Genomic DNA, 144,179 nt, shown 5'->3' with positions numbered 1-144,179 from the left:
TGCAACTGCGGTTTGTTTACAATCCTACCGCCCATTTATGCCTTTGCTTAAAGGGAATGTGTCGCAAATTAATAGTTTTTTTAAGTTACTTATTTTTATTATATTTTTAAAGTTTTTTGCTGTATGTGGTTTTTTTCTTCCACATGGTGGGAAGTATTAAAAAATCAATAATAATTTTACATGTTTTCCTATGTTGGCCAGCAGAGGGAGCACTTCCCAGAATGACAGCAAGATGAATAAGGGAAAGAAACCTGACTCACAGCTGCTGTAAATGTGGGAGGGAATCTCAGCCCCCTCCCTATTTTTGGCTACAAGCCAGGAAAAGGTGTCTTCAAATTGCTAAGCATTGTCCGGCTCCCATTTTGGGAGAGATTGTACAATGCAGCTGGTAGAAGCTATAGGACACACCAAAAGGCTAAGAATGATGAAAGTAAAGTGAATGACTTTTTAATTGACAGGTTCACACGGTGTGTATTTGACATTGTTTTTTGGCGCATTTTATGTGCCAAAAACCGCATAAAAAAAAGTTTGATTGCGCTTTTCATTTACATAATTGGTAAAAAACGCGTTGTGTATATAAAGAAGTGTCGAGTCAATTCCTTTGCACGTAAAGCGTTCCAAATGTTCCCATAGTCAATGGGAGTCCTAATTATACGCCAAAAAGCGCACACAAAATGCTTCAAAATACACGCAAAAAAAGCATCAAACGCTTGATTAAGCTTCCCGTTTAAATCAATGGGAAAGCGAGCTGTTAGTTTTTTACACAAGTATTTTTAAAAAACGTGTTGCGTAAAAAAGAAGCGTTGGATCACTTCTTTGGTTCATAAAATGCTCCAAATGTTCCCAGAGTCAGTGGGAGTCCTAACTACATGCCCAAAAACTTGCAAAAAGCGCACACAAACTACAAAAAAAACCTCTGCAAATAAAAAGTAACTGTGCATGGCCCCATAGAAATGAATGGGTCAGTGTGCTATCCATTAAAAAAACGGATAGCACATTGAAGCATTTCACTGAAGTGTGCTTGAGGCCTAACTTCCGTTGGACGTATTGGACTACGTTGTAGATTCGGTGGACAATGGTGATGATCTACGGTTTTTGTTTAAATAAAATGGTTAGTGAGGATTGTGTGTGGGAGTTTTTATTTCAATAAAAATATTTTCTTATGTCTGTTTTTTTAATACTTTATTACCACCTTAGTATGGCAGCTGTACTCCAGTAACTACAGCCACCAGTGTTATCAGGAAGAGCCGGGTACGATCCGGGACACAACCATCTGTTGTGAAGGGCAACCACTGTGGGCGGCCGCAGGCTGGTACTATGAGGCTGAGAAGAGCCAAAAACCATGACTTTTACCACCCTGGTAATGCTGCTGCTGTGTTGTATCTGGCTGGTTATATAAAATGGGGGGGACCCCTTGTAATTTTTTAATGACATTTTTTTTTAAACTACGCGGGGTCCCCCCCATTTTCATAACCAGATGGATACAACATAGCAGCAGCAGCCTAGCATTACCAGGGTGGGAAAAGTCACGGTTTCTGGCCCTTTCTCAGCCTAATAATACCAGCCCGTGGACGCCCCAGTGCCCTGCCGTCACAACAGATTGTCGGATACTGAATCGTACCCGGCTCTTCCCGATACCCCTGGTGGCACTGGGTACCAAGGTAATTATGGGTGGTTAGTGCTAGCTTTTTACTGGCTAACACCAAGCCCCGCCTTAGTAATGGACATTGTCTAACAGACAACTGCCATTACTAAGGTGGTAATAAAGTATTAAAAAAACTAAGAGACATAAGATAATATTTTTATTGAAAAAAAAACTCCCCCACACAATCCTCGCTAACCATTTTATTAAAAAGTCCAATTGGTCCAGCGGAAACTGCAAAAAAAATAAAAAATTTAAGTAAGCAATATGAAAAATATAAATACTTATACTCACCTACAACAACTTCTGTCTTCTCCCCACAATAAATACTAGAGGTCACCACAAGCACACTGCACGCACCCCCCCCCCCCACACATATGTCCACGCAAACCATCACACAGCCCCCCCATAAGCACCCTGCACAAAACCCCCCCTACAGACCCCCCCCAACAGCACACTGCATGCACCGCCCAACACACACACGTCCTCCATCACACAACCTCCCCACAAGCACCCTGCACACAACCCCCCCCCCCCCCCCACACACAGTGGGCACAGTTGCATGTTTCGGGGGGATTTGTGTGTGTGTGTGTGTGTGTGTGTGTTGTGTGGGTCCTAGCCGCTGATTCTTTAAAATAGCTGATAAGCGGCTATGAAGGATAAGCGGCACCCATGCATACTCCGCTGCACAAAAATAGGATAAAGCTCTGCTGCGCACACTACACAGACACAGCTCTGCTGCGCACACTACACACACAGCTCTGCTGCGTGCACACACAGCTCAGCTGCGCGCACACACACACACACACAGATCTGCTACACGCACACAGTTCTGCTACACGCAAACACACAGCTCTGCTACACATACACACACGCGCACACACAGCTCTGCTGCGTGCACACACAGCTCTGCTGCACGCACACACACAGCTCTGCTGCACGCACACACACAGCTCTGCTGCACGCACACACACAGCTCTGCTGCACGCACACACAGCTCTGCTGCACGCACACACCGCTCTGCTGCACGCACACACACAGCTCTGCTGCACGCACACACACAGCTCTGCTGCACGCACACACACAGCTCTGCTACACACACACAGCTCTGTTACACACACACAGCTCTGCTACACACACAGCTCTGCTATACACAGACAGCTCAGCCACACACACACACACACACACACACACACACCAAACACACAGTTAAGCCCCATGCACACGAACGTAAAACGCCTGTAATCACGGGCCATAATTACGGCCCGTAATTACGGGCCCATAGATTTCTATTGGCCACGGGTACCTCCCGGTATGCTTACGGGAAGGTGACCGGGCCGTTAAAAAATATAGAACATGTCCTATTTTAGCCCATAATTATGGCACGGGCAGGCCCATTAAAGTCTATGGGGCTCCTGTAATTACGGGTGACTACGTGTGTGCACCCGTAATTACGGAAGCATTGCTAGGCGACGTCAGGGGATAGTCACTGTCCAGGGTGCTGAAAGAGTTAACTGATCGGCAGTAACTCTTTCAGAACCCTGGACAATGCTACCGATCACAATATAGATCAACGTGTAAAAAAAAAAAAAGACATTCATACTTACCCAGAACTCCCTGCTTCTTCCTCCAGTCCGGCCTCCTGGGATGACCTTTCAGCCCATGTGACTGCTGCAGCCAATCACAGGCTGCAGCGGTCACATGGACTGCAGCGTCATCCAGGGAGGTCGGGCTGGATGTCGAAAGAGGGACGCGTCACCAAGACAACGGCCGGGTAAGTATGAATTACTTTTACTGCGGAAAGGGCTTCCCCTTCCCTTTATCCTGCACTGATAGAGAGAAGGGGCTGCCGATTAGTGCAGTGCAATTTTGCAGCGAAAACGTTCCCGTAAATACGGGTGGAATACTGGTGACACCGGACCCGTATTTAAGGGCATGACTCCGTAAATACTGGTGCAATACGGGTCGAATACGTATGACCAAGGACCCGTATTTACATCAGTATTTTGCGGAAGTCAAAAAATACATTCGTGTGCATGAGGCCTTACAGCAGGTGTGCAAGGGGTTTGCAGGTGGGGTGGGTCGCGAGTGGGGTGTGCGGCCGGTCTTCAAAATGGCGCCAGATTTCCCCCCTACAAACCAGCTTCTATGCTTGGTCGCTCTAAACTACACTTGCGAGAGAGAGAGAGACGGCAGAAGCACAGGGTATAAGGAACGGGTCCCGTTCGTTATGTCCTATGCACTGTAGCTGCCGAATTCCATCGTATTCCATAATCCATGTATGTGTTGTTAAGAGACACATACACAGATTAAATAAAACATGGCAGCCCCCAGTAAAGTAAGAAAGTGTTAATAAAAAAATTCCAAAAACATTGTGTGTGAAAAAAAAATAAAGTCAATATAATATTTTATTAACCCCTTAATGACCAGCCTATTTTAGACGTTAATGACCAAGCCATTTTTTACGTTTTTCCATCGTCTCATTCAAAGAGCTATACACTTTTTATTTCTGGGTCGACATAGCTGTATAAGGTCTAGTTTTTTGCAGGACAAGTTGTCTTTTTTAATAGCATCATTTTGGGGTACATAGTATTTATTGATTAACTTTTATTAACTTTTTTTGGGAGGGAATAGAAAAAAAACCAGCGATTTTGCCACACGTTTTTGCGTCCTAAATTTACGCCGTTTACCATGTGGTATAAATAAAACAATAACTTTATTCAGCGGGTTGTTGCGATTGCAACGATACCAAATTTGTATAGTTTTTGTATGTTTTACTACTTTTACACAGTAAAAACACTTTTTTTTTTTTCAAAATTATTTGTTTTTGTGTCTCCATATTTGAAGAGCCATAACGTTTTTATTTTTTTGCCGATGTAGTTGTAGGAAGGCTTTTTTTTTGCGGGACGACTTGTAGTTTTTATCGGTACCATTTTGGAGTAGATGCAACTTTTTGATCACTTTTTATCACATTTTTTTTAAGGCTGGATTCAATGAAAACAGCAATTTTTGCATGTTTTTTTATTTTATTTTTTACGACGTTCACCGTGCGGGTTAAATGATGTAATAAGTTTATAGTTGGGGTCGTTACGGATGTGGCAATACCAAATATGTGTAACTTTTTTACTTTATTTTGCGTGTTAATAATAAAGCAGTTTGTAAGGGGGAAAAAGTTTATTTTTTTTCCACTTTTTTTTTTTTCACTTTTTTACTAGTCCCACTAGGGGTCTTCACTATGCGATCATCACTATGCGATCATCCGACCTAGCAGGCATTCACCACAGGCAGACCTGGGGGCCTTTATTAGGCCCCCGGCTGCCATCAGAAAAACAGACACTCAGCGATTTTATCGCCGGGTGTCAGTGGGATGAGAGGGAGCTCCCTCCCTCTCACCAAAACCACTCAGATGCGGTGCACGCTATTGTGCACCGAATCTGAGGGGTTAAACGGGTGAGATCGATACTAATATTGATCTCACCCGGCAGAGCAGCGACGCCCCCAGCCCTCAGCTGCCTCTGGCAGCTGAGAGCAGGGAGATTTGACAGCTCCCTGCTCTGTTTACTTATTCCGATGCCGCAACGTAAAAAGTCTATGGCATCGGAATAAGGCCCGTTAGTGACCGAGGTAGAAACACTATGGGCCGGTCACTAACGGGTTAACCCCTTCAGGACTGAGCCTGTTTTGGCCTTCAGGACGAAGCCGATTTTTCAAATCTGACGTGTCACTTTATGTGGCAATAACTTTGGAATGCTTTTACTTAAACAAGTTATTCTGAGATTGTTTTCTCGTGACATATTGTACTTTATGTTAGTGAAAAAATTTGAACGATAAATTCAATATTTATTTGTAAAACACACATAGATTTAGAGAATATGTGCAAAAATGTGCAATTTTTCAAAATTTAAATGTATCTGCTTGTAAAACAGATAGTAATACCACATAAAATAGTTACTAGTTTAAATTTCCTATATGTCTACTTTATGTTTGCATTGTTTTTTGAACGTTCTTTTATTTTTCTAGGACGTTACAAGGCTTAGAACTTTAGCAGCAACTTCTCATATTTTCAAGAAAATTTCAAAAGGCTATTTTTTCAGGGACCAGTTCAGTTCTGAAGTGGCTTTGAGGGCCTTATATATTATAAATCACCTAACTTTGAAAACTGCACCCCTCAAAGTATTCAAAACAGCATTCAGAAAGTGTTTTAACCCTTTATGCGTTTCACAGGAATTAAAGCAAAGTAGAGGTGAAATTTAAAAATGTAATTTTTTTTTTGCCAAAATTCATTTGTAATAAAAAAAAATTCTGTACCACAGAAAGTTTTACCCCGAGAAATGCAACTTAATATTTATTGCCCAGATTCTGCAGTTTTTAGAAATATCTTACATGTGACTTTATCGTGCTAATGGACTGAAACACAGGCCTCAGAAGCAAAAGAGGACCTAGTGGATTTTGGGGCCTCCGTGTTCTTAGAATATATTTTAAATTCAAAAAAGGCTGCCTGCCGGCAGAAATAAGCCCTGTTTTCCAACCATTATTAAAGAGTAAAAATAAAAAAGTCTTTATTCAATTTGCAACAAGGACAGACTACATGAAATTTAAAAGTTAATGTCCATTTCTGACAGCAATTAGCACAGTGCCAGACGTAAGAGCTCTGTCTAGAAAGGGTTAAGTACCACAACCACAGAGCGCTACATGCAGTTAGTTATTAGTTAGATTCAAAGGTGTCAATAGGACAATTATTAAAATAAAGGTAGAAGCCCCCCCGACATGTTTCGACCATGGTCATTGGCCCCGATACCCCTGAGGACGCTACATCGTAGCGAAACATGTCGGGGGGGCTTCTACCTTTATTTTAATAATTGTCCTATTGACACCTTTGAATCTAACTAATAACTAACTGCATGTAGCGCTCTGTGGTTGTGGTACTTAACCCTTTCTAGACAGAGCTCTTACGTCTGGCACTGTGCTAATTGCTGTCAGAAATGGACATTAACTTTTAAATTTCATGTAGTCTGTCCTTGTTGCAAATTGAATAAAGACTTTTTTATTTTTACTCTTTAATAATGGTTGGAAAACAGGGCTTATTTCTGCCGGCAGGCAGCCTTTTTTGAATTTAACTGTTGCACGCCCACCAACTATTGAGGTCCGCTCCATTGTATTTTTTGCTAGAATATATTTTAGGCACCATGGCAGGTTTGAAGAGGTCTTGCGGTGACAAAACAGTAAAGACCCCCCAAAAGTAACCCCATTTTGGAAACTACACCCCTCAAGGAATTTATCTAGGGGTATAGTTAGTTTTTTTTGCTAAATTTATTTGAATTAGTATGTGAAGATGAAAATCGACTTTTTTTCAAAAAAACGAAGACATTTTTAATTTTTACAAGGAATAAAGAAGAAAAACACTCCAACATATGTAAACCAATTTCTCCCAATTATAGCAATTCCCCATATGTCGTAATAAACTGCTATTTGGACCCACAGCAGGGCTCAGAAGAGAAGAAGCACCATTTGGATTTTGGATTTCTGATTTTTCTGGAATAGTTTTCAGTGCTGTGTCGCATTTGCAATGCACTGAAGGGACCAAAACAGTGGAACCCCCCAAAAAGTGACCCCATTTTGTAAACTACACCCCCCAAGGAATTTTCCTAGGGGTAAAGTTAGCATTTTGACCCCACAGTTGTTATGCTGAATTCAGTGGGTCGGTAATATTACGGCGATACCATATGTATATAGTTTTTTTATGTTTTGCAGCGTTTGTGGAATAAAATCACTTACTTATAAAATAAGTTATTTTTTGTGTCACCATATTCTTAGAGCCAGAACTTTTTTATTTTTCAGTAAAAAAAGCTGTGTAAGGGCTTGTTTTTTGTGGGATGGTTTGTAGTTTTTATTGGTACTGTTTTGGCGTACATGCGACTTTTTGATCACTTTTTATTGTATCTTTTGGGAGGGGTGGTGACCAAAAAATAGTGATTCTAGCATTGTTTTCTTTTACTTATTTTTTGCGGTTATCACCGTGCGCGAAAAATAATATTATAGTTTTATAGTTGGGGTCGTTACGAAACGCGGTGATACCAAATATGTGTACTTTTTTTTAACGTGTTAATTTTTTTCCTATAGTAAAAGCATTTTACTTATAACTTTTATTTTTACACTTTTTTGAAACATGTTTATACTTGTCCCACTAGGGGACATTTAGACTTGCAGCTCTGATCACTGCTAGAATACATTACACTACTTATGTAGTGTAATGTATTCTAACTATAAGGCTGGGTTCACACGAGCACATTAACGTCCGTAATGGACGGACGTATTTCGTCCGGAAGTCCCGGACCGAACTCAATGCAGGGAGCCGGGCTCCTAGCATCGTAGTTATGTACGACGCTAGGAGTCCCTGCCTCTCCGTGGAACTACTGTCCCGTACTGAAAACATGATTACAGTACGAGACAGCAGTTCCACGGAGAGGCAGGGACTCCTAGCGTCGTACATAACTACGATGCTAGGAGCCAGGCTCCCTGCACTGAGTTCGGTTCGGGACTTCCGGACGAAATACGTCCGTCCATTACGGACGTTAATGTGCTCGTGTGAACCCAGCCTTATTGTGACGTGACAGTCACTCTGACAGGAAGCCTATGAGGACAAGCCAGAGGCTGGTCCTCATAGGCTTCCGTACATGGCAGCCTGGAGGACATTGTCTGGCCTCTGGTTGCCGTGACAAGGATCGCCAGCCTCCGCAAATTCATGTTAGGGCTGCCAATCTGCTCTAAACCTCTTAAATGTGGCGATTGAAATCGACCGCCGCATCTAAGGGGTTAATTGCCGAAAGCAGTGGCGATAGGCCGCTGATCGGCAACACGGAGAGCAGGGCACACACCCTGCACAATTAACCGCCGCTGCGGTGTAGCGCCGCGCAGTGGTTAACTGTTAAAGCGCGGACGTAACTGCACTCCCAGGTGCGCAAAGTTACTTCTCACCTGAACGTGCATTTACGCCAAGGTGCGGAAAGGGGTTAAACCTGTCCAAGCGATTCTGAGATTGTTTTCTCGTGAGACATTGGGCTTTATGTTAGTGGTAAAATTTGGTCGATATATTCAGTGTTTATTTGTGAAAAATAGCAAAATGTAAAGAAAATTTGGAAAAAATAGAATTTTTCTGAATTTAAATGCATCTGCTTGTAAGACAGAGGGTTATACCACCCAAAATAGTTACTAGATCACATTTCCCATATGTCAACTATATGTTGGCTTAATTTTTTGAACATTCTTTTATTTTTCTATGACGTTACAAGGCTTTGAATAAAATTTCAAAAGCCACTATTTTTTAGGTATATTAGAAAGCCCCATAAAACACCCCATTTTAGAAACTAGAGCCCTCAAAGTATTCAAAACAGCATTTAGAAAGTTTATTAGGTGTTTGAAAGGAATTTAAAGCAGAGTAGAGGGAAATTTACAAATTTCATTTTTTTGTCAGAAAATCCTTTTTATTCCATTTTTTTCTGTAAAACTGAAGGATTTACCAGAGAAACGCAACTCAATACTTATTGCCCAGATTATTCAGTTTTTATAAATATCCCACATGTGGCTCTAGTGTGCTTATGGACTGAAACACAGGCCTCCAAAGCAAAGGAGCACCTAGTGGATTTTGAGGCCTCCTTTTTGTTAGATTATATCTTAGGCACCATGTCAGGTTTGAAGAGGTCTTGTGGTGCCAAAACAGTGGAAACCCCCAAAAGTGACCCCATTTGGCAAACTAGACCACTCAAGGAATTTATCGAGGGGTATAGTGAGCATTTAGACCATACTTTTTCTTTTGCTGCATTTTGAAAAGCAATTTCTCCCGATTACGGCAATGCCCCACATGTGGTCATAAACTGCTGGTTGGACAAACGGCAGGGCTCAGAAAGGCAGGAGCGGTTTTTGGGTATGTAGATTTTGCTGGATTGGTTTCTGGGCGCCATGTTGCATTTGCAGAGCTTCTGAGGTACCAGTACAGGGGAAACCCCTTAAAAGTGACCCCATTTTTTAAACTAGACCCCTTGAGGAATTCATTGTAGTTTTCATGGGGTGCATGCGACTTTTTGATGAGCATTTATTCTATTTTTTTACGGGGCGTGGTAAGTAAAAAAAAAGGAATTCTACTATTGTTTATTATTCCATTTTTTTAGAGCGTTCTCTGTGCACTATAAATGACATTCACTTTATTTTACGGGGCGATACGATTACGGCGATACCAAATGTTTATAGTTTTTTTAATGTCTTACTGTGTTTGCACGATAAAATACTTTTTATAGAAATTCCTTTTGGTATTGCCATATTCTAAGAGCCATAACGTTTTAATTTTTCCATCAAGAAAGCCGTGTGAGGGCTTTTAGGAACTGTCGTGACCGGGGGGTAGGGAAACGGACAAGTGAGCCCTAATCTACCCGCCACTCTGTCCCTGCCTACTTGCAACGACCCGCCCTAGGCGACGGGGTACAACTGGGCGGCGGTCCCTGCACTCAGTAAGTGCACGACAAACACGACAAACATACAAGGGAATACAAGCAAGGGAAAGGGGCAGTTGCCCACGGCAACACCGTGAGCAACCAGAGTGGTGAACGAGCCGAGTCAAGCCAGGAGTGTGCGAGGTACCAAACGAAGAGCAGAAGAGTAGTCAGTAAGCCAGGGTCTGTATGGAGCAGGAACAAAATAGAAGGAGCTGTAGCTGGGCCAGGAAACCACACGAAAAAGAATAACAAGCAAGGAGGAACAGGAAATGCAGGTATAAATAGACAGAGGGCGGGAGCTAGCTGAGTCTGGCCAGGCTGCGATAGGCTCTCCCACTCCTAAGCCTGCCAGCCTGAGTGGTGGAAGCTGGAGTCAGTCTCAGGGATGTAGATTCAGGTGCTGACTGATTAATTAAGGGAGTTAACCCCGAAGCTGTGCCTGGCAGATCCTTTACTTGAACATTCAACTTTTTGATCTCTTTTTATTTTTTGGAAGGTGAAGTGACCAAAAAATTGTGATTCTGGTATGGTTTATTATTATTTTTTACGGTGTTCACACTGCGGGATAAATAAAGAAATACTTTTGTAGTTCAGGTTGTTACGGACGCAGCAATACCAATTATGTATAGTTTATTTATTTATTTTATTTATATTTTTAATAAAAAGGGACTGTTAAGGGAAAAGGGCGGTTTCTACTTTTATTACTTTAAAACTTTTATTTTTTATTTTTATACAACTTATTTTTACTTTTTTACTTTGTCCCAGTAGGGGACTCGAGGGCAGGAGACCCTGATCGCAATTCTAATACACTGCACTAACTTTGTCAGAACTAGGCTTCCGTAGATGGCATAGCCGGAGGCCATTGTTAGGCCTTTGGATGCCGTAGCAACCATCGCCACCCGCGATAATGTCACGGGACGTCAATGGTGCTTTAACACCTAAGAAGCCGCGATTAAACTATTAAGCTATTGAACGCGGCTTCTAAGGCTGGGTTCACACGACCTATTTTCAGACGTAAACGAGGCGCATTTTGCCTCGTTTTACATCTGAAAATAGGGCTACAATACGTCGGCAAACATCTGCCCATTCATTTGAATGGGTTTGCCGACGTATTGTGCAGACGACCTGTAATTTATGCGTAGTCGTTTGACAGCTGTCAAACGACGACGCGTAAATTGACTGCCTCGGCAAAGAAGTACAGGACACTTCTTTGCCACTTAATTTGAGCTGTTCTTCATTGAACTCAATGAAGCACAGCTCAAGAATTACGAGCGTCTCAGACGGCTCGCAAAATGCGAGGAGGAGCATTTACGTGTGAAACGAGGCAGCTGTTAACAGTCTGTCTTTTCACACGTAAATGCCTCTCATCGTGTGAACATACCCTAAGGGGTTAATCAGCGAGTCAGCAGTTGTCACAGCTCATAAAAGTTCCCGGAGGGGTCGGAAGGGCGGTTATTCCCATGACCTACTATTAGGTCACGGAGTGCGAACGCTCTAGTTAGGGTGACCTAATAATAGGTCATGGAGCATTAAGGGGTTCATCTCATCCCACTGCTCAATACAAAAGTCACTCTCAAAAATCACTAAACCATTTGCAGACTCTCTCCATTCTCCTGCTACTATCTGCAGGTGACATCTCTCCCATTCCTGGTCCTCCCTTTTCTTCTGCCGAGCTCAACCCCTTAACTACCACACATAGAAACCCTGCAAATCTACTTAAGATTCCTTGTATGTCTTATTCTGTCTCTTTTAACTGTGCTCTCTTGTCACGGCGCGGGGTGTGGACCCACTGGGCCGTACCGCGTAGCGGGGTAGCAGCTGGCCAACTAGGTACAAAACAATGTATATAGTTCAAAACGGGTACCTGACGCAATAGTAGACAGTGGCAGGATCACGACTTGGCTTTCACAGCAGGTGACGCCGCGGATTCAGCGGGAAGGCACGACTTGGCTCTCACAGCAGGTGCCGCCGCGGATGCGGCGGAAGACACGACTCGGCTTTCACAGCAGGTGACGCCGCGGATGCGGCGGAAGACACGACTTGGCTTTCACAGCAGGTGACGCCGCGGATGCGGCGGGAGACACGACTTGGCTTTCACAGCAGGTAACGATAGTACGGGATACAGGGTACAGGCAGCAGGAACGGGCAACACTGGGAACTGGAAAACACTGGGAGACCTTTAGCAAGACAGACTAGGGTATACAACAACGCTCAGGCAAGGAACCAGTGGGCAGAGCTCATTTTTATAGTCCAGCAGCCATTTGGGCTAATAACTGATTACTGGCAGCTGGACGCGTACTGGCCCTTTAAGGCCGTGCACGCGCGGGCACGCGCGCCCTGCGGGGAACGGCGCGAGGACCCGGAAGACAGTGCCGGCGCCTGCCAGAGGGAGGAGGACGCCGAGCAGAGAGGTGTCCATGGCCGGGATCGTCAGGGGGTGAGTTAGAACGGCGATCCCCGGCCATGGACGTAACATCTCTGAAATTCTAGGTCCGTGTGCAACAAACTCACCTTTATACTCACCTAAATACAAATCTGAGGGTACAGCTGTAGCCTTTGTAAAATATAAAGAGCTTAATAAAATCTGTAAAAATGTAATAAAATTAGCAAAAATACAAAATGAAAGGCAGGTGGCCAAGGATAGTAAAACAAATCCCAAAAAATTCTTCAAGTATATAAATGCAAAAAAGCCCAGGTCTGAACATGTAGGACCCCTAGATAATGGTAATGGGGAGTTGATCACAGGGGATCAAGAGAAGGCAGAGTTACTAAATGGGTTCTTTAGCTCTGTATATACAACTGAAGAAAGAGCAGCTGATGTAGCCGCTGCCAGTGCTGTTAATATATCAGTTGATATACTGAATTGGATGAATGTAGAGATGGTCCAAGCTAAATTAAATAAAATAAATGTGCACAAGGCCCCGGGACCAGATGGGTTACACCCTAGAATTCTTAAAGAGCTTAGTTCAGTTATTTCTGTCCCCCTTTTCATAATATTCAGAGAATCTCTAGTGACTGGTATAGTGCCAAGGGACTGGCGCAGCGCAAATGTGGTGCCTATTTTCAAAAAGGGCTCTAGGTCTTCCCCAGGTAATTATAGACCAGTAAGCTTAACATCCATCGTGGGGAAAATGTTTGAGGGGCTATTGAGGGACTATATACAGGATTATGTGACAATAAATAGCATTATAAGTGACAGCCAGCACGGTTTTACTAAGGACAGAAGTTGTCAAACTAACCTAATCTGTTTTTATGAAGAGGTGAGCAGAAGTCTAGACAGAGGGGCCGCTGTGGATTTAGTGTTTTTGGACTTTGCAAAGGCATTTGACACTGTCCCCCATAGACGCCTAATGGGTAAATTAAGGACTATAGGTTTAGAAAATGTAGTTTGTAATTGGATTGAGAATTGGCTCAAGGACCGTATCCAGAGAGTTGTGGTCAATGATTCCTTCTCTGAATGGTCACCGGTTATAAGTGGTGTACCCCAGGGTTCAGTGCTGGGACCACTATTATTCAACTTATTTATTAATGATATAGAGGATGGGATTAATAGCACTATTTCTATTTTTGCAGATGACACCAAGCTATGTAATATAGTTCAGACTATGGAAGATGTTCATGAATTACAGGCAGATTTAAACAAACTAAGTGTTTGGGCGTCCACTTGGCAGATGAAGTTCAATGTAGATAAATGTAAAGTTATGCATCTGGGTACCAACAACCTGCATGCATCATATGTCCTAGGGGGCGCTACACTGGCGGATTCACTTGTTGAGAAGGATCTGGGTGTACTTGTAAATCATAAACTCAATAACAGCATGCAGTGTCAATCAGTTGCTTCAAAGGCCAGCAGGATATTGTCGTGTATTAAAAGAGGCATGGACTCGCGGGACAGGGATGTAATATTACCACTTTACAAAGCATTAGTGAGGCCTCATCTAGAATATGCAGTTCAGTTCTGGGCTCCAGTTCATAGAAAGGATGCCCTGGAGTTGGAAAAAATACAAAGAAGAGCAACGAAGCTAATTAGGGGCATGGAGAATTTAAGTTATGAGGAAAGATTGAAAGAATTAAACCTATTTAGCCTTGAAAAAAGACGACTAAGGGGGGACATGATTAACTTATATAAATATATTAATGGCACATACAAAAAATATGGTGAAATCCTGTTCCTTGTAAAACCCCCTCAAAAAACAAGGGGGCACTCCCTCCGTCTGGAGAAAAAAAGGTTCAAGCTGCAGAGGCGACAAGGCTTCTTTACAGTGAGAACTGTGAATCTATGGAATAGCCTACCGCAGGAGCTGGTCACAGCAGGGACAGTAGATGGCTTTAAAAAAGTGTTAGATAATTTCCTAGAACAAAAAAATATTAGCTCCTATGTGTAGAAATTTTTCCTTCTCTTTTCCCTTCCCTTGGTTGAACTTGATGGACATGTGTCTTTTTTCAGCCGTACTAACTATGTAACTATGTAACTATGTAACCTTTATTCATGAATTATTCATTTCTAACTCTCTCAACCTCCTTGCTATTACAGGAACATAGCTACACCTGTCTGACACTGCTTCCACTGCTGCTCTATATTATGGTTTTCTCCATTTCTCTCATGCCCCCAGACCTGAGAACAGGCAGGGTGGAAGAGTAGGTATATTCTATCCCAATACTGCATTTTCCATGTCTTTCCCACTGTCCCCTCACTCACATTTCCCTCTTTTGAAGTCTACACCATCAAACTCATTGGCGTAACTACCGCGGTAGTAGCCGTAGCGGCCGCTACGGGGCCCGCAGATTGAGGGGGCCCATGCCGCTAGCCGACACTCCCCCCCATATGCCTGGTGGCGCCGCTAGCAACCGTTAAGGTGGCTACAGCTGTAGCGACGCTACTACGGGGGCCCGCGCCGCCGAGCCACTAACATTTATGGGCCAGGCGACACGGCCCCCCCATGCCCGGGGCATGGCTAGCACCAGAGGGGGCCCTGGTGCTAGCGACAGCCACCCTCTCTTGCAGTAATTGTACCTGCGTCTATAGCACGCAGGTACAAATAAATGTATTAGCGCTGAATGGCCGGGCATGTTCCGACCATTCAGCGCCTTAATATGACGCTGATTGGCGGGGAAAAATTATTTGCCTTGCCAATCAGCGCCTTTCAACATCGCTAGCAGCGCAATGACGTCATCGTGCCGCTTCTATGCTTGAAAGGTGCTGATTGACGGGGCAAGTCATTCTGCCCTGCCAATCAGCACCTTTGAACAACGCGTTGTTCAGCTCCAGCAGACCTGCTCAGAAGAGAGCTGGTTTGCATTGCCACCGGACGGCGCGGGAACGGGATCATGTGAGTATGTAAAGTTTTTTGTTTTTTCTAATAAAACTGTGAGTGGCATTATTTACGGGGGGGGGGGGTCTATATGTGGGGATGTGGGCCACTATATACAGGGGAGTCTATATGTGGGGATGTGGGGCACTATCTACAGGAGTGGTCTATATGCGGGGCACTATATACATGACAGGGGGTCTATATGTGGGGTTGTGGGCCACTATAGACAGAGGGCATCTATATGTGGGGATGTGGGGCACTATATACAGGGGGGTCTATATGTGGGGCACTATATACAGGGGGTGTCTATATGTTGGGATGTGGGGCACTATATACAGGGGGGTCTATGTGGGGATGTGGGCCACTATATACAGAGGGTCTATATGTGGGGCACTATCTACAGGGGGGATCTATATGTAGGGATGTGGGGCATTATATATAGGGGGGTCTATGTGTGGGGCAATATCTACAGGGGAGTCTATATGTGGAGATGTGGGGCACTATATACAGGGGAAATATATGTGGGACACTATATACAGGGGTGGGCTATATGTAGAGCACTAACTATAGGGAAGCTATTTGTAGGGTACTATCTATAGGGGTGGGCTATATGTGGGACACTATATACAGGGGAGGGTAACCTGTGGGGCACTATCTACAGGGGGGCTGTCACAAAGGGTCTGTGGACCCACTGGGCCGTACCGCCTTGGCAGTAAGGCAGGTGGTCAACAGGGAGCAGGTGAAAGTCTGTAGTTCGTATAGGTACCTGTGGCAGCTCGGACAGCGGCAGGGCAGGCTCGGCTTGGACTAGGCAGCAGGTAGACGTCAGGCGAGGTGGAGCAGGTCAGACGTGGATACAGCACGACACGACTTTGGCACAGCACAGTGCTCGACCAGGATGGTACGGAAATGCAAGGAACAGGAACAGGAACTGGAACTGGAACAGGAACAGGAACAGGTAACACCCTAGGAGGCCATCACATAGACAAACTAAGGAACACATCAACGCTCAGGCATAGAACTAGGGGGCTGGACCCCTCTTATAGTCCAGGGTACTCACGGGTCAAAGTTCATCAACCCTACGGGATCCGGCTGAGGTGAGTGGATGCGAGCGCTGGCATGTCCTGAGGAGGAGGTTGGGGCCAGCGCTTGCCGACCCATGGCTGCGGCTGTCAGGGGGGGAACGGAGCTGACAGCCTGCAGCCATGGACATTAAAGTATCCCCCCTCTTACGCCCCCTCTTCTTGGGACCAGAGCGAGAGAGAAACTTCTTCAGAAGAGCAGGAGCATTGAGGTTCTCCTCTGGCTCCCAAGACCTTTCTTCAGGACCAAACCCCCTCCAATCCACCAAATAAAAGGTCTTTCCTCTCACTTTTTTGGTGTCCATGATCTCTTGAACCTCAAAGATGTCTGTAGGGCCGCTGGAGGCAACCAAAGGGCTAGGAGTCTTGGTGTAGCGGTTCAGAACCACCGGCTTTAGGAGTGATACATGGAAGGAGTTGGGGATCTTGAAGGTAGGAGACAGCCGAAGCTTATAGGCGACATGGTTCATCTGCTGTAGGATCTCAAAGGGTCCGAGGAACCTGGGAGCAAATTTGCATGATGACACCCTTAGTCGGATATTCCTGGAAGACAACCAGACCCTTGTGACAGGAAGAAACTGAGGAGGTTCACTTCTCCTTGTTTTAGCCTTCCGTTTCATGCAGTCAACTGCCATTAGGATGGAGGATCGAGTCTGCTGCCAGATCTGCAGAAAGTCTCTAAACATGCAGTCAGCCGCTGGTACCTCGGAAGTATCGGGCAAAGGGAGAGGAATTCGTGGGTGCTGGCCGTAAACAATGAAGAACGGTGTATTCCTTGTAGACTCGCTGGTGTGATTATTGTAGGAGAATTCTGCCCATGGGAGCAACTGTACCCAGTCATCATGTTGCTCGGAAATGAAGTGGCGTAGGTAGTTCCCCAAGATCTGATTAATCCTCTCGACCTGACCATTGGACTGAGGATGGTAGGCTGATGAAAAGTCCAACTTCACACCGAGGAGTCCGCAGAGAACTTCGAGGTAAACTGAACCCCCCGATCAGACACAATATGCTGCGGCAAGCCGTGCAGGCGAAAGATGTGTTGGATGAACAGCTTGGCCAACTGAGGAGCAGAAAGAAGACTGGTCAGAGGAACGAAGTGGGCCATCTTCGAAAATTGATCCACCACCACCCAGACAGCACTGCATCCAGCAGAGAGAGGCAGGTCCGTAATAAAGTCCATAGCTATATACTGCCAGGGAGCATTGGGCACAGGCAGTGGCTGGAGCAGACCAGCAGGTCTGGAGTTAGCGGCCTTGTTGGCTGCACATACAGAACAGGAAGAAACGAAGTCCATAATATCCTTGGGCAGGCCACCAGAAATGACGAGCAATCAGATCCCGGGTCTTACGGACCCCCGCAAGACCTTCCAGTCTAGAGGAGTGTCCCCAGTGGAGGATTCATCCACGATCAGCCAGGCGCACAAAAGTCCTCCCTGGAGGAATGTCCCCAACTTGCAGGGGATTGACAGAGATAATGCAAGACGGATCAATAATATTCTGTGGAGTCTCCAAGGTGTCTTCCGTCTCGAAACACCTGGACAAGGCATTGGCCCTCACATTCTTGTCGGCCGGGAGATAATGGAGCTCAAACTGGAACCTTGTAAATAAGAGTGACCACCTGGCCTGACGACGGTTCAGCCGTTGGGCCGTCTGGAGGTAGGTCAGATTCTTGTGGTCTGTAAATATCAGGATCGGATGAGCTGCGCCCTCTAATAGATGTCTCCATTCTTCCAGGGCCAATTTGATGGCCAGTAACTCCCGATCCCCGATCGAGTAGTTGCGTTCTGCGGAAGAGAAGAGCTTAGAGAAATATCCACATACCCTTGACTTGCCCTTGGGACCTCTCTGGAACAAAAGTGCACCAGCACTGACAGAGGATGCGTCCACCTCCAACGAGAACTGCAGAGAGACATCTGGATGATGGAGGATAGAGGCTGATGTGAAGGCACTCTTCAGCCTATTGAATGCGGACTCTGCCTCAGGAGTCCACACCTTGGTGTTCATACCCTTCTTAGAAAGGTTAGAGATGGGAGAAGTCAGTGAGGAGTAGTTTGGAATAAACTGCCTGTAAAAATTAGCGAATCCCAGAAAGCGCTGTATGGCCCTCAAGCCATGAGGACGTGGCCATTCCAGAACAGACTTTACCTTCTCAGGATCCATCTCGAGACCTCGATTTGAGATGATGTAGCCCAGGAAGGGTAGAGCATCTCTGTCAAACACGCACTTCTCCAGCTTGGCGTACAGACGATTCTCCCTTAATCATAGCAGAACTTGACGGACATGTCTCTGGTGCGTTATAGGATCTGGAGAAAAAATCAAGATGTTATCAAGGTAGACTACTACAAAAACATAGAGGAGGTCATGGAAAATGTAATTCACAAACTCCTGGAAGACTGCGGGAGCATTACACAGGCCGAAGGGCATTACTAGATACTCATAGTGTCCATCACGGGTGTTAAATGCAGTCTTCCATTCATCACCCTGGCGAATCAGGACTAGGTTGTAAGCCCCACGCAGGTCTAGTTTAGAAAAAATCTTGGCACCACGTATACGATCAAACAGTTCAGAGATCAGTGGCAACAGATATTTATTCTTCACCGTGATCTGGTTGAGACCTCTGTAGTCAATACAAGGACGAAGAGAGCCATCTTTTTTTTTGACAAAGAAGAACCTGGCTCCTGCCGGGGAGGAAGACTTCCGTATGAAGCCCCTGTCCAAGTTCTCCTTCACATAGGCAGACATGGACATAGTCTCTGGCCAGGAGAGAGGATATACCCTACCACAGGGAAGGGATGCACCAGGAATCAGTTCAATAGGGCAGTCATATGCCCAATGTGGAGGCAATGTCTCCGCCTCCCTCTTGCTGAAGACGTCCGAAAATGCAGCATAATGACTCGGCAATCCTGCCAATGACCGAGGCAGCGAAGGCTGAGCCGAACAAATCTGCACCAGGCAACGACCTTGACACTCAGGGCCCCACTGGAGAACCTCTACAGAATTCCAGTCCAGGACTGGGGCATGCAGTCGGAGCAAAGGCAAGCCCATCTACACAGGGTTAACAGCTTTGGACAGGACATAGAAAGACAGAAGTTCGAAGTGAAGGGCTCCCACTTGGACACTATGGTCACAGGTATGGACAATTTAGACGGAAGTCCATCTTTACCCAAGGTTGTCACTCCTAGCAACCCTAAGTTTTGGGATCTTTGGGGACACAGGCACACCAGATGGCCATCGAGACCGCAATAAAGACAAAGTCCAGATGTGCGTTTGCGTGGTCTCTCCTGGGTAGATAACTTATACTGGTCCGTTATTACCGACTCCTTAGGAGGATCGAGATCTGAGGACAGCAGGGGTTGCTGCAAAGTAGGGACCAGACTAGGAAGGGCTCCCTCCCGTCTAACCTCTTGGAGGCGTTCTCGGATCCGTATATCAATCCAGGCAGGCACAAGGATGAGTTCATCCAGGGTAGACGGCAGATCCCGGGCGGCAAGTTCGTCCTTAATTCTAGAAGATAGTCCATGCCAGAATTCAGACACCAGAGCCTCATTGTACCATAACAGTTCTCCCGCCAGGGTGCGGATTGAGGATGGCGTACTCACTCACGGAGGTGTCTCCTTCGCACAGGTTAATCAAAGAGGCCGCTGCAGATGAGACCCGTCCAGGCTCCTCAAACACCATGCGAAAAGTCCGGAGGAAGGCTTGGAAGGCACGGGTCTCTGGTTCTTGTCTCTCCCAGATGGGTTTCGCCCATGCAAGAGCCTTGCCGGTGAAGAGAGAAATGATGAAAGCGACCCTGGCGCCATCAGACGAAAATGTCCTAGCATAAAGGTAGAAGTGGATTTGGCATTAATTAAGGTACTTGCTTTTCCATCATAGCAGTCAGGAAGTGGCAAAGAAACACGTGGGTCAATACTGCCAAGACGTGTAGTCTGAGGATCAACATTGCCAGGAGGTGTAGTAGGAGAAACAGCAGTTTGTGCCTCCTGCCGACGTGCAAGAATGTTCAACGCCTGGAGGAGTTGGTCCTATCAAGACCGGAGGTCTAGCATATCCGCTCGCATCTCTTGAGACGTCGTCATAGTCTTGAATCGACCAGCGGGGTCCATGGCCTGAATGTACTGTCACGAAGGGTCTGTGGACCCACTGGGACGTACTGCCTTGCCGGTAAGGCAGCTTGCCAACAGGGAGCAGGTGAAAGTCTATAGTTCGTATAGGTACCTGTGGCAGCTCGGACAGCGGAAGGGCAGGCTCGGCTTGGACTAGGCAGCAGGTAGACGTCAGGCGAGGTGAAGCAGGTTAGACGTGGATACAGCACGATACGACTTTGGCACAGCACAGTGCTCGATCAGGATGGTACGGAAATGCAAGGAACAGGAACAGGAACTAGAACAGGTACGGGAACAGGTACAGGAACAGGTAACACACTAGGAGGCCATCACATAGACAAACTAGGGAACACAACAACGCTCAGGCATAGAACTAGGGGGCTGGACCCCTCTTATAGTCCAGGGTACTCACGGGTCAAAGTTTATCCTACGGGATCCGGCTGAGGTGAGTGGACGCGAGCGCTGGCATCTCCTGAAGAGGAGGCTGGGGCCAGCACTTGCCAACTCGTGGTTGTGGCTGTCAGGGGCGGAACGGAGCCGACAGCCCGCAGCCGCGGACATTACAGGGGCTATATGTAGGACACTGTCTACATGGGTGGGCTGTATGTGGGACCCTATATACAGAGGGAGCTATATGTGAGGTACAATCTACAGAGGTAGGCTATATGTGGAGCACTATCTATAGGGGGAGCTACTTGTCACTATCTACAGGTGTGGGCTATATGTGGGACACTATATACAGGGGTGGGTTACCTGTGGGGCACTATCTAAAGGGGGCTATATGTAGGGCACTGTCTACAGGGGTGGGCTATACGTGAGGCACTATCTACATAGGTGGGCTATATGTGGAGCACTATCTACACCGTGTTCCAAATTATTATGCACATTGGATTTAAGTGTCATAAACATTTAATTATTCATTTTTCAATGAAACTCATGGATGGTATTGTGTCTTAGGGCTCTTTGGATCATTGTAATCAATCTCAGACACCTGTGATAATTAGTTTGCCAGGTGTGCCCAATCAAAGGAAAACTACTTAAGAAGGACGTTCCACATTATTAAGCAGGCCACAGGTTTCAAGCAATATGGGAAAGAAAAAGGATCTCTCTGCTGCCGAAAAGCGTGAAATATTGCAATACCTTGGACAAGGTATGAAAACATTGGATATTTCAAGAAAACTTAAGCGTGATCATCGTACTGTAAAAAGCTTTGTGACTGATTCAGAGCACAGACGGGTTCGTTCAGATAAAGGCATAATGAGGAAGGTTTCTGCCAGACATATTGATAGGATTAGGAGAGCAGCTGCTAAAATGCAAAGCATTGCAAAGCAGAAAACAAGTATTTGAAGCCGCTGGTGCCTCTGGAGTCCCGTGAACCTCAAGGTGTAGGATCCTCCAGAGGTTTGCAAGTGTGCATAAAGCTATAATTCGCCCACCCCTAAACAATGATCACAAGCTGAAACGGTTGCAGTGGGCTCAGAAATACATGAAGACTAATTTTCAAACCGTGTTGTTTACTGATGAGTGCCGTGCAACCATGGATGGTCCAGATGGATGGAGTAGTGGATGGTTGGTGAATGGCCACCATGTCCCAACAAGGCTGCGACGTCAGCAAGGAGGTGGCGGAGTCATGTTTTGGGCTGGAATTATGGGGAAAGAGCTGGTAGACCCCTTTAGGGTCCCTGACGGTGTGAAAATTACCTATGCAAAGTACGTACCACTTTCTTCCGTGGTACAAAAAGAAGAACCGTGCCTTCCGTAGCAAAATTATCTTTATGCATGACAATGCACCATCTCATGCTGCAAAGAATACCTCTGTGTCATTGGCTGCTATGGACATAAAAGGAGAGAAACTCATGGTGTGGCCCCCATGTTCCCCTGACCTCAACCCTATTGAGAACCTTTGGAGCATCCTCAAGCAAAATATCTATGAGGGTGGGAGGCAGTTCACAACAAAACAGAAGCTCTGGGAGGCTATTCTGACATCCTGCAAAGATATTCAAGCAGAAACTGTCCAAATACTCACAAATTCAATGGATGCAAGAATTGTGAAGGTGATATCAAAGAAGAGGTCCTATGTTAACATGTAACTTGGCCTGTTAAGTTTTTTTTGATTGAAAGAGCTTTTGATTTCTGTAAATATGACCTCCTGATGCTGCAAATGCAACAAATTACCATTTTAGTTCTCTTTACAACCTTTAAAATGTTTTGATCTCTGTTGTGCATAATAATTTGAAACAGTGCATTTTGAGTTTTTTACTTCTAAAAAGCAAATCTGTTATCATTAGGAGATTTGTTCAATAAAATTCGCATTATACTCCCAACGGTTGATGGCTTGAAGATTATACTGACTGTCATTTGCATCGACTATTTAGGAAAATCAGCGAAAAATAACATTTGAATTCCTCTCGCGGTGCCCGATTCTTCCGAGGTTCCAGCGGCTGACTCCACCTTTAGAGACTTCCTACAGATCTGGCAGCAAACTCGATCCTCCATCCTGATGGCAGTCGACCGCATGAAACGGAGGGCTGACACAAGGAGAAGAGAACCTCCTCAGTTTCTTCCTGGCATGAGGGTCTGGCGGTCTTCCAGGAATATCTGACTAACGGTACCATCATGCAAATTTGCTCCCAGGTTCCTCGGACCCTTCGAGATCCTGCAGCAGTTCAACCTTGTCGCCTATAAGCTTCGGCTGCCTCCTACCCTCGAGATCCCGCAACTCCTTCCATGTCTCCCTCCTGAAGTCGGTGGTCCTGAACCGCTACACCAAGACTCCTAGCCCTGTGGTTGCCTCCAGCGGCCCTTCAGACACCTTTGAGGTTCAGGAGATCCTGGACACCAAAAAAGTGAGAGGAAAGACCTTTTATTTGGTGGATTGGAGGGGGGTTGGTCCTGAAGAGGGGTCCTGGGAGCCAGAAGAGAACCTCAATGCTCCTGCTCTTCTGAAGAAGTTTCTCTCTTGCTCTGGTCCCAAGAAGAGGGGGCGTAAGAGGGGGGATACTGTAATGTCCGTGGCTGTGGGCTGTCAGCTCCGGTCCCCTCCTGACAGCCGTAGCCATGAGTCGGCAAGCGCTGGCCCCAGCCTCCTCCTCAGGAGACGCCAGCGCTCACGTCTACTCACCTCAGCCGGATCCAGTAGGGGCAGCGTGCGCACCGGACCTTTTGACAAACTTTGACCCATGAGTACCCAGGACTATAAGAGGGGTCCAGCCCCCTGCTTCGATGCCTGAGCATTGTTGTTGTTCCCTAGTTTGTCTATGTGATGGCCTCCTAGTGTGTTACCTGTTCCTGTACCTGTTCCAGTTCTTGTTCCTGTACCTGTTCCAGTACGTGTCCCTGGCATTCCATACCATCCTGGTCGAGCACTGTGCTGTGCCAAAGTCGTGTCGTGCTGTATCCACGTCTGACCTGTTTCACCTCGCCTGACGTCTACCTGCTGACTAGTCCTAACCGAGCCTGTGTTGCCGCTGTCTGAGCTGCCATAGGTACCAATACGAACTGTAGACATTCACCTGCGCCCTGTTGGGCAGCTGCCTTACCACCAAGGCGTTACGGCCCAGTGGGTCCACAGACCCTTCGCGACACTGAGCTTGGTTCCAGTGCTGTATTTATGTACGGAGCTTTGTTCTGGCTCTGTATATATGTACTGAGCTTGGTTGTGGGGATGTATATATGTACTGAGCTTGGTTCTGGTGCTGTATTTATGTACTGATCTTTGTTCTGGTATTGCATATATGTACTGATCTTGGTTCTAGTGCTGTATTTATGTTCTGAGCTTGGTCCTGGGGCTGTATTTATGTAATGAGCTTGGTTCTGGGGCCTTATTTATGTTCTGATTTTTCTTCTGGTATTGTATATATGTACTGAGCTTGGTTCTAGTGCTTTATTTATGTACTGAGGTTGGTTCTAGTAGGGATGTCACGATACCAGAATTTGTACTTCGATACCGATACCTTGTGTAGTATTGCGATTTCGATACTAAAACGATATTTTGCCAACAGTAATAATAAAAAAAAAAAGTTCTTACATTTTCTGATGTGAGGCACGTGGTGTGATGAATGAATTTTGAATGTGCCTCACATTAATAGTAATTAACCCCATCATGTTTCTCAGTCATAATGGGTTAATGTGTAAGGTACATGATGGGGATAATTACTATTAATGTGAGGCACATGGAGGTTAAATTCATCACACCTCGTGCCTCAGAATAAGTGAAAGAAAGACGTTTTTATTTTATTTTTTTACATCTTACACATCATAAATGACGCCAAAAAATTGGTTGTGCAGGTTATTACAGCTGCGCCAATACCGAATATGTGTATATTTTATGTATTGAGACTTATTTTAATGTTTATTGTAAAAAAGGTGTATTTTTTTAAAATTTAATATTACTTTATGTTTTTACTTTATTTTTAAACTTTAATGTACTGGCATATATCCATATGCCAGTACATTAGCCTGTGTACGGCTAGTACAGAGGCAGTTGTTAGGACATACCTCAGTATGCCCTAACAACAGGAAATATGGTCAGAAAGCCTTGGAGTCCTTCAATGGACCCTGGGCTGTCTGGCCATATATGGTATGTCCCTCAATCGCGTCACAGGGATTCCTGTGATGCGACCCAAGGGGCAACCCCCATCTTATTTTCCCCTGAATGCTGCGGTGGCAGTCAGCTTTGATCGCAGCATTCAGGGGAAAAGTGGCGGAGATGAGCGGTTTCTCTGATCGCCGTCGTTATAGAGCAGGGCTACGGCTGTGTAATACAGCCATTGCCCCGCTCCTGACATTAAGTGTGCGCGCGGTCAGCAGGTGATGACGCTAATGAGCGGCGGTTCAGGCACTGAACACAGAACATGGGGGTGTTTTGTAGTGCGCCTGCCATGTTTGGTCTTCAGTGCCTGAACCGCCGCTCAATAGTGCAGCACTGGCCGCATCGCATCGTCCTGACCGCACACACATTTCAGGATGCAGGAGCGGGGCAATGACTGTATTACACAGCCGCAGCCCCGCACTCATACATTCATGTGTTACTATACTTTGCTGTGCGGCCGCACAGCTTCGTTTCGAAATACATGAAATAACGGTATCGAACAGTTTGGGGGTGCACGGTATCGAAACAGTATCGAAATTTCGATGCATTGTGCATCCCTAGGTTCTAATATTGTATATATGTACTGAACTTGGTTCTGGGGCTGTATTTATGTACTGATCTTTCTTCTGGTATTGCATATATGTACTGAGCTTGGTTCTAGTGCTGTATTTATGTACTGAGGTTGGTTCTAGTATTGTATATATGTACTGCGCTTGGTTCAGGGGCTGTATTTATGTACTGAGCTCGGCTCTGGTTCTGTATATATGTACTGAGCTTGGTTCTGGGGATGTATATATGTATTGAGCTTGGTTCTGGAGCCGTATATGTCAGCGCTTGGTTCTGGATATGTAATTATATAGAATATATTTATAATAACAAAATTGCAGGGCAGATGGAATTGGTCTCAATTCATTGTATATTTCCTGGGAACCTGTCTGGTAGTTTTAACCCCTTGAACCTCCACCATGCGGTAATACATGACCTGATAATATTTCCAAATGTGTGTTTTTTTCCAAATGCAGCAAAATCTTTAATATCCACTTTTAAAACGGCGCACACTATATGCTAATTACTCACTAAAGGGCCATGGGGCGGTGCCACTATCCTGAAGAGTCATAGTCCTTCCTCCAAACCCAACTTTCCATGTTTGATTGAGAGCCCCCTGGCTGATACAATTTTCTTGAATGCGCCATTGCCTTGTGGCACTATACACAAGGGGGGGGGGGGGTGGGCTGTGTAGCACTATACACAAGGGGGAGCTGTGTGGCACTATACACAAGAGGGAGCTGTGTGGCAGTATACACGTATATACAAGGGGGAGCTGTGTGTCACTATATACAAGGGGGAACTGTGTGGCACTATATACAAGGGGCTATGTGCCACTACTAAGGGGGGGGACTGTATGGCACTATTTACAAGTGGAGGGCTGTGGCTCTATCTACAGGGGCTGTGTGTGGCGCAATCAACAGGGGGCTGTGTGTGGCACTATATACTAAGGGGGGGCTGTGTGCCACTACATACAAGGGAGGGGGGCTGTGTGGCACTATATACAATGGGAGCTGTATAGCGATATATACAGGGGGGCTTTATGGTAATATCTACAGGGGGCTGTATGGCACTATCTACAGGGGGCACTATCTATAAGGGGGGCTGCTTGTGGCACCTGGGGGGCCTAGTCAGTAGTTTGCTATTGGGCTCCACACGTCAATTCCTGGATCATTTTGCTGCCTGGCTTCCACAATTCCTATAATCTGAAACACCAGCTCTCATCATGGGTGACTTTAAGATCCCCATTGATAACCCAATGTCCTCATCTGCCTCCCAGTTTCTATCTTTAACCTCCTCCCTAGGTCTGTCACAACTTACTAACTCTCCTACACATTAAGATGGCCATTCACTTTACCTGGTCTTTACCTGGTCTTCTTCCATCTCTGCTCAGTTTCTGACTTTAATAATTCTCCTCTCCCGCTCTCTGATCACAACCGTCTCTTCTTTACTATCAATAATTCTCTGCCTTCACAGTGCATGCCTAACCAGGGCCGCCATCAGGGGGGTATTAGGGGTACTACTGTAGGGGGCCCGGCCAAACTTAATTGAAAGGGGGGCCCGGCAACTGCCGTGACTTGCCTTTGGTAGAAAAAAAACAGGCCCCTGCAATGGGGCCTGTTCTTTTCACCAAAACAATGTCGTGAGCTGCGGGCCCCCCTCTCGTCAAACACCGCCGAGAGCTGCGGGCCCCTCTCTCATCACCGCCGCGAAACACGGCCCGCTTGCGCGCGTGCAAGCGAGCGCACGACCGCCCACAAATAGGCGCGCCGCCGAGAGGGAGGCGGTGCGCCCGCAACACATCGACCGATCTACGGGGAAGGACAGCCACACAGGGACAGCGGCGCGCAGTCTACTTACCTGCTGGCCCGCGTACTCGTCCTCCTCCTCCTCCTCGTCCTCCGCCGACTCCTCGTCCTCCTCCGACTTCGCCTCCTCCTCCAGAGCGTAGCTGCGTAAGGAGAGGGGGAGGAGTCTAGTTGTTGCGCGGCGGCAGGAGTTCTACGATCCCCGCCATTTTCTGGAGCCTGGAGGTGAAGGACTGGACGTCTGGACCGAAGACATCGCCTGAAGAGGACTGGAGTGGGAGCAGCTCTTCTGACACGGTGAGTAAAGTGTCTCAAAGTGCTGTTTATGTATGGCCCTGTTCACACAGAGTATTTTGCAGGCCGAAAAAATCTGCCTCAAAATTCCTTAAAGAATTTTGAGGCAGATTTTGACCTGCCCACACTATCTTGCCGCGTTTTTTGCTGCGTTTTTTGCCCGCTGCGATTGAGGACAGCAGGCAAAAAACCCAGCGAAAAATTCATTTTCTGCCTCCCATTGATTTCGATGGGAGGTCATAGGCGGAACCGCGGCAAGAAAGGACGTGCTGCTTTTCCTTTTTTCCGTGACTGGCTCCCATTGATTTCAGATGAAATCAATGGGAGGCGGTTTTGGAAGTTGTTTGGTGCTGATTCTGACGCAGTATCCGAGTCAATATCAAGGCCCAAAAACTCTGTGAACTTAGCCTTATTGTTAGGGCTTATTCAGACGAACGTGTAATACGTCCGTGCAACGTGCGTGATTTTCACGCGCCTCGCACGGACCTATGTTACTCTATGGGGCCGTGCAGACTGTCAGTGATTTTCACGCAGCGTGTGTCCGTGTGTCCGCTGCGTAAAACTCACGACATGTCCGATATTTGTGCATTGTTCGAGCATCACGCACCCATTGAAGTCAATGGGTGCGTGAAAATCACGCCCAGCACTTCCGCAGCAGTATAAACTATGAATGAAAACAGAAAAGCACCACGAGCTACAAACATACAAACAGAGTGTCATAATGATGGCGGCTGCGCGAAAATCACACAGCCGCGCATCATACGCTGCTGCCACACGGAGCTGTTATGGCCCTTTTGCATGCGCAAAACGCCACGTTTTTGCGCACGCAAAAAGCACATGCTCGTGTAAATCCGCTCTTAGGGTAGGAACACACTAGGCATGAACACTGCAGATTTTATGCAACAAATCTCATCCACTCGCTGCAAAAAAAAATGGACCTGCAGTGTGGCTTTTGGCTTTTTAAGCCGCAGCATGTCAATTTATTTTGTGGGATTGCTGCTCCTCTGTTGCGGAAATTCTGCGGTTCTGCCGCAAAAATCAGTCGGGTGAACCCCGCAACGGAAAGTGAAAGTGACAGCACAGCTTCCGTTTCAGTCACCATTGATCTCAATGGTGACGGAAACATCGCTAATGGTTTCCGTCCGTCACCGTTCCGGCAGGTTTTCGGACGGAATCAATAGCGTAGTCGACTGCGCTAATGGTGAAAGGGGGGCCCGCAGCTCACGACATTTTTTTGGTGAAAAAAACAGGCCCCATTGCAGGGGCCTGTTTTTTTTCTACCAAAGGAAAGTCGCGGCAGTTGCCCGGCCCCCCTTTCAATTAGGTTTGGCCGGGCCACTCACATCAGTACCAATAATACCCCCCCTGATGGCGGCCCTGGGTACCATGATATAGTGCTGGACGGAGTACCGTTAATAGGCGGTGCCACGGTAGGGGGGCCCAGAAAATGTAGCTGTAGGGGGCCCTCAAATTCCTGATGGCGGCCCTGTGCCTAACCATCAGACATACAGAAATCTACATGCCATTAACACTAAGAAACTCATAGACAGTCTACAGTCCCCTATCTCTTTCCTCTCCTGTCCCAATCAGGCCGCCAAACATTACAATAACACTCTCAAAAATGCTTTGGATGAAGCAGCCCCCCTACACCACCCGGCAAAGACGTCCACAACCCTGGCACACGCCTCAATCCCGCTTTCTTCAGCGATGCTCAAGAGGTGCCGAAAGTCTGTGGAGAAAATCGCACTTGTCAGCGGACTTCATTCATTACAAATTTATTCTGAGAACTTACAGCTATGCCTTTTGAATAGCCAAACAAGTCTATTTCACTTCTCTCATATCCACACTATCTAATAATTCAAAACGCATATTTGATACTTTTCATTCCATCCTTAGCCTTAAACTGCAGACGCTAATCACAGATCTTAATGCTGAAAACCTGGCCACTTATTTTAAAGTTAAAATTGACAACATCCGGAATGATATTATCTCCCAGTCCCTTAGTAACATAGATCCCTTTCCCTCCCACACTCCCTCTTCTTCACTTTCAGCATTTGACCCAATAACAATAGAAGTCTCTAGGCTCCTTTCTTCTTCTCCTCCAACTACCTGCTCTAGTGATCCTATCCCCTCACACCTCGTCCAGTCCCTCTCCCCGGCTGTCACTAGTTACCTGACTAAAGTTTTTAACCTCTCTCTTTCTTCTGGAATCTTTCCCCCCTCATTTATAATTTCCATTATAAGCCCATTACTGAAAAACAACTCTTGACCCATCCAGTCTCTAATCTCACTTTCATCTCCAAACTCCTGGAACGCTTAGTCTACTCTCGCCTTATCTGCTATCTCTCTGCTAACTCCATTCTTGACCCCTTACAATCTGGGTTCCGCACTCTACACACCACAGAATCTGCCCTTACTAAATTCTCAAACGATCTCTTGGCGGCTAAATCTAATAGCAAATACTCTATGTGGGTATGTGGACCCACTGGGCCATACCGCCTTAGCGGGATAGCAGCTGGCCAAACAGTGTACCAAGTCAATGTCTATAGTCCGAATAAGGGTACCTGTAGTAGTTCAGACAGTAGCTGGTTTGGCTCGGATGGGACATTGGCACCAGACACCAGGCATGGTGTAACACAGCAGACGAGTTTGGTGGCACAACACGACTCCAACTCTCTAAGGCACAGGAGCAAGGTAGCACGGGATACAGGATACAGGTAGCAGGTACAGGAACAATGGGAACTGGAAAACACTAAGGGACCATTTGCAAAGACTAACACGGGTAAACACAACAATGTTCAGGCAATGAAGGAAGGGGCCGGGCCCTTCTTATAGTCCAGTGTGAGTATGGGCTAATTTACTGATTTACTTCATGTGCGCGCGCTGGCCCTTTAAGGCCAGGCACGAGCGTGCAGGCGCACCCTACAGGACACACCAGAATGAAGCGGAAGTGAGCCCTGGCATCTCCTGAGAAGGAGATGCGGGCCAGCGCTCACAGATACATGGCAGCGGCCGTCGAGGGGTGAGTAATCCTGATGGTCCGTGGCTATGGGCGTTACACTCTCTACTGATTCTTCTGGATCTCTCTGCAGCCTTTGACACTGTAGACCAAAAACTCCTACTTAAAATGCTCCACTCTATTGGCCTTAAAGTCACTGCTCTCTATTGGTTTTCTTCTATCTGTCTGACCACTCGTTCAGTGTGCCATTTGCTGGTTCTACCTCTTCTCCTCTTTCCCCTTGCTATCTGGGGTTCCTCAAGGATCAATCCTAGGTCCGCTTCTCTTTTCTCTCTACACCGCACCTATTGGACAAACCATCAGCAGATTTGGCTTCCAGTAACATCTCTGCACTGATGACACACAATTATATACCTTTCACCGTTACATCACCCCCGCTCTAAAACAAAACACCAGTGATTGTCTGTCCGCTGTCTCTAACATCATGTCCTCTCTCTATCTGAAACTGAATCTTTCTAAAACGAAGCTCCTTGTGTTCCCACCATCTACTAACCTACCTAAACCTGATGTCTCCATCTCAGTGTGCGGCACTACCATAACTCCCAGGCAGCACGTCCGCTGCCTTGGGGTTATTTTTGACTCAGATCTTTCCTATACTTCGCATATCCAATCACTTACATGCTCCTGTCACTTTCACCTCAAAAACATCTCCAGAATCCACCCTGTCAACAACCTTAGATTAACCCCTTCCCTCTTTGGCCACTTTTGACCTTCCTGACAGAGCCTCATTTTTCAAATCTGACATGTTTCAATTTATGTGGTAATAACTCCGGAATGCTTTTACCTATCCAAGCGATTCTGAGATTGTTTTCTCGTGACACATTGGACTTTATGTTACTGGCAAAATTTGCCCGATACATTCAGTATTTATTGTGAAAAACACCAAAATTTTGCGAAAAATTGCAAAAATTAACATTTTTCTCAATTTAAATGCATCTGCTTGTAAGACAGGCAGTTATACCACACAAAAATGTTGCTAACTAACATCCCCCATATGTCTACTTTAGATTGGCATCGTTTTTTGATCATCATTTTATTTTTCTAGGACGTTACAAGGCTTAGAACTTTAGCAGCAATTTCTCACATTTTCAAGAAAATTTCAAAATGCTATTTTTACAGGGGCCAGTTCAGTTGTGAAGTGGCTTTGAGGTCCTTAGATATTAGAAACCGCCAATAAGTCACCCCATTTTAAAAACTGCACCCCTCAAAGTATTCAAAACAGCATTTAGAAAGTTTCTTAACCCTTTAGACATTGCGCAGGAATTAAGGCAAAGTAGAGGTGAAATTTACAAAGTTCATTATTTTTTTCCAGAAATTCATTTTGAATCCATTTTTTTTGTACCACAGAAGGTTTTACCCAAGAAATGCAACTCAATATTTATTGCCCAGGTTCTGCAGTTTTAGGAAATATCCCACATGTGGCCGTAGCGTGCTACTGGACTGAAGCACCGGCCTCAGAAGCAAAGGAGCACCTAGTGGATTTTGGGCCTCCTTTTTATTAGAATATATTTTAGGCACCATGTCAGCTTTGAACAGGTCTAGTGGAACTAAAACAGTGGAAACCCCCCAAAAGTGACCCCATTTGGGAAACTACACCCCTCGAAGAATTTATCTAGGGGTGTAGCAAGCATTTTGACCGGCCAGTTTTTTTGCAAAAATTTTTGGAACTAGGCCATGAAAATGAAAATCTACATTTTTTCAAATAAAATGTAGGTATAGCTAATTTTTTTTCATTTCCAAAAGAACTAAAGTAGAAAAAGCACCACAGCATTTGTAGAGCAATTTCTCCCGAGTAAAACAGTACCCCACATGTGGTAATAAACGGTTGTTTGGACACACGGCAGGGCTTAGAATGGAAAGTGCGCCATTTGGCTCTTGGAGCTCAAATTTAGCAGAAATGGTTTGCGGAGGCCATGTCACATTTGCAAAGCCCCTGAGGTGACAAAACAGTGGAAACCCCCAACAAGTGACCCCATTTTGGAAACTATACCCCTCGAGGAATTTATCTAGGGGTGTAGCAAGCATTTTGACCGGCCAGTTTTTTTGCAAAAATTTTTGGAACTAGGTCATGAAAATGATAATCTACATTTTTTCAAATAAAATGTAGGTTTAGCTAATTTTTTTTCATTTCCAAGAGAACTAAAGTAGAAAAAGCACCACAACATTTGTAGAGCAATTTCTCCCGAGTAAAACAATACCCCACATGTGGTAATAAACAGTTGTTTGGACACACGGCAGGGCTTAGAAGGGAAAGAGCGCCATTTGGCTCTTGGAGCTCAAATTTAGCAGGAATGGTTTGCGGAGGCCATGTCGCATTTGCAAAGCCCCTGAGGTGACAAAACAGTGGAAACCCCCAACAAGTGACCCCATTTTGGAAACTATACCCTTTGAGGAAATTATCTAGGGTATAGTGAGCATTTTGACCCCACAGGTTTTTTGCAGAAATTTTTGCAAGTAGGCTGTGAAAATGAAAATCTACATTTTTTCAAATAAAATGTAGGTTTAGCTAATTTTTTTTCATTTCCACAAGGACTAAAGGAGAAAAAGCACCATAAAATTTGTAAAGAAATTTCTCCCGAGTAAAACAATACCCCACATGTGGTAATAAACGGCTGTTTGGACACACGGCGAGGCTGAGAAGGGAAAGTGCGCCATTTGGCTTTTGGAACTCAAATTTAGCAGGAATGGTTTGCGGAGGCCATGTCACATTTGCAAAGCTCCTGAGGGGACAAAACAGTGGAAACCCCCAACAAGTGACCCCATTTTGGAAACTACACCCCATGAGGGAATTATCTAGGGGTAGAGTGAGCAGTTTTACCCCACAGGTTTTTTACAGAACTTATTGTAACTAGGCCGTAAAAATGAAAATCTACATTTTTTCAAAGAAAATGTAGGTTTAGGTATTTTTTTTTCATTTCCACAAGGACTGAAGGAGAAAAAACACCACAACATTTGTAAAGCAACTTCTCCCGAGTAAAATAATACCCCACATGTGGTCACAAACATCTGTTTGGACACACGGTAGGGCTCAGAATGGAAGGAGCACCATTTGGATTTTGGAATGGTTTCTGGGTGTCATGTCATATTTGCTGAGCCCCTGTAGTACTAGTACAGTGGAAACACCCCAAAAGTGACACCATTTGGGAAACTGCACCCCCTGAGGAATCATCTAGGGGTATAGTGAAAATTTTGATCCCAAAGGTTTTTTGCTGAATTAATTAGAATTAAGCCATGAAAATGAAAAATATTTTTTTTTTCCAACAAGATGTAGTTTTAGATACACATTTTTCATTTTTACAAGGAATAGAGAAGAAAAAGCACCCCAACATTTGTAAAGTAATTTCTCCAGAGTACGGTAACACCCCATATGTGGTTATAATCGACTGTTTACATATATGGGAGCATTCAGAAGAAAAGGAGCGGTATTTATCTTTTGGAGCGTAGATTTTGCTGGAATGGGTTGCGGATGCCATGTTGCATTTGCAAAACCCCTGATGTACCAAACAAAAGTGACCCCGTTTTAGAAACTACACCCCTAAAGGCATTTATCAAGGGGTGTAGTGACAATTTAGACTCCACAGGTGTTTTTCAGAAATGAATACGCAGTGGATGGTGCAAAGTGAAAATTGCAATTTCTCCACTGATCTGCCCATTCACCGCACAAGATGTTGTGCCCCTAGAGAATCTTACCCCATAAATTGTTAAGCGGGTTCTCCCGGGTATGGTAATGCCTTACTTGTGGCCATAAATTGCTGTTTGGGCACACTGTAGGGCTAAGAAGGGAAAGACCGCCATTTTGAGCATGGATTTTGCTTGGTAATAGTTCTGTTTGGGGTTTTGCTGGTATTTCAGCTTATAATGTGGTGGCATATGTAATCTGTGCGGAGTATATCAGGGCATAATAGGAGGGTATAATAATGGGGTAAATAATACAATTATCCATAGATGTGTGTTACGCTGTGAAGCGATCCGTTATGCGCAGGCCGGCGTCACACTGATAAACGGTTTTCTTTCTTATCCCTCCTTTGTAACGCTCTGCACCTTTTGGGGACTTTTTCTCCTTCGTAGTTTGGGAAATATTGCTGGGAAAGTTTTGCGCTGATATAATACGGGCGCCCTCGCTTCCAGCGGATGTGCTATGTCCCTGCCCTTTCCTAGTTCCTAAATACTAGGGCCCTGAAACTGAAGGAATGTTCCCCTCCGGCCTGCGCATTGAGATGTTTTTGATCACCGCATTACTAGTGCCGTAACTTTTTTATTTTTCAGTTGATTGAGCGGTGTGCGGGCTTGTTTTTTGCGAGACGGGCTGTAGATTTTATTGGTACCATTTTAGAACACATACGACTTTTTGATCACTTTTTATTTCATTTTTTGGTAAAGGAAATTACCAAAAACAAGCAATTCTGGAATAGTTTTTTATTGTTTTTTTTTCTCTGCATCCACAGTGCGCCCTAGATTACATGTTAGCTTTATTCTGCGGGTCGATACGATTACGGCAATACCAAATTTATATAGTTTTTTTTATGTATTGCGGCTTTTGCACAATAAAATCACTTTTTTTATAAAATCATTTGTTTTCTGTGTCGCCATATTCTAAGACCCATAACTTTATTATTTTTGCGTGCACAAAGCGGTGTCAGGGATTATTTTTTGCGGCACGGATTGGCGTTTTTATTAGTACTATTTTGGAGTAAATGTGACTTTTTGATCACTTTTTATAGCATTTTTTGGAAGGAGATGTGACCTAAAAACAAAGATTCTGGCGCTGTTTTTCATGTTTTTTTTTTACCGCGTTCACCGTGCGGGATAAATTACATAATAGTTTTGTAGTTTGGGTCGTTACGGACGCGGCGATACCAATTATGTATAGTTTTTTTTATTTTTACGGTTTTTCCCATAATAAAATACTTACTATGGGAAAAAAGTCAGTTTAGCCTTATTTTTATTTGAAATGTGTGTGTTTTTATTGTTTTACCACATTTTTATTTACTTTTTTTTACTTTTTTTACTTGTCCCACTAGGGGACATGAGGGCCTGATGCCCCGATCGCTACTCTAATACACTGCACTACATACGTAGTGCAGTGTATTAGCGCTGTCAGTTATTCACTGACAGCAAGCCTATGAGGACTCGCCGCAGGCGGGTCCTCATCGGCTCCCGTACAAGGCAGACTCGGACGCCATTTTCTGGCGTCCGATTGCCACAGCAACCCAGCGATTGCATCACTGGGTTGCCGATCGGGTGAAAACCTATCAGATGCTGCGCTCTATTGAGCGCAGCATCTGAGGGGTTAATCTGCCGGATCGGAGAGTAGCTCCGGTCCTGGCAGTTACAGGAGGGTGCCAGCTGTATAATACAGCTGTCACCCCGCAGTGATAGTGCCGGCTCTGCTTCTGAGCCCGCACCATCACTGCGCCGTATATATACGGCGCTTTGCGGGAACCACCTCCCGACAGCGCCGTATATATACGGCGTATGTCGGGAAGGGGTTAACATCCACCATAACCCGAACCTCCCACTCCCGTCTCCAAGATTTTTCTCATGCTGCACCCGTCCTCTGGAATGCGCTACCCCAGACAATCAGATCAATTCCCAACATCCACAGTTTTGAACGTGCCCTGAAAACACATCTATTTAGACAGGCCTATAACATTCCCTAATCTGACTCTTTTACCTGGCCCCCCTTGACATTAGTCATGAGAACTTGACCCCCTAATTCAGCAGTATCCCCACACTTCTTGCACCCTAATGCACTTCATGTCTGTCATACACAGACACTGGCTGGTGACCGGCTCATGCAGCTTTATGTGTACTACCCCAAATGTATAAAAGATGGCTGGACCATTGTACTTAAAGAGGCTCTGTCACCAGATTTTGCAGCCCCTATCTGCTATTGTAGCAGATCGGCGCTGCAATGTAGATTACAGTAACGTTTTTATTTTTAAAAAACGAGCATTTTTGGCCAAGTTATGACCATTTTCGTATTTATGCAAATGAGGCTTGCAAAAGTACAACTGGGCGTGTTGAAAAGTAAAAGTACAACTGGGCGTGTATTATGTGCGTACATCGGGGCGTGTTTACTACTTTTACTAGCTGGGCGTTGTGTATAGAAGTATCATCCACTTCTCTTCACAACGCCCAGCTTCTGGCAGTGCAGCACTGTGACGTCACTCACAGGTCCTGCATCGTGTCGGCACCAGAGGCTACAGATGATTCTGCAGCAGCATCGGCGTTTGCAGGTAAGTCGATGTAGCTACTTACCTGCAAACGCTGATGCTGCTGCAGAATCAACTGTAGCCTCTGGTGCCGACACGATGCAGGACCTGTGAGTGACGTCACAGTGCTGCACTGCCAGAAGCTGGGCGTTGTGAAGAGAAGTGGATGACACTTCTATACACAACGCCCAGCTAGTAAAAGTAGTAAACACGCCCCGATGTACGCACATAATACACGCCCAGTTGTACTTTTACTTTTCAACACGCCCAGTTGTACTTTTGCAAGCCTCATTTGCATAAATACGAAAATGGCCATAACTTGGCCAAAAATGCTCGTTTTTAAAAAATAAAAACGTTACTGTAATCTACATTGCAGCGCCTATCTGCTACAATAGCAGATAGGGGCTGCAAAATCTGGTGACAGAGCCTCTTTAACAAGCACTTTTACATTTTGTGTCTCCCTTATTTCCTCATAGATTGTAAACTCTTGCGAGCAGGGTCCTCATTCCTCTTGTTTGAATTGTAAATTAGTTTTGTCAATATGTAATGTCTGATATTGCCTGTACAATGTACCCCCTGAATTGTAAAGTGCTGCGTAGTCGACTTCGCTATTGATTCCATAGTTAAAACGGAAACCTGCCGGAATGGTGACGAACGGAAACCATTAGCAATATTTCCATCACCATTGATATCAATGGTGACTGAAACGGAAGCTGTGGTTTCAGTTTGACTTTCCGTTGCGGGGTTCACCCGACGGAAACCTCAGACGGAACACCGGAACGGAAAGCCAACGCTGATGTGAACAGGCCCTTTACTCTTTTTTTGTATTTGCACAAAAAGCATATAATTAAATAAATAATTTAAAAAAATTACAAAATTGTATTTGCATGACAGGTTAAAACCATAGCTTGCCATTTGCATTACCATTGATTTCAATGGTAATGCTTCCGTTGCCAATAGTTTCCGTTTGTCTCCATTGCATAAGGTTTCCGTTTTTGTGGCAGGATTAATAGCGTATAACAATAAAATTGCTATTTTTATATAGTGTACTACATTCAGGAATACAGAACAACATACAGGCTACAATTATTGGTATGTACCAAATCTGTGGGAAATGGTGTGCTGAAAAGTATGCAGAAACTTGGGCGAGGGGAAGAGGTCAAAGAGTTTGCAAGGAATGCACTGAACGCTCTCCCCACCCCCACATCACTCACATTCCAGCAGCCTGCCTTGATGTCATTTGAGTCACAGGAAGTAGCATAGCTGGAAGGGGGATGGTCTGGCTTTTTAAATCACAAATAAAAAATCCTGTCACAGCGCAGACAGATGAAAGACGGTAAATTATAGTTCATTTTACTCTTTGTACCTGGGATAGGTGTTAGTGATTTGTTTCTATCTATGCATGTCAATTTGTTCTAAGCAAGCTATAATAAGTACTGAGTGTGAATGCATGGTATGTGTACAGCAGGCACAAACAGTAGGATACTGAATTACATGTGTGTGTATATGTGTCATTTTTGGAACTTCACTTCACATAAAGTAAAACAAAAATGTATACATGTAAACATAGCTATTGTATAGAACAGTTACCTCTAGTTTTTGATCACTTGTATGTACATGATGAATATAATTCTACACAAAAGTATTAGTTGAAATTGCCTGTCTCTGCATTTGATACACGAAAACATAATTTAAATAATTTTATGTATACGTCATGACAGTATTATGCCCTACAGGCTGCTGACTAGGGTGCAATTCAAGGCATTCTTAAGCTGGATTCACACGAGAACATTACGTCCGTAATGGACGGAACGTATTTCGGCCGCAAGTCCCGGACCGAACACAGTGCAGGGAGCCGGGCTCCTAGCATCATAGTAATGTGCGATGCTAGGAGTCCCTGGCTCACTGCCGGAAAACTGTCCCGTACTGTAATCATGTTTTCAGTACGGGACAGTAGTTCCACGGAGAGGCAGGGACTCCTAGCATCGTACATAAGTATGATGCTAGGAGCCCGGCTCCCTGAAGTGTTCGGTCCGAGATTAGTGGCCGAAATACGTTCCGTCCATTACGGACGTAACATGCTCGTGTGAATCCAGCCTTAAAGGGAACCTGTCACCAGCATTTCACCTATTATACCAGCAATACCTGGTGGAATTGGGTGATTTTTTTTTTTTGTGTAACCTATAATTGTCTTCTTAGTCGGCTCTGTAGCTATAGTATTCCATTTTTTAGTGTTCCTGTTCCGTATGCTAATGAGCATAAAAGAGTCATATCTTCGTTTGAAAAGAGTCATATCTTCATTCCTCAAGCCTTTCCGAGTTTATCCCGCCTCCTTACATTTGATTGACAGCTCCTCGCCTACCCCCAGCAGACACGAAATCCCGCGTTTGCAGATCGATGTCCTGCTCTGATGTATGCGAACAATGGGGCACCATAGCGGCGCATTCGCAGTAACTAGATTTGGGGACGGAAGAAAGCAGGGAAGCGTATCGGACCATACATGATGGGCATATGCTCTATCTCAGGCAAGATTTTGGCATTCAGGTCGGCCGGTTTTCGGCGGTGGGTGGGCATAAGAAGAGGAACGAACGAGACTGCCGGATTATTAATATAAAAGGTGTGAAATGTTTGCAGACCATTTATGGTCGGAGGAGGAGTTTAGCAGGGTGGATAACGCCAATGACATTTTGACAGCAGTGGCCTCAAGGGAGTGAGGAGAGTTCAATAGGTGAATGCTGGTGACAGGTTCCCTTTAACACAGCATTCACCTAGTGCTGTACAGGGTGCAACCTTCTAAAGGCTATGTACACCTTTTGAATTTATTTTTTTTCTTTCAATAAAACAGTGTTTGTTGCAACTTTTAAATTTTTATTAAAAATTATTTTTACTTTTTCAGATACAGCTGCTTTGTATCCTGGATAAACAGCAGCTGTATCGAGCACTGAACCCTGTATACGTAAAGTCCACGGGACTGACGGGTTCAGTGAAAGCGGATCCTGCATGACTCTGACACCAGGAACGAGCAGTTATCGAACACATCTAAGTTTCCCACTGTTTAGCGGCTTTAGCTACTATGTGGAACTATGCATGGTAACGGACAACACACAAACCCTTTGTAGTCTTCCATCTGTCCCCTATTTACTAATCTACCAAATATTTCTAAATATTTACATTTTTCACTACATTGTCCATATACTATCCGTATCTATTCTCTTTAGCATAAAATCTGCTAACCGCTTCTCTAGCGATACCAGTAAGGCCTCGTTCACATCAGCATCGGGTTCCATTTGGGGGTTTCCGTTCATCCATTCTGTCAGAGGAACAGATTAACGAAAAGCCAAACGGAAACCATAGCTTTGGTTTGCATTACCATTTATTTAAATGGTAATGCTACCGTTGCAGTTGGTTCCGTTCCATAAAGTTTCCGTTTTTTTTTAAAGAAACAATAGCGTAGTCGACTACGCTATTGTTTCTGCAGCAAAAAACGGAAAGCTTACGGAACGGAAACAAACGGAAACCATTTGCAACAGAAGCATTACCATTGAAATCAATAGTAATGAAAACGATGGTTCTTTGACGGAATGGATGAACAGAAACCGCAAACGGAACCCTACGCTGATGTGAACGAGGCCTTACTTGCTTTTGTTATGGCAGTAACAATTATCACTATAGAAGAATGTCCCCGTTCACACAGAGTTTTTGCAGGAGAAAAAAATCTTCCTCAGAATTCCTTCAGGAATTTTGAGGCAGATTTTGAACTACTTGTGCTTTTTTTCTGCTTTTTTTGCTGCATATTTCGCCCACGGCCATTGAAGCTAATGCAAGGACCACGGGCAAAAAACGCTGTGAAAAACGCTCGGAAACGAGAGCCACAGGTTTTTTTCTGCTTGCCATTAATTCAATGGGAGGTCAGAGGCAAAAGCCGCGGCAAGAAAGGACATTTTTCCTGCGAGAGGCCAAAAGCCAACCGGCTAAAAAAACGCCTTTGCCTCCCATTGAAGTCAATGGGGGGTGGTTTGGGATTTTTTTTGCCACTGATTCCAACGCGGTTTCCGCGTCAAAATCAGCGCCAAAAAACTCTGTGGGAACTGATTTTGCAAAAAACGCAGCTCTTCGCTGCGATATTGTTCCCAAAGTGTCAACAAACTTTCAATGATTTCTGTCAGCCAGAAAAGGGATTTGCGATTATTATTTAGGTTCACAGTTTGTCTAGGGTTCTCCAGCACTCGGGGCAAAGATGCTGTTTGGCACCCCCACCCCAAATTTCTTTCCCAACATCTCCTTCTCCCTTGCCGTGTTTGCTTTCCCTGCTAATCAAGAGATGTAATTTTTTTTTCACCTTTTTTTTAAATGTAACTCGAGCATAAAACTATTTGTACATTTTATAAGCAATAGTTATATAAAAGGGAGTTAACCTAACAATAAATTAAAAGAAAATATATGAAAGAGGTCAGTGTGCCTGACTAAAGCAGATTGTATAACTGAGGCTAATGAGACTATATGGTGACATCTCGTAGATAGCACTACACCCCTCCTCCCTGTAAACAGCTCCATTGGGGCTCCCTAGAGAAACCCTCGATGTCACTGTACATATATGCATAGTGACGTCAGGAGCTTCTCCAGGAGCGGATGCTCTTCCAAGGGATTCCGCTCCTGGAGAAGCTCCTGACGTCACTATGCATATATGTACAGTGACATCGAGGGTTTCTCTAGGGAGCCCCAATGGAGCTGTTTACAGGGAGGAGGGTTGTAGTGCTATCTACGAGATGTCACCATATAGTCTCATTAGCCTCGGTTATACAATCTGCTTTAGTCAGGCACACTGACCTCATTCATATATTTTCTTTATAGCTACCCCTATACAGTATAATGCCCCACTACAATATAATGCCCCCATAGCTGCCCCATACAGTATAATGCCCACACAGATGTCCCCATACAGTATAATGCCCACACAGGTGCCCCCATGCAGTATAATGCCAAAACAACTTCCCCCATACAGCATAATGCCCAATAGTTGCTCTCATAAAGCACAATGCCCCCATAGCTGTCCCCATACAGTATAATGCCATCATACAGGATAATGCCCCATAGCTGCCCCATACAGTATAATGCCCACAAAGATGCCACCATACAGTATAATGCCCACACAGATTCCCTGATGCAGTATGATGCCCAAACAAATTCCCCCATACATCATAATGCCCAATAGCTGCTCCCATACAGCATAATGCCCCTATAGCTGCCCCATACAGCATAATGCCCTATAGCTGCCCCCATACAGTATAATGCCCCCATAGCTGCCACATATAGTATAATGCCCCTATAGCTTCCCTCATACAGTACAATGCCCCCATAGCTGCCCAATACAGTATAATGCCCCCTTAGCTGCCCCTAGTGCCAGTGCTCATGTAGATAGTGCCACAGTGCCCATGTAGATACTGCCTATGTAGATAGCGTCAGTTTTCCCAGTAGATAGTGCCCCAATATAGTGCCACTGTACCTATGTAGATAGTGCCACATCCACCTTGAAGATAGCTCCACCGTCCCTATAGATAGTGCTACCCCCAGTAGATAGCGCCATTGGGACTCCCTCTAGGAGCATAGGCCGGGGATTCCGCTCCTAGAGGGAACCCCTGATGTCAATGTCCAATATATGGACAGTGACATCAGGGGCTACTCCTGGAGTGGAATCCCCTGCCAGAGCAACCGGGATTCCGCTCCAGAGAAGCCGCTGACGTCTCTGTCCATATATGTGTCATGATCTAGGTGTATGTTGGACCCACTAGGCCGCTCCGCCATAGCAGAGTGGCAGCTGGCCAAACAACAGTCTATATAAAAGTCTAGCACAAGAGTACCTGAAAGATTCCAGAAGGTAGCAGAGGCTTTGGTACGGATGGAGCTTGACGTGACCGATGACGCCAGATGTGGTGAATGACACCAGACGTGGAAGATGACAACAGACGTGGTGGATGACACCAGACGTGGAAGATGACACCAGACGTGGAAGATGACACCAGACGTGGAAGATGACACCAGACGTGGTGGATGATACCAAACGTGACAGATGACACCAGACATGGCAGATGACACACTCGACTCCAACTAAAGGGTCAGAAAACAAATACAGCAACAGGATACAGGATATGGGGAGCAGGATACGGGAACACTGGGAGCAGAAAACAATCAAGGGACTGTTTGAATACGAAATATGGGTAGACAATAGCTCAGGCAAATAGTGAAACGGTGGAGCCCTTTTTTTTATAGTCCAGGGTGATTTAGTGATTGGTTAGGGAACTTTTAGTATGGACGTGCGCTGGCCCTTTAAGACGGGGATGATCGCTCGCGCACCTTATAAGTCAGTCCACAACCGTTACAGTACCCCCTTATGCCCCCTTTTTGTGTCAAGAGCGTAAGTTGAATTTCTTAATGAGGGTACAGTCATTAAGATTCTTTTCTGGCTCCCAGGACCTCTCCTCAGGACCAAGAGGTAGTCCGTTCAAATGGAAAATGTGCAGAATAATAAGATTTACAGGCGAGGAGCAGACGGAAGGCAAGTCAAAGTTATAAAATTTGCGATTTTAGAGAAACGGTCCACCACTACCCAGACCGTAGTACATCCAGCTGGAGGAGGAAGGTCTGTAATAAAGTCCATAGCGATATGTTGCCAAGGGTTATCAGGGACATGGAGGGGTAGGAGCAGACCAGCAGGTTTGGAGTGGGTAGACTTGTTCGAAGCACAAGTTGTACATGAGGAAACATAGTCCACAACATCTCTAGGCAATGTGGGCCACCAGTAATGTCGAGCTACCAAGTCTTGTGTATTACGGACACCAGAGTGCCCAGCCAGTTTGGAGTTCTGTCCCCAGCAGGGAATTCTCTTCCTGCCTGCAAGACTAACAAAAGTTTTTCCGGGAGGAATGTCTCTAATTTGCAGAAGGTTAGCGACATTAATCCTAGAAGGATCTGTGATATATTGAGGAATTTCCTCAGAGTCATTGGTTTCAAAAGATCGAGACAGGGCACCAGCCTTCACATTCTTGTCTGCAGGATGGAAGTGAAGTAAGACTTGAAATCGGGTAAAGATCAGCGACCATCTGGCTTGGCAAGGATTTAGTCATTGTGTTGACCGTAGGTATGTGAGGTTCTTGTAAAAGGGTTAATAGTGGTTAATAGCGTCCTCCAGCAAGTGTCTCCACTCCTCTAAGGCCAACTTGATGGCCAGCAACGCCCGATCCCCGATGGAATAGTTGCGCTCTGCAGGAGAGTATGATTTTGAAAAGAGTCTTGCCGTTAGAGCTTCTTTGACATAGTAATGCTCCAATAACAACAGAAGATGCATCCACCTCCAGAAAGAACTGTCGAGATGCATCAGTGTGATGGAGAACTGAAGCTGAAGTGAAAGCGCTCTTGAGGTTTGTAAATGCTGACTCTGCCTACGGAGGCGAAGCCTTGGCGTTCACCCCCTTCTTAGTGAGGGCAGAGATTGGAGCAGTCAGAGACGAGAAGTTCGGGATAAATTGCCAGTAGAAGTTAGCAAATCCCAAGAATTGTTGTATAGACCGAAGACCCTGTGGACGTGGCCACTCTAAGACGGACTTCACCTTTTCTGGATCCATCTTGAGTCCACGGTCAGAGACAATGTAGCCCAGGAAAGGCAGAGAGTTCTTCTCGAACACACACTTTTTGAGTTTAGCATCTAGGTGATTCCTCCTTAACCGCAACAGAACTTGCGTCGTCAAATCGGGTGAGTAGATCAGGATGTTGTCCAGATCCCGGAAGATGTAATTTACGAACTCCTGGAACACAGCTGGAGCATTACACAGTCCAAAGGGCACTACAAGATATTCGTACTGACCGTCTTGGGTGTTGAATGCGGTTTTCCACTCGTCACCTTTGCGGATACAGATCAAGTTATAAGCCCCGCGTAGATCCAGCTTTGTGAACACCATGGCCCCGTAAATTCAGTCGAAGAGCTATGAGGTGAGTGGCAAGGGGAACTTGTTCTTGTCCTTGATTTGTTTCAAACCTCAGTAGTCGATACAAGGATGAGCAGATCAATCTTTCTTTTTCACAAAGAAGACTTCCAGATGAACCCTCTCTCAAGGTTCCCTTTAACATACGCAGACATGGCCAGGGTCCCCGGCAGAAATAGAGGATAGACTCATCCACGAGGGGGTGAGACATCAGGAAGCAATTCCACAGGGCAAATGTAGATGTGATGAGGAGGATGAGTCTCTGCTTCCTTCTTGCTAAAGACGTCCGCAAAATTGGCATAATAGGAGGGTAGAGCGGAGAGTGACTGAGGCAGTGGAGGCAAAACAGGACGAACCGTGACAGACAGCGATGAAGGCACTTGGATCCCCATTGGAGGACTTCTCCGGAACTCCAGTTGAGAAACAGAGCATGTAGACGAAGCCATGGCCGGCCCAGCAGAATAGGGTTGATAGCTCTAGGCAAGACGAGAACGCTAATCTGTTCCGAGTGAAGAACTCAGACTTGTAATGTCAGCGGTTCATTGACAGACGCAAAACGATCGGGCAATGGTAGTCCAACACAGAGGCAACAGCCAGGGGTCTCTCCAGAGGAACTGTGGGTAGATGCAGATAATCCACTAGATCCTGCTGGATACATTTTTCAGCTGCTCTGGAATCCAGATAGGCAGTGGTGTAATCTCTCTCCAGGGCAATAGTTACAGGAATAGATAATTTGGGAGAGGATTTGGAATTTGACGTCATTCCACCTAGGGTTGTCTTTCCAACCAGCCCTAGGTTCTGGAGTTTCCCGGCTTTTGTGGACATTGACGCACAAAATGGCCTTTAAGGCTACAATACAGACACAAACCTATCTGCGCTGTTTCTCCTGCTCGTAGAATTTGATTTTGTCCACCTGCATAGGTTCTTCTGGTGGAACGACGGCGGAAGGCAATAGGGGTTGCTGGAACGAGGATGTCAATCTGTAGAAGCGTCTCACGTTCCTGGATCCTCATGTCGATCTCGGTTGCCAACAGGATAAGAGCATCCAGGGTGGAAGGAAGATTGCGAGCTTCCAGCTCGTCTTTGATGTTCGTGGAGAGTCCTTGCCAAAAGGTTGCCACCAACGCCTCATTGTTCCATGCCAGCTCGGCTGCCAGTGTACGGAAAGAGATGGCATACTCTCCTACCATCGACTCCCCTTGCTTGAGGGTTAGCAGAGTGGCAGCTGCAGAGGATGTTCGACCCGGCTCTTCGATCACAGTATGAAAAGTCTCTAAAAACAATGCCAGATCTGAGAATTCCGGGCCCTCCTGTTCCAAGATGGGGTTCGACCAAGCTAGGGCCTTGCAAGCTAAAAGAGAAATGATGAATGCTACCTTGGCCTCCTCAGAGGGGAAGAGATGAGCATGAAGTCTAAAATGGGTGGTACATTGATTAATGAAGCCTCTCTCTGCTCTAGGATCTCCATCATGGTGAGGTGGTAGAGGTAGCAAAACTGTAGATCCGGAACAGGCAGGAGGGATAACAGGCAGTGGAACGGCAGCAGCATCCAGAGGAGGGGCACGGATGAAGCTTAACGTGGCGGATGATGCCAGACGTGGTGGATGATACCAGATGTGGCAGATGACACCAGACGTGGTGGATGATACCAGATGTAGTGGATGATACCAGACATGACACATGACACCCGACTTAGCAGATGACACACTCGACTCCAACTAAAGGCTCAGGAAACAAATACAGCAACAAAATACAGGATACAGGGAGCAGGATAAGGGAACACTGGGAGCAGTTTGCAATACGAACATAGGTAGACAACAACAACAACGCTCAGGTAAGGAGTGAAAGGGCGGAGGGTGATTTAGAGATTGGTTAGGGAACTCTTAGTATGCGTGGGCACTGGCCCTTTAAGGCCGGGGACGAGCGTGCGTGCACCTTAGAAGTCCAGAATAGGACAGCTGTGCAAGCTGGCGTCTCCTAGGAGGGAGAAATTGGTCTGTTTACATAAAGGTTCTTCTTTTTTAAGTCGCAAAGTTTAATTTTGCATTATTGGTTATATTCATGCTACATAGTTGCCTGAAGGTGGTTGTGCGTATAGAAATCTAAAAAAAATTATGCAGAATTTATTAGCAGTGTGCCTTATATATATTTTTTAACACATTTGTGGATGACAGCAGTTGTTTTTGAAACGTGTAAGAGAAAAGTCTGCTTGTAGCTAGGGCTGTGGTAAAACAGACCTTTTTGGAGTGTGATAGCAACTGAAATTGGAAATATTGCATTATAGTTGCTATTGGTGCTGTTCACAAAAGTCTGTGTATAGCCCCAGCCAAAGACATTTAAAAAAAATTTTTTTTTAAAAGGGCTATGACACTGGAGTTTCGTTCTGTCATTTATTAGATACATTTCATTCTGGGAAACCAATATGCCTGCCATTACAACTCCCATTGGTGTCTCCCACAGTCAGGGGGTATATAACCAGGCAGAATTGCCATTCAGGAGTCTGGCAAAGATGAATGATAAACCCTGTTAATGCTATAACCATGGCTATACTGGATGTTTAAAAGCTCTAAGGGTATGTGCACACGACCTCTTTTCAGACGTAATGGAGGCGTTTTACGCCTCAAAAGACGGCTCCAATACGTCGGCAAACATCTGCCCATTGCTTGCAATGGGTCTTACGATGTTCTGTGCAGACAAGCTGTCATTTTACGCGTCGCTGTCAAAATACGGCGCGTAAAATGACGGCTCGTCAAAAGAAGTGCAGGACACTTCTTGGGACGTTTTTGGAGCCGTTTTCTCATAGACTATTGAAAACAGCTCCAAAAACGGCCGTAAAAAACGCAGTGAAAACGACGCAAAAAGCGCCGCGAAATACGCGATTTGCTCAAAAAACTTCTGAAAATCAGGGGCTGTTTTCCCTTAAGGGTAAGGGTATGTTCACACGCAGAGTGAAAAACGTCTCAAAATACGGAGCTGTTTTCAAGGGAAAACAGCCCCTGATTTTCAGACGTTTTTTGAGCAACTCACGTTTTTCGCAGCGTTTTTTACGGCCGTTTTTGGAGCTGTTTTCAATAGAGTCTATGAGAAAACGGCTCCAAAAACGTCCCAAGAAGTGTCCTGCACTTCTTTTAACGAGCCGTCATTTTACGCGCCGTAAAATGACAGCTCGTCTGCACAGAACATCGTAAGACCCATTGCAAGCAATGGGCTGATGTTGCCGACGTATTGGAGCCGTCTTTTCAGAGCCTCCATTACGTCTGAAAAGAGGTCGTGTGCACATACCCGAACTGTCCCATATATTTTCAAATGGATTTAGGATAACTCCGAAGGAGTAGAAGTCTTTCAGGGCTGAAAGGAGAGAGAATGACAAAAAGCAACAGTGTATGGCTGATTTCATATGTAAAACGTATTTTGACCTTGACCTGTGGACCCTGGCTTTTAATACCTATGTACACAGCAACAAACAATTGTCCAGTCAGGGAGACTTTTGTCATTTAAAAATAAAATTACGATGGCATATGACAAACACCACACAAAACCAAAATCACACCATCAACACAGTAAAAGGAAAGGATCTCTGCCACAAGCTTTGGAAGGCTAGGGGGTAAAAAGGATGCTGCAAAGTTTCAGGGACATTCCAGAGAATCTACTGAATATTTAATATTTATTTTCTAGCAAGACAAAATATAAAGCAAATATATTTGGGGACCGACTTGAAAATATCTCTTTACCCATAGTTCCAATGCAAGAGAAATAATAAAAAACCCACAAAAGCTGACAGAAATGCATCCAGTATGACGAGTGGGAAGAAAAGTTGTAAACAGAAGAGTCACCAGGGTCTGAGATAATTTTCAAAAAGCTTTATTCTAACAAGTTTCAAAATTGGATCAATTTCCACCTCAGGTCCATTCTGCCCTGACCACGCTTCTGTATACAGCTTTTCTCCCTGCTCGTCATACTAATATCTGCAATGCCGGTTATCCGGTAAACAATGAGGAAGCTGCAGCCACATCATCTAGAAACATCCTAAAGGTCTTCATCACAGTTGTGCCTGACCCACACATCCTGAATAGGGGAGTGTATTCCTTACACCGCCGTCCCTATATTCAGCCTTTTTTTTTATTGGGTTTCACCCTATGGTATGCTTTGTGGAGTTCTGTGTCGTAGCTATAGGGGTCGCAGCGGTCGCAATTGCGACCGGGCCCAGAAGCCAGGGGGGCCCGCAGCCCCCCTCACCACATCAATGAAAAGTTACTATAGTAACTGGGGCCTATGTAATAAACTACACGGGCCCCTGTTACTATAGTAACTGACAGTACTTACCCCTCCTCTTCCTGGAGTGCATCGGAGGTTCTGACGTCACAGCGCTGTGCGCAGCGCATAACGTCACAATGCTATGCGCTGCACACAGCATCCCGACACTTGATGGAGTGAGGATCTGCGACCGAAGAGGTGGTAAGTTTAATTTTAGTGTCTTGCTGAAGGGTTGGGGTCAGACACCCGGGACCCCCGCTTATCAGCTGTTTTTAAGGGGTTGCAGCCGCTCGTACGAGTGCTACTTCCCCTTCATTCCAGTCACTTTCTCACACTGAATCGCCGACATGAAACGTGTCAGCGATTCACAGTGTGAGCAAGTGAGGGAAATGAAGGGGAAGCAGCACTCGTACTGCACCCCCTACAAGACCGATGATTGGCGGGGCTCCCGGGAGTGGGACCCCGACCCATCAGCTATTGATGGCCTATACTGAATATAGGCTATCAATGTTTAGGAACTGGACAACCTTTAAAGCTTACCGTGTGTTAGGCTTAGATACAGGACCCCAGCTTATACTGCATAAGAATACTGTCTGCTGGACCCTGTATCTAAGCCTACATTAGGCTTAGATACAGGGTCCAACAAACAGTATCACACATGCACATGGGCCCTGTATCTAGGGCCCTGTATCTAAGGCCCTGTTCACATCACCGCTGCCCTTCCGTTGAGAGGTTCCGTCTGGTTAACCCCTCAACGTAAAGGCAAACCTTAGCTTCCATTTGCATCACCATTGATCTCAATGGTGATGGAAACTTTGCTAATGGTTTCCGTTTGTCACCGTTGTGAATGGGTTCCGTTGTTTTGGCAGAATCAATAGCGCAGTCGACAATGCAAAACAACGGAACCCTGCCACAACGGTGAGAAACTGAAAACTTTAGCAACGTTTCCGTCACCATTGAGATCAATGGTGAGGGAAACTGAAGCGGAGGTTTCAGTTTGCCTTTCTGTCGAGGGGTTAACTCGACGGAACCCTTCAAAGAAAGGGCAGCGGTGATGTGAATAGGCCCTTACTAATGTTTGTTTTTTTTGTGTTTTTTTACAGGTTCGGTTGTTGGAGTACGTCGGATTCGAGGACTACTTCGATGATGGCTTTTTTATTCTCAATAAAATGGTTAATGCTGGTTGTGTGGCGGTGTTTTATTTCAATAAATCTATTTTTTCTATGTCTTTTGTATTTATTTTTTTACTTTATCGCTGCCAACTTACTAATGGCCGCTGACAGATTGACAGCGTCCATTACTAAGGCGGGGCTTAGTGTTAGCCAGTGAAAAGGCTAACACTAACCCCCATTATTACCCTGGTACCCACCGCCACCAGGGGTGTCAGGAAGAGCCGGGTACGATCCAGTACCCGACCATCTGTAGTGATGGTCGGATACTGGGGTGACTGCAGGCTGGTATTATTAGGCTGGGAAAGGCCAAAAACAGTGGCCCTTCCTACCCTGGTAATGGTAGCCTGCTGCTGCTGTGTTGTATCTGGCTGGTTATGAAAAATGGGGGGGACCCCACGTCATTTTTTTTTTATAAATAATTGGACAGCACGATGTTGGGTTCCCCCATTTTTATAACCAGTCAGATACTACATAGCAGCAGCAGCCTAGCATTACCAGGGTTGGAAGGGCCACAGTTTTTGGCCTTTCCCAGCCTAATAATACCAGACTGCGGCCGCCCCAGTACCCCTCTGTCACTACAGATGTTTGGGTACTAGATCATACCCGGCTCTAACTGGTGGCGCTGGGTACCAGGGTAATAATGGGGATTAGTGTTAACCTCTTAATGTCTAACATTAAGTCCCCCTCTTAGTAATGGGCGTTGTGAATCAGCCAGCGACAATTACTAGGGTGGTAGTTATAAAGTTTAAACAAATACAAAGACATAGATAAAATATTTTATTGAAATAAAAATTCCACACAACCCTCGTTATTAATTTTATTGAGAATAAAAAAAAAAAAAACGCAGTTATCGAAGTCGTCCTTGAATCTGAAGTAGTCCAACAACCGAACTTGTAAAACAACAAACACACAAAAATAATTTGTATCACGTCAAAAAGGAAAATAATTATTTTTCTTACCTTTCCTGGGTCCAGAGCTGGAGCTGCAATGTCAGCGAGCTGGACCCTATATCTAATCCTATAATGTGTGATACTGTCTGCTGGGCCCTATAGCTAATCCAATCATATGTGATGCTGTCTGCTGAGCCACTGTATCTAATCCTATCATGTGTGATACTGTCTGCTGGGCCCTATAGCTAATCCAATCATGTAGAATCCAAAAATCAGGCAGCATTCCAAGGTATAAGCAAGGTAGAAAAAGGTGCTTTATTGGTCCATATACACACGACGTTTCAGCTCAACACAGGAGCCTTTCTCAAGTGAACAGATTCATGTCATGACCACACATTTATAGGAGAACCAATGTTATAAAAAAGTAGTGCCAATAAAATGCAACAACACATATAAGGTTGCCAAAAGGTACATAGTGAATTCATATATGCAACATTAAATGAGTGAGGAATGTGTTAAAAAGATACTATCACAACAGGACTGTAATACATAACATAATACATTACAGAAAGTTATATAGTTTAACAATCTTTAAATTGTATATAATTAGATAGGATCGTGCACATGTGTAGATATCACTACACTTGAGGGACTCACCGAGAATAAGGATCCAGCTCCAATGTAAACACAAAACGTGCTGCAATCACCATTGTGGAGCTGTCAGAAGCATTGGAAGCATTAGTATTCGTGCTGCGCATGTCATGCATGCGCAGTCACGAAGGGAACGCCAATCAACCATACCCGAAGAGGGCAAATGCCAATCATAGACATGCGAAGAAAATCCACAATGAGAAATTGAATTTTAGGAGTGAAGGGGAAAAAAAAACCCTTTATCACTCCTATTTGATACAGGAAGACAATATGTACTAGAATGTCAAATATGTATGTGCGTATATAAAGAGACCTCAGTCTACTACGTAGAGGATTAAATACAGAACCCTGAATCATGGGTATTCTGAAAAGATAAATCAACTCCTGATAGTATATACATATATATATTGTGAGGGTTTAGCATCAGGAGAGGTTGGTACAGTGGTTTCTTTGTAGCCAGAGACAGGGACACCGTGCATTAAAAGTCATAACAGGGCTTTGCCTGTGTTTTTATTCTGGTCAAAGAAACAGCCTCTTGTACAACAAGGCAAAATACAAAATAAATCCTGCTCGTCTGAGCACTAACTAAACAAGGTATTATCTAACTATACCAAGTGCCTTCCTACCAGGCACTGGACACAAAGTAACACAGGTCTTTACTCACATAGCATACAGGCTACTCCAGCCTTAGTAGTCTCCAGTCTGAGTCAGGGGTGAGACTCCCACACACTGTGTCTGCACCTTTTTATACACAGGCTACAGGTGCAGCTAATTGAGCAGCAGCCTTGTCCTACAAACAGAGATGGACTAGGGATTGGGGAACCCGCCCTGCTCTACTCCAATCCAACTCCAGGCCCTTTTTTCCGGCTTTTCTTTAAGCCGAGATTGGAAAACTAGAGCTTTCTATTGCAAGAACTACTCATTCCCTGGAGCCTAGGATACATATGACAGGATTCTAGGGGAAATATACCTTCCCTCAATGACTTTACCTGTCACTGTCTCACAATATATATATATATATATATATATATATATATATATATATATATATATATACATACACATATAGCGCAAAAATTGCACATATTGCATATTTGTACATGTCTAACTCAAACCACATGTCAAATATTGGCGTGTCTCAATGCATTTGAAAATACTAATTATAGTTGTCAAAATTTTCAACAGAAAATACAATAAGCATATTTCATTTGTATAAATGAGCCAGTCCTAGTATCGGTGAGTCGATCAATGCCGCGATGTGATATGAAAATACGTGATCTGTGAATAAAGAGAAGTGTATTAAAAACATGTAATAAAATTTTGAAAAAGACATGAAATGGTAATCAATCCTAATACCAAGGAAGACGTGTATTGAATATCTAATGTAGAGGTGTAACTGTATGCAAAATTTATTTAATAACGGTACCCAGAGGAAACTCAACGTTTAAGCCACCTGGTTTAAGTGTACCCAATCTGTAAATCCACTGCAACTCGCGGCGTTTCAACAATCTAACTCTATCGCCACCCCTGCGTAGTGGGGGTACATGATCTACTATACAAAATTTAAAGTCTCTTTCACTGTGTTTAAAATCAGAAAAATGTTTAGTGTTGCAGTGGATTTACAGATTGGGTACACTTAAACTAGGTGGCTTAAACGTTGAGTTTCCTCTGGGTACCGTTATTAAATAAATTTTGCATACAGTTACACCTCTTACATTAGATATTCAATCCACGTCTTCCTTGGTATTAGTTGTAAAACATAAAAAATAGGACCAACGGCGCTGCACGGATGAACAGAGGGATGGACGACTTAGATAAACATCAAGCAAAATTTAATAGAAGGGCTACGCGTTTCAACACCGGACTGGTGTCTTCATCAGGCCAGTATAGAATGTACAATACAACACATATTTATATACATACAGAACAGGAGAAAAAGACCGCCAAAAAACAACAGGTCAAAGGTCAGATGTCAAACTCAGTATAAGATTTGCATATGACAAAACAAAAAGAGAGAATACTAATAGCTAAACATGGTATTATAACGCCACATTAAACATAATAAATCACATATTGATGAATGAAGGCTAAAGAATGACATTAGCCGACAAGACTCAGTGCGGCTCACCTTGCCGACTTTTCATAAAATGAAACAACATAGTTAAATCAATACATCGATAGTCCCACTGGTCATCATAGTAGTGCATAGTTAGTACTTTAACAAATTGAACATAAATTATTTGTGAACACAGGATCTATTTGTTAAATTCGCCGCTAGATTTCAATGCCGCTGGAGTGGCGTTCCCGGTTGCCAAGCAACCTAGACAACAACGGAGCCGGAAATGCGTACTGAGACGCAAGCTGGACCGCATACAACTTGAAAAAAAAAAAAAGAAACCAATTGAATGAGTTGTGACGACAGGTGAGGGGACTCATTATGGGCTATGGTAAAGCACACTGGGATTATGGGACATAGACATATCAGCGAGGGATAGCTTGCTACAACCTAAAAAAGCTCTAGTGGGTGGAAAACGGAAACGTATTCCATTCATTTTGACTTATAATGATATAAGTGGGGATATTTCTAAAATTATGGACAGACATTGGCCAATTATTAGCAATAGCTTTGGACACATTGATGAATTGAATAATAATCCTCTTATGTCTTATAGACGTTCACAAAATCTTCGAGATAGACTGGTGAAAACCAGAGTGTCAGAATAAAAAAAGTATTACAATCAATCGTTAAACCCCTGAAACCGGGTAATATTCCGTGTTACAGATGCGTCAACTGCACTTTGATGTGCAAGGGTGATTCCTTTAGACATCCAGTTACTGGACAACAATTTAAAATCAGACACAATTCCACTTGTGACTCGGATTGGGTCATATACGTGTTATGGTGTCCCTGTGGCCTCCTATATGTAGGGGAGACAACTTGTGCTTTCAAAACCCAGTTAAATAATCATCGTTTCTCGATACGCAAAAAGAAACTTGACTTACCTGTGTCTAAGCATTTTTCAGAATATGGTCACAATGAGAGGGATCTTAAATTTATGATCCTGGACCATGTACCTATACTACAATTAGGCGGCGATCGTCATTTGGCATTACATAAAAAAGAATTGAGGTGGATATTCCGATTAAATACATTGAGACCATTTGGACTTAATGTAGTATTTGCTGTAGATAGGATAGCTGTATGACGCTCACATATCTCTCTCCTTGGATTCTTTGATGTCCTCCCTAGTATAAAGAATGTTGACACACTAGCATTTGTATTTCTTATGATGAATTTCTTGTCAATATGTGATAAATACTAATTTTTATATTTTTGTATTTTTCTAGATCGAAATACCACTCCCAACAGAATTTCGGAACCTCTTTCTTTATTTTTAATAGTAAAATTACTGTATTAGGGATATCTGACACGGCTGTGTCATATTCATCTAGTCTTATGATATCAATAAAGATGTTTATTATTTGTCTCCTACTATGGTGTTGAGTGATGTAGAGATATTTATATATAAAAAAAGATTTCTTTTAAAAAAAATGTGTGAGAAAAAAAAAAAAATGCTTTATGAGAGATGGTGTCGCTGATACGACAATCCTGGTCCGTTACACGGATGAGGGGGATGGGATATCCTATGCACGTGAAGACGATGCTATGTGGTTCCTAAACTCTAGGTAGAAGGACGCTCTGGATACTTAATTGCGGACAGAGCTCTTTGTGCTAACGTGTGGATCATCCATAAGAAGCTGATATAATAACATAATATTGTAACACTATTTTAATATCTCCATTCCTTACCATGAGGAGCATTGATTAATTTATTTGTATTGTTTACAATTCAGACTTTATGTCTGACACAGCCGTGTTACTAGTTATCCGTTACATAGTTGCATCAGTTGCCTGGCAACCTATGATGCCGCTTCACACATGATCAGTTCAGTGGAACGCATTGACACGCATTATATCATATTGATGCGTCCGATGCGTCTCGCTACTGATCGACGATACACTTCCGTTTCTGGGTTTTATACGGATGTATTGAAGTCTAATGACATTAGGTGTGCAGCTGTTTGCTACAATGTATGCCTACGAATTTACATACTAATGATTCACCTGATGTATCTGAAGTTCTGGTTGGTGAGTGTGGTTATGACGATTGATTTTAACACCACTGAGGCATAAATGATTATGTTGTAATCAGTTGTTTTTAATGTTTGTGTCATTGTACATTGCCACTTACACTGTTATATATATACATTCACACTTTTTGTATCATGTTTATGTTTTATAATGATACCTTATACCATGCATTATATGAGTTTTTCAACACTGTATACTTTATTGTATTATAATGAGACTAATTATGTCAAGTAGTCTCAACCCTATATTAGTTTCCTGTAGTAGATGTGTCACTAGGCTTGATAAAGATCCTATTGTAGGATTGAAACGTTGCTGTTGTTCTTGGATTGAATAAACCACCACTTTTTTCACATTGGAGTGCTGCAAATTTTCTTTCTTTCTTTATATATATATATATATATATATATATATATATATATATATATATATATATATGTGTATATACTATCAGGAGTTGATTTATCTTTTCAGAATACCTGTGATTCAGGGTTCTGTATTTAATCCTCTACGTAGTAGACTGAGGTCTCTTTATATACGCACATACATATTTGACATTCTAGTACATATTGTCTTCCTGTATCAAATAGGAGTGATAAAGGTTTTTTTTTCCCCTTCATTCCTAAAATTCCATTTCTCATTGTGGATTTTCTTCGCATGTCTATGATTGGCATTTGCCCTCTTCGGGTATGGCTGATTGGCGTTCCCTTCGTGACTGCGCATGCATGACATGCGCAGCACGAATACTAATGCTTCCAATGCTTCTGACAGCTCCACATTGCAGCACATGTTTTGTGTTTACATTGGAGCCGGATCCTTATTCTCGGTGAGTCCCTCAAGTGTAGTGATATCTACACATGTGCACGATCCTATCTAATTATATACAATTTAAAGATTGTTAAACTATATAACTTTCTGTAATGTATTATGTTATGTATTACAGTCCTGTTGTGATAGTATCTTTTTAACACATTCCTCACTCATTTAATGTTGCATATATGAATTCACTATGTACCTTTTGGCAACCTTATATGTGTTGTTGCATTTTATTGGCACTACTTTTTTATAACATTGGTTCTCCTATAAATGTGTGGTCATGACATGAATCTGTTCACTTGAGAAAGGCTCCTGTGTTGAGCTGAAACGTCGTGTGTATATGGACCAATAAAGCTTTTTCTACCTTGCTTATACCTTGGAGTGCTGCCTGATTTTTGGATTCTACTACAGCAGGTCTGTTAGCCCTGACCTGGGCAGGTCGGCACCCACCTATGATTTACAAGGCTGTGCGGCTGACATTGTATTTGGACTTTAATCCAATCATGTGTGATACTGTCTGCTGGGCCCTATATCTAAACCTATTGTAAAGGATCTGCCAGACACAACTTCTGTATCGACGCCCATAGGTAATCAGTCTGCACCTGCTTCTATGTCTGTGAGACTGACTACATCTTCCACCACTCAGGATGACAGGCTTAGGACTGGGAGAGCCTATCACAGCCTGGCCAGACGGAGCTAGCTCCCGCCCTCTGTCTATTTATACCTGCCTTTCCTGTTCCTCCTTTGCTTGTGATTCTTCTCTGTTTGTTTCCTGGCCCTGCTGCAGCTTCTTGAACTACTGATCCTCTGCTTGTGATTGACCTTGGCTTTTCTGACCACTCTTCTGCTCTGCATTTTTGTACCTCGCTCATCTCCTGGTTTGACTCGGCTCGTTCACCTCACTTGTTGCTCACGGTGTTCCCGTTGGCGACTTTGTACCCTTGTCTGTTTGTCTGTCGTGCACCTATTGAGTGTAGGGACCGTCGCCCAGTTGTACCCCGTCGCCTAGGGCGGGTCGTTGCAAGTGGCAGGGACTGAGTGGCGGGTAGATTAGGGCTCACTTGTCTGTTTCCCTACTCCAACATTACACCTATCATGTGTGATACTGTCTGCTGAGCCACTGTATATAATCCTATCATGTGTGATACTGTCTGTTGAGTCACTTTATCTAATCCCATCATGTGTGATACTGTCTGCTGGGCCCTATATCTAATCCTATAATGTGTGATACTGTCTGCTGGGCCCTATATCTTATCCTATCATGTGTGATACTGTCTGCTGAGCCACTGTGTCTTATTCTATCATGTGTGATACTGTCTGCTGAGCCACTGTGTCTAATCCTATCATGTGTGATACTGTCTACTGAGCCACTGTATCTAATCCTATCATGTGTGATACTGTCTGCTGGGCCTTATATCTAAACCTATCATGTGTGATACTGTCTGCTGAGCCACTATATCTAAACCTATCATGTGTGATACTGTCTGCTGAGCCACTATATCTAATCCTATCATGTGTGATACTGTCTATTGAGTCACTTTATCTAATCCTATCATGTGTGATACTGTCTGCTGGGCCCTATATCTAATCCTATAATGTGTGATACTGTCTGCTGGGCCCTATATCTAATCCTATCATGTGTGATACTGTCTGCTGAGTCACTGTGTCTAATCCTATCATGTGTAATTTCGGCCTAAAATAGGACATGTTCTATATTTTTCAACGGCATGGGCACCTTCCTGTAAGCATAACGGGAGGTACCCGTGGACAATCAATAGAAGTCTATGGGCCCGTAATTACGGTCCGTGATTACGGGCGTTTTTACGTTTGTGTGCATGGGGCCTAAGAGGAATAAAATACTTCTGAATGTACTGTAATATAGTGAACACAACCCTGTCTTCAAGTCTCTATTCATTCAATTACAATAGATGTCATTAATGTCAACCTAATATTGCAGAAATCCTACCTAGATCTCCATCTTCAGATGAGCAACTTTCAGGATCTCAAGGGCATCAGCAAACTGTGCATAACGTGGACTGCAAGATCTGTGGTGACAAAGCTTCTGGCTTTCATTATGGGGTGCACGCATGTGAAGGCTGCAAGGTACGATATGTATTTTACCAAAAATAAGACTTTCTTCCAGAAACCTGCATCTCTATTCATTGTTTAGAAATTGAAAACTACCACCGTAGTGGCTGCTACCGTGCCGTCAATCTGAGGGGACCTACGGGTTCCAGATCAGAATTTTTTTGGGGCAGAATAGTTATATACATTGCTATTTATTACTCATCAATCTTATTAACCAGCTTGGAAGCTTGTCTGGTCACCAGGCACCTTTTTGCACCCATTGTCAATACTGTTTGTTCTGGTTAGTAAACTGGAGCATTTACTCTACCAATCAGTACAGTAAAAGTGTGTACAATACATGCAAATGTTGTTTTCAAATCCGCAGCACGCCCATTTGTTGCGGAATTTGAACCCCCTGTGTATCATGTATGTGAACCCACATATATAGCTGTCAGTACAATTGTAGTGCAGTTTTTCGACAGGAATGTCTGTAGCAGAAAACTGCACCTACGTAGCCATGGCGACGCGTCACTCCACCATCCTGCAGCCCTTCCTCCTGGGATGATGTTGAAATGTCATCCCAGGAGGCCGGCCTAGATGAAGAAACACAGACTTCTGGATAAGTATAAGATTTTTTTATTTTTTTTTGAGTTACGGTTTTTGTGGCTGAAGTGCTGCGATTCCACCGCAAAAATCGCAACATCTGCTATTTGTCGCCGGTTTTCAATGGGGAAATCCCACAACAAATAAGCAGTGTTTATGCAAATACATTTGACTACGGAATAAAAAAAAGCACCACATGTCAATTTTTTAGTGTATTTTTCCGCTCAGCACTTACATGTTAATGTATGTGTGTATTCGATGTACGTAAGATCTGCCGAAAAAACTTTCTTAAATTGACCTGCGGTGCAGCCTGGCTTTTCTATTTCTGGTTTTCAATGGGAAGTTAAAACCCGCAACAAATAGCAGATTTTGTTATTTTTGCGGCAGAAAGGCTGCGATTCCACCGCAAAAATCGCAATTCAGAAGATTTTTTTTATATACTTACTGCTTCTGCGTGCATCCCAGATTTCAGGGTTGACGCTTCATCCCATGTGACTTCTGCAACCAATCAGAGGCTGCAGCTGTCACACGGGATGAAATGTCATCCCAGGAGGCCGGGCTACAAAACATCAGAGGGATGCGTCGCCAAAGCTATGAGTAAGTATAGTTTTTTCCTTTTTATGTGTTGTTTTCTTCAGCGGACATTCCGGCCAAAAAAGTACACCACAATTTGTTGGCGTTTTTCGGCCGGAATACCCTGCGGGAACCAGGGCAGATACGCTGTGTACTTTTACCCAAGTCCCTGTGACATAGCCCCTGTGTCACATCTGTCGCAGAGAAAATGAAGAATTATACCGCACCCACTGAAGTGAGAGCCCTTTTTATTAACACCATAAGCATAATTTATTGGAAAGCTCTCATAGGTTATGTTCACAAAGGGCGGATATGCTGAATAAAAGCACAAAGCGTATACGCCCTGTGCACTGCAGGGAATTCCAGCGGCAAAACCGCACCAAATTGTGGAGCAGTTTTGTCGACCGGAATGTCCGCTGCGGAAAATTGCACCTGAAAAAATAAAACAAGCTATTTGTTGCAGGTTTTCAATGGGGAAAACCCGCAACAAATAAGCAGTGTTTACGCAAATACAATTGACATGCTGCAGATTTAAAAAAAACGCACCACATATGCATTTGTGAGCGTTTTGTCCTCTCAGCATTTACATGTTAATGTATGTGTGTATTCGAGTGTACTTAAAGGGGTTTTCCAGAAGTAAAAAATTACTTTTAATTAAACTAAACAATAAAAAACATTTAACTTTGTAATGTACTTACGTTTGATTAGCTGGCTGTATCGTCGTATCCCCTCTTCCGTCACGTGACCGCTTGTCCATGTAAAATTTGCACTTCCTGTGCATACCCGTCCATTCGCGCCTAACTTCCGGTTTGCGGTTTCCGGTTTTCAGTGTACGGGTACGTCATAACTGTACCACGTGTTTTCCCCATCTGCTTAGAGCATGCGTGGTTGTGTCTACCACGCATGCTCTGTTAAATGGTATGGCTGCGTCTTCAGCAGCAGTTTCATTGCGCATGCGCAAGTTTTAGTATGTGGTATCGGTGTGCACTGTGATGGCCGTGTCTACTGTAGCTCGCTCTCTCCTTCTCCTCCTCACAGTCCGAAGCGCATGTGAGGAGGAGGAGGAGGAGGGTGTTTATTTGGTCACTGTAGGAGCGTAATCCCCAAGCCCGGGTTTGGGGATTCCGCTCCAGGAGAAGTCACAGACTTCACTGTGTCCATATATGGACACAGTGACTTCTGAAGCGGAATCACCGGCGAATTGGCCGGGGATTCCGCTCCAAGAGAAGTCACAGACTTCACTGTGTCCATATATGGACAGTGACGTCAGAGACTAATGAAGCGGAATCCCCGACGATGTGGCCGGGGATTCCGCTCCAAGAGAAGTCACAGACTTCACTGTGTCCATATATGGACAGTGACGTCAGGGACTAATGAAGCGGAATCCCTGCCGATGTGGCCGGGGATTCCGCTCCAGGAGAAGTCACTGACTTCACTGTGTCCATATATGGACAGTGATGTCAATGACTTCTGAAGCGGAATCCCCGCCGATGTGGCCGGGGATTCCGCTCCAGGAGAAGTCACTGACTTCACTGTGTCCATATATGGACAGTGACGTCAGTGACTTCTGAAGCGGAATCCCCGCCGATGTGGCCGGGGATTCCGCTCCAGGAGAAGTACCTCACTTCACTGTTCATATATGGACAGTGAAGTGAGAGATTTCTCCAGAGCCGTCCCCTACAGGAAAGTAGGGGGGTGGCATTGCCTACAGGGGGGGCTATGTGGCATTACCTACAGGGGGGGCTATGTGGCATTACCTACAGGGGGGGCTATGTGGCATTACCTACAGGGGGGGCTATGTGGCATTACCTACAGGGGGGGCTATGTGGCATTACTTACAGGGGGCTGTGTGGCATTACTTACAGGGGGCTGTGTGGCATTACTTACAGGGGGCTGTGTGGCATTGCCTACAGAGGGGCTGTGTGGCATTACCTACAGGGGGGCTGTGTGGCATTACCTACAGGGGGGCTGTGTGGCATTACCTACAGGGGGGCTGTGTGGCATTACCTACAGGGGGGCTGTGTGGCATTACCTACAGCGGGGCTGTGTGGCATTACCTACAGCGGGGATGTGTGGCATTACCTACAGCGGGGATGTGTGGCATTACCTACAGCGGGGATGTGTGGCATTACCTACAGGGGGCTGTGGCAGTATCTATAGAAGGTAGTGTGTGGCATTATCTACAGGGGGCAGTGTGTGGCAGGAAATTGACAAATGAAATTCATCCGTTTTTAAAACGGACAAGGAAAAAAATGGGTACAAAACGGGTTAAAAGTGAAAGCATGGCCCGGAACGTGAACATACCCTGACATTTATCAGGCTGTGGAAGGGGCGGGTGAGGGAAACGGGTGCCTGTACTTAGATCAGGGATAGATGGAGACACAAAGGATAATGATGATTATTACTGTGTTAGGGCTTATTCAGACGAACGTGTAATACGTCCGTGCAACGCGTGTGATTTTCACGCGCCTCGCACGGACCTATATTAGTCTATGGGGCCGTGCAGACTGTGAGTGAGTTTCATGCAGCGTGTGTCCGCTGCGTAAAACTCACGACATGTCCGATATTTGTGTTTTCGCGCATCACGCACCCATTGAAGTCAATGGGTGCGTGAAAATCAATCGCAGCACACGGAAGCACTTCCGTGGTACGCGCGTGATTCGCGCAACAGCAGTAAAAAGTATGAATGAAAACAGAAAAGCACCACGTGCTTTTCTGTTTACAAACATATAAACAGTGTCATAATGATGGCGGCTGCGCGAAAATCACACAGCCACACATCATACGCGGCTGACACACGGAGCTGTTATGTACCTTTTGCGCGCACAAAACGATGTGTTTTTTGCGCAAGCAAAAGGCACACGCTGGTGTAATCCGGCCTCAGACAGTGTGCAGGGAGGGAGCGTCTGCCTGTAATCTGTAATTAGAGCAGGGAAGGACCATGTGACCATAGAGGGGCGTGGCAGTATGCAAATAGCTGAGGTGCTTTGGAGGAAGGGGGAGGGGATGCAACTGTCTCCTCAGATGCAGCCGGGGATCATGGGTATAGTGGGTTACAAGACAGGAAACAGCCAGTAAGGGATGTAAACAAACAGCAAGGGATGTAAACAAACAGAAAAAGCAGCAGTGACGATGGAAATCAAACAGAAACTGGTTAGAAGTTTAATAGGGGGTATTAGGGAAGGCAAATCAAGGCTGGGGGACATTTTTTAGAATTTTTTTTTTTCCTGGACAACCCCTTTAAGAGTCTGTACATGTTTATGTTTGGGAGTTTATTTATTTGTATGTTTGAGTGTGTGCATTGTCTATATGTTCATATTTGTACCAATGTGTGCATATGCATGTGTTTATCTGCGCACCAGAAATTTTAGTACATTTGTTCAAATCTCATCCACTTTGCTGCTACTGTATTATGCTGCGGATTTTCCCCACTAGATCGGTTGCGGAAAATCTGCAGTATTTACGCTACGCGTGAACTTACATGAATAAGAGTGTTAGATAAAATAAAATTCTGGACAGCCCTTTTAACAATGGGATATGATATAAATTTCTGCGGCCCCACCTCTGAAAAACTCCTATATCGGGAGATTTGAGTTTATCATACCACAGCTTCTGTCAAAAATTGTCTGCTGTTAATTCAATAAATTATTCTATAAAATTTTTGTGAATCTAGTGAATGTGCTTCTTTTCATTTGTACAGGGTTTCTTTCGACGGACCCTGCGGATGAGGCTTCAATATGAACATTGTGATCGCAACTGTAAGATACAAAAGAAAAACCGTAATAAATGTCAATACTGTCGCTTCAATAAGTGTCTGAGTCTGGGAATGTCCCACAATGGTAGGCAGCTAAACCAGTTTTAGCTACTTAACTTATAATCATGTTAAAATAAAAACTCATGAAAAAATTTAAAAGTTGGTGACCTAATCTCATATTAAGGAAATTGTAAGCTGATTACTATAATGTGAAGAAAGTAAGCCAATGTCCATGTGCCTGGGGTAATTTGCATGTGTAAAAGTGTTGTCCTGATGCAGCAACGTATTTAAAGAGTAACGGTCATTTCATAAATCTTTTGACATGCCATAGTGACATATCAGAAGCTTTGATAGGTGGGGGTCTGGGTGTCGAGACCCTCACCGATTGCTGAAATCAAGAGGCAGAAACTATCTGCCGAGTGCAGTGCCCCTTTGGCCAGTAATGGGTAAGGGTATTTTCACATGGCCTATTTTCGGCCATTTTTCGGCCCGTAAACGCCCGAAAAACGGCCGAAAAATCGGAAGCAGAACGCCTCCAAACATCTGCCCATTGATTTCAATGGGAAAACGGCGTTCTGTTCCAACAGAGCGTTTTTCGCTGCGTTTTTTTACGTGCAAAAAAACTGCCGCGAAAAAGAAGTGCAGGTCACTTCTTGGGACGTTTTTGGAGCCGTTTTTCATTGACTAGCGAAAAAAGCTCCAAAAACGGCCGTAAAAAACGCAGCAAAAAACGCAGCGAAAATCGCAAGTGGCTTTAAAAACGTCAGAAAATCAGGAGTTGTTTTCCCTTGAAAACAGCTCCGTATTTTGAGCCGTTTTTAGTCTAGCGTGTGAACATACCCTAATGGGTCCACTTTGGCTCTTTTCAGAGAAATGGGGTTAGCTAAAGACGGGCTCATAGACTTCTAGGTCTGCGCTTCGGCCCCTTAGTTTCAGCCATTGGTGGGGGTCTCAGGACCCGAATCCCCACCCATCAAAACTTCTGACATGTCACTATGAGGGTATGTGCACACACACTAATTACGTCCGTAATTGACGAACGTATTTCGGCCGCAAGTCCCGGACCCAACACAGTGCAGGGAGCCGGGCTCCTAGCATCATACTTATGTACGACGCTAGGAGTCCCTGCCTCGCTGCAGGACAACTGTCCCGTACTGTAATCATGTTTTCAGTACGGGACAGCAGTTCCACGGAGTAGCAGGGACTCCTAGCATCGTACATAAGTATGATGCTAGGAGCCCGGCTCCCTGCACTGTGTTCGGTCCACTACTTGCGGCCGAAATACGTCCGTCAATTACGGACGTAATTAGTGTGTGTGCACATACCCTGACAGTAACTCTTTAACCAGATATAGTATGGTAGTGAAATAGAATTGTATTATACAATTGAATATCTCATAAATCATACAAGAGAAACCAGTACATCAAATAACACTCCCAAGCCTACACTTTTTTAAATTAATTTTTTCTTTATAAAATTATCCAGACAATAACAATCTTTATTTTCATAATGCCAACATATTCTGCAGCATTTTACATCTCAGAGGGAACATGTACAGACAATATCAGATTACATAGTGACAAAACTAATTAACAAACTCTCAGGGTATGTGCACACACAAAATCAAAAACGTCTGAAAATACAAAGCTGATTTCAAGGGAAAACAGCTCTTGATTTTCAGCCGTTTTTTAAGCAAACTCGTGATTTTCGCTGCGTTTTTTACATCCGTTTTTAGGGCTGTTTTTCTATAGAGTCAAAGAAAAACGGCTCCAAAAATGGCTCAAGAAGTGACATGCACTTTGTGATTTTCGCGGCCGTTTTTTTACGCGGCCGTTTTGAAAAACGACCGCGTAAAAAACTCCCCGTCAGAACAGAACGCCGTATTTCCCATTAAAATCAAGTGCATTTGAATGCACGGAATAATAATTATTGGAAAGAGTATGTGAACTGATACTCTCAGTAATTAGTGTAACCCCTTGAGCATCAATGACTTACCACTACTGCTGAACAGGCCCACGCATCAGTAAGGCTATGTTCACACGGGGTCTTTTGCCGAGTTTATTGATGCGGAAACCGCGTCGCAAAACTCGGCAGAAACGGCCCGAGAACGCCTCCCATTGATTTCAATGGGAGGCGTCGGCGTCTTTTTCCCGCGAGCAGTAAAACTGCCTCGCGGGAAAAAGAAGCGACATGCCCTATCTTCGGGCGCTTCCGCCTCCGACCTCCCATTGACTTCAATGGGAGGCAGGAGAAAGCGTGTTTTCTGCCCGCGGCGCTCAATGGCCGCGGGCGAAAAACGGCGCGATCATTGCTATTCACACGGAGTATTTTGGGGGAGGAATATCTGCCTCAAAATTCCGTTTGGAGCTTTGAGGCAGATATTCCTCCCCCAAAATACTCCGTGTGAACATAGCCTTAGGAGGCATTGCAGTTTGGTGCAGGTTTTTTATGCTTTTTTTGGGGGTTGCTTAAAGAGAACCTTTCACCACCCAAACATGTGCAGCTGAGCGCAGCATGTTATTGGGAGGGCTTCAAAAACACTGTCTAACGGAAAAAAAAAAAATTCTAACTATCTCCGTTATTTACATATCAGTGCCGTTATATTTGACGCCCGATATGCAAATAAGCTCCTGATCAGTCAATGGGGCGTTTCTAACTAACTAAAAGGCAAGGGGGCGTGATGTCTCCGCTCTGACACAGTCCAATCAGCTGCGGACAGTGTCAGGGCGGCTTGCGGTGAGTTTCCTCCCGCGAGAACACACACAGACTGTGTGTTTGTGCTGCAGATCGCGTGCGCGCGTGGCCGTTCGCGCACATATTGACGTCACCACTCCCGCCGCCACGAAACGAGGAGAAGCGACGAGGAGAAGAAGAGACAGTGGGAAGCAGCATAAGAGACGAGGAGGAGATCTATTGCGGCGGGAGTGGTGACGTTGATGTGCGCGCGAACGGCCGTGCGCACATGCGTGTGGGTGCACGCGAGCTCGCGCACGCTATCTGCAGCATGAACACACAGTCTGTGTGTGTTCTCACGGGAGGAAACTCACCGCAAGCCGCCCTGACACTGTCCACTTCTGAATGGACAGTGTCAGAGCGGAGACGTCCCCTTGTCTTGTTAGTTAGAAACGCCCCATTGACTGTTCAGGGGCTTATTTACATATTGGGTGCCAAATATAACGGCACTGGTATGTAAATAACGGAGATAGTTAGGAATTTTTATTTCTGTGAGACAGGGTTTTTGAAACCCTCCCTATAACATGCTGTACTAAGCTGCACATGTTTGGGGAGCTGAAAGGTTCTCTTTAAGCCAGGAGTGGATTCTAAAGTTAGGAAATGTATGAAGGAAAGACTTGATGTATCTACCCCTTATTTTGGCAAGAAAAACTGCATCAAACCTATCATAATTACTCTTTGGTAGACTGACTTATGTTTACGGATGTTGCCTTGCAAGCCTTGCTTCTTTTGAGCGTCTGTTCAGTTCACACAGATACTGTGTAATTCCATGGCAGCCGTTCAGCATCTTTGCCCGGCAAAGAAAATTATTATAAGTGCAAATCGTTTATTACAGATTTCTTGTTATTGCATGTGTCACACTGCGTAGGGAATTATTTAGGCAACAAAGTAATCCATTACCCATATGAAGTAACATAAAACCTTGTTGCATCAGATTTAAAAGGATCCAGAAAAGATAACAATATAAACTGTTGATTTATATTAATCTAGAAAGAATTTAAAAGCTATTACCAATGACAAATGGCAATGGTTCTCTTCATCAAGCATAAGTTACATTTTTTTTTAGTCATATAGTTATATATAAATAAATATAAATAGTGTTTAACCCCTTAATGACCAGGCCTGTTTGTTGCTTAAAGAGGCTCTGTCACCAGATTTTGCAACCTCTATCTGCTATTGCAGCAGATAGGCGCTGCAATGTAGATTACAGTAACGTTTTTATTTTTAAAAAACGAGCATTTTTGGCCAAGTTATGACCATTTTCGTATTTATGCAAATGAGGCTTGCAAAAGTACAACTGGGCGTGTTGAAAAGTAAAAGTACAACTGGGCGTGTATTATGTGTGTACATCGGGGCGTGTTTACTACTTTTACTAGCTGGGCTTTCTGATAAGAAGTATCATCCACTTCTCTTCACAACGCCCAGCTTCTGGCAGTGCAGCACTGTGACGTCACTCACAGGTCCTGCATCGTGTCGGCACCAGAGGCTACAGATGATTCTGCAGCAGCATCAGCGTTTGCAGGTAAGTAGCTACATCGACTTACCTGCAAACGCCGATGCTGCTTGCAGAATCATCTGTAGCCTCTGGTGCCGACACGATGCAGGACCTGTGAGTGACGTCACAGATCTGCACTGCCAGAAGCTGGGCGTTCTGAAGAGAAGTGGATGATACTTCTCTTCAGAAAGCCCAGCTAGTAAAAGTAGTAAACACGCCCCGATGTACGCACATAATACACGCCCAGTTGTACTTTTACTTTTCAACACGCCCAGTTGTACTTTTGCAAGCCTCATTTGCATAAATACGAAAATGGTCATAACTTGGCCAAAAATGCTCGTTTTTTAAAAATAAAAACGTTACTGTAATCTACATTGCAGCGCCGATCTGCTGCAATAGCAGATAGGGGTTGCACAATCTGGTGACAGAGCCTCTTTAATGACCAAGCCAGATTTGGAAAATCTGGTGTCTGACTATCAGAGAATAACTCTGCAATAGTTTTGTATATCCAAGTAATTCTGACATTGTTTTTTCATCACATGTTGTACTTTATTTTAGTGGTAAAAGATTTGCGTAAATGACTTAAAAAATACAAAAATTGATGACATTTTGCAAAAATTCAACATTTTCCCTATTTTGAACTGCAATATGTCACATACATACATTCTGTACAATTTTTTTAATGAAATAAATATTTCCATCTCTACTCTATTTTGCCAACAATTTTGAAAAAAAACAAACATTTTTGAGCAATTCGGAAGACTTAAAAATGTAAGGGTAAGGCCATACGGAGTGGCCCTGACACGGTCGCAATGCGGCTAACAACTGCGCCAGCATCACGTTCGGTGCGGCTGTCAAACAGCCCTATAGTGGCCGCATGTTAACGCGGGTAAACCGTCCCTTCATCTGCAAAATCGTGCGGCCATGAATTAATACACCCTTTATGGCCGCACGATTTTGCAAATTAGTACAACTTACCTCCTATTCAGTCCCTATGGCAGCGCCGGAAAAAGCCGAACACTGCACTCGGCTATCTCCGGCGCTCCCATAGAGAATGAATGGAGCGGCAGTGCACATGCGCATGTCATCGGAATACCTCTTAACGAGGTATTTGTCTGCCGCTCCTACATGGTGCCGGCACGGTTGTTGGCCGTGTTTCGACCGTGTCAGGGCCGCTCCATGTGGCCATACCCTAATAATAATTGTATAAGTTTTGAAGTACATTTTGTTTTCCTGCACCAAGCCAAGTTTTCAGAGGCTCATAGGTGTCAGAATGGTGGAAACCCCCACAAATGACCCTATTTTGAAAACTATACCCCTTAAGTTATTTATTAGGGTGTGTTGTAAGTATTTTGACCCCATAGATTTCTTGTAAGAATTCATACAAAGCAGGTGTAAAAAAATATCATTTACATTTTTTCACAAATTTTAAAGGCAGATTTCTTTGTAAAGTGAACATGAGAATGAAGAAACACACCTCAAAATCTATCACCCTGTTTCTCCTGTGTTTAAAAAGACCCCCATTGTGGCCCTAATGCGCTGCCTGGACACACGGCAGGGCCCAAAAGGAAGGGAGCACCCGGAGGCTTTCAGGACACATATTTTACTTGAAAATGTTTTAGACCCCACTGCAAATTTGGAGAGTCATTGAGCTGCTAGAACGATAGAAACTCCCCATAAATGACCATATTTAGAAAACTAGACACCTTCAGGTATTTATCTAGGGGTGTTGTGAGTATTTTGACCCCACAGTTTTTGCTGAATTTCAGGTGCTAAAAAATAAAATTCCACTTTTTTCACAAATGTATCATTTTAAAGACAGATTTCTTTGTAAAGCGAACATGAGAATGAAGAAAAACACCCCAAATCGATCATCCTGATTCTCCTCTGTTCAAAAATACCCCCATCGTGGCCCTAATGCGCTGCCTGGACACACGGCAGGGCCCATAAGGAAGGGAGCACCCTTTGGCTTTCAGGACACATATTTTGCTTGAAAATGTTTTAGGCCTCACTGCACACTTGGAGAGGCATTGAGCTGCCAGAATGATAGAAACGCCCCATAAATTACCGCATTTAGAAAACTAAAGCCCCTTAAGGTAATTATCTAGCGGAGTAGTAAGTATTTTGATCCCACAGTTTTTTGCTGAATTTAATGCGAAGTAGGTGTGAAAAAAAACAAAACCACTTTTTTCACAAATATATCATTTTAAAGACAGATTTCTTTGTAAAGCGAACATGAGAATGAAGAAACACACCCCAAATCGATCACCCTGTTTCTCTTGTGTTCAAAAATACCCCCATTGTGGCCCTAATGCGCTGCCTGGACACACGGCAGGGCCAAAAAGGAGGAGAGCACCCGGTGGCTTTCAGGACACATATATTGCTTGAAAATGTTTTAGGCCTAACTGCAAATTTGGAGAGGCATTGAGCTGCCAGAACAATAGAAACTCCCCATAAGTTACCCCATTTAGAAAACTAGACCCCTTAAGGTATTTATCTAGGGGAGTAGTGAGTATTTTGACCCCACAGTTCTTTGCTAAATGTAATGCAAAGACCGTGTAAAAAATAACATTTAGATTTTTTTCACAAATGCGTCATTTATAGGACATATTTTTCGTACACAGTATATGAAACTGAGGAAATGCACCCCAACATTTAATGCGCTGCTTCTACTGTTTTCCAAAATACCCCCACTTAGGATATAATCCATTGCCTGGCCGCATGGTGGAGCCCAAAATGACAGGAACCCCTCTATGGTTTTCAGGACATAATTTTAGCTTGAATTACTTATATGCCCCACTTCTTTACAAAGGATTTTAGCTGGCAGAACGATGTAACACCCCCAAAAGTTAACCCATTTTGAAAACGACACCCCTAAGTTATTCAACTAGTGGTGCAGTGAGTAGTTTGAGGCCACATTTTGTTGCAGGAATTAATGCAAATGTAGTGTAAAAAATAAAATGCATTTGTTTTTTTCCCACAAATACGTCATTTACAGGACAAGGTATTCATCTAGGGGTGTAGTGAGAATTATTTTTTTTGGTGTAGTATCTTTCCCTAATGGTATTCATCTAGGGGTATTGTAAAGGATCTGCCAGGCACAACTTCTGTGTATACGCCCATAGGTAATCAGTCTGCACCTGAGTCTATGTCTCTGAGACTGACTCCATCTTCCACCACTCAGGATGGCAGGCTTAGGAGTGGGAGAGCCTATCGCAGCCTGGCCAGACGGAGCTAGCTCCCGCCCTCTGTCTATTTATATCCTGCCTTTCCTGTTCCTCCTTTGCTTGTGATTCTTCTCGTGTGGTTTCCTGGCCCAGCTACAGCTTCTAACTATTTGATCCTGCTCCATACTGACCCTGGCTTACTGACTACTCTCCTGCTCTGCGTTTGGTACCTCGTACACTCCTGGTTTGACTCGGCTCGTTCACCACTCTTGTTGCTCACGGTGTTGCCGTGGGCAACTGCCCCATTTCCCCTAGCTTTGTGTACCCTTGTCTGTTGTCTCGTGCACTTACTGAGCGTAGGGACCGCCGCCCAGTTGTACCCCGTCGCCTAGGGCGGGTCGTTGCAAGTAGGCAGGGACAGAGTGGCGGGTAGATTAGGGCTCACTTGTCCGTTTCCCTACCCCCATCATTACAGGTATAGTGAGAATTATTTTTTTTTTGTCAGGGGATAATTCCCTAATGATATTCATATAGGGACATAGTGAGAATTATAATTTTTTACTTTGGAGTTTTTCTTGTATTCCAATTTATATGTGGGCTATAGTGTAATAAAAGGTGTAATTAAAAAAAAATATCATTGGATTGGGTGATAAAATGGTAAAGAAAATGTCAGAAAGTCCATAAGGGCTAAAAAAAAATCTAGATATTAATTTAGGGCTGTATGGTACACCCGGAAACATTCCCTAATGCAGAGCCCTGGTTTCTCTGGGCAGGTGTCGTATTGGTAACTGGTTTACCTCCGTGTTCCATTTTAAAATATACGCAACATCTTTTTTGGGGTCGGCTTTTTTCTGCCCGTAGGGGGCACTTCAGATGGGAAATGTTGTCCTGTGACAATTCTGCTCGCTTGACTTGATGATGCCACCCCTCCCCTGGTCTCCAAATATAAGATTTTTTTATAAGCTTTTCTTGATATTCAAGATAGGATCCCTGGTTCCTCGTCTTTCTAAAAATCACAAATTAATTATATAGGGACACTTGGATGAGGTGAACGGCCAGTTTTTTTTAACCATATCCAGGATTTCTGGACAGCATTGTAGGGCTGCAGCATCTGGTCTACAAGGTCCAACATACCCATATATATATTGTAGTCCTGTATGCACACAGGCTTACAGACAGTACTACTAATCCTGCGTACAGGAATGTGGTTGCTGCTATCTGGGTGAATGGATGTTAACATGAGAACATCTCTCTTGTCACGAAATTACAAAGTCCCCTGATTTCCCCAGCTTTTAATTTTTGGTTGACCAGGGACTTTGGCCGTCCTTTTTGATTGCGGCGTATAGTGCCACAGGCCACGTTTTTTTTCTTAGGCAGGCACCTGAAGTGTTGGAATAGACATTGTCCACATATAGATGGTAACCCTTATCAAAAAGAGGGTGCAAAATTTGCCCACTGATGTTGAGTGAAGGGGGCATTCTGGAGGGACAATTTGGGAGTTTTTCCCTTCATACACTTTAAATTTGTGAGTTTAGCTTGAGTCACTCTCACATAATTTTTTAACCCAAATCAGGCCCTCTTATTTGGCAAATATTGCCTGAATTGAAGCTAGCCTTTGAAAAGGACCAGGGACTCATCCACTGCAATATTTTTTTCAGGGATATGGGTCTGTGAAAGCTTGCCATTTAAATAATTTAAAAGTGGCCTAATTTTATAAAGCCGGTCATGGCTGGGGTCAATGTGGGGTGGGCAAAGTGTATTATCCACGAAATGAAGGAAGCGCAGTATGGTCTCAAAGCGCTGCCTTGTCATTACTTCCCTGTACATAGGGGTGTCGTACAGGACATCAGATATCCAATAGGACCTAATTGTGGGTTTCTTAACCAAACACATGTTCAATAGAAGGCCCCTTAAATTTTAAAATGTCTAGCACAACTACTAGGTGCCACACGCTATTATTGGTGTAATAAGAGGTGGGGTGACTGGCAATAAATTGAGCAGCGAATAAATTGGTCTGCTTAACAATTAGGACTAATAATTCCTCTGAGAGAAATATTTTAAAAAAGTACTCCTCCCTAAACCACTCGATGCTGATTTGGATGCCCATCACAGAATTAAATTCTGGAAAACACGGGGTGTCTGACTCCATGGGCACCCAATCAGGATCAATGGCACTAGTGCCAGGTGGGCAATCGTGCATGCGGCGCCTTGGCTGTGGCTCCTCGTCACTAGTGCTAGTGGACGATGACAAAATAAAACATTGATCATCAGTCTCACTTGCACTTTCTGTATCCGAGCAGATCATGGCGTAGGCCAAGCTAACCTTACTAGCCTAACGCTGGCCCTAACTAACTATTTCTAACTAATTGCTCCCATAACTAACACCCTACACCTAATGCCCTACGCCTAACACTAACGCTACACTATATATAGTATTTATTTTTATATATATATATATATATATATATATATTAGCACAAAGGAGGGGGAGGGTAGTAAATGGGGTACTGGGAGTGATCAAAAGGCTTTTTTTTCACCTTTCACTGGAGAAAAAGCACATAGCTCCGTTCTCCTCAAAAATCTGACCAAAATGAGGAGAACGGAGCTGTTTGCCCTGCCTTTACCTGTTGTGATTGGTCAATCAGATTTGACTGACCAATCACAGCGATTGCCGTACGGGGACCACTGTGATTGGTCCCCTGACGGCTCCCTGTCACGATCAGCAGTCTACGATAGCTGTTGTCAGGTATTTGTCACTGTGTGTTTACACACAGTGACAGTTAAAGTGAATGACGAATATATCCGTCGCTCTGCGGGAAGTAGCAGTATGAGAAGGGGGTGAACAGTGTCGTCAGAAAATAGTTAAAGCAGTTGATTGATAAGATGTTAAAGTGTTGTTGTCCTCTGATTGAGATGGGTTCATATTGTGATGTAACCAGAAGGTCTATTAAAGTGGTTGTCCAATTTAGAAAACACATTGTCATATACCCTATTAGGGAAATCAGAGTTAATAGGGAGAGTGCCACATTCAGGATCCTGGTGTCTTGGCTGGAGTAAAGAGCATTTACAAAGATAGCCTCTCACTATAGAGGACCGTTCCTGTCTTGCATTACACAGACAACCCATTGATCTGAATGGGCACTATGTAATACTTAGTTTCCCCTGTGGTGGTGCTGCAGGGAAATTGAACAATTAGTGCCAGGTTACCAGTCAGATTAAATCTGTTCACTGGGGTTTGTTAATCAGCTTATTGTCAAGGAGCGCTTAGCATGTAAGGATTGTCCAAAGCGGAGAACCTATTTAAGATACACATCCACATGATACTGGAGAGTCTGGGTGTATAAAGTTCTAACAACCTTTGACACACTAAGAACAGGAATGAATGTGTCAAATGGGCCAGGTTTTGGGCCAGGCAACTTTGGACCAGGTTTTAATCAGAGGACATTAAAACGTTCATGTCTTATCTATAAACTGGTTACTCTCCCTACTCCTATTGTTTTATTTCAGTTAGCAATTAAAATGTGTCAACTACTAAAGATTCCTAATGTTTATTTCATCTATCTACTGGCTAAGATTCCCTGTCGGTAAAAGCTTCTGAAACAGGCTCATATTCTAGATTTGATATAGTATTAATAATTGTTTCACTTCCCAGATTTTACCAATTGGTAAACCAGTTCTTTACGTTTTCATTCCAAACTATTTCAGCAATTAGGTTTGGTCGAATGCCAGAGGCAGAGAGGAGGCGTCTTGTACAGACTACAACCGAGGTCTCTGATCCTCCAGTGTCTGATCTGGTGGCTCTTTCACAGAGAATCCACTCTTCTTATATGAGTACATTCACCATGACAAAGAAAAGAGCACGTGATATTCTGACTGGCAGGAGTAGCATTTCGGTGAGGAAAGTGGTAAAATGTAACTAGAGAGAATAAATTAAACACGTAAACATTATATAAGATATTCATATTAAGCAAAAATTTTATTATTTAATGTACTACAAAACAAACTTCTATATTATCTAATTTCCTAACTACTATCTTCCAAAGCAATCGATTAGGCGAATGATCTTCTAAGGGGACATGCATTAAATCAGAACACATACTAACACAATTTTTTATATTAATGCCTTCATACAATATCTACTACATCCTCCTTTTTCTTTAGCCTTTTGTGATATACGACATGGAAACCCTATGGCAGGCAGAAAAAGGAACAGTCTGGGACCAACTGCCAACACAGGACCCTCCTGGAACAGAGATTGGAGTTCATGTATTTTACCGTTGTCAGTGTACATCTGTGGAGAATGTTCGGGCACTTACTGACTTTGCCAAAAGCGTTCCAGGTTTCAGCACACTCTACCTCAATGATCAGGTCACACTACTTAAATATGGAGTCCATGAAGCAATATTTTGCATGCTTGCCTCACTTATGAACAAGGATGGACTTCTGGTTGCTGGAGGTCATGGCTTTGTCACCCGTGAATTCTTACGGAGCCTTCGTCTCCCCTTCTGTCACATCATGGAACCAAAATTCAACTTTGCCTCCAAGTTCAATGCACTGGAAATTAACGACAGTGACCTGGCACTCTTTGTAGCTGCTATCATCTTTTGTGGTGGTTAGAGACTTATCAATATTTATTCATGTCCTTTTGTATGACGTTAAAAACTTTGCAATGCCTTCTTTTCTAATCTCTGTATACTTAGATTATATATTTAGATATACATTTTAATACAAAATAACTTTACATGATATAAACTGTGAGCCAATAGTCACGGATTATAAAGTTATTTTGCATATCACATCTTCAGCTAACAGCAGTTGCCTCCTCCCTTAATATTTCTATATATTAGTTTATACTAATAATGTGAATTTTCTTCTAGATTTTAATCTGTAAACTCAAACTGTAATCCTCTCTAAATTTAAGCTGACAGTTATATATATTATCTTTTAAATGCAGGAAGAAGCATCACTCAAGGCTGCAATAATCCAGACAACTAGGTCTTGGCTCAATAATGTTTTTTTATGGTAGTGTTATGGAGGTTTGTGAGCAGTATGGTAATTACATAAAGCAGAGGCGTAACTAGGTTCTCCAGCACTCGGGGCAAAAATTCAGTTTGGCGCCCCACCCTCTTTCCCGACATTTCCTTCCCCCTTGCCATGTTTGCTTTCTTTACCAATCAATGAGATGTAATTTTTTTTTCACCCTGTTTTTTTTAATGTAACTCGAGCATAAAACCATTTGTACATTTTACAAGCGATATAGTTATATAAGGGAGTTAACATAACAATAATAATAATAATAATCTTTATTTATATAGCGCCAACATATTACGCAGCACTTTACAATTTAGAGGGGACATGAAACAAACAATATCAGACATTACATAGTGACAAAGTTCATTTACAATTCAAATCTGGGGAGTGAGGACCCTGCTCGCAAGAGCTTACAATCTATGGGGAAATAAGGGAGACACAAAGTGTAACCGTGTTTGTTCTGTACAATGGTCCGGTCATTTTTATACACATGCGGTGGTAACATAAAGCTGCATGAGCCGGTCACCAGCCAGTATCCGTGTATGACGGACATGAAGAGAAGGAGTGTGAGGGAATCTTATTCTGATGACTAATCTAAATGGCCCTCCATAATAAATTAAAAGAAAATAAATAAAACAGATTGTATAACTGAGGCTAATTAGACTATATGGTGACATAATGAACAGCCTCCTCTTGTAGATAATGGCACGCAGCCTCCTGTAGATAGCGCCACACACCTCCCCTTGTAGATAGTGCCACACACAGCCCCCAGGAGATAGTGCCACATACGCCCCCTTGTTGATAATGCCACATACATCCCCTTGTAGGTACTGTCAGTCCCCCTGTAGATAGTCCCACACATCCCCCCTTGTTGATATTGCCACCCTTCCCCACTTGTAGATAGTGCCACACACACCCCACCTGTAGATAGTGCCACACACAACCTTCTGTAAGTAGCACTACACCCCCACCACCTTGTACATAGTGCCATTGGAGCTCCCTAGAGGAGCCCCTGACGTCACTGTCCATATATGGATAGTGATGTCAGTGGCTTCTCCAGAAGCGGAATCCCCGGGAAGAGCATAGGCAATGCTTTGTCCAGGGATTCCTCCATACCTTCCAACTTTCAAGTATCACAAAGAGGGACAACCGATGCGGTGCGCATAGCAACACCGTATAATGTCCTCTAGCTGCCCCCACAAGGTATAATGCCCTTTAGCTGCTGCCATACAGTATAATGCCCCCATAGCCGCCACCTTACAGTATAATGCACCCATACAGTATAAAGTCCACACAGATGCCCCCATACTGTATAATGCCCATACAGATTCTCCCATGCAGTATAATGCCTACACAGATGCCCCAATACAGTATAATGCTCACACAGATGCCACCATGCAGTATAATGCCCACTCAAATTCCCTCATACAGCATAATTCCCCTATTGTTGGCCCCATACAGCATAATGCCCGTATAGCTGCCCCATACAGTATAATGCCCCATACTGTATAATGCCCCCATAGCTGCCCCATACAGTATAATGCCTCATAACTGCCCCATAGAGCTTATTGCCCCCAAAGTTGCCCCATAAAGTATGATGCCCTATAGCTGCCACCATACAGTAGAATGCCACCATAGATGCCTCCATACAGCTTAATGCCCCCACAGCTGCCCCATACAGTATAATGCCCCTATAGCTGCCCCATATAGTATAATGCCCCTATAGCTTCCTCCATACACTATAATACCACCATAATTGCCCCCATACAGTATAATGCCGCCTTAATGCCCGATACAGTGAATTGCCCCCTTAGAGGCCCCTAGTACCAGTGCCCACATTAGATAGGGCCACAGTGCCCATGTAGATAGTGCCCACATTACCCATGTAGATATCGCCAGTGTCCCCTGTAGATAGTGCCCCTATATAGTGCCACAGTGCCCATGTAGATCGTGCCACTGTCCCTATAGATAGCACTACCCCTCTCTCCCTGTACATAGCGCCATTGGGACTCCCTCTAGGAGTGGCATCCCCAGCCAGAGCATAGGCTGGGGATTCTTAACTAAGATGCTACTGTTCATATATGGACAGTGACGTCACTATGGTGAAATTGCTATTTTTTTCCATTGTCCCCCAAAAAATGATAATAAAAGTTAATCAATAAGTCCCATGTACCCCAAAACAAATAGTTTTTTTGTGCAAAAGTCGTGAAACAAAAAAAAAACTATACGTATGTGGTATTGTAGAAAACTTAGAGAAAAAGAAGTCATTACGCCATAGATGTAGTGAAAAAATTAACATATTTTATTGGGACATACAACATAAAGGGTATTACATAAAATTCAAAAACAGATCCGAATAAAAATAGGAGCACAGTGTGGCGGCTTCAAGGATTTTATAAATTAGGGGTATTCGGCCCACCGTAACACAAAATCCCTGGCAGTAAGTCACAATCCAGAATGGATAATAGGTGATCCAGTCTAAATAAATTAATTATTGCATACGTAACAATGAAGATAAAAAAATGCTAGTGGAGATAATGAATGCAAAGTATCCGCAAATTTGGAGCGAAAAAAAGGACTCGCTAAAAGAGTCATATGTTTCCTCCAAAGGTTATTCAGAGTGTTTAGAAAATTTAAAACATAGTAAGTTATAGCATTACAAAAGGTAGGATGTAGCAATAAAGTAAACTAGGATCAGAATATAGTAGTGTGACTGAGTACGCCAGGGAAAGAGTCAAATATCTTACATAGAGAGTGTGAAGCTGGGCTTACCCATAGAGATGGACGTGATAAGAAGCCCCGCACTGCAGCCTGACAACGTAGCGCTACGTTGTCAGGCTGCAGTGCGGGGCTTCTTATCACGTCCATCTCTATGGGTAAGCCCAGCTTCACACTCTCTATGTAAGATATTTGACTCTTTCCCTGGCGTACTCAGTCACACTACTATATTCTGATCCTAGTTTACTTTATTGCTACATCCTACCTTTTGTAATGCTATAACTTACTATGTTTTAAATTTTCTAAACACTCTGAATAACCTTTGGAGGAAACATATGACTCTTTTAGCGAGTCCTTTTTTTCGCTCCAAATTTGCAGATACTTTGCATTCATTATCTCCACTAGCATTTTTTTATCTTCATTGTTACGTATGCAATAATTAATTTATTTAGACTGGATCACCTATTATCCATTCTGGATTGTGACTTACTGCCAGGGATTTTGTGTTACGGTGGGCCGAATACCCCTAATTTATAAAATCCTTGAAGCCGCCACACTGTGCTCCTATTTTTATTCGGATCTGTTTTTGAATTTTATGTAATACCCTTTATGTTGTATGTCCCAATAAAATATGTTAATTTTTTCACTACATCTATGGCGTAATGACTTCTTTTTCTCTAAGTTTTCTATGATATAATGAAGTTTGCTACATTATTTATATATAACGAGGCGTATTGGACACTTGTTAATTGACGCCTAACTATCTACCTAACCCGGTAAGTCCTTATATTTCAACGTATGTGGTATTGTTGTAATTGTACCGACCCATAAAATAAAGATAACATGTTATTTACACCGCACAGTGAACGGCGTGAATTTAAAACGCATAGAACAAGGGCAGAATTTCATTTTTTTTTCTATTCCCACCAAAAAAAGTTAATAAAAGTTAATCAGAAAATGATATGTACCCCAAAATGGTGCCATTAAAAAGTACAACTAATGCCGCAAAAAAACAAGTCCTCATACAGCTATGTCGACAGAAAAATAAAAAAGTTATAGCTCTTTGAAAAAACGGAAAAAATAATTGCTTGGTCATTAGGGCCTGAAATAGTCTGGTCACTAAGGGGTAAAAGGGGTTTTTCTGTTTTTTCGTAAATAAAGTTTATTCAGTGAGGAGCGGAAAAACCGTCTCGCGGGAAAAAGAAGCAACATGCCCTATCTTCGCGCATTTACGTTTCTGACCTCCCATTGACATCAATGGGAGGCAGAGAAAGCGTATCTCGCAGCGTTTTTTGCCCGCGGCGCTCAACGGCCGCGGGAGAAAAATGTCACGAAGGAATTTTGAGGCAGAATTTTCTGCCTGCAAAAAACTCTGTGTGAACATACCTTAATTTGTATTACTATTTGGCCATTCATATTGGGAATTGCCTACATTTATTTATTATTATATAACTAGATACATCATCAGCACAAATCCCTCCCTAGTGCTGATTTTACTTTTCTACAATGCTATTAGGCCTCATTCACACGGCAGGGTTTCCCGGCCGGGTGCCGGCCGTTCATAAATCGGCCGGTACCCGGCTGCATTAGGAATAATAGACCCCTAATGGGGCTATTCACACGACCGATTTTTTGACGGCCGGGAAATCCGGCCGTCAAAAAATAGGACATGCTCTATCTTCGCCCGGGTACCCGGCCGCCCGGCTCCCATAGAAGTCTATGGGGCCGGGTATTACACGGCCATCACCGGAATGTGTTCCGAGTGATGGCCGGGTTTCCCGGCGCTTGCGCTCTATCTCCTCCTCCTCACAGCGCAGAGTGCATGTGAGGAGGAGGAGTTGATGCCATGCTGACGAATGGCATGGCTTAACACTGTGTGGCAGGGCCGGGGTGTACAGCAGGTGGAAGAGAGCGCTGCGCTAGCTCCCGTCCCCTGCTTGTTTTCCTGGCCCGGCGACACCTTCGATGGCGCCGCTAGTAGCAGCAGCTGCTGCTGCTGCGGCTGCTACTGCCGTAGCGACGCCGCTATAGCAGAGCAGGTATCTCCCCTCTCCGCTCTGCTATGTGCTAGCCGCACTTTAGCTCCTTGAAGGAGCGGAATCCCCGTGTTTTCAGGGATTCCGCTCCTGGACAGAGCGCTTGATGTCTCTGTCCATATCTGGGCAGTGACATCAGGGGAAACTCCTGAAGCGGAATCCCCGAACACATGGGGATTCCCCTTCAGGAGTTGCCGCTGATGTCACTGTCCGGATCTGCCCGGCCCGGCACGGATGCAAAACTTGATGCAAACCGGCCGGGCAGAATGGCCGATTTTACCGGCCGGCACTCGGGCTCGGGAACGACCCGTTCGTGTGAATCCCGCCTTAGTGTAAGGCCTTATTCACACGACAGGGTCCGAGTGTTGGCCGATAAAAACGGCTGTTTTGGGACGTTTTTCCCGGCCGTCTTGCATCCGTTCCGATTCTGTTCCGGGCCGTGTTGCTGTTTTTAACGGCCGATTTTGACCCGTTTTGCATCTGGTTTTTTTCCCTGTCCGTTTAAAAATCGGATGAATTTCATTTGTACATTTTTTGCCACACACTTGCCTCTGTAGATAATTCCACACACTGCCCTCTGTAGATACTGCCACAGCCCCCCTGTAGGTAGTGCCACACAGCCCCCCTTGTAGGTAATGCCACACAGCCCCCCTGTAGGTAATGCCACACAGCCCCCCTGTAGGTAGTGCCACACAGCCCCCCTGTAGGTAGTGCCACACAGCCCCCCTGTAGGTAGTGCCACACAGCCCCCTGTAGGTAATGCCACGCGGCGACCTGTAGGTAATGCCACGCAGCCCCTTGTAGGTAATGCTACGCAGCCCCCCTGTAGGTAAGGCCACACCGTCCCCCTGTAGGTAATGCCATAAAGCCCCCCCTGTAGGTAGTGCTACACAGACCCCTTGTACATAGTCAACTACGATTGATGCCACCCCCCCTACTTTCCTGTAGGGGAAGGCTCCAGGAGAAGTCCCTCACTTCACTGTCCATATATGGACGGTGAAATGAGGGACTTCTCCTGGATCGGAATCCCCGGCCACAGCGGTGGGGATTCCGCTTCAGAAGTCCCTGATGTCACTGTGTCCATATATGGACAGTGAAGGCAGGGACTTCTGCTGGAGCGGAATGCCCAATCCCCGGCCATCACTTGGAGCACATTCCAGTGATGGCCGTGTATTACCCGGCCCAATAGACTTCTATGGGAGACGGGCTGACCGGGAGAACGGCCGAAAACAGGGCATGTCCCATTTTTTGATGGCCGGGTTTCAAAAATTCGGTCATGTGAATAGCCCAATTTGGGGTCTATTCTTCCTACTGCGGCCGTGTGACAGACGTTTTTTGACAGGATACCCTGTCGTGTGCATAACGGATAAGTAGAATGTATCACATAGATACTGAAATGTAAACTGAATGTAGTTGTATCTGCCCCTCAGCTGTAAACAAAAGTTGATCTTTACTTACATTAACCCCTTCCCGACATCCGCCGTATATATACGGCGCACGCCGGGTGGGGCAATATGGAGCGGGCTCACGGGCTGAGTCCGCTCCATAGAGCGAGTGTGTCGGCTGTGTGTTACAGCCGACACTTCCGGGTTACGAGCGGGATCGCGCTTGTTTAACCCGTTAAATGCCGCGTTCAATAGAGATCGCAGCATTTAAAATTACTAAAAACAGGGGGGCGACCCCCTGTAACGTCTCAACGGCCCCCCCGCGGCGAGATCGGGGGGAGCCGTTGGTTCACATGGCTGCCTGGGGGTCTGACGAAGTCCCCCAGGTCCGCCATCTTGGTACTCCGGCAGGGCTTCATAGGAGACTGTCAGAATCACAATATACTGCAATACATTAGTATTGCAGTATATTGTGCAAGCGATCTAACGATCGCTGGTTGAAGTCCCCTAGGGGGACTAATAAAAAATGTAAAAATGAGTTAAATAAAGTTGTTTTTTTTGTGTAAAAAAAAATAAATATTAAAAGTTCAAAAAACCCCCCTTTTCCAATTTTCCCCCTAGAGCATAGTAAAAAATTAAATAAATAAACATAATTGGTATCACCGCGTCTGTAAAAGTCTGGACTATCACAATATATCATTATTTAACCCGCACGGTGAACGCCGTAAAAAAAAAAAATTGTAAACGCCAGAATCTCAATTTTTTTGCTCACCTAATTTCCCACAAAAAATTAAATAAAAAGTGATTAAAATTTACACCAAAATGGTATTATTAAAAACTACAGCTTATCCCGCAAAAAATAAGCCCTTATACCACTTAATCGACGGAAAAATAAAGACGTTACGGCTCTCGGAATTTGGCAAAATAAATTTTCTTTTTTACACTTAGGTTTTTACTTGTAAAAGTAGTAAAATATAGAAAAACCTACACATATTTGGTATCGGCGTAATCATATTGACCCATAGAATAAAATTAATATGTTGTTTTAATTGTACAGTGAATTCCGTAAAAATGGCGCGCAAATAACCATGGCGGAATCGCTGTTTTTTTCATTTTCGACCCCACAAATAATTTTTTTCCCGTTTCCTAGTACATTATACGGCAAAATAAATGGTGCTACAAAAAACTACAACTTGTCCCGCAAAAATCAAGCCCTCATAGTACTATATCGACGGAAAAATAAAGGCGTTATAGCCTTTGGAATGTGGGGAGGGAAAAACGAAAATGAAAATCTGAAAAAGGGCTGCGGCGTGAAAGGGTTAAACAAAAAAATCCCTTTGGCCTCCTCATACATAGATATTTTCTGACATTTTAGGCCTTAAAATTCTGCCTGGAAAAATCAGCTCCAGTTATTTTGAAGTGGTTTTCCACCACATACGTTTTTTGCCGCGATTTTTGAAGCTGTATTTTGTCGCAGTTTTTTTAGCCTTTTTTTTTTTCTATTTATTCCACAGACAGAGAGAGAATAACCCCAAGCGTTTTTTGTCGATAAATGTGTTGATTTCAATGGAGTTTATGTGGCAGAAAACGCCTCAAGATAGGGCATGTCGCTTCTTTTTCCCGCAAGCGTTTTTTTTTTGCTCGCAGGAAAAGAACGCCACCACTTCCCATTGAAATCCATAGGAGGCAATATTCGTCCATTTCTCTGCCGCAGTTTTTGCCACGGTTTCCGCGGCAAAAAAAACTCCTTGTGAACAGGGCCTAAGAGTGCACGAAAAAAAAATGCAGGTTAAAATGCCAGCGTTTTGTAAAGTATAAGACCGGATTCCTACGGGTCGGATTCGCTACGTAAAAATCACAGTGTATCCGACCTGGAACCCGCAGTACATTGCTTCCAGAAGATCTTACCACATTGTCGTGCGGTTTTTAGAACAGAATTTCTGCCCCGGAAAAAGCGGTTGGGAGAAAAAAACGATCATACTCACCCCCTCCCTCTTCTCTGCACATAGTCCGGCCTCCTAGGATGACATTGCAGGCCATGTGACGCTGCAGCCGGTTATTCGCTGCAGCGGTCACATGGGATGAAATGTCATCCCAGGAGGCCGATTTTGACCCGTTTTGCATCTGGTTTTTTTCCCTGTCCGTTTAAAAATCGGATGAATTTCATTTGTACATTTTTTGCCACACACTTGCCTCTGTAGATAATTCCACACACTGCCCTCTGTAGATACTGCCACAGCCCCCCTGTAGGTAGTGCCACACAGCCCCCCTTGTAGGTAATGCCACACAGCCCCCCTGTAGGTAATGCCACACAGCCCCCCTGTAGGTAGTGCCACACAGCCCCCCTGTAGGTAGTGCCACACAGCCCCCCTGTAGGTAGTGCCACACAGCCCCCTGTAGGTAATGCCACGCGGCGACCTGTAGGTAATGCCACGCAGCCCCTTGTAGGTAATGCTACGCAGCCCCCCTGTAGGTAAGGCCACACCGTCCCCCTGTAGGTAATGCCATAAAGCCCCCCCTGTAGGTAGTGCTACACAGACCCCTTGTACATAGTCAACTACGATTGATGCCACCCCCCCTACTTTCCTGTAGGGGAAGGCTCCAGGAGAAGTCCCTCACTTCACTGTCCATATATGGACGGTGAAATGAGGGACTTCTCCTGGATCGGAATCCCCGGCCACAGCGGTGGGGATTCCGCTTCAGAAGTCCCTGATGTCACTGTGTCCATATATGGACAGTGAAGGCAGGGACTTCTGCTGGAGCGGAATGCCCAATCCCCGGCCATCACTTGGAGCACATTCCAGTGATGGCCGTGTATTACCCGGCCCAATAGACTTCTATGGGAGACGGGCTGACCGGGAGAACGGCCGAAAACAGGGCATGTCCCATTTTTTGATGGCCGGGTTTCAAAAATTCGGTCATGTGAATAGCCCAATTTGGGGTCTATTCTTCCTACTGCGGCCGTGTGACAGACGTTTTTTGACAGGATACCCTGTCGTGTGCATAACGGATAAGTAGAATGTATCACATAGATACTGAAATGTAAACTGAATGTAGTTGTATCTGCCCCTCAGCTGTAAACAAAAGTTGATCTTTACTTACATTAACCCCTTCCCGACATCCGCCGTATATATACGGCGCACGCCGGGTGGGGCAATATGGAGCGGGCTCACGGGCTGAGTCCGCTCCATAGAGCGAGTGTGTCGGCTGTGTGTTACAGCCGACACTTCCGGGTTACGAGCGGGATCGCGCTTGTTTAACCCGTTAAATGCCGCGTTCAATAGAGATCGCAGCATTTAAAATTACTAAAAACAGGGGGGCGACCCCCTGTAACGTCTCAACGGCCCCCCCGCGGCGAGATCGGGGGGAGCCGTTGGTTCACATGGCTGCCTGGGGGTCTGACGAAGTCCCCCAGGTCCGCCATCTTGGTACTCCGGCAGGGCTTCATAGGAGACTGTCAGAATCACAATATACTGCAATACATTAGTATTGCAGTATATTGTGCAAGCGATCTAACGATCGCTGGTTGAAGTCCCCTAGGGGGACTAATAAAAAATGTAAAAATGAGTTAAATAAAGTTGTTTTTTTTGTGTAAAAAAAAATAAATATTAAAAGTTCAAAAAACCCCCCTTTTCCAATTTTCCCCCTAGAGCATAGTAAAAAATTAAATAAATAAACATAATTGGTATCACCGCGTCTGTAAAAGTCTGGACTATCACAATATATCATTATTTAACCCGCACGGTGAACGCCGTAAAAAAAAAAAATTGTAAACGCCAGAATCTCAATTTTTTTGCTCACCTAATTTCCCACAAAAAATTAAATAAAAAGTGATTAAAATTTACACCAAAATGGTATTATTAAAAACTACAGCTTATCCCGCAAAAAATAAGCCCTTATACCACTTAATCGACGGAAAAATAAAGACGTTACGGCTCTCGGAATTTGGCAAAATAAATTTTCTTTTTTACACTTAGGTTTTTACTTGTAAAAGTAGTAAAATATAGAAAAACCTACACATATTTGGTATCGGCGTAATCATATTGACCCATAGAATAAAATTAATATGTTGTTTTAATTGTACAGTGAATTCCGTAAAAATGGCGCGCAAATAACCATGGCGGAATCGCTGTTTTTTTCATTTTCGACCCCACAAATAATTTTTTTCCCGTTTCCTAGTACATTATACGGCAAAATAAATGGTGCTACAAAAAACTACAACTTGTCCCGCAAAAATCAAGCCCTCATAGTACTATATCGACGGAAAAATAAAGGCGTTATAGCCTTTGGAATGTGGGGAGGGAAAAACGAAAATGAAAATCTGAAAAAGGGCTGCGGCGTGAAAGGGTTAAACAAAAAAATCCCTTTGGCCTCCTCATACATAGATATTTTCTGACATTTTAGGCCTTAAAATTCTGCCTGGAAAAATCAGCTCCAGTTATTTTGAAGTGGTTTTCCACCACATACGTTTTTTGCCGCGATTTTTGAAGCTGTATTTTGTCGCAGTTTTTTTAGCCTTTTTTTTTTTCTATTTATTCCACAGACAGAGAGAGAATAACCCCAAGCGTTTTTTGTCGATAAATGTGTTGATTTCAATGGAGTTTATGTGGCAGAAAACGCCTCAAGATAGGGCATGTCGCTTCTTTTTCCCGCAAGCGTTTTTTTTTTGCTCGCAGGAAAAGAACGCCACCACTTCCCATTGAAATCCATAGGAGGCAATATTCGTCCATTTCTCTGCCGCAGTTTTTGCCACGGTTTCCGCGGCAAAAAAACTCCTTGTGAACAGGGCCTAAGAGTGCACGAAAAAAAAATGCAGGTTAAAATGCCAGCGTTTTGTAAAGTATAAGACCGGATTCCTACGGGTCGGATTCGCTACGTAAAAATCACAGTGTATCCGACCTGGAACCCGCAGTACATTGCTTCCAGAAGATCTTACCACATTGTCGTGCGGTTTTTAGAACAGAATTTCTGCCCCGGAAAAAGCGGTTGGGAGAAAAAAACGATCATACTCACCCCCTCCCTCTTCTCTGCACATAGTCCGGCCTCCTAGGATGACATTGCAGGCCATGTGACGCTGCAGCCGGTTATTCGCTGCAGCGGTCACATGGGATGAAATGTCATCCCAGGAGGCCGGACTGCAGGAAGAAGGAGATACTTCTGTGCAAGTATGATTTTTTTTTTCCTGAGTTGCGATCTTTGCGGCGGATTTGCTACAACTCCGCCACAATAATTGGCTTTCTGTTGCAGGTTTTGCATCCCCATTGAATTCAATGGGGAAAACCCGCAACAGAAAATCAACAAAAACGCAGCATAAATTGACATGCTGGGGAATTCAATTCTGCACCGAAGGCCAATTAATTAACGTTTACGCTGCGTTTTCTCCACAGCGTGGGCATGAGATTTTCTAAATTTCATCCACTTTGCTGCAACTGTAAACGCTGCAGAATTTTCGCACAGAATTCCGTAACTGTTTTTGGTGGCGTTTTTAAACCTAGTATAATTTTGTATATGCTTTTCTGCCATTTTTAAAGTCCTATAGAGAAGCCTGTGGGAGAAATGGCTGAAAAAAACCCACTACCCACAGCATGCTGCTTTTGGAAAAAATTGCCACTGGCCACAAAATTCCCTTTATAAAAGGCGTATACAAAAACGTAGTTGAGTGCAGTGCACTTTATATCTTACTATACACTTAAATGTAACATCTGGCTGGACTAAAAAAAAAAAACATCAAATAACGCAGTTGAAAATTACATTTAAATTCTATGAAAAACACAAAAGTGCAGCATAACGCTGTGTGTGTGAATATTAGAGGTTTTATATGAAAGTAGAGTTACAATACTGTAACTCTTTTGAGTCTATGCTTTTTTAGGTGTACATAAGCTACCATATGGTGCTCATTTGTGTAGATCTTACTGACTGGATTACTGGATTTACGACTTCATGAAAGGTGTGTGGGAGTCATGTGAGTCCATATGACCCCATTGCGTAGAATTCTTTCTTCTCCAAAACTATGTAACATTACAGGTAATCTTATGCCACCATTCAATCTGCTATTAACTTATCTAGCATGTCAGTTATATTCATTTAACTAATATCAGCATCGGTAAATTACTTTTACATCTGTCCCTTGATCTCTTCTTTTCCAAACTTATTATTGAAGATATAATGTTCCTTCTTATTACTGTTTTTCTTTTTGAAAAAGTCTAAACAATTTCTTAATTTTCTCTCCATTTCCAGACCGCCCAGGCCTCATGAGCGCCTCCCAGGTAGAAGACATCCAAGAAAGAATTCTAAGTGCTCTCAGGCGTCATCTGCAGACATCTCATCCGGATGCTCCCTTCCTTTTTCCAAAACTCTTACACAAGATGGCTGATCTGCGCCAACTGGTGACTGAGCATGCAGATCTTGTACAGAGTATAAAACGTACTGAATCCAGTGCTTCACTGCATCCACTGCTACAGGAGATCTATAGAGACATGTACTAACTATAACATGTAACACTAACATGCATATATATATTGATTCCTTATTTATACCTGAACTTGTACCCTAACAATGAAGCATAACTACATTTTATCATACGGTAGCACTTACGGATTTGCACAAAAATTTGATAATGCCCAAATAAGACAGTGTTCAGTATTCATGAACGTTACAAATTTCAGGGGACCACCCATATAATGATGTTATGTTTTCTCAATCCAAATTACTTAGCATAAAACATATACTCATATATACAGTACATATATATATATATATATATATATTTTTTTTTTTTATTTTTTTTTTATTTTTTGTGTGAAACAGTTTTCCAAAATAGCATTGAAAATAGCATTACATTTCTTTACAAGGACATTCAAATATGAAGGTCAGCTTCATATCGAGAGGAAAGTTAACTTCCCAACCCCATTGCCTCTCTAAAATTATTATTTAGGGCATTTCTATCTAATGAAGTTCTAGAGTCTCCTATTTGGGAAATAACAGTCTCCTGTTTTCCTCCCTCCACAATTGAAAAATTAAAAAAGTATCCTTTTTCCATAAGGAAAAATCAGAATAGGCAACTTTTTGCCAGTTTTTACCTTTAGCACTGATAGACATAGAGCTCAATAGAGAATGTCTATTTTACCGCACAGTGCACCAAAAATATGTTGCCATCCAGAGTTAATTCCCATATTGTTTCTCTTATTTTGTGTTAAAGCTTATAGAAATCACTCAGGTGTTTCCGTCATTCTCATAGACAGTGAGTCATGTGCTCAACCGCCGCTCTATTCAAGCTCAGAGACAGCAGAGAGAGAGAGATTAATTTCTGGTGACTCGTTTCTATATGTTTATACCGGTCAGAAATGTAAAACCTCTGCACAGACAGATTTAAAGACTGACATGCTGGCTGCCTGCAGGTGCCACTACAGATTACTGTATACTGTCTTATTGAGTTCAATATATAACAGGATGCAGTTAGCTCATAAGCTTCCTTTAGTAGTGGCTGCAGGCAGCCAGCGAATTGTCTTTTTCATTTATGTGTATATGTATTCTGGGAATGTGGCTCTATAAAAACATCCAGCGGTCAGGGTCCTTTAAACTCGCACCATAGAGTATTTACCATGTGGTTTTCGCCTTCTCCCCAAGTGATCTGGCAGCTGAATGTCGGGTCTCGGACTCTGAGGAGAAGATAGAAGCAGGTTTAAAAATCCAGCCCAAGATAAACATTCCCCCCGGCAATCATTTTCGTAATGCTATCCCTGACCCAATAACCCTAAAATAGACATGTAATATACAATCACAAATAAAATTTCTACTTTAGGGTAAAACTAAATTATTACCAGAAAACTTAGCTGAAAAGTAAAAAAGCATATTTTTTTTTAACTATTATTTTCAAACTTTAAGCCTAGAAATTCTAAAATAGCAAAAATTTTTTTAGCAAAATGATAAAAAATAAACCAACATTGTCTACGAAAAAAACATTGCAAAAATCACATCGCTAGCCCAACAAATAAAAAAGTTATAGCCGTTTAACTAACGCGTGGTAAAAATGGCTAAATGGTGTCTGGTCCTGAAGGCTCAAAATAGCCCGGTCCTGGATCGGTTAATAAATTAATCAGCACAGAAATTTGGACCTATTTATATAACGATAAACAAAAGTGTATACAAGGGTGGACATTTAATATAAGCAATGATTGTGAGTATCTCAATTCATTTTACCTGTTTGGGTATGTTCACACGGCAGCCTCCGTTACGGCTGAAATTACGGAGCTGTTTTCAGGAGAAAACATGCATGTGCAGGTGCTTTTCGCTGTGTCCATTACGGACGTAATTGGAGCTGTTTTTCCATGGAGTCAATGGAAAACGGCTCCAATTACGTCTCAAGAAGTGACAGGCACTTCTTTGATGCGGACATCTTTTTTACACGCCGTCTTTTGACAGCGGCGCGTAAAAAAAGTGACCGTCGGCACAGAACATCGTAAAGCCCATTCAAATGAATGGGCAGATGTTTGCCGACGCTTTGGAGCAGTATTTTCGGACGTAATTCGAGGCTAAAATACCCGGATTATGTCCGTAAATAGGGTGTGCGAACCCAGCCTTACTATATTACATATAGTAACACGTAGCTCTTAAATATGTACCATGTGCTCACAGTGTTATATACAACATAATAATGAGATGCATGAAGCAGTAAATATTAACAATCATCTAATAATATTGAATATTGACTGTAAAGTGTAAAAACATTCTTTGTATGTGCCATGGGATCTGCAATAAAATTATTATACTTGTTTTTCTATTTTAAATCCCTTGTCTCATGCATTTTTGTTTATTGTAATTGACATTGGCACACACTTTGGGCTTACCTAGTAAATAATAAAATGTGCAAGATGTTAGCACTGTACAGACTTAACTGCTCTGCAATTATGGGCATGGTTTTAGTCAGACATGTCTCAGTGAGAAGGTTGGTGGGGAATTGTCACAGCCATGGGGCATGTGTTCCCACTAGGCCGCTCCGCCGTAGAGGAGTAGCAGCTGGCCAAACAACAATAATTATAGTCTTTAGGACAAGAGTACCTCGATAGAAGATTTGGCGTAGCAGGCACATGGCGTAGCAGACAATTGGCACAGATGACACTTGTCACAGATGATACTTGGCACAGATGACATTTGGCACAGATGAAATTTGGCACAGATGACACTAGGCACAGATGATACACTCGACTCCGACACTAGGCTTCGCACTGGAACAAACGGGATACGGGGTACAGGAAATGGGAACACTGGATACAGGATACAACTAAGGAACCATTTGCAATGACGAACAAGGGCAGACACAACAACGCTCAGGCAAGGAGAAAAGGGGCAGAGTCCTTTTTAAAGTCCAGCGTGCATAGGGATTGGTTATGGAACTTTACAGTGGTACCCTGTTATGGAATCGCTAGTTGAGAAATTCCCAGGGTGGAAGTTTATGGAATTGCTATGGGAGCGATTCCCCAAAGGCTGCTGGAGACTGTTGGGAGTGAGCATGCAAATAAATCTGCAACCCCAAATCCGTCACAACTCTGATCAACAGAGTCTAAGGCTACTCTATAATGTTCTCCAGAGCCTACCGCAAGGCAGGTTGGTTTTTGCTGCATAGAACCCAGGTTGTTTTAACAGAGTTCAGTGTTGGATAAGAGGTGCAATACAGGCAATAAAAGAACAGGTAGCAAGACAGTCAGAGGGTAAACAGAGAATCCAACTCACACAGCTAGGGGATATCAGGAATAGCAGAGGTCAGAACCAGCCGCTATCAGAAAGTCCAAATCAGAAAGCAAGAGGTAATCCAGAGACAAGCCGTGGTACAGGGTATAGTCAGTAGCTTGATCAAACACAGGGAAAGCAGGAAATTCACAAGCAAAGAAAAAGGGGAGGAAGCCAGGTATAAATACTCCATCCTTACATCTGACAGGAAGAAAGAGAAGTTGGATAGGCTCAACAAGTAAAACCAGAACCTCCCGGAAGCTAGACAAGTAGTCATGTTGATCTTAACGTACGTGACCTTGACTCCAGGGAGAAACGGAGGAGGAAACCTTCTCTTCTTATCGGCATATTCTTTCAAGCAATCAACTACCTGAAGAATCACGGACTTCGTTTGCTGCCAGATGTGAGAAATTCTGGAAGACTGCGGGAGCATTACACAACCCAAAGGGCATGACGAGGTATTCGAAATTACCTTCGGGCGTGTTAAACACAGTCTTCCACTCATCCCCCTCTTTGATGCGGATAAGGTTATAAGCCCCCCATAGATCAAACTTAGAGAACCATTGGGCCCCCTGAACCTGATTGAAGAGATCAGGAATCCAAGGAAGGGGATACTGGTTCCTTACAGTGACCTTATTCAAGTTTCGGTAGTCAATGCATGGCCTAAGACCACCATCCTTCTTCCCTACGAAGAAGAAGCCAGCACCTACCGGAGAAGTAGAGGGGCGAATGTAACCCTTGGCCAGGCATTCCTGGATATACTCTCTCATGGCTTCACGTTCGGGACAAGAGAGATTAAATATCCTACCCTTAGGGAGCTTAGCTCCTGGTACCAAACCAATTGCGCAATCGTATTCTCTATGAGGTGGTAACACTTCGGAGGCCTCTTTAGAGAAAACATCAGCGAAGTCCTGAACAAACTCGGGTAGAGTGTTCACCTCCTCAGGGAGAGAAATAGAATTAACAGAAAAACATGACGTCATGCATTCATTACCCCATTTGGTAAGATCCCCAGTATTCCAGTCAAACGTGGGATTATGCAACTGCAACCAGGGAAGGCCTAAAACCAAATCGGACGATAATCCCTGCATCACCAGTACAGAGCACTGCTCCAAATGCATGGAGCCAACAAGGAGTTCAAAAACAGGGGTATGCTGTGTAAAATAACCATTAGCAAGAGGAGTGGAGTCGATACCCACTACCGGGACAGGTTTAGGCAAATCAATCAATGGCATAGCTAGAGACATAGCAAATTCCACAGACATAATATTAGCAGAAGACCCTGAATCCACGAAGGCACTGCCGGTAGCAGACCTACCACCAAAAGAGACCTGAAAGGGAAGCAAGATTTTATTACGTTTCATATTTACGGGAAATACCTGTGCGCCCAAGTGACCTCCCCGATGGTTACTTAGGCGCGGAAGTTCTTCTGGCTGCTTATTCTTACGCCTAGGACAGTTGTTCACTTGATGCTTGTCATCCCCACAGTAGAAGCAGAGACCATTCTTCCTGCGGAACTCTCTACGTTGTTGGGGGGACACGGAGGCCCCGAGTTGCATAGGTACCTCCGAGTCTTCCGTGGAAGAACGAGTTGTACCGCTATAGCCATAACCTGATCTAGGGAGTCAGAAGAGGGATAGCTAACTAGCAGGTCTTTCAGGGCGTTCGACAGACCCAATCTAAACTGGCACCTTAAGGCAGGGTCATTCCACCGAGAAGCTACGCACCACTTCCTAAAGTCAGAACAATACTCCTCAACAGGTCTCTTACCCTGACGTAAGGTCACCAGCTGACTCTCGGCAAAGGCAGTCTTGTCAGTCTCGTCTTAAATGAGCCCGAGAGCAGAAAAGAAAAGATCAACGGAGGAAAGTTCAGGGGCGTCAGGAGCCAAGGAGAAGGCCCATTCTTGGGGCCCGTCCTGGAGCCGGGACATAATTATACACACCCGCTGGCTCTCAGAACCAGAGGAGTGGGGCTTTAGGGTATGTTCACACACTGAGCAAAAAACTTCTGAAAATACGGAGCTGTTTTCAAGGGAAAACAGCACCTGATTTTCAGACGTTTTTTGAGCAACTCACGTTTCTCACTGCGTTTTTCGCGCCGTTTTCGTGCCGTTTTTTCGGCCGTTTTTGGAGCTGTTTTCAATAGAGTCTATGAGAAAACGGCTGCAAAAACGTCCTAAGAAGTGTCCTGCACTTCTTTTGACGAGGCTGTAATTTTACGCGTCGTCTTTTGACAGCTGTCAAACGACGACTCGTAAGGGTATGTTCACACGCTGAGCCAAAAACGTCTGAAAATACGGAGCTGTTTTCAAGGGAAAATAGCACCTGATTTTCAGACGTTTTTTGAGAAACTCACGTTTTTCGCTGCGTTTTCGCGCCGTTTTTTCGGCCGTTTTTGGAGCTGTTTTCAATAGAGTCTATGAGAAAACGGCTCCAAAAACATCCCAAGAAGTGTCCTGCACTTCTTTTGACGAGGCTGTAATTTTACGAGTCGTCTTTTGACAGCTGTCAAACGACGACGCGTAAATTACAGGTCGTCGGCACAGTACGTCGGCAAACCCATTCCAATGAATGGGCAGATGTTTGCCGACGTATTGTAGCCCTATTTTCAGACGTAAAACGAGGCATAATTCGCCTCGTTTACGTCTGAAAATAGGTCGTGTGAACCCAGCCTTAATGACAGGTCGTCTGCACAGTACGTCGGCAAACCCATTCAAATGAATGGGCAGATGTTTGCCGACGTATTGGAGCCGTATTTTCAGGCAAAAAAAGATGCATAATACGCCTCGTTTACGCCTGAAAATAGGTTGTGTAAACACAGCTTTAAGCGAAAATAGAGCCTACAACTCTCCCGAAAGGAGAAAAAAGTCTTCCGGTCACCTGAGAACCGGTCAGGCAACTTGAGGTGGGGTTCAAGAGGTGAGTTGAGGGGCACTACCAGGGTAGCATCAGGCTGGTTGTCCCTCTGAGCCAGGGCCTGGACCTGTAGGGAGAGGCCCTGCATTTGCTGAGCCAGGGTCCGAAGGGGGTCCATAGTAGTGTCAGGGACCAGGGTAGACTAGGTATATGGGCTTGTGATTATGTAATGTTGGGGTAGGGAGACAGACAACTGAGCCCTAATCTACCTGCCACTCAGTCCCTGCCTACTTGCAACGACCCGCCCTAGGCGACGGGGTACAACTGGGCGACAGTCCCTACACTCAATAGGTGCACGACAGACAAACAGACAAGGGTACAAAGAAGCCAGGGAAATGGGGAAGCTGCCCACGGGGACACCGTGAGCAACAAGCGAAGTGAACGAGCCGAGTCAAACCAGGAGATGAGCGAGGTACAAAAACGCAGAGCAGAAGAGTGGTCAGTAAAGCCAAGGTCAATCACAAGCAGAGGATCAGTAGTTCAAGAAGCTGCAGCAGGGCCAGGAAACCAGCAGAGAAGAATCACAAGCAAGGAGGAACAGGAAAGGCAGGTATAAATAGACAGAGGGCGGGAGCTAGCTCCGTCTGGCCAGGCTGTGATAGGCTCTCCCACTCCTAAGCCTGCCATCCTGGGTGGTGGAAGATGGAGTCAGTCTCAGACATAGAAGCAGGTGCAGACTGATTAACTATGGGTGTCGACTCAGAAGTTGTGTCTGGCAGATCCTTTACACACAGCAGGCAGACGTTTTTTTGTAGTTGATTATGAGGTTGTTAGATGGAATTTTGGCCCACTCCTCTTTGCAGATCATCTGTAAATCATTAAGATTTCGAGGCTGTCGCTTGGCAACTCGGATCTTCAGCTCCCTCCATAAGTTTTCGATGGGATTAAGGTCTGGAGACTGGCTAGGCCACTCCATGACTTTAATGTGCTTCTTTTTGAGCCACTCCTTTGTTGCCTTGGCTGTATGTTTCGGGTCATTGTCGTGCTGGAAGACCCAGCCACAAGCCATTTTTAATGTCCTGGTGGAGGGAAGGAGGTTGTCTCTCAGGATTTGACGGTACATGGCTCCATCCATTCTCCCATTGATGCGGTGAAGTAGTCCTGTGCGCTTAGCAGAGAAACACCCCCAAAACATAATGTTTCCACCTCCATGCTTGACAGTGGGGATGGTGTTCTTTGGGTCATAGGCAGCATTTCTCTTCCTCCAAACACGGCGAGTTGAGTTAATGCCAAAGAGCTCAATTTTAGTCTCATCTGACCACAGCACCTTCTCCCAAGCACTCTCAGAATCATCCAGACGTTCATTTGCAAACTTCAGACGGTCCTGTACATGTGCCTTCTTGAGCAGGGGGACCTTGCGGGCACTGCAGGATTTTAATCCATTACGGCGTAATGTGTTACCAATGGTTTTCTTGGTGACTGTGGTCCCAGCTGCCTTGAGATCATTAACAAGTTCCCCCCGTGTCGTTTTCGGCTGAGCTCTCACCTTCCTCAGGATCAAGCACTGGCGTAGCTATAGGGGTCGCAGCGGTCGCAATTGCGACCGGGCCCCAAAGCCAGGGGGGCCCACGGCCCCCCGCACCACATCAATAAAAAGTTACTTTAGTAACTCGGGCCGCGGGCCCCTGTTACTATAGTAACATACTTTACTTACCTTCCTGGTTCCGGATGGCAGCAGAGGTCCTGACGTCAGGCGCTGTGCGCAGCGCATGACGTCACAGCGCTATGCGCCGCGCACAGCATCGAGACGACAGAACTCCCGCCGCGGCCGAAGAGGAAGGTAAGCTTAGTCCTGACTGGCGGCGTCCGACTCCCGGGACCCGCCAATCAGCTGTTTTGAAGGGGCCGCAGCACTCGTACGAGAGCTGCTCCCCTTCATTCCTGTCACTTAATTCCGGTCACACTGTGAATCCGTGTCGGCGATTCACAGTGTGAGCGAGTAGTGAAATGAAGGGGAAGCAGCTCTCGTACGAGTGCTGCGGCCCCTTCAAAACAGCTGATTTGCGGGTCCCGTGCGACACATCAGCTGTTGATGGCCTATCCTGAGGATAGGCCATCAATGTTTAGGGACTGTACAAGCCCTAAGCCTACGATGTAGCAGGCTTAGGGGGCCTGTGTGATCCTGTCTGCTGGGCCCTGTATCTAAGCCAATCACATGGTAGGCTTAGATACATGGCCCATGTGTGATCCTGTCTGCTGGGCCCTGTATCTAAGCCAATCACACTGTAGGCTTAGATACATGGCCCATGCCTGATCCTGTCTGATGGGCCCTGTATATAAGGCTACCACACTGTAGGTTTAGATACAGGGCCCCAGCACACAGTAATCTTATACTGTATGAGATTACTGTCTGCTGGACCCTGTATCTAAGCCTACGTTGTGGTAAGCTTAGATACAGAGTCCCACAGACAGTATCACACATGGGCCCTGTATCTAAGCCTAACACATGTGTTACTAATAGTTTTTTGTGTGTTTTCTTACAGGTTCGGTCGTTGGACTACAGCGGATTCCAGGACTACTTCGATGACGGCTTTTTTTTTGTTATCAATAAAATGGTTAATGAGGGCTGTGTGGGTTTTTTTTTTATTTCAATAAAATATTTTTCTATGTCTTTGTGTTTTTTTTTAAACTATATTACTACCGCCTTAGTAATGGCCGCCAGCTGATTGACGACGTCCATTGCTAAGGCGGGGCTTAGCGTTAGCCGGTGCAGCGGCTAACACTAACCCCCTTTTTTACCCCGGTACCCACCGCCACCAGGGGTGCTGGGAAGAGCCGGGTACCATCCAGTACCTGACCATCTGTAGGGATGGTCGGCCACTGGGGTGGCCGCAGGCTGGTATTATCAGGAGGGGAAAGGCCAAAAACAGTGGCCCTTCCTACTCTGGTGATGCTAGGCTGCTGCTGCTTCTTTATTGTATCTGGCTGGTTATGAAAAATGGGGGGGACCCCACGTCATTTAAAAAAATAAAAATAAAAAAATTGGAAAGAACGATGTGGGGTCCCCCCCAATTTTCATAACCAGCCAGATGCAACACAGCAGCAGCAGGCAGCATTACCAGGGTGGGATGGGCCACTGTTTTTGGCCTTCCCCAGCCTAATACTACCAGCCAGTGGCCACCCCGGTGCCTGCCCGTCACTACAGATGGTCGGGTACTGGTTCGTACCCGGCTCTTCCCAGTACCCATGGTGGCGGTGGGTACCGGGGTAATAATGGGGGTTAGTGAAGCCTCTGCAGCGGCTAACATTAAGCTCCGCCTTAGTAATGTTGGTTGTCAATCATCCGGCGGCCATTACTAAGGCGGTGATAATAAAGTTTAAAAAGATACAAGCACATAGAAAAAATATTTTATTGAAATAAAGAAACACAACCCTCATTAACCATTTTATTGAGAATTAAAAAAACGCCGTCATTGAAGTCCTCGAATCCGAAGTCCAAGAACCGAACCTGTAAAAAACCTGGAGACGCAATGTCAGCGAGCTGGGCCCTGTATCTAATCCTATCATGTGTGGTACTGTCTGCTGAGCTGTGTATCTAATCCAATCATGTGTGATACTGTCTGCTGGGCCCTGTATCTAATCGTATCTTGTGTGATACTGTCTGCTGGGCCCTATATCTAATCCAATCATGTGTGATACTGTCTGCTGAGCTGTGTATCTAATCCAATCATGTGTGATACTGTCTGCTGAGCCACTGTATCTAATCCTATCATGTGTGGTACTGTCTGCTGAGCCACTGTATCTAATCCTATCATGTGTGATACTGTCTGCTGGGCCACTGTATCTAATCCTATCATGTGTGATACTGTCTGCTGAGCTGTGTATCTAATCCTATCATGTGTGATACTGTCTGCTCAGCCACTGTATCTAATCCTATCATGTGTGATACTGTCTGCTGGGCCACTGTATCTAATCCTATCATGTGTGATACTGTCTGCTGAGCCACTGTATCTAATCCTATCATGTGTGATACTGTCTGCTGAGCCAATGTATCTAATCCTATCCATAGTTTGTAGGGTCGTAGTGCTATAGATATGCTATCCTGTCTCATACACACACTTTTTTTGGGCGGACACATATGTATTGGGGCTATTTCCCTGACATTTTAAGCCCTGAGGGTATGTTCACACGGCAGAGTCCGTTACAGCTGAAATTACGGTGCTGTTTTCAGGAGAAAACGGCACCGTAATTTCAGCCGTAATGGCATGTACAGGCGTCTTTCGCTGCGTCCATTACGGACGTAATTGGAGCTGTTTTTCTATGGAGTCCATGGAAAACGGCTCCATTTACGTCTGAAGAAGTGACAGGCACTTCTTTGACGCGGGCGTCTTTTTTACGTGCCGCCTTTTGACAGCGGCGCGTAAAAAAAATGACCGTCGGCACAGAACATCGTAAGACCCATTCAAATGAATGGGCAGATGTTTGCCAACGCTTTTGAGCCGCATTTTCGGACGTAATTCAATGCTAAAACGCCCGAATTACGTCCGTAAATAGGGTGTGTGAACCCAGCCTTAGTGACGCCCCCGGCTGCTAGTGCTGCATTGTTGGGTCACTTAGGAGACCCAGCGATGCAGCTGAAAGCTGCGGACCGTCGGCCATGAGAAGTTTGCGGGGGGGGGGCCAGTAAGAGTTCTTGCATCGGGGCCCATGAGCCTTTAGCTACGCCCCTGGGATCAAGGATACCCCATGAGGTGAGATTTTGCATGGAGCCCCAGATCGATGTCGATTGACAGTCATTTTGTATGTCTTCCATTTTCTTACTATTGCACCAACAGTTGTCTCCTTCTTGCCCGGCGTCTTACTTATGGTTTTGTAGCCCATTCCAGCCTTGTGCAGGTCTATGATCTTGTCCCTGACATCCTTAGAAAGCTCTTTGGTCTTGCCCATGTTGTAGAGATTAGAGTCGGACTGATTAATTGAGTCTGTGGACAGGAGTCTTTTATACAGGTGACCATTTAAGACAGCTGTCTTTAATGCAGGCACCAAGTTGATTTGGAGCGTGTAACTGGTCTGGAGGAGGCTGAACTCTTAATGGTTGGTAGGGGATCAAATACTTATTTCTCTGTGCACAATGCAAATAAATATATAGAATTTTGACTATGTGATTTTCTGTTTTTTTTTAAATATAATCTATCTCTCACTGGTAAAATTTACCTAGCCTAAAAATTCTAGACTGTTCATGACTTTGACAGTGGGCAAACTTACAAAATCAGCAAGGGATCAAATACTTATTTCCTTCACTGTATATACACACACATTATAAGCCCTAATTGATTATTAATTAACTAATTAATTGTCCTAGTCTGAGTACGATCTACCTAAACTATAACTAGCTGCCTTCACAAAACTTTCTATGTGGAGGTGTTTTTGTGTGTTTTTCACAGTTGGTGTGTCTTTATATGAGACACACATCAGCTGCTCGGCACAGCTTCTTCTCTCCCACTGTCTCAGAACGATCTGACAGGGAGGGAGGAGAAACATTGTAACAAGCAGCACGAAAGTTTGTTGCTGCAACAAACTTTGCTGTGATCATCATGGTAAGTTTATCATGGTGATCATGTCATCGGGACAGACACCAATCCGGTCCTGATGTCTTCTCTCAGAGAGATTCAGAGCACTGTGCACTCTGTTCTGGCACCACGTGAATTAACGGGCTGCAGGACAAAAGCCAAGCACAGCAGCCCGTTAATCTACGTGGGCTGGTCGTGAAGGGGTTAAAGTGACTGCACTTTCCTCAAATTTCTGATATGCCATTGAGACTTTTCATAAGTTTGGATCGGTTGCGATCCGGATGCTGACACCCCCACTGCTGCTGACACAAGTGCTAAGATCTCATCTGAGCACTTCTGCACCTTCGTTTCATTAACAGTGGTGGTATCAGCACCCGGACCCCCACTGATCCAAACTTTTGATATGTCTGACATGTCAAAAGAGAGAGTGCAGTTACCCTTTAACCCCTTCAGGACCAAGCTCATTTTGGCCTTTAGGACTAGCCCCGCTTTTTTTCAAATCTGACATGTCACTTTATGTGGTAATAACTCTAGAATGCTTTCACCTATCCAAGCGATTCTGAGATTTTCTCGTGACATATATTGTACTTTATGTTCGTGGAAAAACTTGGTCAATAAATTCATTGCTTATTTGTGAAAAAAACCCACAAATTTAGAGTAACTTTGCCAAAATTATGATTTTTCTAACTAACTGTATCTGCTTGAAAAACAGCTGGTAATACCACACAAAATAGTTACTAATTCACATATTCCAGATGTCTACTTTTATGTTGGCTGTTTTTTGTATGTCCTATTTCTCTAAGAAGTTACAAGGCTGAGAACTATAGCAGTAATTTATCACATTTTCAAGAACCGTTCTGAAGTGGGTTTGATGGGCCCAATTAGAAACCCTCAACACCCCATTTTGAAAACTGCACCCCTCAAAGTATTCAAAGCTGCATTCAGAGTGTGTTAACACGTAAAGAGGCTCTGTCACCAGATTCTCAAATCCCTATCTCCTATTGCATCTGATCGGCGCTGCAATGTAGATAACAGTAATTTTATTTTTTTATTTTTTTATTTTTTTTTAAAAACGTTCATTTTTGGCCAAGTTATGAGCTATTTTATATATATATATATATATATATATATATATATATATACATATATATATGCAAATGAGCTTTGAAATGGACAATTGGGCGTTTTTTTTTTGTTATGTCCAACTGGGCGTGTATTGTGTTTTTAACTGGGTGTGTTTACGTGTATGACGCTGGCCAATCAATGACCAGTCAGTCATACACTCCTCTCCATTGATTTACACAGCAGCGATGTGCAGCCACATACACAGAGATTAACGTTAATCGAGTGTCCTAACCCGTTAGTGACCGGCCCATCGTGTTTCTACGTCGGTCACTAACGGGCCTTATTCCGATGCCATAGACTTTTTACGTCGCTGCATCGGAATAAGTAAACAGAGCAGGGAGCTGTCAAATCCCCCTGGGGGCATCCCTGCTCTGCCGGGTGAGATCGATATTCGTATCGATCTCACCCGTTTAACCCCTCAGATGTGGTGCACAATAGCGTGCACCGCATCTGAGTGGTTTTGGAGAGAGGGAGGGAGCTCCCTCTCTCTCCCACCGACACCCGGCGATACGATCGCTGAGTGTCTGTGTCTCCAATGGCAGCCGGGGGTCTAATAAAGGCCCCCAGGTCTGCCTGGAGTGAATGCCTGCTAGATCATGCCGCAGGCATGACCTAGCAGATGCCTGTCCGTGTTAAACGGACAGGCAGTAATACACTGCAATACAAAAGTATTGCAGTGTATTATAATAGCGATCGCAGAATCGCATATTATAGTCCCCTAGTGGGACTAGTAAAAGAAATGAAAAAAAAGTTTAATAAAGTTAATTTAAAAAAAAATGTGACAAAAAATGAAAAACCCAGCTTTTCCCCTTACAAAATGCTTTACTATTAAAAAACCAAAATAAAGTTAAAAAGTTACACATATTTGGTATCGCCGCGTCCGTAACGACCCCTACTATAAATCTATTACATTATTTAACCCGCACGGTGAACGCCGTAAAAAATGTAATAAACTATGGAAAAATTGCTGTTTTCTGTGAATACTGACTTTAAAAAAAATGTGATAAAAAGTGATCAAAAAGTCGCATCTACTCCAAAATGGTACCAATAAAAACTACAAGTCTTCCCGCAAACAAAGAGCCCTCATACAACCACATCGGCGAAAAAATAAAAACGCTACGGCTCTTCAAATATGGAGACACAAAAAGAAATAATTTTGAAACAAAAAACGTTTTTACTGTGTAAAAGTAGTAAAACATACAAAAACTATACAAATTTGGTATCGTTGCAATCGTAACAACCCGCTGAATAAAGTTATTGTGTTTATTTATATCACACGGTAAACGGCGTAGATTTAAGACGTGAAAGAGTGGCGAAATTTCAGGTTTTTTTCGATTTCCCCCCAAGTAAAAATTTATAAAAGTTAATCAATAAATTATATGTCCCCCAAAATGGTGCTATTAAAAAATACAACTTGTCCCGCAAAAAACAAGACCTTATACAGCTATGTCGACGCAAAAATAAAAAGGTTATAGCTCTTGGAATGCGACGATGGAAAAACGTAAAAAATGGCTTGGTCATTAACCCCTTAATGACCGGGCCATTTTGCGCGTTAATGACCAAGGATTATTTTTTGTTTTCTCACAGTTGCATTCCAAAAGTCGTAACTTTTTTTTTTATTTCGTCGACATAGCCGTATAAGGGCTTGTTTTTTGCGGGACGAGTTGTATTTTGTAATTGTACCATTTTTAGATGCTTACAATATATTGATTAACTTTTATTAACTTTATTTTAGGAGAGAATTGAAAATAAGCAGCTATTCCAGCATTAATTTTCACGTTATAAATTTACGCCGTTTACTATGCAGCGTAAATAACATGTTCACTTTATTCTATGGGTCGGCACGATTACGGGGATACCAAATATGTAAAGGTTTTATGTTTTCCTACGTTTGCGCAATAAAAACCCTTTTAGAAAAAAATTACTTGTTTTTGCATCGCCGCGTTCCAAGAGCAGTCATTTTTTTATTTTTCCGTCGATGTGGCCGTATGTGGGCTTGATTTTTGCAGGCCAATGTGTAGTATTCATTAGTACTATTTTGGGGTACATAGGACTTATAGATTAATTTTTATATTATTTTTTTATGGGGGGAATGGAAGAAAAGAGAATTTTGGCGTTGTTTTTTTGGACGCCGTTCATCCGGCGGTTTAATTAATGTGTTCATTTTATTGGTCAAGTTGTTACGATCGCGGAGATACCATATATGTGTATATGTTATTTGTTTTTACACTTTTACTGAATAAAACCACTTTTTGGGCAAAAAAAGTAGTTTTATTTGATTTTGACTGTAATTTTTATTTATTTTTTTCCACAAACTTTATTTAACTGATTGACATTTTTTTTTTTAGTCCCACCAGGGGACTTCACTATGCGATCTGTTGATCGCATATATAATGCTTTGGTATACTTAGTATACCAAAGCATTATTGCCTGTCAGTGTAAAACTGACAGGCAATCTAAGGGTATGTTCACACGGCCTATTTACGGACGTAATTCGGGCGTTTTTGCCCCGAATTACGTCCGCAAATAGCGCTTCATTAGCGTTGACAAACATCTGCCCATTGAAAGCAATGGGCAGACGTTTGTCTGTTCACACGAGGCGTATATTTACGCGCCGCTGTCAAAAGACGGCGCGTAAATAGACGCCCGCGTCAAAGAAGTGACCTGTCACTTCTTTGGCCGTAATTGGAGCCGTTATTCATTCACTCCAATGAATAGCAGCGCTAATTACAGCCGTAATGGACGCGGCGTTCAAGCGCCTGCACATGCCGGTACGGCTGAAATTACGGGGATGTTTTCAGGCTGAAACATCCCCGTAATTTCAGCCGTAACGGACGCCCTCGTGTGAACATACCCTAATAGGTCATGCCTCCGGCATCGCCTAACAGGCTGTTGCTGAAGACAGACCTGGGGGTCTTTGTTAGACCCCCGGCTGTCATGGAAACCCGACGGCGACCCGCGATTTGTTTGCGGGGGCGCCGATCGGGTGACAGAGGGAGCTCCCTCCCTCTGTCAAACACATTAGATGCCGCTGTCACTATTGACAGCGGCATTTAATGGGTTAAACTGCCGGAATCGGAGCGCGTTTCGATTCCGGCAGTTGCAGCAGGAGCCAGGCTGTGTATAACAGCTATGCTCCTGCCGCTGATCGCGTGGGTACAGTGACAGTACCCGCGCCATCACAGGACGGATATATCCGTCGTCCTGCGCGAACTAGCAGCTGCTGAGGACGGATATATCCGTCCTTCGGCGTTAAAATGTTAAGGTTTAAAATAGGCTGGTCATTAAGGGGCTAATAATGAATACATATGAAATCCAGCCTGGACGTCATGTGTATTCAGAATCCTGACACTTCTGAATCTTTTCTGTGAGATTCCCGCAAGCCACGCGTAATCTCGCGAGATTATGGAGGTAAACGAGATTTCGTTTCCCTTGCTGGAAATCTCAAAGAAAAGATTCAGAAGTGTCAGGATTCTGAATACACATGACGTCCAGGCTGGATTTCATGTGTATTCATTATCAGGACACTCGATTAACGTTAATCTCTGTGTATGTGGCTGCACATCGCTGCTGTGTAAATCAATGGAGAGGAGTGTATGACTCTGACTGGTCATTGATTGGTCAGCGTAATACACGTAAACACGCCCAGTTAAAAACACAATACACGCCCAGTTGGACATAACGAAAACAAAACGCCCAATTGTCCATTTCAAAGCTCATTTACATATATATAAAATAGCTCATAACTTGGCCAAAAATGAAAGTTTAAAAAAAAAACAAAAAAACTTTACTGTTATCTATATTGCAGCGCCGATCACATGCAATAGGAGATAGGGATTTGAGAATCTGGTGACAGAGCCTCTTTAAGGACGTTTCGCAGGAATTGAAGCAAAGTAGAGGTGAAAATTATTTTTTTTTGCAACAAAGTAGGTTTTACCCGAGAAATGCAACTCCATATTTATTGCCTGGATTCTGCAGTTTTTAGAAATATTCCACATGTGGCCCTAGTGTGCTAATGGACTGAAACATCCATGTCCGGTTTGAAGAGGTCTTATGGAGCCAAAACAGTGGATACCCCCCATGACTAATTCAAATAAGTTTAGCAAAAAAACCTGTGGGGTTAAAATGCTAACTATATCCTTAAATCAATTCACTGAGGAGTGTAGTTTCCAAAATGGGGTCACTTTTGGGGGGTATCCACGGTTTTGGCACCATAAGACCTCTTCAAACCGGACATGGACATTTCAGTCCATTAACCCCTTCCCGCCGGATCACGTACGTGATGGAGATGAAGCTGGCTCAGGAGCTGAGCCAGCGACATCACCGCCGGGTGACAGCTGTATGTTACAGCTGGCACCCTGAGGTATCGGGCAGGACTGGAGCTAGCCTCCGATCCGACCGATTAACCCCTCACATGCTGCGTTCAATAGAGATCACAGCATGTGAGGAGTTTATAGCCACCGGCACCCCAGCAACGTGATCGCTGGGTTGCCAGTGGCTGCAAAGGCGATCGGAGGGCTAATGCTTACCTCCCGGTCTGCCAGTAACGGAATCCTCCTATGCCCCGTCGGCGGCGACGCCCAGGAGGCTTCCGGTACCATCGGCAAGATGGCGCCGTCTCAGCTTCCGGCTCAGAAGCTGAGCCGGCGTCATCAGCAGTGGGTGTCCGCTGTATGTTACAGCGGACACCCCGATCTATCGGCAGGAACCGGAGCTAGCTCTTCAAGCCTCTGCAATTGTGAACCAATACTTTATATGTCGCCAAATTAGGCCTCAATTTTACATGGTACTCTTTCACTCCTGAGCCCTGTCGAATGGCCAGGCAAAAGATTAGGGCCACATGTAGGGTGATTCTAAAACAGGGAAACCCGCATAATAATTGAGAGCTGTCTTGTTATGGTGGTACAAGCTGGGCACCACATATTGGCGTATCTAAGGAAAAATTCCCATTTTCATTCTCCCACATCGTGTGCACACGAATTTCTGCAAAACACCTGTGGGGTTAACATGCTCACTACACCCCTAGGTGAATATCTTGAGGGTGTTGTTTCCAAAATGGGGTCACTTCTGGGGGGGGGGGATCCACTGTTTTGGTCCTACAGGGACTTTGCAAATGCAACATAGCGTCCAGAAACCAAATGCAGCAAAATCTGTACACCAAAAGCAAATGGCGCTCCTTCCCTTCTGAGCCCTGCCGTGTGCCCAAACAGCAGTTTATGACCACGTGTGGGGTATTGCCGTACTCCAGAGAAGTTGCTTTGTTGGGGTTCTTTTTTTCCTTTATTTGTTGAGAAAATTAAAAATTAAAAATTAAAAATTTGGAGCTAAAGCTACGTCTTATTGAAGAAAAAGGATTTTTTTTATTTTCACTGCCCAATTCTAATAATATCTATGAAACACCTGTGGGGTCAAATTGTTCACTTTACCCCTAGATGAATTCCTCAAGGGGTGTAGTTTTCTCAATGGAGTCACTTTTTTGGCGGTTTCACTGTTTTGGTCCCACAGGGGCTTTGCAAATGCGACATGGCCTGCACAAACCATTCCTGCTAAATTTGAGCTCCAAAAGCCAAATAGCGCACTTTCCCTTCTAAGCTCCGCCGTGTGTCCAAACACCCGTTTATAACCACATGTGGGGTATTGTTTTACTCGGGAGAAATTGCTTTATAAATGTTGTGGTGCTTTTTCTCCTTTAGTCCTCGTGGAAATTAGAAAAAAATAGCTAAACCTACATATTCTTTGAAAGAATGACGATTTTAATTTTCACGGCCTACTTCCAATAATTTCTGCAAAAAACCTGCAAGGTCAAAATGCTCACTATACCCCTAGATAATTTCCTCAAGGGGTGTAGTTTCCAAAATGGAGTCACTTTTGGTGGATTTCCACTGTTTTGGCACCGAAAGAGCCCTTGAAACCTGACATGGTGCCTAAAATATTTTCTAATAAAAAGGAGGCCCAAAATCCACTATGTGCTCCTTTGCTTCTGAGGCCGGTGCTTCAGTCCATTACCGCACTAGGGCCACATGTGGGATATTTCTAAAAACTGCAGAATCTGGGCAATAAATATTGAGTTGCGTTTCTCTGGTAAAAACTTGTGTTACAGAAAAAATAGATTAAAAATGAATTTCTGCAAAAAAAAAATGAAATTTGAAAATTTCACCTTTACGTTGCTTTAATTCCTGTGAAACATCTAAAGGGTTAAGAAACTTTCTAAATGCTGTTTTGAATACTTTGAGGGGTGAAGATTTTAAAATGAGGTGACTTTTTGGCGGTTTCTAATATATAAGGCCCTAAGAGCCGCTTCACAACTGAACTGGCCCCTGTAAAAATAGCCTTTTGAAATTTTCTTGAAAATGTGAGAAATTGCTGCTAAAGTTCTAAGCCTTGTGACGTCATAGAAAAATAAAAGGACGTTCAAAAAACGATGCCAATCTAAAGTAGACATATGGGGGATGTTAATTAGCAACAATTTTGTGTGGTATAACTGCCTGTCTTACAAGCAGATACATTTACATTTAGAAAAATGCTAATTTTTGCAATTTTTCACAATTTTGGTGTTTTTTTCTGGTAAATATTGAATTTATCGACCACATTTTTCCACTATCATAAAGTCCAATATGTCACGAGAAAACAATCTCAGAATCGCTTTGATAGGTAAAAGAATTCCGGAGTTATTACCACATAAAGTGAAATATGTCAGATTTGAAAAAATGGGTCTGGTCCTGAAGGCCAAAATGAGCTTGGTCCTGAAGGGGTTAACACACTAGGGCCACATGTGGGATTTTTCTAAAAACTGCAGAATCCAGGCAATAAATATGGAGTTGCATTTCTCGGGTAAAACCTACTTTGTTACAGAAAAAAATAAATCAAATTTTTACAAGGAATAAAGGAGAAAAAGCACCTCAACATTTGTAAAGCAATTTCTCCTGATTACGACAATACCCCATATGTGGTCATAAACTGATGTTTGGACCCATGGCAGGGCACAGAAGAGAAGGAGTGCCATTTGGATTTTGCAGCGCTGGTTTTGCTGAATTGGTTTCTGGGGGCCGTGTCCTTTGCAGAGCTCCTGAAGTACCAGTACAGTAGAAATTCTCCAGGTGTGATCCCATTTTGGAGACTATACCCCTGATTTTTTTTAAATTTAGAGGTGTAGTGAGCATTTTGATCCCTCAGGTGTTTTATAGCTTTTATTAGAATTTGCGCCGTGCAAATGAAAAAATATATTTTTCCCAATAATATGTCGTGGTTTTTTTAAGCTCATAATTTTTCATTTCCACAAGGAATATAGGAGAAAAGACAAACAAATTTGTTACACAATTTATCCTGAGTAAGGAAATACCCCATGTGTGGTCGTAAACGACTAATTGGACACACGGCTAGGGTATAAAAGGAAAAAGCGCAGTTTAGGAGTACAGATTTTACAAAATAGTTTTTGGACGCCATGTTGCATTGCGCTCAGGTACCAGTACAGTGAGAACCCCCGAGAAGTCAGCCCATTTTGGAAACTACACCCCTTTAAGGAAGTTATCATGAGGTGTAGTGAGCATTTTGACCCCACAGGTTTTGCAGAAGTTAGTACACAATAGATTTTGCAGATTGAAAATTGAAATTTTTCCACAGATATGCTATTTCAGTGCCCAATATGTTGTACTCAAATTGTGCTACTTAAGACACACACCCCATAAATTGTTAAGCGAGTTCTCCAGAATACAGTAATACCCGATACGTGGTCATAAACTGCTGTTTGGGCACACTACCTGGCCCAGAAGGAGTGCCATTTGGCTTTTTGACAGCAGATTTTGCTTGGTAGTAGTTTTGTTTAGTGTTTTACTGGTGTTTCAGTTTATAATGTGGGGGCATATGTTAACTGGGCGGTGTACAGCTGTTTTTTGTTGTTTTTTTGCTTTTTCCTTCCTCCATATACCGAGACAAGTTCACACCAGACCGGATTGTCAAGACCTGCTGCTAACCCAGACTTTTTATTACTAAGAATAATAACCCTTCCAGTGCCGGTTACAATAATTTTTTTTACTACGAAGGGTATATGTAAGCTGTGCGTCAGGTCATAATAGGATGATGTAATGGGTACATGAATAATAAAATTAATTGTCACTATCCATGGATATACGCTTTGAGCCAATCCTTTTATGCACAGGTCATTTTTTGGGGGGGCAGGAGTCACACTTCTAAATGGTTTCCGTGTTATTGTACAAAATATCTGCACTACAGCATTGCCTAATCTTTAACTTCTTCACTAGCCCCATATGTAACACAGGACCCCAAAATTTAAGTTTCCCTTGTGTTTACAGGGTCTACCAGTGGGTGCTAGCAAATGATGACGTGCGGTTTTAGCTGAAGAACTGCTGCACATATAAATTAGTCTGGGCGTCGTATTGCATTCAGAAAGTCATATTTTCTTTTTAATTTTCTGTTGACTAGCTGTGTGAGTGCTTGATTTTTCATGGGACGAGCTGTTTTTTATTCGTATCATTTGTTTATTTTATTTTTTGTTCAGTTATTATTAATCAGTTTTTTGGTCTCCTCACCTCCCAAAAAATGTTGTCACTGGTTTTTATAAATTTAATGGCGATCTCTCTGCAGTATAAACATGCTTACTTTATTCTGCTGTTCGATACGATTATGGCAATACCTAATTTATATAGTTTTTAAATGTTTTAACCCATTAGTGACTGCCAATATGCCTTTTCACGGCGGCCACTAACGGGCTTTATTCTGATGCATAGGCCTTTTCACGGCACTGCATCAGAATAAAATTGCGGCGCCGTGAAAAGAGATAGCTCCCTGCTCTCAGCTACCGGAGGTAGCTGAGGGCTTGGAGCACACTCTGGGGACCGTTGTTTGCGGTCCCCAAACCGGCGATCGCCGGTATTCAACGAATACCGGCGACCGCCGTTACAATTAGTGCAGCGGTGGAAAATCGACATTTTTATCTCCTCTCACCATGAATGTTTGATAAGAGGAGATAAAAAACTAACCTGAAGGGCCTCCGATGCCCGCGATCGTGCCCCCCTTCTCTTCTCCTCCCTCAGCTGCCGGGAAGAGAAAAAAAATGGCGCCCGCGCATGCGCACACAATCTAATTAAGATTGCGGCGCCGTGCAGAGTGATAGCTCCCTGCCCTCAGCTACCAGAGGTAGCTGAGGGCTTGGAGCACAGTCTGGGGACCGTTGTTTGCGGTCCCCAAACCGGCGATCGCCGGTATTCAACGAATACCGGCGATCGCCGTTACAATTAATGCAGCATTGAAATCTAACTTTTTATCTCCTCTCACCATGAATGTTTGGTGAGAGGAGATAAAAATCTACTTGTTAGGCCTCCGATCGTGCCCTCGCCTCCCCCCAACCGCCGGGGAAAAAAAATGGCGCACGCATGCGCTGTCAGTGAAAGGCAGCTATTCTGCCTGTAAATAGAAACTGATCAGGGACCATTATAATTGGTCCCTGATCAGATGGTCACTGTGATATACCTATCACAGTGACCATAGTCCCATATTTTCAAAATACAGCACAAGATTTGTGCTCTTTCCCTCCCTCCTCTCACTGTAGTTGATCTGTGAGAGGAGAGAGAGAGATACTATACAAATCTTGTGCTGTATTATACTGTAAAATACACCACATACTTACTCGCCAGTGTTCCGATATTATCCGAATATTGTCCGTAATTTACCCCAGATTACCCGTAATTACCCCAGATTACCCGTAATTACCCGTAATTACCCCAGATTACCAGTAATCACCCCAGATTACACGTAATCACCCCCGTTTTTTTGTTTGTCTTCTAAAAAATAAAAAAATAAAAAATAAATTATTAGTGTGGTGAACACGAACCGCAGAAGCCGCAGAATGTTCTCTGCAGAGCAGGCATACGCCATGCTATGCTCTAGCGGTTCCGGCAGTGATACGGACACTGCGTCAGAAGCAGAACTTGGCTCAGAAAGCGACACAAGTTCTGCTTCTGCCACTGGACCCCCCAGCCCTATGGTGGTGGACGCAGCGGTCAGCGGTGAAGCGTCAGGAGATGGGCCTAGTACTGCAGTCCCTTCCGCAATTTGGGATCCTGCAATTGCTTTCTCCCCCCAAGTTTTGCCATGTACAGCGACTCCAGGCATCAACGCAGATGTCTCAAATTTTAGTCCCTATAATTTTTTTCATTTGTTTATAGGCGATCAGGTCCTGGAACTAATCGTCCAGCAGACGAATTTATACGCCAGGCAATTTGGCACCCAAAATCCCAGGTCTTGCTATGCCAGAGGATGGATCCCCACAACAGTTTCTGAAATAAAAATTTTTGGGGGAATTACCCTAAACATGGGGACAGTAAAAAAAACCTCTATCCGCTCCTATTGGGCTACCAGCGCTATCCATAGCATGCCTGTATTTGCAGCCGTTATGGCCCGAACGCGCTATGAGACTCTAATGCGTTTCATGCATTTTTCTGACAATACACAAATCCCCCCAAGAAGTGACCCAGCCTATGATCGCCTCAACAAACTGAGACCCCTAATCTCCCTCCTAAGTGACTCATTTTTCAATTTATACACCCCAGGCCAAAAACTAGCGGTAGATGAGTCCCTTATGTCCTTCAAGGGCCGTCTATCGTTTCGACAATACATCCCCTCCAAAAGAGCCCGATACAGAGTGAAACTCTATAAGGTGTGCGAGAGCACAACGGGCTACACCTGTGGCTTTTTCATTTATGAGGGCAGGGACCGCAACCTTAATCCCCCAGGATGCCCAGAGGATATTGGCATTAGTGGGAAAATTGTCTGGGAACTCATGGTGCCATTCCTACAAAAAGGGTACCATGTGTACACCGACAATTACTACACCAGTGTCCCCCTGTATAAGTCCCTCCATGCTGCGAATACAGGGGCCTGTGGGACGGTACGAAAAAATAGAGTCGGCTTCCCTCAACGACTGGTGTCCAGGCGACTAGTAAGGGGTGCGTCACTCTCATTTGCAAGTGACCAGTTGCTCGCTGTCAAATGGAGTGATAAAAAGGACGTGTACATGCTCTCCACCGTGCACGAGGACACCACAGTGGCAGTAAGAGAGAGGGGCGCTACCTCTGATAAGAGGAAACCGGTCTGCGTGGTGGACTATAACAAGTTCATGGGGGGAGTCGATCTATCTGACCAGGTCCTACAACCGTACCTGGTCAAGCGTAAAACTAGGGCCTGGTATAAAAAGGTAGCGATCTACCTTATCCAGATGGCCACTTACAACAGCTATGTGCTGTACAAGACCCAGGGAACGCTCAGTTTCCTCCAGTATCAGGAGAAAATTATAGAGCACCTCCTGTTTGACTCCCCCGCACCTAGAGACTCCTTCGAGTCAGAGGATGTCAAAAGGCTCACTGAGCGCCACTTCCTTCACCCCGTCCCTGCCTCTGTGAACCAAAGATACCCCCAAAAGAGATGCCGGGTGTGCAGTAAACACGGAAGGAGGAGCGATTCCCGGGTTTTACTGCCCCATGTGCCCTTCAAATCCAGGCCTGTGCAACTACCCCTGTTTTGAGACCTACCACACCGTTTCTAATTATTAATTTTATCTATAATTTAGGGAAAACCAAAAAGGGTGGGGTGGGGGGGGGGGGATTCTTTTTAGGGAGTCAATTTCATTTATGCATATTTTTTTGTTTAGTTTCTGGGCTTTCCAAGGGAGGGAGGGATTCTCATGGGGAGGTTTATTTATTTCAGACTAAAACTAAATTTCCCCTTTATGATTTTTTTTATACAATTCTTGGACAATTAAATCCAGGACTTGATCACTCACAAATGAATACAGTTTATTGTGCAGGAGCCCACATCTGTCTATTCAGAAAATGGACCCCACAAGTGTTCTTGAAATAAAAAATAAATGTGGGCATTGCATTTATTAGTAGATAAATCCAACACCTGCAGCCCGTGCCGCCCCTGAATTAGTGGAAGTCGTGCATTTTAGCAATGGTTACAAGAATAAATTGAGGACGTGTTTCCTTGTTCTGATGACTATGTCCTGCCACATACAGCTGTTACATTCCTAATTCTGTACCGTGATACGGGCATGATATTTTTTTTTTGGAGGATCTCTAATAATCGAGCTGTTCCTTATCAATACACCATGGGCTTTGTTACGGTTCTTCTGGAAATACTGACATCATTTTGGGGATTAGTGATCCTTTACTGTTCCTATAGATGGTTTTGGACATTGCCCCTCTATATATTCTGTAGGTGATTGGTTGTTTTGTGCACATAGCGGTTCCTACCTTGCCGGGCAGGGGCCTGTTATGGTGTACCGCGTCACTTGGCACATTCGTCCCTCATAAGGATTGATGGAGCTAAAGAGACGTTGTACAACCAGTCACTGAAAAAACAAAACCTTGTCATGACAGCCCTGCAGGTGTTCTTCTATCTAGTGAACACACTCGAGTTTGCAACATAGTTGGATACATTTTCCTCCATTTGTTTGAAGATATTGCCCGTCACTCCAGTACAGTTTATTTTTTCCTCTCTGGGACATATCCCTAAAAAGAATATTGTACTCAATATAAAAAGCACAAAAAATATCTTTATTAAATATAATGACAAAATAACACAATAATAGAAAAAGAGAAATAATACAGCATATACGGAGACATATACAGCAGGGTCAGATAGAAAAGACCATGACCAACAGAATCAACCATATACTAATGATCACTCACACGCTCAAATAATATCCAATAATAACACAAGCCCAGGGGTGTGTGATATAAATCCCACATGTAGCAGTAGCAATGCAAAGGTGGCCTGTATAATATCAAAGCCTATACAAATAGGGAAGGGCAGAATAACATGTGGCAGCATACATATAATGATAATACGTCAGAGCCAACACAAAAAAGGTGCAGCTAAATGGATATGCATAAAATAATGCGTACAAGGACAGTGCAGTATAACTAAATAAATATACGTATACTGCTAAGTAGGAGTCAGCACAAGAAAAAAGTGTAGCTGTTGACGTATATCAAGAGATAGTGTAGCTCAGATAGCCATAGAGCAATGCAGCTGCCATCGTTAAACAATATAGCCCAAAAGTCAGTACAGATTTAGCAAATGCACATACACATACCCTGAGACATGTTGAGAGAGCGTGGAGGATCAAAAGATCTGGGTGAACAAACGCCTCGACGCGCGTTTCGCCCGATAGACCGGCTTCGTCAGGAGGCTAATTTAAAATGATACTCCAGGGTTATAAATAGAGAACATAAAGTTAGGCTCACCTGTGATGAGCGCAAATCGGCGCTCGGAACACACGCCCAGTGACGCCCACATCACGGGACGCGCCGCGCGTCAGATGGAGAAGACGCCGCATGATGAAAAATCACCATAGCGACGTAGGACGCTAAGCGGCACTCCCGGATGTAGGCCACACTGCGCATGCGCAGCCGAGCGTCTGTGCGGACACCACAGGGGAGACAACAGCTGACAGGACTAACACAATGGCAGTTTAGGAGTGGGAAGTAACTAAGAGAATGGAATACATCCACCGGGATCTAGTAATAGAGGATAAATGCAGATAGAGCAAGATGTTTATGACAAATAAAAATAATAAGATATAATGAAAAAAACAGGGGGAAGTGCACATATGACAAGACTGTGCACAAAAGGAAAAAGTGAAAAAATAAGTGGACTAAGATCCAGTAAATATGTGAAACAGGTGAAAAAAAGGGGGGGCATATTAAAATATGATAAATAATGCGAAAAATGATATACATTAATATGGATGGGCAATTCCCAAACACATAAATATATATAGTACAAAAAGTAAATAATAAAGTTGTGACAAGTGAATGCATATATATATATATATAAATAAATATACATAAAACAAACAGTGCATCAGGATATATGTTTAAAAATAAATCAATATACTCCATCCCATATGTCCCATTATATACAACAAATGGAAAGTCGATAATGTGACACCCAAAATATAATAATACAATGGAATCCACAATATCGGCAATAAATACACACATATAGATACATTGGTGGATGTATACAATGCTGCAACAACAAATATACAAGAAATAGATATAAAGTACTACACAATGTATATTAAAAAAATACATATATAAATAGAAATATATTCCTATATAGTTAGTTGAAAAACGCAGCAATTGCTCCAAAAATTTAGAAAAATACACACATTGACAGAAATAATACAACAAATACACAGTACATCAGGATTACAATATGTGTATAACTTCTCCACTTCTGGTTTGCAATAAAGGCCATATGTGATCCTCGTAGATATATGGAGAAGTAGACCCACTCACTGGACAAGATAAACTGCAATATACAAAAGTAGATATAAAACACAAGAAAAAAAAACCCTAGAAAAGATAAAATTCACGCATGGTTAAAAATTTACAAGAAAGGCCTAAAACTAGTGGCTTCATTTAAGCCAGATGGAGCTACAGTATTAAGTAACGTGATCCACTTCATCTCTTTTCTCAATAACGCCACACGTACATCCCCACCTCTACAGCCCAAAGAGATCTTGTCAATTCCACGTACCTCAAAACCCTTAGGATTACAGGAGTGGAACTCGCGAAAATGCCGTGCAACAGGCTGGAGTTTGTCAATATCCACGACATTAAGTGCCGATTTAATCTTACTCACGTGTTCCAACACCCGCACCTTCAATTGCCTGGTAGTCATGCCAACATAAATAAGCCCACACGGACAGGTAGCAAAGTACACCACAGCTACGGTATTACACGTGATGTGGTAGACAATTTTATAATCTTTCCTTCCGCTTGAGCTATGAAAGTTAGAGGTACGTAGAATATATTTACAGGCAGAACAATGACCGCAATTAAACGAGCCCCAAGGAGGGCCTCTACTCCCAAACGGGTTCGGGGGAGCACTAGGAATATAGTGACTCGCAGTCAGAAGGTCCTTAAGATTTTTAGACCGCCTCCAGGTAATGGAGGGATAACTGGGTAAGACCCCTGCCAAGTCGCGATCAGTGAGAAGGACCCGCCAGTGCTTTTGCAAAATATCACGGATCTCAGTCCAATGAGGATTGAAAGTAGTGATAAATCTGACATTCTGATCTAATTTGTGTCTCTTGGGTCTACTCACCAAAAGTCCATCGCGAGTTGAGTTTTTGGCTCTTAGATAACCTTTCTTAATGACCCTCTGACTATACCCACGACTCTTGAAAATTTTTAACCATGCGTGAATTTTATCTTTTCTAGGGTTTTTTTTTTTTTCTTGTGTTTTATATCTACTTTTGTATATTGCAGTTTATCTTGTCCAGTGAGTGGGTCTACTTCTCCATATATCTACGAGGATCACATATGGCCTTTATTGCAAACCAGAAGTGGAGAAGTTATACACATATTGTAATCCTGATGTACTGTGTATTTGTTGTATTATTTCTGTCAATGTGTGTATTTTTCTAAATTTTTGGAGCAATTGCTGCGTTTTTCAACTAACTATATAGGAATATATTTCTATTTATATATGTATTTTTTTAATATACATTGTGTAGTACTTTATATCTATTTCTTGTATATTTGTTGTTGCAGCATTGTATACATCCACCAATGTATCTATATGTGTGTATTTATTGCCGATATTGTGGATTCCATTGTATTATTATATTTTGGGTGTCACATTATCGACTTTCCATTTGTTGTATATAATGGGACATATGGGATGGAGTATATTGATTTATTTTTAAACATATATCCTGATGCACTGTTTGTTTTATGTATATTTATTTATATATATATATATATATGCATTCACTTGTCACAACTTTATTATTTACTTTTTGTACTATATATATTTATGTGTTTGGGAATTGCCCATCCATATTAATGTATATCATTTTTCACATTATTTATCATATTTTAATATGCCCCCCCTTTTTTTCACCTGTTTCACATATTTACTGGATCTTAGTCCACTTATTTTTTCACTTTTTCCTTTTGTGCACAGTCTTGTCATATGTGCACTTCCCCCTGTTTTTTTCATTATATCTTATTATTTTTATTTGTCATAAACATCTTGCTCTATCTGCATTTATCCTCTATTACTAGATCCCCGTGGATGTATTCCATTCTCTTAGTTACTTCCCACTCCTAAACTGCCATTGTGTTAGTCCTGTCAGCTGTTGTCTCCCCTGTGGTGTCCGCACAGACGCTCGGCTGCGCATGCGCAGTGTGGCCTACATCCGGGAGTGCCGCTTAGCGTCCTACGTCGCTATGGTGATTTTTCATCATGCGGCGTCTTCTCCATCTGACGCGCGGCGCGTCCCGTGATGTGGGCGTCACTGGGCGTGTGTTCCGAGCGCCGATTTGCGCTCATCACAGGTGAGCCTAACTTTATGTTCTCTATTTATAACCCTGGAGTATCATTTTAAATTAGCCTCCTGACGAAGCCGGTCTATCGGGCGAAACGCGCGTCGAGGCGTTTGGTCACCCAGATCTTTTGATCCTCCACGCTCTCTCAACATGTCTCAGGGTATGTGTATGTGCATTTGCTAAATCTGTACTGACTTTTGGGCTATATTGTTTAACTATGGCAGCTGCATTGCTCTATGGCTATCTGAGCTACACTATCTCTTGATATACGTCAACAGCTACACTCTTTTCTTGTGCTGACTCCTACTTAGCAGTATACGTATATTTATTTAGTTATACTGCACTGTCCTTGTACGCATTATTTTATGCATATCCATTTAGCTGCACCCTTTTTGTGTTGGCTCTGACGTATTATCATTATATGTATGCTGCCACATGTTATTCTGCCCTTCCCTATTTGTATAGGCTTTGATATTATACAGGCCACCTTTGCATTGCTACTGCTACATGTGGGATTTATATCACACACCCCTGGGCTTGTGTTATTATTGGATATTATTTGAGCGTGTGAGTGATCATTAGTATATGGTTGATTCTGTTGGTCATGGTCTTTTCTATCTGACCCTGCTGTATATGTCTCCGTATATGCTGTATTATTTCTCTTTTTCTATTATTGTGTTATTTTGTCATTATATTTAATAAAGATATTTTTTGTGCTTTTTATATTGAGTACAATATTCTTTTTAGGGATATGTCCCATTTGGTTCGTTTTTAGGTTTTATTGCTATAGGGGACCCCACTACATGCCAATTCTTTGGTGTGAGGTTTTTGGTTAGGTTGTCTTTATTTTTTCCTCTCTGACTGATTTTATATTAGGACAGAATTCTGTCCACAATGACATCATAATGGCACCAACTGCTTCTTCAGCAAGACATAGTCATAAGTACAGGCAAATACGTCTATAGCAACATGAATCCATTATGAATACACGGCTTCACTTCTCTTCTGTATGCCGCACAAATTTATTAATGTGGCATATTTCTAACAAAATAACCTTCTACCACGTCTCCTCTATTTCATGTGGAAACGTAATAAGAGTTTGAAGAAAACATTATATACCCATAGTGTCTGAAATGATACCCATTATTTCCTCCTTTAAAAAATGCATGCCCACTACACCACTAGATGAATACCTTTAGGGGTTTCGTTTTTAAAATGGGGTCATTTCTGCGTGGTTTTTTTTTTTGTTCAGGCTGCTCAATGCCTCTAAATGCATGATATGGGGCCTAGAATTTATTCAATTGTGCCCTGAAAGCCAAAGGGTACTCCCTCTCTTTTTGGCCCAGCCACACGTCTAATAAGCAGATTGGGGCAACAATGAGAGTATTTTTGAAAACAGGAGAAACGGGGTGATAGATTTTGGGGTGTGTTTCTTCATTTTCATGTTCGCTTTACAAAGAAATCGGTCTTCAAAGTGATACTTTTATGAAAAAAGTGAAGTTTAATTTTTTTTCACCTGCTATGCATTAAATTTAGCAAAAAACTATGGGGTCAAAATACTCACTATACCCCTAGATAAATACCATAAGGGGTCTAGTTTTCTAAATGGGGTCGTTTATGGGGAGTTTCTATCGTTCTGGCAGCTCAAAACCTCTCCAAATGCACATTGGGGCCTAAAACATTTTCAAGCAAAATAGGAGTCCTGAAAGCCTCCGGGTGCTCCCTTTCTTTCGGGCCCTGCTGTGTGTCCAGGCAACACATTAGGGTCACAATGGGGGCATTTTTGAAAACAGGAGAAACAGGGTGATAGATTTTGGCGTGTGTTTCTTCATTCTTATGGTCGCTTTACACAGAAATCGGTCTTCAAAGTGATACTTTTATGAAAAAAGTGATTTTTTATTTTTTTTCACCTGCTATGCATTAAATTTAGCAAAAAACTGTGGTGTCAAAATACTCACTACACCCCTAGATGAATACCTTAAGGGGTTTAGTTTTCTAAATGGGGTCGTTTATGGGGAGTTTCTATCGTTCTGGTAGTTCAAAACCTCTCCAAATATACAGTGGGGCCTAAAACATTTTCAAGTAAAATATGAGTTCTGAAAGCCTCCGGGTGCTCCCTTCCTTTCAAGCCCTGCTGTGTGTCCAGGCAATGCATTAGAGTCACAATGGGGGCATTTTTGAAAACAGGAAAAACAGGGTGATAGATTTTTGGGTGTGTTTCTTTATTCTTATGGTCGTTTTACACAGAAATCGGTCTTCAAAGTGATATTTTTATGGAAAAAGTGATTTTTTATTTTTTTTAACCTGCTATGCATTAAATTTAGCAAAAAACTGTGGGGTCAAAATACTCACTACACCCCTAGATAAATACCTTAAGGGGTCTAGTTTTCTAAATGGGGTCGTTTATGGGGAGTTTCTATCGTTCTGGTAGTTCAAAACCTCTCCAAATATACAGTGGGGCCTAAAACATTTTCAAGCAAAATATGAGTCCTGAAAGCCTCCGGGTGCTCCCTTCCTTTCAAGCCCTGCTGTGTGTCCAGGCAATGCATTAGAGTCACAATGGGGGCATTTTTGAAAACAGGAGAAAGAGGGTGATAGATTTTGGGGTGTGTTTCTTCATTCTCATGGTCGCTTTACAAAGAAATCGGTCTTCAAATTTATACTTTTATGAAAAAAGTGAGATTATATTTTTTTACGCCTGCTTTGCATGAATTCTTACAAAAAAACTGTGGGGTCAAAATACTTACAACATCCCTTAATAAATACCTGAAGGGGTGTAGTTTGCAAAATGGGGTCACTTGTGGGGGTTTCCACCATTCTGACACCTATGAGCCTCTGAAAACCTGGCTTGGTGCAGGAAAACCAAATGTACTTCAAAATGTATAAAATTATTACTAAACTTGTAAGTCTTCTAAATTTTTTTTTCAAAAGTGCTGCCAAAATAGAGTAAAGAGATGGAAATATATATTTAATAAAAAAAATGGTACTGTATGTATGTACATATGTGACATATTGCCGTTTAAAAATAGGGAAAAATGATCATTTTTACAAAATGTCTTCATTTTTTCTATTTTTTTATTAATTTCCGTAAATCGTATCAGTCTACTTTTACCACTAAAATAAAGTACAACATGTGACGAAAAAACAATGTCAGAATTACTTGGATATTCAAAACTTTCGCTGAGTTATTCTCTGATAAAGTCAGACATACCAGATTTAACAAATCTGGCTTGGTCATTAAGGCCCAAACAGGCCCGGTCATTAAGGGGTTAATACTTAACCCCTTCCCGACATTTGCCGTAAGTATACGTCATGGAAAGCAAGTGCTTCCCGCAAAATGGCGTATACTTACGGCAAACGGGAAAACAGTTATAAAAAAAAATGAGAAGGTTTTAAAGTAAAGATGGCTGCTGTTCATAACAGCAGGCCATCTGTACACGATGCCCAGGGGGGTGTCACCTCCCCCCCGCATCGGCGATCGCCGCCATTGGCTGGTCAATTCAGACCGGCCAATTGCGGCAGTTTGCGGCTTTAGCCTATTACTGTGCCACAGGGCACAATGATATGGTGGTGATTGGTGCTGTCTAGGACAGCACCAATCACTACCATCTTCCACGTAAAAAATGGCGGTGATGCCAGCCCCCCGATCGCTACGGTTGGTCGGTCTGCACCGACCGACCAATCGCAGCCATGGCGGGTGTTTTGAAACACCCTTCACCAGCCCTGCCCACCTCATTCCGGTTAGGAACGGTGAGCAGAGCTGGTGTGACCGTCTGTGAAGCCAACTTACCGAATCTGAGGCCGCCTGTGCTGCGATCCTGCTGTGACGTCTTCACCCGACTGCTTCCTGCTGCAGAGTGAACCGTCATCGTCATCAACTGTGCTGCTGCTGTTTTTTTGTTTTTGTTTTTTTTTTAGCAGCAGCACTTGTTTTTTCCTAAACGTCTTATCCCTGTACCCTCCCCCCTCCCCCTCTTTCCCTTTTTACGTCCTGCGGCTTCGGATCAGTGACCGCCATCACTGACTGCCAATTTTTGGCACAGGACTTTCTTTTTTTTTGTATTTTTGCACCTCCCTGTGTGCGCCCTGCGGCCACTGAGTGCTGATCAGCATCCATGGTAAAAAAAATTTGACGCAAGTTTTTTTTATTTTTTGGCCTTTTGTATTACTGCACCTTTTTTTGCGTGCGCCCTGCGGCTACTGAGTGCTGAGTCTAATAATCAGCCTCAGTGGTAATTTGTTTACGCAGGTTTTTTTTGGGCCTTTTTTTATTTTTTATAAAACTGTAAAAAAAAAAAAAGAGTAGCATTAGAGTAGTGGACCGTTTTGTAAAAAAATATATAGCAGAAGTTATAGCTATATATTTTTTTTATACAGTTTGAATAAATTGACATCTTATAGTCAGCGTCCATTTAGTGACGGACATTCAGTCCGTTCACTAAATTTTTGATAGCGTAGCGACAGTTTTAGTAGAAATTTATATCTTCTAGTCAGCGTCCGTTTAGTGATGGACACTCAGTCCCTTCACTAAATTTTTGATAGCGTAGCGACAGTTTTAGTGTAAATTTATATCTTATAGTCAGCGTCCGTTTAGTGACGGACATTCAGTCCGTTCACTAAATTTTTGATAGCGTAGCGACAGTTTTAGTATAAATTTATATCTTATAGTCAGCGTCCGTTTAGTGACGGACATTCAGTTTTTTTTTAACTGAAGTTCGTTCGCTAAATTTTTTATAGCGTAGCGACAGTTTTAGAGTAAATTTAAAGCGTTATAGTTAGCGTTAGTTATTTATTTGTTAGGGTATGTTCACACGCTAGCTGTCATTTACGGCTGAAATGACAGCCTGTTTTCAGAAGAAAACAGCTGCGTCGTTTCAGCCGTAAATGCTCCTCCTCGTAATATACGAGGCGTCTGTGACGCTCGTATATCTTGAGCTGTTCTTCATTGAGTTCAATGAAGAACGCCTCAAATTACGTGGCAAAGAAGTGCCCTGCACTTCTTTGCCGAGGCAGTCAATTTACGCGTCGTCGTTTGACAGCTGTCAAACGACGACGCGTAAATTACAGGTAGTCTGCACAGTACGTCGGCAAACCCATTCAAATGAATAGGCAGATGTTTGCCAACGTATTGTAGCCCTATTTTCAGGCGTAAAACGAGGCATAATACGCCTCGTTTACGCCTGAAAATAGGTCGTGTGAACCCAGCCATAGTGTCAGGTAGTCAGGAATTTTTCTTCTTTTTCTTCTCTTCTCTTCCTTTTTTTTTTTTCAATAAATTTCATATACACGTGTAAAAGCACAACACACAACCACCTCTAAAAATAAATTATTACACGTGTTGAAGCACTACATACCCCCCTAATAAAAATGTCCCAATCATCCCAAAGGGTCTACTCAGCCGAGGAGGCATACGCCATCCTGGCCTCTGACACTGAATCGGCCAGCGAGGGAGAAGAGGAAATTGCCCCATTCATCTTGATCTCCTCCTCATCATCCTCATCCAGTGTTGAGGAACCCCCACAAAGGCGCCCCAGGACATCAGCTCAGGCAGCCCCCCAAATTAGTGATATCGTGTGGAACCCACCCCCTGATAATTATGAGCCTCACATTCCGGATTTCACAGGAAGCTCAGGAATTCGGTTAGAGACTGCAGGCCTCACGGAAATTGACTTTTTCAAGGTCTTTTTCTCTGAGGATTTTTTAGCTCAGCAATTTTTAGCCCGAAACCCCACTTCATCATTTGCTAGGTGGACCCCCATAGAGGCAGCAGAAATGATGACATTTTGGGGCCTTATTCTACATATGGGCCTAGTAAAAAAGCCAGAGATTAGGCAATACTGGAGTGCAGACATTTTATACAGCACCCCATTATACCGCATGGCAATGACCCGGGCACAATTTGAAATCATTCTGAAATTTTTGCATTATAGTGATAATGCACAGTGCCCACCCCGTGATGACCCCACATACGATCTCCTTTTCAAAATCAGGCCAGTCATTGATCATTTCTGCACCAAATTTCCTGAAGTGTACACCCCCGAAAAGAATATAGCAATAGACGAGTCCCTTGTACATTTTAAGGGGAGACTAAAATTCCGCCAATACCTGCCAAGCAAGAGGGCGAGGTACGGAATTAAAATGTACAAGCTGTGCGAGAGCAGCTCAGGCTACACCTATAGGTTTAGGGTTTATGAAGGGAAGGACACCAGGATAGAACCCCGAGAATGCCCACCTGTCCTGGGAGTTAGTGGGAAAATAGTGTGGGATTTGATGCACCCACTGCTGGACCAGGGTTATCACCTTTACGTGGATAACTTCACCAGCATCCCATTATTTAAATGCCTCTCCACCAGAAATACTTCAGCATGCGGCACCGTGCGCAAAAACCAGAGAGGCCTCTCTAAAAATCTGATTGGGCAACCACTAAGAAAGGGAGAAAGCAGGGCACTACACAGTGATAACTTGTTGCTGGTCAAGTATAAGGACAAGAGGGATGTCCTTATGTTGACCACAATACATGGTTGCGGCAGCACCTCTGTACCTGTTCGAGGCACCACCACAATGACCTCCAAGCCAGATTGCATCCTCGGCTACAATAAGTACATGGGAGGGGTTGATCTCTCTGATCAAGTACTAAAGCCATACAGTGCTATGCGGAAAACAAAGGTGTGGTATAAAAAGCTGGCCGTGCAGATGGCATTGTAGAACGTTTACGTGCTATACCAATGTGCAGGCCGGACAGGGACATTCCTTAATTTTCAAGAGGTGGTTATCAAGGCCCTTGTATTTGGGAACCAGGAAGGGGAGGGCCCCAGTACTTCTAAATGCGATGGTCCACGTATTGTACCAGGGCAACACTTTCCCGGCGAAATCCCCTCCACTGGTAAAAAGGGAAGGAGCCAAAAAAGGTGCAAAGTCTGTTACAAAAGGGAGAGAAGACGAGACACCATTTATCAGTGCGACACCTGCCCCGACAAACCTGGCCTGTGTATAAAGGAGTGCTTCAAAGTTTATCACACATCCATGGATTTTTAATTGGATCATTTATTTAAATGCTCACTATATCCCTAAATAATTTCCTTGAGCGGCATGGTTTCCCAAAAGGGGTCAATTTTGGGGGGTTTCCACTGTTTTGTCCCCTCAGGGACTTTGCAAATGCAACATTGCCTCCGCAAAACCATTCCTGATAAATTTGAGCTCCAAATGGCATTCTTTCCCTTCTCAGCCTTGCCGTGTGTCCAAACAGCCATTTATGACCACATGTGGGGTACTGTTTTACTCGGTAGAAATAGCTTTACAAATTTTGTAGAGCTTTTTCTCCTTTTGTCCTTGTGGAAATGAAAAAATATATAGCTAAGCCTACATTTTATTTGAAAAAATGTAGATTTTAATTTTCACGACCTACTTCCAATAATTTCTGCAAAAATCCTGTGGGGTCAAAATGCTCACTATACCCCTAGATAATTTCCTGAAGGGGGGTAGTTTCCAAAATGGGGTCACTTGTGGGGGGATTCCACTGTTTTGTCCCCTCAGGGGCTTTGCAAATGCGACATGGCCTCCGCAAACCATTCCTGCTAAATTTGAGCTCCAAATGGCGTTCCTACCCTTCTAAGCCCTGCCGTGTGTCCAAACAGTCTATGACCACATGTGGGGTACTGTTTTACTCGGGACAAACTGCTCTACAAATTTTGTGGTGCTTTTTTTCCTTAAGTCCTTGTGGGAATGAAAAAAAATTAGCTAAACCTACGTTTTATTGGGAAAAATGTAGATTTTCATTTTCACGTCCTACTTCCAATAATTTCTGCAAAAATCCTGTGGGGTCAAAATGCTCACTATACCCCTAGATAATTTCCTCAAGGGGTTTTGTTTCCAAAATGGGGTCACTTGTGGGGGGTTTCTACTGTTTTGGCACCGCAAGAGTCCTTCAAACCTGATATGGTGCCTAAAATATATTGTAATAAAAACAAGGCCCCAAAATCCTCTAGGTGCTCCTTTGCTTCTGAGGCCGGTGCTTCAGTCCATAAGCACGCTACAGCCACATGTGGGATATTTCTAAAAACAGCAGAAAATGGATTCAAAATGAATTTCTGCAAAAAAACTACATTTGTAAATTTCACCTCTACTTTGCTTTAATTCCAGTGAAACATCTAAAGGGTTAAGAAACTTTCTAAATGTTGTTCTGAATTCTTTGAGGGGTGCTGTTTTTAAAATGGGTGACTTATTGGGGGTTTCTAATATATAAGGCCCTCAAAGCCACTTCAGAACTGAACTGCCCCCTGTAAAAATAGCCTTTTGAAATTTTCTTGAAAATGTGAGAAATTGCTCCTAAAGTTCTAAGCCTTGTAACGTCCTAGAAAAATAAAAAGATGTTCAAAAAACGATGCCAAACTAAAGTAGACATATGAGGGATGTTAATTAGCAACAATTTTGTGTGTTATAACTGCCTGTCTTACAAGCAGATACATTTAACCCGTTAGTGACCGGCCCATCGTGTTTCTACGTCGGTCACTAACATAGACTTTTTACGTCGTGGCATCGGAATAAGTAAACAGAGCAGGGAACTGTCAGATCTCCCTGCTCTCAGCTGCTAGAGGCAGCTGAGGGCTGGGAGCGTCCCTGCTCTGCCGTGTGAGATCGATATTAGTATCGATCTCACACGTTTAACCCCTCAGATGCGGTACTCAATAGCGAGCACCGCATCTGAGTGGTTTTGGAGAGAGGGAGGGAGCTCCCTCTCTCCCCCACCGACACCCGGCGATCGCCGAGTGTCTGTGTCTCTAATGGCAGCCGGGGGTCTAATAAAGGCCCCCAGGCTGCCTAGAGTGAATGCCTGCTAGATCATGCCGCAGGCATGACCTAGCAGATGCCTGTCCGTGTTAAACGGCCAGGCAGTAATACACTGCAATACAAAAGTATTGCAGTGTATTATAAATGCGATCGCAGAATCGCATATTATAGTCCCCTAATGGGACTAGTAAAAAAGTGAAAAAAAAGTTTAATAAAGTTAATTTTAAAAAAAATGTGAAAAAAAATGAAAAACCCAGCTTTTCCCCTTACAAACTGCTTTACTATTAAAAAAACAAAATAAAGTTAAAAAGTTACACATATTTGGTATCGCCGCGTCCGTAACGACCCCGACTATAAATCTATTACATTATTTAACCCGCACGGTGAACGCCGTAAAAAAAAGAATAAAAAACTATGGAAAAATTGCTGTTTTCTGTGAATACTGACTTTAAAAAAATGTAATAAAAAGTGATCAAAAAGTCGCATCTACCCCAAAATGGTACCAAAAACACTACAAGTCTTCCCACAAAAAAAAAGCCCTCATACAACCGCATCGGCGAAAAAATAAAAACGTTACGGCTCTTCAAATATGGAGACACAAAAACAAATAATTTTGAAAAAAAAAAGCGTTTTTACTGTGTAAAAGTAGTAAAACATACATAAACTATACAAATTTGGTATCGTTGCAATCGTAACAACCTGCTGAATAAAGTTATTGTGTTATTTATACCACACGGTAAACGGCGTAGATTTAGGACACAAAAAAGAGTGGCGAAATTGCAGATTTTTTTCTATTCCCCCCCAAAAAAAAGTTAATAAAAGTTAATCAATAAATAATATGTACCTAAAAATGGTGCTATTAAAAAATACAACTTGTCCCGCAAAAAACAAGACCTTATACAGCTATGTCGACGCAAAAATAAGAAGGTTATAGCTCTTGGAATGCGACGATTGAAAAACGTAAAAAATAGCTTGGTCATTAAGGGGTTAAATTGATAAAAATGCAAATTTTTGCAATTTTTCATTATATTTTGGTGTTTTTCACAATTTAAATACTGAATGTATCGACCAAATTTTACCACTATCTTAAAGTCCAATGTGTCACGAGAAAACAATCTCGGAATCAATTGGATAGGTACAAGCATTCCGACGTTATTACCACATAAAGTGAAACATGTCAGATTTGAAAAATGAGGCTCTGTCAGGAAGGTCAAAAGTGGCTAAAGAGGGAAGGGGTTAAACCTTATTTTATTTAGAAAAAAAAAAGTGTTTTTAGTGTCACCATATCCTGAGAGCCCAAACTTCTTCCTTCTTTCTTTCTTTTTTTTTTTTTTTTGGTCGACTTAGTGAAGTGAGGGTTTGCTTTTTGTGTGACAAACTAGTTTTTTTTCATTGGTACCGTTTTGGGGTACTTGTGACTTTTTGATCACTTTTTATTTGGAAACGTGACCAAAAAAAGATTCTGCCATTTTTTTTTTTTTTTTTTTTTACTGTGTTCACCATGCGGGATAAATAATATATTTTTATCTATCATTCAGGCCGATATGAACGCGACTAACTATTATGTATGGTGTTTTTTTTTGTTTTTTTATTTCATTCCTTTTTTAATTATAAAGGACTTGATCAGGGAATCAGGGTGATTTATTGTTTTTATAACATAAAACTTGATTTATTCTAAAACTTTTATTTAACTTTACACTGAAAAATCGGAAGCAGAATGCCTCCAAACATCGGCGTTCTGTTCTGACGGGGTGTTTTTTGCACGGCTGTTTTTAAAAACAGCCATGTAAAAAGAAGTGCATATCACTTCTTGAGCCGTTTTTGGAGCTGTTTTCATTGACTATAGAAAAACCGCTCTATAAACTGCCGCGAAAAACACGAGTTTGATTAAAAAACGGCTGAAAATCAGGAGCGGTTTTCCCTTGAAAACCGCACCGTATTTTCAGACTTTTTTTTTATACTAGGGGACTTGAAGATCTGATCTTCTGATCCCCCTGCACAATACACTGCACTCCTTTTACAAGAGACAGTCAGTCTAGTAGGTCCTGCCTTTGGCAGAACCTAATAGGCTTCCGTACCTGGCCGACCAGAAAGCTGGTGCTAGGCTTCCTGGTTGCCATAGAAACCATCAGAACCCCACGATTTTTCGCAGGGGGCCAATGAGGTAAAGAGGGAGCCCCCTCCCTCTGTCAATTACTTAAATGCCGCTATTGATTGTGGCATTTAAGGGGTTAAATGGCAGCGATCTGAGAACTGACTGCCGCCGTTGCAGTGGGACATCGGCTTTATATTACAGCAGGCGCCCACTGAAGATGAATCGAGCACAGGACGTACAGTAATGCCCATTTGTGGGAAGGGGTTAAGCTGTTCTAAAAACTACATAATAGTTTTGTGCATGCACTCCTGTATGACTTTACTGTGCCAAACTCATGCACTTGCAGGGAGGGTGGGGGCAGCCTGTGGGAATGCCCTGTAATGCAGGAATGCATTATAGTACATGTGCCCTGTAATGCAGGAATGCATTACAGGATGTGTCCTCTCTTCATGGCTCCTGCAGGGTAGGAGCGGATCAAAAGGAGATCCTCTTGTCTTTCCTATTGTAGGGCTGTTGTGGGGCTGCTGATGAGTTGTTGGAGGGCCCCCCCCCCCTTTCTATTACACCTCAGATGCAGCATCGCGATTGACCGCAGCATTTGAGGGGTTAAACGGCCAGGAATAGCACGATCGCCATTCCTGGCAGTTGGTGTCGGTTGTAAAACACAGCCGGCACCCGCAAGCTATGCAGTTCGCTCCATACTTTTCCCTCTGCACATTGACGTAAGTGCACATCAACGTGCATTAAGGGGTTAAAAGCCATGAGGAATTAATACAAAAAAAGTGCATAACGTATAACTTTTAATTATGCAGAAAAATAACATTAATTTGCGTAAACCGGACAAATCTTTATTTGTTCATCCAATATATTCCCTATACCTAGCCCTAGCTCTTTACATCTCTTAGACCGGCAGCAAACCACCACAGTGGCACAAGAGTTTTTTGTGGAAAGAAATAGAAAATTTGTTCTCTAATTGTCCAATATTGTGTTGGCAATATGGGGGAAGAGGTGGGCACAATGACTGACATATGGTGGAAATGCAAATTGGGTAGGCTTTCTTTGTGCCTCCATTAACCCCTTCCCGCACCAAGGCGTAAATGCACGTCCAGGTGAGCAGTAACTTTGCGCACCTGGGTGTGCAGTTACGTCCGCACTTTAACAGTTAACCACCGCGCGGCGCTACACCGCAGCGGCGGTTAACTGTGCAGGGCGTCTGCCCTGCTCTCTCCGTTGCCGATCAGCGGCCTGTCGCCATTGAAATTGGCAATTAACCCCTTCGATGCGGTGGTCGATTGCGATCACCACATTGAAGAGGTTTACAGTGGATCGGCAGCCCCCCACATGCATTTGCGGGGGCTGGCGATCCTTATCACGGCAACCAGAGGCCAGAAAATGGCCTCCGGGCTGCCATGTACGGAAGCCTCGGAGTAGCAGCCTCCAGCCGGTCCTTCGATGCTTCCTGTCAGTGTGACAGTTACGTCACAATGACAGTTGGAACACATTACACTACATGTGTAGTATAATGTGTTCTAGCAGCGATCAGAGCTGCAAGTCTAAGTGTCCCCTAGTGGGACAAGCAAAAAAAGTAAAAAAAAGATAATAAAAATGTTTTTAAAAAGTGTAAAAATAAAAGTTAGAAGTGACATAAACAAAGAATGCTTTTTTTCCTATAATAAGTCTTTTATTATAGGAAAAAAATTAACACGTTAAAAAAAGTACACATATTTGGTATCACCGCGTTCGTAACGACCCCATCTATAAAACTCTAGTATTATTTTTCCCGCACGGTTAACACCGCGAAAAAAATAAACGAAAAACCGTGGCCGAATCACAATTTTTTTGGGTTACCAACCCTCCCAAAATATACAATAAAAAGTGATCAAAAATTCGCATGTACGCCAAAATGGTACCAATACAAACTACAACCCGTCCCAAAAAAAACAAGCCCTTACACCGCTTTTTGGACTGAAAAATAAAACAGTTATGGCTCTCAGAATATGGTGACACAAAAAATTATTTATTTTATAAATATGATTTTATTGCACAAACGCTGCAAAACATAAAAAAATTATATACATATGGTATCGCCGTAATCGTATCGACCCGCAGAATAAAGTAAAATGGTAATTTATAGCCTAGGGTGAATGCTATAAAAAAAAGAATAAAAAACATTGTCAGAATTGATGGTTTTTGGTCACCTTGCTTGCCAAAAAATGGAATAAAACGTGATCAAGAAAATTTCTGGTAGCCCAAAATGGTACCAATGAAAACTACAGATTGTCCCGCAACGAATAAACCCTCACACAGCTCTGTTGGAGAAAAAATAAAAAAAGTTCTGGCTCTCAGAATATGGCGATGCAAAATGTGCAGAGTGTTCCAAAAGCAGATAAGATTGGGCACCATTTATCAGTGCGACAACGGCCACATATCTTCGGATTATTATTTATTTACTGCATTATTATACCCTGATGTACCCCGCACAGATAACATATGCCCCCACATTATAAACTGAAACACCAGTAAAACCCCAAGCAAAACAACTACCAAGCAAAATCTGCGCCCCAAAAGCCAAATGGCGCTCCCTCCCTTCTGAGCCCTGCAGCATGCCTAAACACCAGTTTACGTCCACAGATATGGCATCGCCATACCCGGGAGAACCCGGTTAATATTTTATGAGGTATTTGTCTTCAGTGGCACAAACTGGGCATAACATATAGTGCACTAAAATGGGCATATGAGTGGAAAATTGTAATTTTCACTCTGCACCATCCGCTGCACATTAACCCCTGCAAGCACCACGACATAGCATGTCGTAGTGTGGGGGGTGATGTATGGAGCGTCTTACGTGAAAAATAAAGCATTTAAAACGGCAAAATCACTGTTTTTTGGTCACCTTGGCTCTACCTAAAAATTTAATAAAAAGTGCTCAAAAAGTTGTATGTACCAAAAAATTGTACCAATAAAAACGGCCGCTCGTCCCTCAATAAATAAGCCCTCATACCACTCTATTGACTGAAAAATAAAAAAGTTATGGCTCTTGGAACGCGGGGAGGAAAAAACTAAAAAGGAAAAGAAAAAAATGGATCAGTCCAGAAAGGGTTAATTACTTTCTAATGAAAAAACATTTATGACCACACGTGGGGTATTGCCGTACTCGGGAGAAATTGCTTTACAAATGTTGGACGGCTTTTTCCCCCTTTATCCTTTGTGAAATTGAAAAAATGCAACATTTTAGTGGAATAAATGTTGATATTCATTTTCACGGCCTAATTCTAATAAATCCTGCAAAAGACTTGTGGGGTCTAAATGCCATCTATATCCCTAGATAGATTCTTTAAGTGGTGTAATTTCCACTTTTGGGGGGTTTCCACTGTTTTGGCCTCTCAGGGGCATTGCAAATGCGACATGGCACCCAAAAACCATTTCAGCTAAATTTGAGCTCCAAAAGCCAAATAGCGCTCCTTCCCTTCTGAGCCTTGCTGTGGGTCCAAACAGCAGTTTATTACCACATATGGCATATTTCCGTAATCGGGAGAAATTGTTTTACAAATGTTGGGGTGCTTTTTCTCCTATATTCCTTGTAAAAATTTTAAATGGCTAACTTTTTTCAAAAAAAAGGAGATTTTTACCTTTACAGAATAATTCCCATGAATTCAGCAAAACAACTGTGGGGTCAAAATGCTAACTTTACCCCTAGAAAAATTCCTTGATGAGTGTAGTTTCCAAAATGGGGTCACTTTCCGGGAGTTTCCACTATTTTATTCCCTCCAGTGCATTTCAAACGCGACACGGCACTGAAAACAGTTCCAGCAAAATCAGAAGTGAAGTAGCACCATTTGGATTTTGAAATTCTGAGTCCTGCTGTGGGTCCAAACAGCAGTTTATTACCACATATGGGGTATTGCTATAATTGGGAGAAATTGCTTTACATATGTTGGGGTGTTTTTTCTCTTTTATTCTTTGAAAAAATTAAAAATGTCTACGTTTTTTCAGAAAAAAAGTAGATTTTCATCTGCACATACTAATTCAAATAAATTTAGCAAAAAAACTGTGGGTTCAAAATGCTAACTATACCCCTAGATAAATTCCCTGAGGGGTGTAGTTTCCAAAATGAGGTCACTTTTGGGGGGTCTTTATTGTTTTGGCCCCACAAGACCTCTTCAAACCTGACATGGTACCTAAAATATATGCTAAAAAGAAGAGGCCCCAAAATCCACTAGGTGGTCCTTTGCTTCTGAGGCCGGTGTTTCAGTAAATTAGCGCACTAGGGCCACATGTGGGATATTTATAAAAACTGCAGAATCTGGGCAATAAACAATAAGTTACATTTCTCGGGTAAAACCTTCTGTGGGGTATAGAAAAAAATGTATTACAAATGAATTTTGTAAAAAAAAAATGACATTTGTAACTTTCACCTCTACTTTGCTTTAATTCCTGTGAAACGCCTAAGGCCTTATTCACACGACAGTGAAAAACGGCCATGTGATGGCCGTCCTTTTAACGGCTTTCACATGGCCGTTTTCAGAACAATGATATTCTATGGGTGCATTCACACGGCCGTTTTTTTAACGGCCCTTGAATAATGGCCGTCAAAAAATAGGACATGTCCTATTTTTGGCCGTTTTAACGGCCTGACGGCCCCCATAGAAGTCAATGGATCCGTTTTTAACGGCTGTCAATACATGTAACAACCGTTAAAAACGGATCTGTTACATGGGGATTGGCAAGGGAACTACTAGTTCCCTTGCTGGCTATCGTTGGCATACTCACGTTTGCGGCGCTTCTTCAGGTGTGGTCACTCGTCTGTGGTCACTCGGGTTTGAAGGCGCCTCGATGACGTCATCGCCCCGTCGCGCTGCCTTGCCAGATCCCGTGCAGACGAGTGACCACAAGTGAAGAAGAGGAGAGACGGCGCTGCTCTCGTGAGTATGTTGCATGATCTATAGGCAGGCTGGTGTGGCATCTACAGGGAGGCTGGTGTGGCATCTACAGGGAGGCTGGTGTGGCATCTACAGGGAGGCTGGTGTGGAATCTACAGGGAGGCTGGTGTGGCATCTACAGGCAGGCTGGTGTGGCATCTACAGGCAGGCTGGTGTGGCATCTACAGGCAGGTTGGTGTGGCATCTACAGGGAGGCTGGTGTGGCATCTACAGGGAGGCTGGTGTGGCATCTACAGGGAGGCTGGTGTGGCATCTACAGGGAGGCTGGTGTGGCATCTACAGGGAGGCTGGTGTGGCATCTACAGGGAGGCTGGTGTGGCACGATCTACAGGGAGGCTGGTGTGGCACGATCTACAGGGAGGCTGGTGTGGCATCATCTACAGAGAGGTGTATGGCATATACAGGGAGGCGTGTGGCATCATCTACAGGGAGGCGTGTGGCATCATCTACAGGGAGGCGTGTGGCATCATCTACAGGGAGGTGTGTGGCATATACAGGGAGGCGTGTGGCATCATCTACAGGGAGGCGTGTGGCATCATCTACAGGGAGGCGTGTGGCATCATCTACAGGGAGGTGTGTGGCATCATCTACAGGGAGGCGTGTGGCATCATCTACAGGGGGCGTGTGGCATCATATACAGGGGGCGTGTGGCATCATCTACAGGGAGGCTGTAAATAGTGTCTAGGTGAACATGTGACCTTCCTTTGGTTGTTTTCAGGGGGTTGGGAAAAAAAAAGCCTGACCAATGAAATTCATCAGTTTTTTTAACGGCCATGAAAAACTGATGCAAAATGGATGTCAAACGGCCATTAAAAACGGACAGATGGACTTGAAATGGATGAAAATTTAGAGACAAACTGATGCAAAATGGCCATGAAAAACTGACAGTTGATCAGTTTTAAATGGACATTTTTTTTCACTGTCGTGTGAATAAGGCCTAAGGCCTCATGCACACTTCCATCACCGTTTTAGCGGCCGTTTTTGATGGATCCGTGTGTCCGTTTTTGTTTCCGTGTGCACTCCGTTTCCGTTCCGTGTTTCCGTTTAAAAAACGGATGTGAACTTCACTTGAACCTGTCACATGTCCCAGGAAACACCCATAGAAAGGTTACAAGAAGTTTTTTGTGCTGTTTTCTTAGCTTTCAGAGCATAGAGAACAGTTTGAGATTACTCTGCTTGGCTTACTTTGGATTTATGGGTCGTAATTACGACCCAAAATAGCGGGACCATAGACTTCTGTTAGCCACGGGTACCTTCCCGTTTTCTCACGGGAAGGTGCCCGAGCCGTTAAAAAGCTAGAACATGTTCTATTTTTTTATTTTACGGGCCGTGCTCCTATACTTTATAATGGGAGCACGGCTCGGAAAAACGACCGGCTGCCCGTGGCCGGCCGTGCTCATCTCCTGAAATACTCTGTGCTGCCTTAAACTTTGTGGACAGGTCAGGATCCTGTTTCTTTTAAATGCTGCTGGGGAACCCGCTCAATCCACGATATAAGGCTGCGCTACAGTGCAGCATTTAAAAGAAACAGGATCCTGACCTGTCCACAGAGTTTAAGGCAGCACAGAGTATTTCAGGAGAGGAGCGTGTGATTGGCTGCAGAGGCCGCGGCAGCCTGTGATTGGCTGCAGAGGCGGTCACGTGACGAGCGTGACCGCCACTACAGCCTGTGATTGGCTGCAGCGAGCGGTGACATGGATGAAACGTCATCGCTGGAGGCCGGACAGGAGGAATGTAAGTATGAACGTATTTATATATTTTTTTTATTACATTAAAATTTTATTTTCCGCGCGCCGAGCATGTACTGTCAAGGTTGCTGAAAGAGTTAGTGCAGCCCATTAACTCTATCAGCACCCTGGACAGTAGCATGCTCGGCACACGGAAATTACAGGTTCGGTCAGAACTAGTTCGGTCCGAATCAAACTTTTTTGTGAAATTCGGCGAACTAGCCGAACCGAACTTTTCATAAGTTCGCTCATCTCTACTAGAAATAATACAGAATGCAACTGTGAAAGGTCTACGCTACCCTCTGACACACTTGAAACTGCGCAAAGTCTATACCGGTCAGAATTTTGGGATTGCAAAGCACATGTTATAAGACAGCAGGTCAATGCGAAAATAACATTACTGTGGGTGTGTAAAGTTTACCTACTGAGAATTACATACAATGGAACAAAAGAAAAGCATGCTCAGAAAACAAGCAGTGCAATGTGTGCATTTACTTACTTATTTTGTGACGCTGGGCACTAGTTCCCTTCTGCCATCTGCGTGTCAAAAGCTCCTTGGCAAGCTCCTCCCACGCGGCGTCCTTTTTATATTGGTCGTGGTAGCATTCTGTGCGCGTATCCCACAGTTCTGGGTGATCCTGCACCAATGCTATCATTCTTTCCACATCCATCTTCAGAACTGACTGGCTACTGTAGACTGTGAGTCTGTGAACTTTGTCCCACCCAGCCGTTGCTATGGCAACGGATCAGTCAAAAACGGACAGCACACGGAAGCCTTCAGTGTGCCATCCGTTTTTTTCACTGACCCATTGACTTCTATGGGCCACACGGTCACTGAATCACTGAGCAAAGTAGGACATGCTCTACTTTGCATGGAACGGAACAACGGATCCGTTTAAATAACGGAAGTGTGCATGGGGCCATTGCAATGAATGGGTTCAGGGTGCTATCAGTGACAAAAACGGATAGCACCCTGAAGGAAAAAACTGAAGTGTGCATGAGGCCTAAAGGGTTAAAACACTTTCTGAATGCTGTTTTGAATACTTTGAGGGGTGCAGTTTTCAAAATGGGGTTATTTATGGGGACTTTCTAATATATAAGGCCCTCAAAGCCACTTCAGAACTGAACTGGTCCTTGTAAAAATCCCCTTTTGAAATTTTCTTGAAAATATGAGAAATCGCTGCTGAAGTTCTAAGTCTTGTAACGTCCTAGAAAAATAAAATGTTCAAAAAACAATGCCAAATTAAAGTAGACATATGGGAAATGTTAACTAGTAACTATTTTGTGTGGTATTACTATCTGTTTTACAAGCAGATACATTTCCATTTAGAAAAATGCAAATTTTTGAAAATTTTCTCCATCTTGCTGTTTTTTACAAATAAATATTGAATTTATCAACCAAATTTTGTCACTAACATAAAGTACAATATGTCCAGAGAAAACAATCTCAGAATCGCTTGGATAGGTAAAAGCATTCCTGAAGACCAAAGCAGGCTCAGTCCTGAAGGGGTTAATGATTTGTACAATTAGACAAGCGACTCTCGTGTGACATGGTTGCTGGACTTGGTTTTGCTCTCCATGCACCTGGTTTCCGTTTCATACCAGAATCGAGACGTCTCCAAGCCGCAACGACTGCTTGGGCCTAGGCATTGGAAATCATCTGCAAATATATCTATCCATTCCTGAACATATGGAGGTGCAGTAATCTAATATATAGAAGAATTGTTAGCACAACACTTGGGTCTTGGGAAAAATATTTTAAAAGGACTTTCAGCTACAAACCTGCCCCCCATATACAATCCGTTAATTGCTTAAAACTTGCTGATTCCGATTCGGTAATTTTACGATTTCTACTCTCTCTGGCATTACCCTGCTGTGAGCCGGCAAACTGGGTGTGCGTTGAATGCTGATAACGAGTCTTAGGAATCTTCTCTATGCATCAGAATGCAGCACACTGCTCATTTGCACACTTCTAGCGAGGGAATGCAAGTGAATAGAAAGACGCTAAGTTGTTTACCTCAAATTGCCTTTTCCTTGAATTCAAGGTAGCACCCATGGGTTATGCATTCCAAACAGAAATAAAGGACAGAACCTACTAAATGGCAAGAAAGAGTTAATTCCCAAGCCCCTGCCTTAGTCAATAAAGGCTCCAGTTACCCTTTGGTGTGTGAAATAATGACAAGCAAAATAACCAATTACATTTGTTGGGTGAGCTACTGCTGCCTCGGGTAAGCTAATTTTTGTCATCTTAATCGTCCTCGGTAGCACCCATGGGACTTAGATAGGTTGGGACAATGCGGGTGGGTCTTAATTTGGTGCCAAAGGCTAAACGCTCAGAAGAAGGGATGTCCAGCTTGTAGTGCTTAGTATGAGCTGACCTCAAGGATGCTGTTTTGCAGATGAACTGAAGAACTTCTCCAATGTCTGCCCAAGTGGCTGTGGTGGAACTTGTTGAATTGGCATGAATACCTTCAGGAAATGCCCTCCAGGGAATAACACAAGGAGATACTTGACTTTAGCCACCTAGCAAGAGAAGCCTTACTGGCTGCTTGACCTTTTCTTGCACCAAAAAATTGCAAAAATAACACTTACGATTATCTGAAGTCAGATATTCTCTGGCGGTAGATTGCAACTCTTAGGGTATGTTCACACGAGGTCGTTACGTCCGTAATTGACGGACGTATTTCGGCCGCAAGTCCCAGACCGAACACAGTGCATGGAGCCGGGCTCCTAGCATCATAGTTATGTACGACGCTAGGAGTCCCTGCCTCGCTGCCGGACAACTGTCCCGTACTGTAATCATGTTTTCAGTACGAGACAGTTGTCTGGCAGCGATGCAGGGACTCCTAGCGTCGTACATAAGTATGATGCTAGGAGCCCGGCTCCCTGCACTGTGTTCGGTCTGGTACTTGCGGCCGAAATACGTCCGTCAATTACGGACGTAATGACCTCGTGTGAACATACCCTTGGGCTAGATTCACACAAGGGTGCGGAAACTTGGACGTGATAAACGTGGAGTTCATCACGTCCGAGGTGCCTCCATGCGAGTTCGGTTTTCACTGATTCTCCATAGACAAGTCTTTGGAGGGATCCATGAAAATGGAACAAAACAGGACATGTTCTAATTTTCAATGGACCCTTCACATGGTCTGTTGAAGCGACTGCCCCATTAAATTACATAGGTCAGTATGACGGCCATTGTTTCAGCGGGCGTATGAAAACGCTCATGTAAGTCAGGCCTTAATGACAAGTAGTAGAAGCGGTTGTTCATCAAGGCTGTGAGAAAGTAAGTACATTTATTGGTTTAGATTAGCTTCTGAATAGACCTTTTGGGAGGTAGGATGACACCGTTCTAAGACTAATACTGTACGAGAGGAGAGTGCTTGTAACTTGCCCACTCTCTTGGCGGATGTAGCTGCCACTAACAACACCACTTACCAGGATATAAACTTTAGGTTCATTCTTTCCAAGAGCTTAAAGGGGTCAAAATACTTTATTTTATTTTTTAATTTTGTTTTTTTTAAGAACTACAAACTGTCGGTTCTCAAATGGAACAGGGGGATCTGACATTAGGTCTAATACCTTTTTAAAGAATTGCATCACTAGCTGGTTATTTGACAATTTGAATTCAGAACAAGTATTTATTGCTGAAAAGTGGACTAAACCCGAGACTTGTATCTCCCTGGAGGAAAAGTAATGTCCTAAACACGAGGGAGAAAATATTCGCCATATCCAAAAATGCTACCTGCAGCAAGGTCAATTTTGTTTGGCGTGCCGCACATGCTTTTATTGTTAATCGTTTATTAATGTTTCAATGAACTCGAAATTTGTCCTTTTTATAAGAATGAAATATAACTTGCGTGACGAAAATAACCGTGTTGAAGGATCTTGCACTATTGTTCTCCTTCTTTCCGTGCTGGAGACCGGTTCTTTCTTGGCTATGAAGACGTTGGCTAACCAGCTGCATACGCGTGGATCTACAAGTACCAGTGACACCATCTATAGCCACAGTGGATCATGGATTATGTATCGCTACCCACTTGAATTATTTGTTCACACAAACAGCACGTGCTGCCTTTACACTGCCGTCTGAGAGGTAAAAACGTTCCTTTTTTTCTGCCTACTTTTTAACATATATTTTTATAATAATTATTACGTAACTTCACAACTTTTAACCTCTGCAAAGACTTTTTTAATCAGGAATACAATTGGAAAAATGTATATCTAATTCATTATAACTTCTGTTAACCTGTTCCCCGGTAGGGAACAGATTAACAGAATCTATTATCAATTATGCACTGCGTGCACGAACATCCCTTTCTGCCTGTCACCACCTCAGCCCGCCTCCGAAATTGCATGCGAGAGCAGTCTAAATTGCAGTAGGGTCAGACAGATAGCATTGAGCGGGCACATAGCCCCAGTAGACAGTATCACACATGATACACTTCGATACAGGGCCCCAGCAGTCCGTATCACACATGATACACTTTGATATAGGGCCCCAGCAGTGAGTATTCTTGTACTAACACATGTCTATCCCCCCAAAAAATTGTGTGTGTGTGTGTATATATATATATATATATATATATGCATATCTGTAGCACTCTACGTGGTCCCCCCCCAATTTTCATAACTAGTTAGATATAATAAAGCAGCAGCCTAGCATTACCATGGTGGGAGGGTCCGTTTTTGGCCTTTCCCAGCCTAATAATACCAGCCTGTGGCTGCCCCAGTGCCCGTTCATCGCTACAGATGGTTGGGTGCTGGATTCTACCCGGCTCTTCCCAGTACCCCTGGTGGCGGTGGTTACCGGTAACCCCGGGGTAATAATGGGGGTTAGTGTTAGCCTCTGCAGCGGCTAAAACTAAGCCCTGCCATAGTAATGGACGCTGTCAATTAGCCAGCGGCTATTACTAAAGCAGTAGTAATAAAGTTTAAAAGAAAATTTATTGAAATAAAAAACCCACACAACCCTCATTAACCATTTTATTGAAAATAAAAAAAGCAGTCCTCGGATCCGACGTAGTCCAACAACCGGACCTGTAAAAAAAACACAAACACAAAAAAAAAAAACATTAGTAACACACATGGTATTCTTAGATAGGCTGGGTTCACACGACCTATTTTCAGACGTAAACGAGGTGTATTATGCCTCGTTTTACGTCTGAAAATAAGGCTACAATACATCGGCAAACATCTGCCCATTCATTTGAATGGGTTTGCCGACGTACTGTGCAGACAACCTGTCATTTAGGCGTCGTCGTTTGACAACTGTCAAACGACGACGCGTAAAAATACAGCCTCGTCAAAAGAAGTGCAGGACACTTCTTTCAGACGTAATTTGAGCCGTTCTTCATTGAATTCAATGAAGAGCAGCTCAAGATTTACGGCTGTCAGAGAAGCCTTGCAAAATGCGAGGAGGAGCATTTACGTCTGAAACGAGGCAGCTGTTTTCTCATGAAAACAGTCTGTCTTTTCAGACGTAAAAGCCTTCTACCATGTGCACATACCCATACAGGGCCCATGTGTGATACTGTCAGACCATGTATCTAAACCTACCACAAGGTAGGCTTCATTACCGGGCCCCAGCAGACAGTAATCTTATACTGTATAAGATTGCGGTCTGCTGGGGCCCTTTAAGCCTACTATGTGGTACGCTTAGATAAAGTGCCCATCAGACAGGATTAGACATGGGCCATGTATCTAAGAATACCATGTGGTAGGCTTAGATACAGGATCCATGTGTGACACGGTCTGTTAGACCCTGTATCTAAGCCTACCACAAGGCAAGCTTAGATACAGGACCCCACTTACCCTCTTCGGTTTCAAGTGCATCAGATGTCCCGACACCATCTAGCGTCGTGACGTCATCCACGGCACACAGTGTTGTCAAGTCATGACGTGAGAAGATGTCAGGACATCCGCTGAGCTCGGGGAGGAAGATGGGTAAGTATGTGTCATTACTATAGTAACAGGGGCTCATGTATTTTATTACATACTATAGTAACTTTTATAGATGCGGTGGGGTGGCCGCGGCCTGGTCACAATTGCGACCGCTGTGACTCGAATGTGGCAGTCGCCGGAGATACAGGTCACCGGGCCAAAGGCTTGGGCCCTGAAGGCCCATTGCTAGCGACGCCCCTGTACGGAAGGCTGACTTCTAGCGTCAAAAATCAGTCTTGGAGGGACGAGCTGAATGCTTCTTACAGTTTTTGTCAATATCCGTTCTTCTCCATCCAGAATGTAGCCTATTAAAGGGCTGAAAGGGTCTTCTTCCCCCAGAAGCCAATGATCTAGAGGTGTGGCCTGGACCAAGTTTTTTTTTTTTGTTTTTCTTCATTAAGATTCTTTAAAATCTTGTTGGGTTGTTCCCCAAAAAGATTCCCCGATTAGAAAGGCAATAAGCAAAATTTATTTTTTGAGGCCATATCACCATAGCAGGGTTTAAGCCAAACCGCACATCTGGCAGTATTAGAAAGAGCCATCTCATTGGAAGACAGGCGCAAAACGTCCAGGAGAAAATCACATGGGAAGTCTGAGGAGGCTTTCGTCATAGGGATCATCTGAAGAATCTGGTCTCTTGGTTTTCCTGCTTCTATGTTATTATACAGCTGGCTTAAAGAGGCTCTGTCACCAGATTTTGCAGCCCCTATCTGCTATTGCAGCAGATAGGCGCTGCAATGTAGATTACAGTAACGTTTTTATTTTTAAAAAACGAGCATTTTTGGCCAAGTTATGACCATTTTTGTAGTTATGCAAATGAGGCTTGCAAAAGTCCAAGTGGGCGTGTTTAAAGTAAAAGTCCAAGTGGGCGTGTATTATGTGCGTACATCGGGGCGTTTTTAATACTTTTACTAGCTGGCCGTTCTGATGAGAAGTATCATCCACTTCTCTTCAGAACGCCCAGCTTCTGGCAGTGCAGACACAGCGTGTTCTCGAGAGATCACGCTGTGTCGTCACTCACACGTCCTGCATCGTGTCAGACGAGCGGGGACACATCGGCACCAGAGGCTACAGATGATTCTGCAGCAGCATCGGCGTTTGCAGGTAAGTAGCTACATCGACTTACCTGCTAACGCCGATGCTGCTGCAGAATCAACTGAAGCCTCTGGTGCCGATGTGTCCGACACGATGCAGGACCTGTGAGTGACGTCACAGATCTGCACTGCCAGAAGCTGGGCGTTCTGAAGAGAAGTGGATGATACTTCTCGTCAGAGCGCCCAGCTAGTAAAAGTATTAAAAACGCCCCGATGTACGCACATAATACACGCCCACTTGGACTTTTACTTTTAAACACACCCACTTGGACTTTTGCAAGCCTCATTTGCATAACTACAAAAATGGTCATAACTTGGCCAAAAATGCTCGTTTTTTAAAAATAAAAACGTTACTGTAATCTACATTGCAGCGCCTATCTGCTGCAATAGCAGATAGGGGCTGCAAAATCTGGTGACAGAGCCTCTTTAACCCCTTCAGGACACAGCCTGTTTTGGCCTTCAGGACACAGCCAATTTTTTCAAATCTGACATGTTTCACTTTATGTGGTAATAACTTTGGAATGCTTTTACCTATCCAAGCGATTCTGAGATTGTTTTCTCGTGACACATTGGACTTAATGTATCGAGCAAATTTTGCCAGTAACATAAAGTATTTAATTGTGAAAAACACCAACATTTTGCGAAATATTGCAAAAATTAGCATTTTTCTAAATTTATATGTATCTGCTTGTAAGACAGATAGTAATACCACACAAAATTGTTGCTAATTAACATCACCTATATGTCTACTTTAAATTGGCATCGTTTTGTGAACATCCTTTTATTTTTCTATGACATCACAAGGCTTAGAACTTTAGCAGCAATTTCTCACATTTTCCAGAAAATTTCAAAAGGCTATTTTTACGGGGGCCAGTTCAGTTGTGAAGTGGATTTTAGGGCCTTATATATTAGAAACCCTCAATAAGTCACCCCATTTGAAAAACTTCACCCCTCAAAGTATTCAAAACAGCATTTAGAAAGTTTTTTAACCCTTTAGATGTTTCACAGGAATTAAGGCAAAGTAGATGTGAAGTTTTCACATTTATTTTATTTTTTTTTGCAGAAATTCATTTTTCATCTATTTTTTTTGTAACGCAGAAAGTTTTACCAGAGAAACGCAACTCCAATATTTATTGCCCAGATTCTGCACTTTTTAGAATCACCCCACATGTGGCCCTGGTGCCCTTATTGACTTAAGCACAGGCCTCAGAAACAAATGAGCACCTAGAGGATTTTGGGGTCTCCTTTTTATTAGTAAATATTTTAGGCTCCATGTCGGGTCTGAAAGGCTCTTGCCGCACCAAAACAGTGGAAATCCCCCAAAAGTGACCCCATTTTGGAAACTATACACCTTGAGGAAATTATCTAGGGGTATAGTGAGC

General features: G+C 43.6%; 1 protein-coding gene across 3 annotated transcripts; it reads left to right on the top strand.

Annotated features, from left to right (window-relative positions):
- Positions 1-38,347: 38,347 nt before the first annotated feature.
- Positions 38,348-91,357, top strand: PPARD (peroxisome proliferator activated receptor delta). Of its 3 annotated transcripts, XM_075853520.1 has the most exons (7): positions 38,348-38,436; positions 58,967-59,112; positions 63,953-64,091; positions 75,107-75,294; positions 75,563-76,013; positions 76,356-76,396; positions 88,809-88,893. In XM_075853520.1, the coding sequence occupies exons 1-6, from the start codon at positions 38,427-38,429 to the stop codon at positions 76,394-76,396; spliced, it is 975 nt and encodes a 324-aa protein (XP_075709635.1). In that variant the 5' UTR covers positions 38,348-38,426; the 3' UTR covers positions 88,809-88,893. The 3 variants fall into 3 exon arrangements, with proteins under 3 accessions (XP_075709635.1, XP_075709633.1, XP_075709634.1); XM_075853518.1 differs by lacking the exon at positions 76,356-76,396 and having other exon boundaries at positions 88,809-91,357; XM_075853519.1 differs by lacking the exons at positions 38,348-38,436; positions 58,967-59,112; positions 76,356-76,396 and adding an exon at positions 63,219-63,405 and having other exon boundaries at positions 88,809-91,357.
- Positions 91,358-144,179: the final 52,822 nt, after the last annotated feature.

This window comes from Rhinoderma darwinii, chromosome 2 (assembly GCF_050947455.1).
Source record: "Rhinoderma darwinii isolate aRhiDar2 chromosome 2, aRhiDar2.hap1, whole genome shotgun sequence".
NCBI classification, from domain to species: Eukaryota; Metazoa; Chordata; class Amphibia; order Anura; family Rhinodermatidae; genus Rhinoderma; species Rhinoderma darwinii.
This window is presented reverse-complemented; position numbering and strand designations above follow the sequence as displayed.

Coding starts and splice junctions, on each gene's coding strand:
- PPARD (XM_075853518.1), top strand. Junction 64,092..75,106: donor TCTGGGAATGTCCCACAATG/GTAGGCAGCTAA, acceptor AAACTATTTCAG/CAATTAGGTTTGGTCGAATG. Junction 76,014..88,808: donor TGCTATCATCTTTTGTGGTG/GTTAGAGACTTA, acceptor CTCCATTTCCAG/ACCGCCCAGGCCTCATGAGC.